This window comes from Prinia subflava, chromosome Z (assembly GCF_021018805.1).
Source record: "Prinia subflava isolate CZ2003 ecotype Zambia chromosome Z, Cam_Psub_1.2, whole genome shotgun sequence".
Lineage (NCBI taxonomy): Eukaryota > Metazoa > Chordata > Aves > Passeriformes > Cisticolidae > Prinia > Prinia subflava.
The window spans coordinates 95,852,432-95,996,610 of record NC_086283.1 but is presented as its reverse complement, the minus strand read 5'-3'; the positions used below and the strand labels follow the sequence as shown (position 1 = coordinate 95,996,610).

At 42.2% G+C, this 144,179-nt stretch overlaps 3 protein-coding genes across 7 annotated transcripts; 1 reads left to right on the top strand and 2 right to left on the bottom strand.

The window, feature by feature from the left end:
• Window positions 1–32,229: 32,229 nt before the first annotated feature.
• On the bottom strand, window positions 32,230–42,180 carry MTX3 (metaxin 3). Of its 5 annotated transcripts, none has more exons than XM_063423026.1 (9): window positions 42,066–42,180; window positions 41,565–41,634; window positions 40,050–40,126; window positions 38,457–38,549; window positions 37,248–37,430; window positions 37,023–37,099; window positions 35,998–36,155; window positions 35,511–35,599; window positions 32,230–34,145 (listed from the first exon to the last, which is right to left on the bottom strand). In XM_063423026.1, the coding sequence occupies exons 1-9, from the start codon at window positions 42,144–42,146 to the stop codon at window positions 34,026–34,028; spliced, it is 948 nt and encodes a 315-aa protein (XP_063279096.1). In that variant the 5' UTR covers window positions 42,147–42,180; the 3' UTR covers window positions 32,230–34,025. The 5 variants fall into 5 exon arrangements, with proteins under 5 accessions (XP_063279096.1, XP_063279097.1, XP_063279098.1 ...); XM_063423027.1 differs by having other exon boundaries at window positions 32,230–34,119; XM_063423030.1 differs by having other exon boundaries at window positions 34,003–35,266; window positions 35,500–35,599.
• Window positions 42,181–49,139: 6,959 nt separating this feature from the next.
• On the top strand, window positions 49,140–88,681 carry THBS4 (thrombospondin 4). Its single transcript, XM_063421887.1, has 22 exons — window positions 49,140–49,279; window positions 53,327–53,530; window positions 57,598–57,845; window positions 58,918–59,023; window positions 64,851–64,933; window positions 65,528–65,579; window positions 66,886–67,058; window positions 70,255–70,392; window positions 70,983–71,060; window positions 74,265–74,417; window positions 75,741–75,845; window positions 76,059–76,166; window positions 77,613–77,772; window positions 78,430–78,548; window positions 79,377–79,429; window positions 81,276–81,469; window positions 81,739–81,917; window positions 83,337–83,385; window positions 83,487–83,683; window positions 84,183–84,355; window positions 86,441–86,580; window positions 88,498–88,681. Exons 1-22 carry the CDS (start codon window positions 49,192–49,194, stop codon window positions 88,557–88,559), a joined length of 2,862 nt encoding a protein of 953 aa, XP_063277957.1. The 5' UTR covers window positions 49,140–49,191; the 3' UTR covers window positions 88,560–88,681.
• Window positions 88,682–92,160: 3,479 nt separating this feature from the next.
• SERINC5 (serine incorporator 5) lies at window positions 92,161–133,916 on the bottom strand. The gene is given in 15 exon segments (XM_063422322.1): window positions 92,161–98,801; window positions 99,064–99,211; window positions 99,885–99,924; window positions 102,922–102,988; window positions 104,589–104,715; window positions 107,533–107,628; window positions 108,400–108,611; window positions 110,208–110,301; window positions 113,175–113,257; window positions 113,558–113,736; window positions 119,938–120,105; window positions 133,343–133,633; window positions 133,635–133,673; window positions 133,675–133,728; window positions 133,730–133,916. Coding segments are annotated over 15 exon segments (1,899 nt in total). The 5' UTR covers window positions 133,883–133,916; the 3' UTR covers window positions 92,161–98,653.
• Window positions 133,917–144,179: the final 10,263 nt, after the last annotated feature.

The window sequence follows — 144,179 nt, the reverse complement described above, 5'->3', positions numbered from 1 at the left end:
ACAATTGGTATTTGTTAGACCTGCAGAGGTTCTTCCTGAATGGTTGAGGGGAGAACAGTGGATAGTGCCTACTTCAACTTCAGCAAGGCTCTTGATACTCTCACAACATCCTCACAGGTAAACTCAGGAAGAGTGGTCAGAATGAGTGGAAAATGTGGTGAATTGAGAAGTGGCTGAATGGCAGATCCCAGAGAGTCATAAAGAGTGGCACTGTGTCTATTTGGAAGCCTGTCCCAAGTGGTGTCCCCAAAGGTTCAGTGCTGCCCTGTTTAACTGATTCAGCCACGACTTGGATGAAGGGGCAGATGCCTGCTCAGCAAATTCAGAGGACACAAAGCTGGCAGGAGTGGTGATACCCCGGAGTGCTGTGCTGCCCTTCAGAAGGACCTCGGCAGGCTGGAGAGAGGGACAGAGAAGAACCATCTGAAATCCAGCAAAGGGAAGGGCAGGGTCCTGCTCCTGGGGAGGAACAACCCCAGGCACCAGCACAGCCTTGGGCTGACCTGCTGGGGAGCAGCTCTGAGGAGAAGGGCCTGGGGGTTCTGGTGGACAATGAGCTGTCCATGAGCCAGCAGCGTGTCCTGGGGGCCAAGAAATCCCGTGGGATCCTGGGGACATTAGGAAGAGCTCTGACAGCAGGGGGAGGGAGGTGATCCTGCCTCTCTCCTCAGTCCTGGTGAGGCCTCAGCTGGAGTGCTGTGTCCAGTTCTGGGCTCCTCAGGACAAGAGAGACATGGAGCTCCTGGAGTGGGTCCAGCAGAGGCTACAGAGATGATGGAGGGTCTGGAGCATCTCTCTTGTGGGGAAAGACGGGGGGGGCCGGGCCTGTCCAGTCTCGAGGAGATAGAACTGAGAGGAGACCTCATTAATGTGTACAAGTACCCGAAGGAAAAATACCAAGAGGATGGATCCAGACTCTTCTCAGTGGTGCTGAGCAATGAGAGGCAATGGGCAGACGCTGATGCAAAGGAAGCTCTACCTGAGCATGAGGAAGAACTTCTTTACTGTGCAGGTGACCATGCACTGAAACTGGACCGTGCATGGTCCCAGAGAGGTTGTGGAGTCTTCCTCACTCCAGCAAAGAACTGGACACAATCCTATGAACTGTGCTCTGACCCTGCTGGAGCAGGGAGGTCAGACCACGGGACCCACTGTAGTCCCTTCCAACATTACCCATTCTGTGATATGATCAGAAAAATAAGCGAGAAGGAAATATTTTAAATTTATTGCATTCTATAAACAGCTTTTGTAGTAGACGTGAAAAATATTCAGAATGGTCAAGAGATTATATAATAAAAAGATCCGGAAATTCATCAGGAGATCAGGTTCTGCCATCATCACATTTATATAGCTGAAAGTTCACTTTGGCAATATTGTAGCAAATAAAGCATGTACCACAAAAGGCTCTGCCAGAAAGATCGCCAGTGAGAATTCCAGATACTAGAAGATGCTAGAAAAACATGTATCAGCTTTCAGGCTTCAAGCAAAAGAAATTGCAATTTCATATGTGGATATCCTCCCAGATCCCTAGGCTTTTTTGATTGGCAACCAGTGGAACAACTGAGAGGTTACCAAGACTGTGCTTTGGAATTTCCTGAGGAGTTTAGCCATAGTATGTCCTACTTTTTGAAAATCATTGCAGATATTTGATATCCAGAATGGGATTTTATTGCAAACCATGGGTGCAGTTAATTCTGCTTCGATTTTTTTTCCAGTTGTCATGAGTCTTCACTTTGGGGATGTCAGAATATCTGTTACCTTTAAAAAACACCACTAGAGATGCAGTTCCTGTCACAGCACATAAATACTTTTAGCTTTAAACAATTTTCACCTGAATGCTGTTCTACGTCACAGAGATGAGAACTGACTCATAACAACCTAAACAAAGATAATGATGGTTTTGGAAGTGTGGTATTGGTACCCTATCTCTTAAGCAAGATAGTTCTTGGAAGCGTTGTCTGAACACCATTCTGCCAGTTCCCTTGAGTCAGGATTCACCTCTCAACAGACAGGTCATTCAGCAGAATGACAACCTGGATAGAGGCTGTAGAAATGGGCACAGCCTGTGGCCTTGTAGACAGGACAGGAGAAACCCCAAGGGTTCTGCTGCAGAGGAAGCAGATGTTGGTATCTGTGGGTTGCAGAACTGTCTTGCAAGGGTACAGAGACTGGAGACTGGCATCTGTGCCCACCTGTATAAGCTGTGCCCCAAACAGAGCCTTGCTCCATGGCTAGGAAGTGCCCTCTGCCATAGCAGTAAAGACACTTTTTTTGCCTGGCCACTTGCTGAGACTTGTGAAGACAGTGAACAGTCTTCAGTAGGATCTGCTAGTTTAAAACACTGTTATGGTGCTCACGAGTCACAAGCTTCACTTGTCATTGAGATCTAATTATGTGGCACACAGAAGGATTTTCACCACTCTTTTTTCTTTTATCTTGAAATTTGGAAGGTGTCTCATTATAGTCTGTGAAAGCATTCTCAGAATATTTCCTGCACTAAGGTCATAATGTTGTTGATGTGTTATGTTCAGTTGTGTTTAGAACCAGGTGAAGATTCATTCTGTTCCTATTAGACCCTGTACCTCTTGAAAGACACCAGTGTTTTTAAATCCTACAGGATTTTCTACATATTTCAAAGAGGGGTAAGACTAAGATCTTCTGGCATGAAAAATTGATTGTCTTATCCACCCACAAATTACTGAGTCCAGTTATATCTCTAAAATTCCAGTCCCTGGGACTCTGATACTTAATTATTGACAGAAATTCAAACACGATTAAGAAAAGATCATTGGTAGGTTCCAAGAAGAGAACTGTTAGTGTTCTCAGAGCTCTCAGTAGGGCAAGGTGATGGACCAGATGAGCTCCAGGTCTTCCTTCATGTTAGTACTTTCAATTTGATGCTGCTGTTGCTAAGAGCAGGCAGCTGAATTATTATCTTGAAATTCCTATATAAAAACCTCAGACCATAAGGCTCTTGGCTACTCTGAGTTTTTACATAGTAATTTCAAGATGATAACTGAAGGGGGCAGGTTTTAGAGAAAGTATTTTTTTCGAAAATTCCTCCTCATCTCTCACACTGGATTCTCAGTGTTTCAGCTAGGCATGTCCCCTAGAGGCTGCTCTCCATCACTGCTGCCTGTACTTTACCATGATCCAGTTTTTCATCAGGATTTGTTTAAGTCTGGTCAGATCATACTCTGCTGTCTGATAGTCAAAAGTTACCTTGACTAAATCTTTGTAGGTTTGGTGTCTTGCATCCTCACATGCTTTAAAGAGAGCTACCAATGGCAGGGTGATATTTACCCCTAAGGCTGTGTAGTGCACCAGCCTGATACTTTCAACACACAGATGCTGACCTGGCCTTGTAATGGTGCCTGAAAAAGAGGAATTGTTCTGACAAACAAGACGGGATTTCTGAATTGTTGATTTATTTATTTATTTTATTTTTAATATTGGCATACATTGCTCTCTCTGACAGCTCATTTGCATGTAGATTAAAAGAGAATACTATGAGAGAAGCATAGCTCCTGTGTGTTCAGGCTGCAAGGTGCTTGTGACCTGTTGAGTCAATGAAGATGATGGTGGTTTCTTAAGTATTATTTGCCTAAGCTTTGGTGTCTGATAACCAGCTGAGCAATTCACTGCAGGTTTCCACTCATGTCTGTGTAACTTGTATTGCATCCACCAACACCAAAACTGCTGATGTCTACAGCAGTGTCAGTGGGCTTGGAAATGATGTCAAATACAGCTTGTGGTACATGATCAGATATTTCTAGCCTTCCTTCAAGAAACTGTCTGAGATCAAGTTAGACATGATATTCCTCTGTAAGTGTATTGCAAGGGGGAATGTACCTGTCCTTACCACACTTTCAGCTATGATATTTCAGGTTTGGCCTTTTTTGGATGTGCCCTTTCCTTCATATATCAGTCATGGGTGCTAAGAATAGTAGCTGACTTTTCTGGATGATGGTCAATTTTTCTCATAATTCTAGTACAGCTTACCTGTGTGTTAGGCTGTACTAGAATCATCATAATGTGATCTTTCCCTTACCTAAAGTCATATGTACAGCAGTCCAGTGCCTTGGTGTTAGAGAATCACACTCCTTTGCAGAATTTCTGAAGCTCCTGTGACCCTTTGATATTGTACACAAGTAAGACTCATGCCAAAGGGGTGATATAATATCTTTGTTCTGTTTCACTGGTCCTTGTTAAATTTGTGCAGACTTCATACAGACCTAGCACGTGTCTTGGCTTTGCAGCTTGTCAATAGTTTTGAATGCTCTTAGGTGAAATATGTGCCCCTCCAGGTACTGAGGAAAGTGACTTAGAGCCATTCCAGTCATGGGCTGATATTCATCTTTGGGAAAGTTTCTGGTATAATCCAGTGAACAGGAACTTTGTTTTTTACATAAAAAGATATTGCAGATACCAGGGTATAGATGCTGCCTCTCCTGAGGAGTTCTGCAACTCAATAATGCTCTCAGAAAAAACACATGGATCACCTTTGCTTGGGACCTATTTCCTCTGCTTTGATCTATTCTGTCTTCCAGTGAGGTTACTCCTTTTTTTTTTGTGATCTGATAGACCTCATCTTTTGTGGACTCCTATCACATCTCTTCTGCTCCCACATTCAGAGTATTTGCTCTGCATTTATTTCAGGGCTGGGAGAGTCAGATCCCAGGGGGAGCTCCCCACCACCATTACTGCTATTTGCTTACTTCAGACTACTTGCCTCATATAAGTAAAGATATATCTCTTAATTTTTCTGAAGTATGGGCACTGTTCCCATTTTTTATGTGTTTCCTCTGTGTTTTTGTACCTTCTAACTCAGAAAAAGGCATATAAAGCAGAAATTTTGATTTCTGGCATTTTATTTATTTTCACTTCATTCAGAAGCCATTTCCATTAATCACTGGAACAGAACTCTGTAGTGTTGAACCTTTCCTTTGCTATTGCAGCAACCTATCCCATCCTGTTCTCTCTCCCACCCCTCCAGGTTGGGGTGTTGACTTTTCCCCCAGCTATTTGTGTTGGAACCTTTGGCAATAGCATTTCAGCCCCAGCATTCTTTCCAGGTCTGGAACAGCAGGGAGTTTTCCTTCTGACTGCTTCTGATAATTTCCTACAAGGTGAAAAAAGAAGGAGCGTGTGCTCGGAGCTCCCAGATGGGCATTGGTTTGCATGTTTGGAGTTACAGGTCTAGACAGCCATTTGACTAATGACATTTTGAAAGTGCAAGTGTGCCTTTTTTTAAACCCACCTTCTGTCATCCTTCTCTAGAAGCAGACAATCAAAATGTCTTGGAGGTGAAGCTAGCTCCCATGGCCTCTGGGTATTATTGGCTGTCAGTCGTTTCTTTCTGAGATCTAATGTTGACAAAGGCAAATACCTCTCAATAAAGCTTCAGGTGTGGGCTCCTTTAGGTGAAGCTCCCAGTTGTAAATTAAAGTGTTATTTACTGTCTGTGTAGGAAATTAGTGTAGGAAGACTAAGCAAAAGACTGTGCGAAAGGAGAGTGGGATTTTATTTTGCAAATCTCTGTGTAACTTGTTTCTACCCACTGACATTCTCACAAGCACATATTCCAAAGCAGGAAGGCATACAGTCAAGTTTCCCGACTGTTTTCTTTCCCAGTTTTGGGCATTTGTGCCACCATGGTTGCCCTGTTAGGAAGGCTGGAAGAAGCACAGCCACGTGCACCAGGCTGTACCTCTGTTACCACCCTCCTTGCACCACAGCATGGCTTCATCAGTGCATGGGCTGTCTGGCCTTTTTATAAACATTATATTTCCCCATGTTGATCAGTTTCATGGCTTCCACTCAAGACCTATGAGCTCAGGCCATTCTTTTAAACCTTGCTCTTTTCTCCTTCTTCCCCTGCTTTCACACGCATATTTCCACTTTGTGTTAGAATTGTCATATTTCAGTTGCAAATCTCTGCACCTGCCAGCAGGTATTAGGATAGCTTGTGGGTGGAGATTTTCAAAGCATACCATATGGCAGGTTTTCTCACCAAGTGTAGTCCCATGTCACACACAAATTCCAATGCAACGCCACTCTGTGCATCTCACCAGTACTTGTTTTCACAAAACACTAACATTTTGTATTCTTTAAGAAGGCTTACATTCCTGATACTTTTGGAGGTATTAGGCCTGGAGGAGGATGGTCTCTTTGAAGAAAAATAACCTAAAATTATTTTGGAGGAGTGTACTAGGAAGCCACACTTCAGGTCGATTCATTTGTTGTGTACACACAAAACTGGCTTCTCTGCTGAGGCTCCAGCCAGAGTATGAAGCCTTTGACTGCCTTTGAAGGGAGACCTGCCTGGGATGAGAGCATCAAAACACATTTGGCATGCAGGGCCCAGCAGCCCCTTGAGGGAAGGCACACTGTGCCATCTGCTCTCTCCAGCACAGCAGAGGCATGCCGGGCATTTTCAGCAAGCAGAAATGTTGGCATGGAACTGGGAGTGGTAATGCTTTCAGTCTGTCAGCAGAGCTCTCTTCATTCTTTGAGAAAATCCATCCTTTTGGTTTCTTGCCCTAATCTTTTGGGAATCATAACTGGGCCTGCCTTTATTTAAAAAAACCTCCTGTTTCTGCTGAAGAAGCGTATTTCTTAAACACTGGGTTCAAAGGATCTCATTGATAAGCTGCTGAGCTTCCAAAAAGTGCCATGATGAAGTCCTTGTGAGACATACATTCCAAAGACCTTACATGAAAGATACCCATTTTCTTTTACTATGAATAAAGGGTACAGAAAATGGCTCTAACACTGAGCCAAGTGCAAACAAATAAATTACATGGAAAATTTTTCTAGCAATATAGTTATTCTGTAGTTTTGTATAAAAACATATTATCTTTATTAGCTGTCAAATCAAAACTAGAATCATCTGCAGGATTTTTTAGTAATTCATTTAATTTCCTGTTTTCTGAGTTATTTGACTTCTAGAGCATGATAGTTAAGACAGGGGCTGAAAACATCAACTGCTTTTCTTTGAAGATGATACAGGAAACCCAGGAAACTTAAGTTTCAAAAGATTAGCCAGTTCATAAGAGGAATATATTTTACCAAGTCCATGTATATTCCAAATAGTAAACTGACTCTCAATTGAGCTGTGGTGACCAGCAGACTTCATCTGTTTCTAAAAAAGAAGAAATAATGGTTTTCCCATGTGTCGAGGACCTGGGAAAAAAGGTATATGTAAGATGGTTGTGTTAACAGTGACAGGGACTATGTACCTGCCACCTTTAATGCATAAAAATAATTGAAGTTCTCTCTCCTCACTGCCTCCCTGTACAGGTTCCACCTGTAACCAATGTTAAGACCAGATCTTCACAGAAAATCTCTTCCCCATCAAAGCAAATGTTTTCCTTCCCACATCTCAAATCCAGACCCAGAAACTTCCCCTTCAGGGAAACCTGAGTTTGCTGTTGGGGAGTAGTGAAGCCATGATTCCAGGTCTGCCCAAAGGACCATGGGTTAGGGCTCTGTCTCTCAGTGCACACACCTTTGGCAGCTCTGCCCTGTCCCTGTGGGATCTCTGGGCCTGTACAGGCTGTGGTCTCACTCCCATTAGTGAAGCCCAGCCAATATGCCTTACTCTGGCCTCCAGAGATGCTCAAAAAACACACAATGAAAAGGCAGCAGCATGAACTGGCCATGTGAAAAAAAAAATCCTGATGAAAGATGTGGAAACGTTCATACGGGTTCCTCTAAAAGCACAGATGAAGGAGAGATGAATGGTAGTGCCTGTAATAGATATGCCTTTATTCTTGTGCCACCTGCTCCCAGAGGCCCACGACACCACCCTATGACCCCCCAAGTGCCTGGGTTAGGATCAAGGGCATGAATGCCATCTTACAGAGGTGATTCAAGCTCCCCTCCAGGCACAGAACAGGTTCAGCAGCCAACGCCTCTAAGCAAAATCTTTCAGAGACTAAATTCAAAAATTATCACTTGTTGCCACCACTCCATATCAAGGGAATGCCCTGGCTGCCCTATTCCACAAAAGCCAAACTCCTGCACAGGCTGCTTCTTTGTTCCTGGGAAAGAAAAGCATCCAAGTAAGGGAAGAGAAAGGCTCCTCAGAGAAAAGCTTTTATCTAACTTCAAAGGCAAGATCTTCAGAAAGCTATGGATTAATGAGCTTATTAGCAAACAAGTTCCATGTTTCTACAGATAATAACCATATCCGATTTCTGGCACTAAAACCTTTTGATCCTCCCCATGTTTGCTGTCCAGATCCCTTGAGCTATCTGCTTCCAGGACCAAGCCCCAGTTGTATTGCTGAAATGTAGGTCTGGTGCATGCAGATGAGGGCAGGTCCACGACAAGTGGGCCAGGGAGGAAATATCTTAGGGCTCAAAACCCAGAAGAGATGCTGTGACCATCCAGTCCAAGCTTTTCTAAAACTTGGGCCAGAAATGCATCCTGAATTAATTTCAGCTTATGTTGGAGCAGACCAGTTGGAGAAGTAGCCCTCTCCATTTTAAAGTTTCCATGGAGGTGGAATTCCTGCAGTTCTCTATTAGAAGGCATTTTCTGATTTGTTAATTATTCCTAGTTCTGCTCTGCCTCTAATTCACCAGCACCCTTTTTGAGCTGCAAACATTGGAAACCATTTGAGCACTTTGGAATTTGCACTGATGTCAGAGACAGACATGGCAACTTCTTTGCAGCTGGATGCAGGCCCATTTTCACTGCACCCTGTAGCTGTTGTGGCCCCCCTGTCCCACGGAGAGCTCTCAATTTGCTAACTATCTGCCATGAACCCTCATCCTCCAGACTGCTGGGAAGAGTTCTCTTATTCTGCAAACATTCACAGAGCTTTGTTGTCTTCAATGGATGATTTGCCATTTAGCTGTATTCAAATGTACTCTGTTTGCTTACCCCACACAGTCAGCCTGTCTGGGTTCCACATGGTTATATCTTTATTCTGCACTCCTTTGCATTCAGGGGTATTTTTTTACCATCTGTGCTGCTAACAGGCAGTGTGACAGAAAATAAAAAGAATATTAGTTATTCAGTCCAGGAACAGCAGGGAGGGTGACTACTCCTCAGCACCCTCCTTCCCTTTTCTCTCCCTTGTGGCTGCTGCCATTTTGGCTGAGCATAAGGACTGTTACAAAAGAGATCAGGGCACAGTAAGGCAGATGGAGAAGGGGTGCTCTGGGTTACAGGGAATGTGGAGTCTGCTCCAGAGCCTCTCCTCAGTGCTCACCTCCACAGCCCCACACAAGGCATGGACACAGATAACCCCCTCACACAGCTGATGTGTTCAAGCTTCCTGGCAGGAACTCTAAGCTCATTAGCTAATTGTTAATTATATTTACATTATTATTTTATATTATATTAGTTATATTTTATATAAATATGTGTTGTGTCTAAAATTATATTTATTATATTTTATATTTATGTATATGTTATATCTATAATTATAATAATTATATTTTAATATTCATATATAAATTGATATATTATATCTATAGTTATATTATATTGTATTGTGTTGTATTATATTTTATTATATTGTATTGTATTATATTATATTGTATATCATATCATATCATATCATATCATATCATATCATATTGTAAATTAGCTCATGCTAATTGTTGTGACTGCTGTGCCAGTGGCATCCAAGCCCACCTCTGCCACTGGCATGGCCTCTGCTGTGTGATATGTACTCAAAGGCCACTCTGGATTCAGTAATGATTAACTTTTTAGGGTACTTTTTAAGGACACCCTCCAGAATTAGGGTTTGTAAAGTATACCTCTGAGTGTCTTTTCTCAATTGCCTTTTGACTGCCAAAGGGAATTAATTAATATCAGCACAAGTCTAAGAACTGCAGGAAGCAGAACAAGGTGTATGAACTCAATCTTGAGTCTATTCAGGTCCCAGAGAGTTCTCATCACAGTTCATCCAAATGTCATCCTTGGTTTGCTTCTTTCAGAAACCTACTGCTCCTGTGTGTTCAAAATGGTCCTGTGGATGTACTGTTCATGTGAGCTAATCAAAGCCTGTAGACAAACAGGCACATTCTGCTCCTTTTTCCATCTACAAATGCTGGAGATGCTGTGTGTGCAAAGATGTATGGTATATTTTGGGATTACACTATCACAGCTTCATGTGCAATAAAAGGGATGTATCTGAGCTGATACTGTTTATTGCAAAACTGATTTTAAGTGTTCTTTTTTATTTTAATGCTTCAATAATAACCTAATAATTTTAATCCCAGGAGGGAGGAATGGATAACATTCTGATCTTTTAAAGTCATTTCACTCTTATATGAAAGTTAATACTAAATAGGTTAATGTTATAATTTGGTTTCATTCAAATATTTTTGGCAAGCTTCTGATAAAACATTTTAAATTAAAATCTTTTGTCATAATATTTGAAGACTGAAGGTTGGGAATTTATTCTATAACTGCCTTTTGAATTGATAGTGATTTGCTAACTAAATCTATGGCTTTAAAATTTTGGTTTTTAGTCTGAGTAATGCACTATAAAACAAACAAAACAATGGAGAAATTTAATAATCTATTCTCCTTTTTTTTCTTGTTGTCACTACATTCATAACATATTAAAAAATTACAAGACTTTGGCAGCAAGTACATGCAAGGCTATTTCAACAGGCAAACCTAGAATGATGCACAGCCACATTTCTGTCAAGATTTTAAAAAGAGTGTTCTCTAAATTTTTTTGTGTTTTGCTATTGGTTCATCTATGATCTTTTATTGTTACCTACAATTTGCCCTAGTAGCTGCAACCCCTTTTGAAACACAAGTTCTATTCTCTGCTTGAATCAGCAAGGGCTGTTCCCATAGCATGCATTAAGACCCTTTTGGAATGAAATGTCTGCGTGGAAAAGTACATTTATAGACAGATGGATAAGACAGGCAAATAGATGAATTAGATAGAGATCCAGTCCCAGCTGACATTTGTTGATTCAATATTAAAATAGCTGTGTTAAACTACAAGGCTTTTACATTGGGTATGTCGACAGCTGTTAATGAGTGGAGAACAAGAACAAGTTTCTTCTGAAGCAAGATAATGGGACAGCTTTTTAATTTATGATCTCAGCAAGCAAGGGCATTGCTATCTCCACATGGACCATATTTGCTATTTAAGAACATACAGTACTGGCACAGGTCTGTCAGGTCATCAAGTAATCCAGCAGGAGGATGTTTTAAGTACTGGATGAAGGGGAGCCTAACACAAAGAAATTTCCATTGCTCCTTATACTAAGAGGAACTCCTGTAAATAGCACAGGACTTCCCCATGCCCTGGCTGGTTTTCAACACCAAAGACGTATCCTGAAAGATTGAAAGACATATCCTGAGGCTGGTTGAGCTGCTCAGCACTAACTGCTGCATTACATCTTTGTCATGTAATAACTCTGAGACCACTACCAGCCCTCGCATATTTTGGGCTGTGTGTCAATCAGAAACTGATGCCCCTACTGAAATGTTATTCATTAATGACTTGAGCATCTGCAAGGCTGGAGTCCTTTCATACTATTAGAAAAAGCTGTAGCAAATTCTAATCCCTGGAATGGATGGCTCACTCCTGTTGCATTCAAGGGGAACTTTATTTTTTGTGCAAGCAGGAGCTGCAGCATCCCATGCCAACCCTTGCACATCCTTTGTAATACAAAACTAAGGTAGGAAAACATTGCCTGAGATGTGATCTTAGTAAGGCAGGCAAAACCTGCCATGAGAAATAATGGGATCAGTGGTCATGCTAAGATAAAACAACCAGCTAAATGGCAAGAGAAGAAGCACGAGGTATCTAAACATGAGTCTAAACCACTACCAGCACTTCTGCATTGACCATAACCTTGTTCCATTAGCAAAGATTCAAGCCTCACTTATAACATTTTTGTAGGGTTAAAACAGACAAACAGACAAGCAAACAAACAAAATAAAACCCAAACTACTGAGAAGACATGGATCATAAGGACCAGTTTTCTGTATAGGGGGATGTACAAAAAAATTTGATCATTTGATCACACAAATCCAACACTGGTCAAATGATTCCCTCTTTTCCTGCTTCTCATGAATGCAAACCAGTTCTTAAAAAAGCAGAGGCACATTAGTATTTAGGTACTTTGAAAACACCTGGTCGTGATTAGAAGCCTCTGTGTCAGTTAACCCATTTTATAGCTGGATTAATTCTAAGAAAAAAAGAGTATCTTCCATAGTGATTGTTGAACCCCTGAGGAGCTGAGTAGAAGGGAGGAATATTATACTTAAATTGCCTCCTGTGTTATAATCTGGCTGTGCCTTCCAAAAGAAACAGGTGTCCCCAGTTCTGGCTGAGTGATGAGGCTGAAAGATTCTTGGTCTGGGCCTAAGCCTTCAGTAGTCTGGAAATCAATCCTGCCATGTATTGTAGCACAAGTGTAGTCTTGATATATTCACCCATGTGTAGAGCCAGGAAATAGGATTCCATCTGGATCTGAAAAAACAAAAGGCAGATGAGCTCACCATTGTACAACTATCACACAGGAGAAGTGGATCTCTGAGGCCAGACTGTTTTGAATAGCTAAGCCTGGAGTGGATGAGTACTAAGACCAAGGTATGACCACTAACTATCAACAGCTGAAGGTTTGAGACTCCTCTGCATTACACAGCTTGGAGGTGGCTGGGATGGGAGAGGGTGGGGTCTCCACATTCTCAATATTAACTGCTACTTCAAGGTTGTATTGATACTGCTACAACTGGGGCTCATCACCAGCTTCTCATGCTCTGTGAAATGCTGGGATCCTACCAGACTGCTCAGCTCTGGTTTCATTCTACCAGGGTAGAATTGATACAGGGAGGCTCTTGAAAACTTCACTTAGTTTATGATGTCAGGCTTAGCCTTGAATCACCTTCAAGAAGTTCTGAGCTACTGCAGGCTATGTAAACCCTGCACCTGACAGCAGATGAAGTAGATAGGGATTTTGACAAGATGGGAGAAAATGTTGAACTGCTGTTGACTTGTCCAAGTGGCTTATTTGGGGCTTTATCTAGTCAAGAAGCAATGCCAAGTGCAAATTCCAGAAGAAAGAGTATGAACTTCCTTTTCTGAGGCATCTTGGGTATGCAACAACTCTCTTACACTACGTTTTTAGCCTGTTTAATTCTGAGAAAACTCTAGAGACACAGTGCTGTCAAATGAAGTAGAGCACATGGAGCCTCTGAGAAATCCCACTACAACAGGGTGTCACACATCCCAGTGTGGGCAACATTTTACAGCTGTGTGTCCTCTTACCATTGCAATTTCTGGAGCAGCCAGCTACCTCAGGAGGTGATAATGCTTACATGCTGAAGTAGATGGGAAAGCTTGTCATATTGTCATGACGATTGGGGAGGCTCTAAGTCTGAAAATCTCATGTTTGTCCCCATCTCTTCTAATTTATCTTTCAATGGGAGATTTTAACAATGTGAGAAGTAATTAGAAGTAAATATGGAGGTTTTCTCCATCTGCTTATATTTTAAATCCACAGTTGGTCAAGCCTAGCACAGTGAATTTGCAATAGGTTTTACCCTCTGATATGTACAGTACAAGACATTTAGACCCCTGGGAAGGTTTACAGGTGGAGGCAGTGAAACTGCCACAGCACTGATCCCCAGGTCCCGCTGTGCCCCTGCAGGTACTAACAGCAGGACAAGCCCCAAAGCCTCCAGAGTGTTTTCTGGCAATGAAGACAGAGCACCTCTGCTGTAGGAACAGATGGGAAGCCCTGGGTTGGGGAAGATGTGCAGGGAAAGGGCTGCTGTGGGGTATAGCAATCCTGGCCAGGCAGGGCAGAACACCAGCAGGAGATCTGCTGCCCCATCTTTCTTTGCTGCTGAAGGACTCACCATTATCACCATTTATTGATTTTCTGCAGCTGTACCCCAAGCAATCCTGACCTGGAAAAGAAGAATGTTTTTCTTTCCTCAGCTGAATGTCCCATTAAATTAACCAGACTGGAAAGACAGTTTTATCCTAATGAATATTGGCCTATAGTTCTGTCAGAGAAATGATAAGGGTTTATGCAAAGGCATAAAGAACAGTTTGTGAAAACACTTACATTTCATTTTCAGCTGGTGTTAACCTTCCAAAATTTAAAAAAACTGCTGACTTTTGAGAATTTTGGTGTTTTTGTGGCAGGGACACAGCTGAATGCTTTTATTCGGAAGGAAGTAAAGTTTGTCAGAATACACTGCATGCTTACACAACAATCAGGCCTGCTCAGATGACACATCTGTTTTTTCAGACACTGGCAGAAATGCCATCATAACAACAATATTTTGTTCCCAGAATCACTAGAAAATGAAAAAACAAAAGACAAACCAAACCAAAAACCCAACTAAGCTAGTCACTGTCTCCATCTGGAGGCAAAAGGCTGTCTGAAATAACCAGTTCATCCCATGAAGAAGAGACCATGTAGGCAACAGGGAATTCAAAATATTTGCCAAAAGCTCCTGAAAAGCCACATATTGTCAGCTTCAGGTGTACTCTCCTGGTTTATTTTTTCTTGTCTGAAACATGAATGTAAGAAAAGCACTACTGCTATTTAAGTAAGAAGTGTTAACTTCTAATTGCTCTGAAATATCTCCGGTTTCCAATGACTGTAATAGGAATATAGTATCTGTATTCCTCAAGAAGGTGTTTTCCTTGTTGATGACAAAATCTCCCTTTATTTCTTTTCTCAGCAGATTCTTTTTCCCCTCTTTTTTAGTCCACAGGATCCTACAAAAGATCTTTGTCACTTCAGAGCACAGTTAGCCTGGAGTGAGTTTCAGCCTGGGGTGCCAGGAGCTTGTGCCAAGTGACTGCTTACTGATGATGTGGACAGAAAGTCCCCACCAAAAAAAAGCATCACTAAGACCACAGATTAATGTTAAATGCTCACTTGATACCAGGCCATGCTTCTCTGTGTGGAAAAGGGTGACTGAGGTCCTGTTTGATCTCTTGGAAGAGGTCTTGGAAGAGGTATGGGAAGAGGGAGATCCCTGCTCAGTCAGTCAGAACAGCAGCTGCTGAAGATAATCAGGTGAAATAAAGTGTCCCTGAACTCCCAACCTGACAACCATGAAATACATCCTCCCGCAAGTCAGAGTGTGACCCGAGCCTCTCTGATATCACTGGGCAGTCCAGATGGTGAGGCAGAGACCTTCTATGAGCCATGAACACTCTGGGCACAGCCAGTAAATTCAGTAAAGTTGGATCAGTAGTTTGGTGAACTGGAGCTTTTCTGGAAACAGTTCAGAAAAAAGATTAATCTCATTCTCAGTCAGGAAGACATGCTGTCCCTAAGGAGAAGATGTCACATGCTGCAGCACTTTTTATACCCTCTCAGAGGCCCCAGGGACCTCACCAGCAACCACAGGAAAGACAGTATTCTCAAATGTAACATGAAACTTGCCTTGGTTTGTTTTTTTATCCCTGTGCTATGCAGGAGGTGGTTTGTCTTTTCTGTTTGCCCGGGCTGAACATTACAGAGAGGAAACTAGGAAGACAATGGAGCACAGTAGAGACAGGGGTTACAGACAATTTTTTATCTCTTAGGAGGAATTCTACTGTGCAAAAAATGTGTGAAATTACTGAGTGTCAGCCAGCAGTTTCAAAGAGAAAAAAGCAGAATGACAGAGCTTGTGATACAGTTTTTGAAATGCTGAGAGTTTTGAAATGCAGGGAGGGCTGGTCATATCTCTGGAGGAAGAGTTGTGCAAACAAGAGTCTTGATCTCACAGAGATACACTGGTGTGCATTGGCTGGGTAGCCTGGAACTGCAGCAGGAAGGACTCCAGTGTGTCACAGCCTGGGATGTAGCTCTGTGCACCACCCCAGCCTATGATCAAACAGTGGGCCTTGGTCATCCTCCTCCTGCCAGTCACTTAACCCTACCTCAGATCCCCACTCTGTGTGTGCACCCCATGGCTTTCAGCCCCACTGAGAGGCTGGGATGGGCTGAGAACACTGGCTGTCCAAGGTACCATGGGTGTCATCTAGATGTCTCCATTGTCAAATGGAGATGAAAATTAGAACAGAGGTGTGTCTTGGGTTGCAACGCAAGATGTAACTAAAAGTATGTATTCTATTACTATCTGTTGAAACTGGCTGGGGAGGTGTTTTTTCTCTTTTAAGACCCATTCCTCATAACTCCGGGGGGAGGGGGCAGGTGCCTTCTGTTAATGGCCCAGCTGCTAAAACCAGCTGGGGCAGTGTTCTTTATCTCCTCCACAACCCACCCTCCCTCTAGAGGGATATCTTGTGTTAATGGGCCATCGAGGGTCACTCCATGACTGATAAAATCACATCATCCATTGAGAGATGCTCCACCCAGGGGAGGAGCCAGCATTCCTACCTGGATAAAAGCTGAGAGTCAGAACACCAGGACAGCCTGTTTGCACTGGATTCCCAGAGGAAGACTGGACCCCTCTCACAACTACTGGACATTCAGAGGAAAACTACACCCTTCTACAGGATTACCTCTGCTCCAACAGAACCACATCTGTCACTCCTAGAGGACTTAACTGGACTGCTGCCAATGCCCATGGCCAACAGAGTGTCTGGTTGTATTCTGATTCTGTCAGTGTTCTCCTTTTTTGTTTATTTGCTTTTGGTTTTGTACTACATTTTTATTTTTTAATATTCCTAGTAAAGAACTGTTATTCCTATTCCCCCATATTTGCCTGAAAGCCAGTTAATTTCAAAATTATAATAATTTGGAGGGAAGAGATTTACATTTTCCATTCCAAGAGAGACTCCTGCTTTTTTCCCTGGCAGACACCTGTCTTTCCAAACAAAGACAAGGTGAGATGAAGATGACATAATATCTCAAAAAATCCCTGCTTCAGGAAGGAAGTTATCTGATTACTCAGCACCATCTCAGAGGGTTAGCAGGCTGGACATGGACATGCTGACTCCGAAGTTTCACCATGTGGGTAATTCCACTGCTGTCATGAAGACAGTGTCTGAGCCTATGTTCACCATTTCAGTGTGAGGAAAGCCCAGGTTCATTTTTGTCTTTGTGGATCCCAGGGAGAACTGTTATGAGTGTTATGCCAAAGGATGCCCAACGTGATGAGTATTTGGATGAGAGCTACACTTTGAAACGGTTCTGTGATGGGTTCACTCCCACCTGCCAGAATTGCTCCAGGAATAGGAAAAGTTCAGTGTTTAGGAAGTGTCAGGGCACAGCTGCCTAAGGAGCTCTGTGCTGCCTTTTGGACATCAAGCTACACATGTGTCCAGCTGTTCTTGCTACAGACACCCCCAACAGTGCTGCCCCAAGGCAGTGCCTGCACCTAGCCTCTCTCTGGACCAGGAGCTGATGGAGCTGTGTCTGTGCAAGGCAGTAAAACTTACACCAGTGGCAAGCCCCCCATCCCTTGTCATGTCCTCCAAATGAAGCAGGACAGTGTTTGGATGACAGTCCTCCAAGGATGACGTGCATGCTGCAACTTGTGATGGCACTGGCTGACTAAGCAAAGTCCGCTTTAAAAGAACATAGCTGGAGTGTGCTACAAGCAGTGCTGTTTTTGACATGAGGCATTTAAGAGAAGTCCTTACTGCTTACTGCTGTTCCCATTTCAGGAGTGCTTTTGTGTAGGAGTGAGTGTCTGGTAAGGCTTTTGCATCAGGGTACTAGCTTGGATTTGCTGGACGGATTCCAATTCAGGCAGTTACCATTTATCTCTGCAAATTTTCCATGCTGTTTCAGTTGGCTACAGAATGATTTTTCATTTCATGTTCAAATCCGACTTTAATAGTTACTTCATACACTTGAGCAATTCCTTTATTTCACACTCAGTGGTGGGTGGAAGGATGTTAAGTAGTGTATACTTGGATCCACTTCAGTGGAAGCTATTACCATCACTACTAGGGTTGCAATGATAAATAAATCCATGCTGAAGGGAGCAAACCAGCAAAACTGGAGGATATTTCATTATAAAATCTACTGTAGGGCTTAGAGTACCCTACTCAATATACCAGCAGCTCATGACAGAAATCTATAGTAACTCCAACACCTTTCTAAATGTTTCAGTCTTGAAAAGGTTATTTGTGTTTATGCTAACCCTAGGAAATTATATCTCTCTTCACTGAAAACAAGCTCAGTCTCTGCAACAGTGGTCAAACTGTATCCAAGATGCCTGCAGTTCTACTGACACCCCAAGAGGACTGACTCATTCCTGGCTACTCAAGTCCTCTCACTTCCCAAGTAAACTTTTTTCTTCTCTTATATTCCAGTTGTTGAAATTATTTTGTTACCTTCTGCTCAAAACTGCATTTATCCTTTTCCTCCCACTTTTCACAACTGTTGGCATTATCAGTTCAGCAATGTGCCATGTAGATTCTTGAGATCTGATGTCATCTTGCTTGGCATATGTTACACATTCAGATAAGCTGTTGTGGTGAATAATGTACCATATGTATACCTCCCAGGTTCTCCCAGCATTGTGAAGACTTATCAGGGCTCTAATTGTGTACCACTTAATTCAGAATTTTATTATGTAGAGCTTCCAAGTCTAGTGTTACCAATGGAAATAAAATCCTCATCTCACCTTTTCTTCTCTGCTCTGCATATCAAACCCCAAAAGAGTTCTGGGAAAAGCCTACACTTTTGAAGACCTGATCTTTTGAAGATACTGTGGCAAATACTGTGGGGATGCTGTGCACCAGAGTCTGAGATGCTGCAGACCATGACCTCAAGCCTGGGAGAAGGGCAATGATGCAGAATGTCCAGACCAGGCAGAGTGGCACCACAATGTTATTGCTCTAGCTGCAGGCCATGCCAGGCCTTGGGCACTCTTTGAAAAGACCCAGCAGACTGTGCTGTCTCCCACTGGCAGACAACACAGCAGGCAGACACTCCACTCAAGAGCCCCTTCCTCCTTTGTGCCAGAACCTGGGCATCCTGTTACAGAGCCTCCCTTCAGCATGCCCTGAGCATGATTTCCTTGCCCCCGTCACAGCCTGCTCCCATCACAGCCACCCTAATTTGATTTAAAAATCCCCAGCAGCCATGGGAGCACACAGGCAATGAGGGAGAAGTCATGGCACTGCTAATCCCAAGCCAGACACACATGGAGTGCTGGACTCCTTTTCTGCCTTCTGAAAGAGCTGTGCAACAGGCAGACCCAGGATGCTTCTGTGGGCAAGGGGCTGCAAATGGTGCCACAACACATCAAGTTCCTGCTCAGATGCTCAGAGGTCTCAAAAATATTCTGTTTTCTGAAAAAGTTCTGTAATGTCCTTTCTTGGAGGAACACAATAATTAGTCCAAATAAAGCAGAGCTGTCCAACTGGTGTTTATGAACAGAAATGTTCATAATTAATGAGCCTCTAATGAACCATGTTATTTCTTCAGCTTTATTACTTTCTGCATGCATGTTACTGGCATCATGTGTTTAAGTGATTCAAATTTAAAGACTGTTAAGCTATTAGAGGGAGCTGGAGTCTGACCACCATTGTGATACCTGATTTACAGCTAGCAATACATTCTCTTTTTCCTGGATCCCATTTTCACCCCGGGAAACCACCAGGAACAGATGGTTTACTATCCAGATTTTATAAGCAGTTCAAAGAGGACTAGGCACCCTGCATGCTGCAAACATTTATAGCATAATCTGCTCCTGCTAGCCACAGCCAACTGCGTCAATAAAGTTAGCAGTAAGTATGGGGAGAAAAGCCCAAGGCAATACAGTTTTATGAACATACTACATTGTCTTGCACAATATTTAAGATTACAGCTGAAGAGCTGACATAGATGAGAGTTCTATGTTTAGAGCAGAAATTTTAACATTCATGTTAGGTTATTCATCAGTACTAGTGGCTAGCAAAATAAACCTTTAGTTTCATTTTACCTTGAGGTGTGAAAGGCTCTTATAGCAGCTTTTGGTGAGGAGCACTCTATCTGGAGTGCATTTTTTTTTTGTTAATGCTGATTCCTTGACACAGAGACAAAACTAACAGGAAAGTTTTACTTGCTTAATGGTCCTTGGGCAACTGAAAAGGTATCTTTGGTGGTCTTGCTTTTGTCCAATAAGAGTTAGAGATTATATATCTGCTCCTTCTCTCTTTGAGTAAGACAGTGTGAGAGAGATTCGGGTCAAGATTCTCAAGGCTCAAATTGATGCAGAAAATTTCAACCCTGTCTTCTATAACTACATCTGAAGTGCAAATAAACAAGAAGGTCTGTCTTTGTTTTATGATTTCTATGCATGTTTGATTTCTAGCTGTATTTTTTAAGTTCAACAAAAGCTATACTTCAGCAGACATCAACAATCAATAGAATATGCAGTCTTACTCTTCTTTCTTGCTTATCTAAAGTGAAAAGTCTCATGAATGCAGCACACTTTTTCTTTCAGGTGAAATATTTCCATAGCTTCCTCTTGATATCTGAAAATATGAAAAGCTGTTACAATCAGCATAATGACTCATTTAATAGCTCAAACAGATCTGCTCAGAGTTCACTACGACTCATGAAGTATAAGGAATAGGTTCTGTTCCATCAGTTGCAGGAATAGTGGCTTGGAAGAAAAGATTTCATGTCAAATAAATGCTATTAGCTAAAAGCATATATGCTATAAATGAAGTTTTAAATTTGGAATTTGGAGACGAGTAATGTAATGTGCTCTAGGTTGCAAAAAGTGTTACACAACTTTACACTGCATTTTTAAACTAAGACAAGTGTTAGTTGCTATAAAATGTCCTCTGGTTATCTATAGGGTTAGCAATTCAAGAGTAAAAAAGTATTTTTTCTGAGTCGGTACTGAAACAGAATGACACTCTGTTTAGCTCTTAGGACACAAAACCCAGGACTTGATCATTTGGCTTCGTTTACAAGTAATATATTTTAGCTTAATATGTATTGAATTTTTATATGACGGAGAACTTAGCTTCTGGAATTTGAAGAGAATTGAAGTGCATTTGCTGCTTGTGCTGTGACAGCCAGTAGTTCATTTCCTAGAAGAACCTGCAATCACTCTGTTCAAGGTCTGCTGAGAATTGAGACTAATTGTGGTGACAAGGCATCAATTTTGGCACCTCCACAGCAACTAAAGTTCTGCTCTTCTTTCCAGAGAACTGAAGACTTTAAAATACCTTTTGGAAAAACCCACAGCTCTGCCTCATGTCTTTGACTCCTCAGGAAGACAGTTTTCAGTGAAGAAAGAAGTTTGGAAAGGAAGGAAAACAAAATTCACTCATGCCTTTACACAGCTAATGTTGTTCAAAGAAATTCAAAGGGTGAGTGTGAAATCATTAGGAAGGAACAGGGTAAAAATCTATTTCTATCAAGATTTTTTGTTTGTTACTTTGGATTTGTTGGGGGTTTTTTTGGGGGGGGGAGGGTTTTTTGTTTTTATGGGGTTTTTTTTACTGTATTATTTTGTCAAAAGCACCAGGAAATTCTCACTCTTAAATGTTCTGGGGTGAAAAAATTACTGGTTCTCATAAAAAGAGAACACATGATTTAGAACATCAACCTGCTTGCTCTTTTGAGGAATCAACCAAAATTGCAGTTTCCTTTCTGGTACTCTGAATGTCTTGTACCAAAGTACTGTAAAAGAATGCACATTTGGCATGAGGTGCTGTAGAACACCTTGGCAAAATCAGGTGGTGGGATTACAGGCTGCTCTAAGTGATGAACGCATTAACAGGTTCCCATGCAGGATCCTTCCTTTATATTCCTGGACATGCTGCTTGCTGCTCCAAGTCTTTCTTCGGCTCTCTTTCTTTCGGAAGTATCCTTCTTCAGCTCTTGTCTTGTGATTTCTGAGTAGTAATACTGTGAGCTGTAAAAACTCCTTTACTTTCACTTTTGATAGATGGATAAAGTGATCCCATCAGCAGCTGGGGTCTCCAAGGGCACCTTGGGGGTCAGTCTCAAGAGGTGATGCAGCTGCACATCAGCCTGGGATATATCTGAGCACTAAAGACTCTTTGTCTTGCTTCAGCATACAAGTGCATGAGTGAGGAGATATTAAAACACAGTAAGAGACAATTTAGGTAAGTCCTGAATGCATACTATGTTTAAAGAACATTATTTTAGGCTTCAGGCCCCCAAAATTAATATGGTCCTTTTAAAAAAGATTTCCTAAAGATTTGCCCCTGATCAGTAATGCTGTTCTGTGAGTTAAACAAGAGAAATGCATACATGTCTTTGCCAAAATACTTAATTCACTATATCCTCATTCGTATGGCACAGGAGATCCTAGGAACATATTCTGTTTTCCTTCCAAGAGGCAACATCCTTCCAACATCCACACCAGGCACTGTGGATGTACCTGAAGTACAGAATTACCAGAAATTTCTTGCAGAATTCAGCCAGTGAATAATTGGGAAGATCCTTGAAAAGGATGAAGAGCAGAGGACCACAAGCAATACAAGTGCTTGTGTCAGGTCAAGCCATCTCATCTGTTCAGTGTTGGTGTTTGATCTCACCTGTTGGTGAAAGCTTCTGATTGGAAAGCTTCTGATGCAAAAATGCATCAGAATAAACTGATTTTGTAAAAACATGGAGACAGAAAAGTGGGAATACGTTAATAAATCTGCCATCAGATGTAGTCAGAAGAAGTAATCTAAAGTCAGTAGAATAGTCAGTAGGCAATCTAAATTCACCTATATCAACTTAAATTGACTGCATATCAGTTCTTTCCAGGGTGTGTCAGCTTCATATGAAGAATTTCCTAACTTATTTGTAGGGGCTATCTCAAATCAAGTTTCAGGAAGACATCCGGTAAAATCTGCAACTAAAGGAAGTGTTACTAAAGCTGAGAACACACACACACAGAGAAGAGTTATTAAAACCTTAGGCCCCACTAAACTGACTGAAAAATAATGAAAAGCATATCATTATTATTCAGAACTAGCAGCTAATTGCTTAATGAAAATCAGATGGTTTACATACTGTGGTAATTTCTGAGAGCATAGCCTGTTTTATTTTGTTCAAATGGCCTTTGGAAGAAAAGTGGTCTGGTTTTGTTCTGCACTGGCCCATTTACGGCAATATGCTATTTCAGTAATAGCTCTAACAGATCAGCAGATGCAGTGAAGCAATGCAGGCTCTAAAGCTGTCAAAAACCCTTCAAATAGCCTGACAATTCAAGGAGCAGATGTCATTCTGGCACTTACTGTTTCTTACTCCAAGAATACAATTTGTGTTTCAGGAAGTAAGATATTCTCTCTGTGACAGTAGACAATTTTCTTAATGGTGAACAAAGAACCTCTCAAAACTGATTTTTCTTTATGTCAGACTTTGCCAGGCACTAGAAAAGAATAGAATACAAGAATTCTGTGCACCAGAAATGTGAATTAAAAACTTGAGAGTGGAAAATGCAATATTATGCAGATGAGGGCAGGACTTTTCTACCGATACATGCCCTTACTGTGAGGGAGGTAAGGAAATCTTCCTTTACTCTGCCAGATAAAACAGCAGCCTCATGGTCTGCAAAGATTTTCCAGACTACAAATCACTTCAGAAGCTTGGCAAGTACTTTAACTAGCTCTGAAACCAGCCCCTTGTATTTCTCAGGAACACCCACTTCTCCTGCAACCGGATGAGTCAGGCAGCATCCAGGAGCTTCATTCCAGGAATCTGGCCCACTCAGAAACCAGGAAAGAAGCACAGAGAACTGACATTTTCTTGATAAAAGGGAAAGCACAGTGAGCAAACACTCTGGACAAAGTCTGCCCTGAACACTGAACAAAAGGCTCTAAACATCTGCCCCCACTTTTCTATCACTAATATCACATCTTCCCTCATTTAAGCTGTGCATCAGGCTTGTTTCAGAGTCAATCCCTGTCATAGCTATGGGTGAATTTCTGATGTCCCAAGACAGGCATCCATATTTATTTCTCTTCTTTCCTAGTACCAATCGGTAATTAAATCCCAGGACAAAAGCTGTAAAAACAGGAATGGTGACATCCTAACATGTGTTAGTTCCCAAACTAAACACAATGAGCAATTATATGGACAGCTGGCAACTGCTGAACAACAGGTTCAGTCTTCCTCCATCTGGTGGGACTGCAGGAGAGCAAACTGGTGCCAGAGCCAGTGTCAAGATGCACCAACTTAAATCAGGAGTCTTCTACACCAAACTGACATAAGCATACCCAAGTGTGACCTGAGGCTGACCCAAGAGAAACCTGAGCTGGTAATTTGAGGAGAAATGTGGGTAGTGCCCACTGTGTTTCACTAGGGGACTGTCATTTCAGCTGTCCTAGTTCTCTTTGGAGTCTCTGGTGGAAACTGATGTCTACTGATCAGGCCTGCAAGCAGCACAGAGCCCTTGGGGATTGCTGTCATGACTGCCCATTGCTGGAGGCAGTATCTAGCAGATAGGGTACCTCACACAAAATATTCTTCAGGAAAAAATAAATAAGTATTCTGCCTCCCTCGGTCCTTTTGAGCATGTCACTCCATCGCTATGTTCTCTGGGTGCCACCGATTGCCAACACCACTTCAACACTTTGTCTTCCCTCTGTGAAGACAGCTACCTGGCTCAGATAAAATAAGGACACCAGATAAAAAGAATAATCCTTGCGTGCAGCTAAGAAAGCAAACAGAACAGATGGGAAACTGCTTTCTTACCCCATGGAAGCCAAGGGGATTTCTGAGTTTTTCATATCCTGCACCAAGGAAACAGGACCTTTCAAAAATAAGGTACCTCTGCCCACTGCAGAGAAGCTACTAATCCACTGGCTCAGACATTTGCCAAGAGCTGTGGAGCAGCCAAAACGAGTTCTCACTTTCCTTAATTCAGAGTAGACAGCTGAAATCCCTTTCCCACGTAATCACAAAATATCAGCTGTTCCAGGAGAATTTGTGCCTGTTCTGTATTCATCAGTTCCCTTCCCTCCTCTCTAAATTTCTATCTGGGTATGAGCAATCCAAACCAATACACTATTTGGTAGAACATGTAGGTGTAAAAAATTAGCTTTTCCAACAGCAGTTTCAGCAGGACGTGTCACTGGCCGTGGACATGCTGTAGCTCTTCCTCTCACCATGGCTGCTGCTGAGCAGTTGTGTGTTGGTCTTGCGTGGCGTGGTTTTTGGTGGGAAGCAGCCAGCCATGGAAGTGAATCTGCGAGAAGCTGCTAGAAGCTTCCTCCGTGCCTGACAAATCCAATCCTTGGCTGGCTCTGAGAACAGACATGCTGCTAAGCCAATTAGAGAAGTTGGTAATGTCTCTGTGATGACATTTTTAAGAAGGAAATCAAAACCGTGTGCAGTTCTTCCAAGGGGTGGGGAGGTGCCGTGGCTGGGGCCATCCTGGCACCACAAGTGTCCATGCTGTGGGAAATATTAAAGGTAATAAGGCTTTCAGAAAGCTGTGAAAGCAGGACCCAGAAACAGAAAGAGCAGAAGAGCTGTAACTGCAAAGCTTAAAAATAGGAAAAGTTACCAAAAAAAAAAGTTACAAAAAAAAAAAAGTACAGCAAGCAAGGACATAAAACAATAATCCGAGTGTCTTGGTTTGGAAAGACAGGTATCTGTCAGCAAAAACTGAAGTTTCCCTTGTAATGGAGAATGTAAAACTCCCTCCCTCCAAATTATTACAATTTTGCAATTAGGAGCTTTCAGGCAAAAATATGGAAATAGGAGTAATAGTTCTTTACTAGGAATATTAAAAATGCAAATGTAGTAGATCAAAAAAACCAAGCAAGCAAACAAACAAAATCCTAGAAAACCCTGACAAAGTCAGGAGTACGACCTGACACCCTGCTGTCAGGGTATTGGGAGCAGTCCAAATAAGTCCTCCTGGAGTTACAGATGTGGTTCTGTTGGAGTGGAGATGATCCTGTAGACAGGTTCAGTGGTGGTGAGATGAGTCCAGTCTTCCTCTGAGAATCCAGTGAAAAAGAGGATGATCTGTGGTCCTTGTGTCCCCATTTTTATCTGGGTAGGGAACAGTTGGCTCCCCCCACTGGGTGGAGCATCTCCCAATGGGATGATGGAATGTGTCAGTCACTGGTGAGCCTTAATGGCCCATTAACAGAAGATATCCCCCGGAGGGTGGGCAGTGGTGAAAGAGATAAAAACACTGAAGAGATAAAAAACACAACTTTAACAGCTGGGCTATTGTCAGAAGGCATCCACCCTCCACCCCTCTGGAGTTACAAGAGATACAGAAAAAAAAGAAACCATCTCCCAACTGTTTTCTACAGATGAAATAGAACACACTTTTTTTTTTGTTTGGTTACATAACCCAAGACACCGAGTCTTAAGTTTGGTTTGGACAGATCTTACAGCTGCAGAAAAATATGCTTATCAAGACAGTAAAAAGTTTTAAGCTTAATAATGGAATATTGTTAATAGAAAGCATACAAGTAAGCATTGTTTGAAGCAGGTGTACGTGTGCTTTCAGTGATTGGCTGGAACAATTGTCTGTGAGCTTTAGCAATATGCTATTGGCTGGCAAACTTTTAAATGCTCCGTAACAAAGACGTCCTTGAACCATTCCTTAGATGGGATAAGGAGGAAGTAAAGTTTGGAGCAATAGCTGTAACAGGATGCTTGACAGGATGCATTGACCATAAGTTAGGGAAGATTTGCAGCATTTAGCCTCGTGGACAGAGCTTCTGAACCAATTATATATAATGCAAGGACGCGTGAACACTGTGGTTTAACTAGTGATGTTCAGAGTTGGGTGCATGATATGCTTAGCACAGTAGAAATGTACGTCAAATAGCTGAATAAATGAGCAAGATTTTTAACTCATATTGAATGCTGTCTTGACTCTGGCTGATTCCCCGGCCAACACAGCAGTACCTATTGTTATAAATGGATTATGATTTCGTGCTAATGAAAATTGTAACTGTAGCAATATTTTAGAAAATATATATGTTATAAAGAAAATTAGGATATAAAGCAGATAGGCCACTTAGCAGATGTTACATGAAAAAAAATAGGATGCAGGATGCAGCTTTGAGATAAGTAAAGTCCCAAGACAGAACTGACCTTGGGATGAACAAAGTTAGTTTAAAAATCATCCTTGGGATGGACAAAGTTGGACAAGATCTGAAGTTGTAGTTTTATTTATAAATGCAAAATTAATTTTTTGGAACATAATGCTTACTTATGTAACACAATGCTTAATACACACGTGCAACCTGTAAGGTCATTTGAAGGACAGTGAGGAAGAGGGGATGCCTTCATTCCAGAAACCACCAAAAGACCAGAAGACCCTCTAGCAACAAGGGGAACATGTGCCGTTGGGATATAGTGACATAGATTTCAAGAATTGCAAATAGGAGGAGATTTACAGGAAAAACAATCCATATGCATTAGCCTACAGTATATAAACTCAAGATCAGATTGTTTTGCATTGTACTGAGGTGGGAAATGCTCCCACTCCATACCCTGATTGGTTTTGCTTATGCCTTATCAGAACCTTAATCAAATATACTTGTATTCATTTAAATATACTTGTATTCATCCAAATATGCTTGTATTCATTATAATATGATTATATTTATCTCAGTTAAAAATTGCTGCTAAAAATTAATTTGGAAGGTTTTGGTACCTTCATTTACAACACTGTGGACAACAATTTCCTTCCAAGTCAGAGAACAGGGAAAGGTGAAGACACGTGAGGAGAACCAACGTGGTGGCACTAAAGTCAGTAAAGAAAGAGAGAGAGGAAATGCTGCAAGCACCAGAGCCGAAATTTTCTTCTGCAAACTGTGGTAAAAGACTTAGTTAAGCAAGCTGTCCCCTCGCAGCTCACTGGGTCCACAAGAGACATGCAGAAGTCCACTCGCAGGACAAAGGGAGTGGGTGCCAAAAGGAGCCATGAAACCCTGCACCCCTGTGGACAAAATGACTCATGGGCAACAGTTTTGGGAAGCCTGTTCTGCCCATAAGAAGGACTCACGTTTGCAGAAGACTGGACAGGGCTGCTGCTCACCAGAAGAGCAGCAGTTGGAGAAGTTCACAGAGAGTTGTCTCCCATGCGAGGACCTCACAGTACAACAGAAGAAAGACCCTTTTTCCCTGAACAAACAGAATGAAATTGCAAGTGATGAACTAGCTAAAAAACCCCATGTTTTGTCCCCCTATGTTGTCAATGGGAAAGAGGGAGGCGCTGGGAAGAAAAAGTTTATTTTACTTATCATTACCCTCTTTTAAACCTGTAAATAATGATTTTTTCTTTATACCTTTTAAATATATACCTGTTTTGCTTTTAGTGTTTTTTTCCTAATCCTTATCTCAACCCATGAGCCTTTTGGGTTTTTTTCCACTCCTCTGCTCAATTACAGCAGAGGATGAATGAAAAGTTTTCACAAATGCTATTTCAACCAGTGTATTTCAACCATGGTATTTCAACAAGTGTTAAACCACGACAAGTTGTAACACACTACTGAAGGGATTTTCAGAGATCATCTTTCACTAGTGGTCACAACTCAGAGCAAAGCTCTGTATATGTTCAATGAATGTTACTTTTCACCACTGCAAATGAGAATACAAACAAAATGGACTCCACCTCTATCACTTGAACATTGCTTTGGGTAAGCCAGAGCTTTGCAGAGACTTCCACTTTCTTGTTTGTGCCCTCCCCCTCTCACCTCTCTGTTCCTGAAAACAAAAACTGTGAGGTGTCTGTATGAGCTGGCAGGCTGCCTAGCTACCCTTGTCAAAACTGCTTGGTAAATTTGATCAGAGCACCGAATGTTTACACAAGGACTGCTTCTACTTAATGAGCTTCTTGATCCTCAAGGCATATAATTTCTATGCACTGAGAGCTTAAATGGAGGACCACATTCTGAATTTTGATAACAGTAAATCACAAACAGAACCCACCAGCAACACTTGAACATATACAAATTTGGAACATTGACATTCATGATGAATAAAACCCATGTGATTTTGAAGATAAATGAGCAAAAGGGAGGTGAAAAGCATTGAGGAATATCCTTGTGCCATGCACTGATTTACTGCAAGATCTTACTTGCTCTGGAATTACAGTGATTCCTGATTTCAGCTTAACTTTTAATGAAACACAGGAAACCTTGCTGGTTTGGTCCTGGACTGAGGCAGACTGACCTAACACATTACAAATAATTTCTTTTTTTTTTTTACCAAGCTTGCAGCAAGCCACTGGATTCCCCCATATTTTGCCCACAAGAGCAGCACATTGTAACTCATGATGCAGTCTTCAGTCCGAAACACCATGACACTCATAAAACTCTGACAAGAAGTCACTGAGGGTAAAAAGAGATGCCCCTGATGCCTCTCCCTTGATCACTTTTTCTTTCCTTCTCCTTCCTGGGTTCTCGTTCCAACCTGATCTGATATCTTTAGGCAGCTGGGATCTAGTCCTGGGACCTTTGCTACAGGCACAAATAGCAAACCAGCATGGCACAGGGAAATTGGACTTAGTTTTTCCCTTTTTTTGCTTTACCACATTCCTGAGAGGTTGCAAAAAACTCACTTACCATCCTGGCAGTTACTTCTGATACAGAACTTAGCTCCAGAACAGGCTGCTCCTGGCCCTTACCTCTGCTGGGCAGGTCTCTAATGGGTGAGGAGGAGTGGGGCTCGGCCTCTGCCCTGCTGCCCAGACCAGGACACAGGGCACTACAGGAGCATTAAGCCCCACATCACCATCACCCTGGCACGGCTGGGTCTCTCACACAGATGCAGAACAGCAGAGTTACTGAGAGGCCTCCAGGCCAGAGATCACATACCGTATGCGTGGCAATTGGCTGGGCATGGGGTGTAGATTCTCACCAAGAAACATGTGCATGATCAACTGTTTAGGACAGCTTGTTGCCAACTGTACAGACTATCCAGAAAAATAATAAAAAAAAAGCACTAAGAATTGTTCCTGCTGCGATGCCAAGAATCCTACCAAGCAAAAGAAACCTACTCAAGGGAGTCTGCAAACTACATTACCTAGAAAAAAATATAGGATATTCTTTTTCTTAATGGACTGTTATGCTATGTTACTAAAAGTGATGTAGCATCATAAATGTGTAAGTGTATCTAAAAGCCTAATATAACAGTATTTTCAGAACAGGAGGGGACAGGGAGAAAGGAGAAGGGGAAGGGAGGGGCAGACATTTTTAAGGCAGTCTTGGAAATGTTAAATAGAACATATTTGTAGCTATTAATTTGTAATCCTTTTCACCTCATTTCTTCTGGAATATATATATTCCTACAACCAGGTGACAAAAACTCACAAAATAGCCCTATGGATATCTACATACAGCTTTCACCAGAAAATTCCCTGGGAGCAGGGGCATTAAATTTGCAACCTGCCAAAGCAGTCCACTCCACTGGCCGCTGGATAAGTTGCTTTCAAGGTAGTATCTGTTCCTAGCCTCCTTTCCAGGGGGGAGCAAGGATGACAAGGCTCACCAGCTGCTGTGGTAGCAGCAAGGCCCTGGAAACCTCATGCTATATCCCACACTTGCACATTCTCTGTGTGCACCAGAAACCAGAAGTGAACACGTGAACCTGAAGTATTTTAGAGATGGCTGAGCTGCAGAAGCTACAGCAGCCAGTGCTCTGCATAGGAAGCAGGTTGCAAGCAGTGGTTCCAAGGCCATACCACTGCTGTCTGGGCAGAAAGCTGCCTGACTCCTTGTGATTCAGACCATGCGTCAGCTGAGGCAGTGGAGAAAAAGCCAATCACCATGGCAGGTTTTCATCTTATGGTAGAGTTAGGCAGCCAGGGCTTCCTTTGCACACAGAAGACACAGCACATGTCCAGGACTCAATTCTTGGGTATCTCCCTGTCGGAGTCTAGAACATCCCTCTGGCCACCCTGGAGGGTTTGGAGACTGGACAGGGGGGTCTGGGATCTGTACAGGGGGGTCAGTTAGACCCACACAGATCCCAGGAGGACACTGATTCTGATTGCTGTCCATGGGAGTGAACACTCATATGCAGGAAGAATCACAAATCCTAAGAATTTAAAATAAGTAGTAGATGGTTTATTATAGAATATAAATATAGAAATTAGGATTCTTAGTATATGGGGCTGAAGAGGCAAGATGGAGGATTTGGAGAGTGGCCTCTGTCCTCCTTGTTCTTGCTCTCGTCCCCCATCTTGTGCTGAGTTGGGTTTTAGAGATTGGCTTAGAGTAGAACTGACATGTTAGCATAGGTAGTAGGTATTGGTACAATTTTGTAAATAAAAATACGTCTCGGACAGTGGTTGGGTCAGGGGTGCTGTACATAAGGTACGGGGCTCTCTGATCCGCCCAGTCCCCCGCATGTCCTGCTCTGCAGAGACACCTTGCAGAGCTGAGACAGAACTAAGATAAGGTACCCTGCCAGGGAGGCCTGGCAGAGTTGAAAAAGGACTGAGATAATGAAGAATAAACAACCTTGGAAATGTGCACCGGCAGACTCAGCTTGTCGTCTCTACCTCTGGTGTGTAACACTTAGGGCAAAGAGAAGACTGAAAACCTTATTACCCCTGGTAACAGCAACCCAGGGGAGACTCCCAGGGAACAGCAACCTTGGGAGAACCCTTATTACCTTGGGGGTCAGCAACCCCAAGGAGAATCTCAAGGAAACAATAACCTTGAGATCTGCCCTAAGGACACAAATCACACCTCGATCCCTTCTTTCTCCCCTAGCCTAAAGAAGCAGCTTTTCTCCCCTAGAGAAGCAGCTTTGACTACTTCAGATGCATAGCTACTCAAATTGATCCCACCCTGGAAAGCATTCACCTCCCAGCATCAGAACTCAGGAACACAAAATATGCCAGTAAACTAACAGGCAAGCCTGAGTTACCAAGCCAGGGATGACACTGCCCACATAAAGGAGGCTATGTTTGAATTCACCTTGGATAGAAAGTAAAATAACAACATGAATGGCTATGCACCTCACTGGTTGCCTGGGATGGCATGCATGATTGCAGGCAATGTTTGCTGTAATCTCCAGCCCAGTTGTCCTCTGCCATCAAGTGAATGAAGTTCCTTGAGCATGGGTTTACCAAAATTTCAGATCAGTCCAAACACACGGACCAAAGCTCACATTTAGCAAGATCAGCAAATGTTCCTTTTCTGAAAAGCAGTTGTGTTGAAAGAAAGTAATGATACTGAAGAGGTGTGATAAAAATTTAAAATCTGTTCTCATGGATATGCTAAGTTGCTTCAATTTCTTGTATGAGAAGTCAGCAGGGTTTTTGTTTTATTTTTAATGGACAAGATAAACTTTTCTGCAAGGAAAGAAGAAAAATACTGAAAAACCTCAATGTATATACCACAAAAAAACACTACCAAAATTCCACTAAAAATCCAGAATTTTAATATTGGAATAACAATCCTTTTTACAAAGAGATTTTATAGGTTCAGTGTACGTATTCACAAAAGCAACAAACTAAGGCATATTCTCCATAGCCGTGTTTGTAAAAGAAAAGCTCTGGAAAGCTATGTGACTTGATCTCACATAAATCTTGTCAAGGTACAGGCAGAATGAATTTTAAACATTTAAATTACTTTTGCATATAATGGACTGTCAGTTTATACAGTTATCATGAATACGAGCTAAATTCATTTCAAATCACTGCAACAAATACTCTAGTAAGAGCATGAAGCTTAAACAGTATTTTAAAGTGCTCATTAGAAACCCAACATTTCAACTAAGAAATGTTAAAGAAATTACATTCCTGACATATCAAGTCCAAGGGTACAATGTGTACACAATCTACCATCTTGCCTTCACAAATAGGAAGTAATTTATCTGTGTATCTCAAACATTAGTAGCCAAAGGGAAGCTGAAAGACTATTTTGACTGGCCAGAAAAACAACAAAAAACCCCTCCCAGAACAGTTATCCCACATATACACCTGAATTCTGATATACACATCTGAATTCTGTATCCTAAACACTGCCATCTTGACCGATCTCCTTGTTTAATTCTCTTTTCATCTACTCATGAAGCACCTACCAGTACTTTGCCAGTAAAAAATTACAGCATCTCTTTTGTAACAGAACTGCTTGGGTCTCTAGAACTGGAAAGGCTTCTGTTAAAGACAAAATATAACTGAACAGAAGAAATACGCCTTGAAATATACCACAGTTTGCAAAGAGAAAAGAGCTCTGAACTAGACAGACCATCATATATCAAAATTTTAAACAATTTTTTAGTTTAGGTTTTGAATTAACTGTAGTGCTTATTAAAAATAAGACAAAACTAGTTAAGAGGCATTTGTGACACATTTAGAAGTCTACATCAGCTTTCCTAACAAGCCCTAACCAGTCCCTTTCAATCCATAGATGCAGTACGTTTGCTAGTCAAGTGTTGTCCTGACAACAACTAATCAAATGTCTCCATCCACTACAAGTTTTTTGTGATTCTGACTTAATGGTTTTGCAGCATGTGGTATTATTCTGTGCACAGGCTAAGCCTGTTTCACAAAGAGCTAATACGAGGTACTGTGAAATGTTAGCATTGTGCATCATTTTAATCCCCAGAGCGCACATGCTTTTCAATAATCCCCTTCGATATATAACATGACAAAGTTTCAAAGATACAAACAACCATAAAACACAAATCCCAAGTTCATTAAAGCACAATAAAAATATTTACCTTCCTGTCATTTTTTTCATTTTCAGCTGCCGTGAATGGCAATATTTTGTCTTTTCAGAGTCTGCAACTGGACTTTGTCCTTTTCAGATAGAGTATACCCACTCACATACAGTAACATGATTACAGTGAAATCAAAACCCATAAAATAACAGTGAACATTCCATAAGCAGATTTTTAACCTTAGGTAAACACTTCTGGTAGGCTAAAGGCAAAAATATGCTGTACAAAATCATGTTAACATCTGCAGTAATAAGCTTGGTTTAGTTTAGCTTAGCTTCTGAGTAGTGTGTGGCCAGCCTAATCTATGCAGCAATTTCTTAAAAAAACTGGTAGATAGAAGACTGTAAAGCTCTATTTCTTCTCTACTTGAACCCATTAGCACATTCTTCCCTTTCAAAACATTCATGTGAAAAAAATTTACTGTGGCACTCAGCTGAGTTACAAAACACACATGTATGGGCAGCAAGAGATGTCAAGGTGACAAACGACTCATTGGGCTGCTTTCCTCTCCACCTGCAGCAAGCTTGAGCGTTGTGAGCTTTCGAGGGGGATGCTGAGGACTCTTACGAAGGTTGTCGTCCATCTGCAGAGAAACAATGAGAGCCGGATCTGGCAACAGCAGAATATAGATTATACAATTAGTTTTATTTGTTAGGGCTGCCATCATTAATGCTGGGTTGGTGTATCTTTACTGGCAGGACCAGCAACAATTGGTGGTTTGCTCTCTTTCCACTCCCAAATATATGCCTTGTTAGAGCTGCTAATCTTTCCCTTACATATGGTGCATTAAACCCAGGGCACCTGGATGTGCTTCTGCTCAACTTGTTTGGTCAATATTCCTGAAGGAAGCAGTTCCTGAAACTGCTGATGTTCCTGAAATGCCAGTTCTAAGAGGTCAAATATTGTACAATAGCCAAATGCTGTGAGAAGACAGATCAAGAGTCAAACTGCTAACATCAAGGGATGCTTCTGTATATTCAGCACCATGCAAGAATAAATCTTTTGAAATCAGAAAAGTTCTGGAGATGCTGAGTGAATTTGTATTAATTACACACTTCAAAAAGTATGTAATAAAGCACTTGTGTTAAGACCTTTTCAAAGACAGGTTAAAATTAATCTCTGAATATAAACAATTCACATTTTCATACAAAAAACCTCTAATGCCCTATATGTATGTAATGTGGTCTGAAAAAAGCACAGGGAAGGTCTGCAGAGGCTGCCTAATCTATTCCATTTCTTCGAGGCAAGATCAGATTTTCCTCAATCATGCCTGACAAATATCTATGTAACCAATTGTTTAAAACTTCCACAGCCACACTTCAACGCCAGAAAGGGCATCAATACCTAATGCTATTGGGTAGCTGATCATAATTAATGATCTATTTCACACACTGATCTTTTTCAGGAAGAAATGCCTTCTACCCTTTCAGTTAGAGTGTTCTATCTGCATGAAAAGCCTAATTCTTCACAAGTATTTTTCAGGTAAGCTGAATAGCTTTTGATAGGTGCTGAGTGACAGCCTTAGAAACAAAGAACATTAGAAAAAAGGTATATGTAGAACAAGCAGGAGAAGAGTGACTGCTGGTTAGTTACTACAGCATACAGCTGAGAGCAAGGAAAGCTGGTGATCAGGCTTCATTTGCAGGACCATTTCTGAGTTTTGACCAATACATCTGCCTCCCTCTTTGCTGAATGTACTCTTGCAGAAAGACACCACTCCTCTGTTGGTGTGCACACGTGCAAGACAGTGTTCTTTTGGTTGTATTAAAAATACTTTTTTAGTGCAAGGCTTCATTAATTCCTCCTTCCAAATGATGTAATGTTCTTCCCGCCTCTCTGCACACTGTAACTCACTAGAAAAGAATTAATCAAAATAAAAAGTCCACTGTAAAGTTGCAATTGCCATGCAAGGATATCTGTGAACAAATAACCACAACAAAGCAGCAAAATTAAAGATACTGAAGCAAAAGTAACCTTTTCAATCAAGTTGGACTCCTTATTTACAAGCTGTGTGAGTTTCTGCAGATTAGCATCTGCTGTATCCTGTCCAGCTGGAGAATGGCCTGGAGAGTGAAGGTAGAAAGATGAAGAGTAAAAAGGTATTTACAGAAGCTTTTAAATTCTTAATATATAAACTCACATTGGAGAGAGAATTCATGCAGTATTTTTACGCAAAGAAGAATTTAAGTGTAAAAGCCATTCCATGTGAGAAAATCAGGAGTATACTAAGCATGAGCTGTAAGATTTTGCCAATGCTTGACAGAATCTAAAACTGAGTACTAACACTTGCTTTTAATTTTAAATCCTTTCTGCCCAACCTTAGAAGTTTCTTCATTTCCCCACACAAAGTCTAGCATAAACTACATGAAATCTAACCTGCCTTGGTTCACAAATGGAATCCTGGAGTATTAATCCCAACAGGAGTACAGATGATAAAAAGCAGAAAAGAAACACAACTTACCTGAGGCGGTTAACCTGAAGTAGCAAGTTAAAATATCATCACAAAACCGACACAGATTGGGAAGCTGTTTCAAATGCTCTTGCAACTGTACCCTTGGGAAGCACACTTTATAAATTGGTGCAAGGAAACCAAACACGAAGGCATCCAAGGTGGTAGGCCTAAAAAGGACAACACAAGAAAACACTGAAGTGTCTCAGATAAGACTTTAAAGACTTCTACAACCTAATTTCCATGTATGTCAAATACAACTCAGGACAGAATACAGTCAGCCCTTCTGTCATTCCACCTTTGCCTATCAACCTGGTAAACACTACCAGCTTTCAGCATCCAACTTTAAACCCTTTCAGCATCTCTTAACTAGGGACATGCTGGAAAGCTGAAACAGTAATGTCAGCATTACAACAGAGTCATGCTATCCCATACATTGATGAGCAAGCCAAGCTAAAACACTTTTCTGGCACCACAAAAGTCATGCTGGGGACTAGGGGACCAGGATCCCCCTTCATAGAGTGGTCCAACTTCAACAGCTAAAGAAGAGATCATGCTTTTCAGGACCTGTTGGCTCTATGTTGTTGGCCCTATCTGCTTCCTGCTCTGCACACATACCACAGGAACAGTGTCCTGGACCTATGCCCTTCTCCAATGAGGGCAGTAGTAACACCTCAGCCTAAAGCATTTTTTTCTATATACAAAGCCAGGAGGTGACATTCAGTGGCTAGAAAAGCATTCTCCAGTGCACCTCACATTTTTTTAGCAGCTATGGACAGCATTTCCCTCTCTGTGGAAAAAAGCAGGATAAGAGAGACGCCACATTGAATCAGTCTGATAAATTCATTTGTGCCCTGTTTGCTCATTCAGATTTATCTGAAAATCAGAGAGTGAGACATAAAACTAATGGGAAGCACTTTAAACATCCTGGTAGGTTAAAAAGAAAAAAGAAAGTTCAAGTGTTCACAGAGTGGTGTGGCACCTTCTTTATTAGTCATTTATCAAAATAATTTAAAAAAAAAAAACAACACACTCACGTATCTCCAAAGAAAAACTGAGATGTTCCCAATCTCTTCGACAGGAGATTTAGGCACTCCTTGGCATCCCTGTATATCTGATGAGACATAAAACTGTCTAAGAGCCATAGGTGTAGCCAGGCTGGTATGCACAGCACCATTTGCGAGTTTGACAGCGGGCTAGACTGTTTCAGTTCTTGTCTTTGACAGAACCAAATTACGAATTCCTTACTGCACAACACACACCTGTGCTTCCACTTCAGTGAGACTGTAGAGTGGAGGGCCTCCCTTGGTCAGCAAGATCCTGTTCAGTGCTTCCCTGGACATCTTTCCAGGCAGATACCAACGCAGTGGGAAGGCAATCCTTGAGGCAAACCATGGCTTTGTCACACTGCAGTAATTTTCAGCCTCAACCCAGAAAGTGTGCAGCTGTATCAACATGAGAAAAAATGTAACCGAAGTTTGAATGACATGAGTAGACATCTTGTGACACTTCATATGCAAGACCTCTCTCAGAAAAGAAGAAGAAACAGGAAATTATTATAATTTAAGGCTATCAGGCTCCATAGAGGAATATACTAATCCCCTGACTGTAGGAGTACATGAGTAAGGCAACAGTTACTTTTCAAATAAAGAAAAACACCAAAGATACTACAGAGAACTATATGCATGTGCATAAAATTACATAAGTACTATGTATATACAGATATACACACACACAGAGTATATTGAAAACAAATTAAAGTTGCAGATATAAAGCATCAGGTTTGAACTTCCTGGAATTTTGTTTTGAAATTTTATATAAATCTTAATATAGAAGATATTATGAAATTATGAATTCAAAAACATGGTCTGCTGAAAAGCTGAATAGCTTATGATACCATCTAGTCAGAGAATTTTTCCCTGTACAATCTGAAGCCAAAGTCATTCAAGAGACTCAGTGTCTGTGGGTCTTATAGCTGTAATGTAATTACACTGAAATGGTGAGGGCAAATGGCCATGTCTTATCTAGAACTAAAAAACTAAGCTGTGTGATAGACATTTTACTTTATTAAAAATTTTAACTCAATAATTCAAAAGGCACTTGTGTGTCTTACATCAGACAGATCTTAATGAAAGGTTTTACATAAAATCAAATGAAACAAAAAAATGCCTACAATAAGGTGTTTTCAGGATACTGTTTTCCAAAGACCAATTGAAAAAAAAAGCCTAAGTAAGTGTCCTTCTAAAATGTCTTTCATAAAACTACTATTAGTACCTGACACTCCACAAACACACAAACTTATTTCCTTTTCAAAAGTTGCTAGGTGGTATTTCCAAAAACCAGATTAATACAACAACTATGTTCCAGCCAGAGCTGTGGCTGAGAGACCTTCATGTCTCTCACATTGGGCAACTCTTACAGCATTCAATTCCAAGTATTCTGACCATTACAAAGTATTTATTAATATTTACCAGAGCAGGAAGCAGTTTCTCTTCAAGTAGTGCAATATATGCCAGTGTATCAGCTCCTTGTTTTGCAGACAAATCATAATCAGCATTGTATTTCTATGAATTAAAAAATAAACATTTACACAGAATTTTCAAAGAACAGTATCAATGGAAAGTTAATGCAAACTTAACACCTATCAAGGCAGTAAATATATAAACCATTTTTGGAATAGAAAGAATGCACTCATTAGAATTTTCATTCTTTAGGCCAACTCTGCCAAACCCTTTTTTCCACTTTGCCAGTCCTAGAACTTTAGACCCTCCTATTTCCAAAATAATTCTCGTGTCTCCTTCCTATTTGTTTCCAAGCAAATGTCCAGTGACAGAGGCAATTTTTCAATACTCAGGGATGTAGCAAAGCCCTGGGAAGTCTCCACTGTTATTTTTCAAGAAGCATCTGACACTTCAGCAGGTGTAAGCACAAAAAAAGCATGCATTCCCATATTTTGCTTTTAATGAACATTCTAAAAGGTAAGAAATTGGACGGTAACAATGTAAGGGAACAAATATACAGACAAATTAATTCAGTTACTGACTGCAATTTTAATTCTAACATTAGATTCTTCTAAGATACATTATAAAGATTGAAAAATTTGGGGGATGAGTGAGATTTGCTTCATTAATTTATAAACAAAGGGCCAGTGCTGACACTTGAACATCTGGAAAGCAGGCATACAATTGTTATACTTTAATATAAAAAGCGGGTTTTCCCCCAACATTATGGAACCTTTGTTATTCATGAATACCAAGTTCACATTCAATCCAAATGAATCTGAAACTTCAGAATTTCAAAACAATTGTCTAGAATTCCAACTCAAATGCAGTTTTCAGATTCTGTTTTTCTCCCCATGAAACTTTAAGTTTCACTAATATGGCATTAAACAGATCTTCTGACCACACAGGCACTGCATTTCTAATGTAAAAGCAGAATTGTGGGGTAGCAGTCCATCTTAGGAATAAAAAGATCATGCAATGGGTTTATTAGATATCGTTATACTTTGTGGAAAGAAGAAATTGTACAGCTTTATTCTTTGTATACAAAACATTAAGAGTCCTACAAAAGGCAAGCAAGAGGCAATAACCTGGTGTGCATCAAGAAATGCCTGCAGACATTAGAAGCTATAGAAAAATTATGAAGACTAAAAACAATGCTCCATGTATTATCTTTCAAAAAAAGAGTGCTGGGAAATGACCTATTTAAACTCTTAACCTAAACTATGATATCCTATGATATCTGCAAAGTTAGAAAAACATTAAAAGTGTTATAATTACAAGCAGGGTGATCACTAAGAAACTGCTCAATCAGGGACAGCTTGTTGTCCCTTTCAATTAAATTTTTTTCATGCTTATTTTTAAATCTTTCACACAACTAACAATCAAACTTTTGAAGAGAAATTTCTTATCTACCATTTTGCAATTATCATGCATGTATGAGAAACAGAAAAGCACTGGGTCTGAACTAAACTCTAGGTTTTTGGAAACCTGCATCAGTGTATGAAGGAGACATTGCAAGTCACTGCAAGTCAAAGAAAACAAATAATTTTGGAAGAGATCTACCTGCTTTCTTAAGAAGTTCAGTATTTTTGCTGGCTGAGAAATAACAACGTCTTCTGATACCAGGACTGGAAGATCTCCTAGAAGGCATAAATAATACAGTCAACAATTTGTATGGATGAGTTCTAACTAGAAAGCATTCAGTCACTGTATGTACTTTCTTTTTCTCAATAGCATGCTCTGATTTTCCTAACTTGTAAACATAAATATAAAATTTTACATAGCAGGAGAGCTCCACCGAGGTTACAAATACTCTTAGTCTATTGTGGCCTTTACTAACAATAAGCATAAAAAGGGGCCACATCAAATCAGACTGAAGCCAGTGCTTTTTGCTAGGTATCCAATACTTTGAAAACCAGGCTACTTGTCTGGACTTAAGACAAAAATCCCAACTCAGTCCAGCTGCCCTCTCAATTCATCCACCTCTGAACCTCTTTTTAATTTTTCTTCTCTCCTTCCCCTCCAAATCCATTTTAACCATCGTTTTTTTTTTTCTCTAGCCCAACCTACCACTGCATAGCCATGAATTACTCAAAGAACCAAGTACTTCCCCTCTGTCAGAAGTTGACTGGACAGCCTTTAGCCATAAGACTGCAGGACCAAAGCCTGTAGACTGTAAAGTCTCTGTAACAGAGGCTACCTTACACCACATTCACAACAGAACTGCCAGACTGAGCCCAACAGCACAGAGCTAAATAATATTAAAATATCAATTATCACCAACACTTATTATTTAAACTGCTTTCTTAATTGATTTTATGTATTTTCTTTATGAAGATAGCCACCAAACTTTTAGCAAGCCCACCAACTTCTTGGTATTTTCCCCTAACAGAAAACAACACACTGAAAAGCGAGAACCAAAGGCTCAGCTTCTGCATGAATACAGTACTGCCAGAACTGATAACGTGTAAGTGACAGAGCATTTTCATCTTGGTGTGATTTTGCCTCTCTTAAATACACCAAGAGCAAACAAATAACCAATGAATAGAAGCATCCAAAACAAAGAAGTCCTCTCTGACAGCTTACCTTCACTGTTTCTCAGTCAAACTCTCTAATTCAGCACAATACCAAACATCCCAGCTAGTGTAAGCTGTACTTGCTGAGGCTCACATTCCACTTCCAACCATACCAACCCATTAAGTTACAGGTAACTAAAGAGCACCTCCACACACGTGTCTAGTTACTGCCTTTATAAATATGCAAAGTGCCAAAAGCTTACAAATTTGCTTTCACTATATCATCAATTCAGACTGCCTGACTGAAACAGTTAGTTGGCATTACTGCTTTGTGAACTGCCTGTTGCCTCATCCATACACATTTTAATAAACTGTCCTCTGGAGCACTTTATTTATGACTTCTATTATTTCATTCTCACGAATTCATCACACTTGATGTTGTGAAGTCATTTAATTGGGGCAAATTGCACTCATGAACACAAACCCAATGCAAACACAGAAACTGGGACCTACATTCATAATATAGCTGTGATTAGAGCAGTAAAGGCTGCAAAGACGATACCTTTCGGAGTTCTCCAGGAGTTATTTATAGTATTCACTGTCAGGGGAGCCCCAGAAAATTTGGCGTAAGCCTGAAATAAAGTTGGGAGGCAGGGGAGAAAACCCGTCACAACGTGTAAGAAAAGCGTAAAACAGAGCTTTAGAAGTTGTGTCAAACACCCTCGTGCACTGAGGACCAGCCACCAGCAGGTGCGCGACGGCTCTCGGTCGGGCTTCCCCGCCGTAATGCGGCTCCAGGGAATACCGGACAGAGGCCCCGCAGCCCCCGGGAAGGGCGGCAGCGCCCCCGGGAAGAGCTCGGCGCCCCCGGGAAGGGCGGCAGCGCTGCCGCCGCCTCCCGTGGGGAACGAGCCAGGCCCGCGCCGCGGGCCCAGCACCCCGCCTCCCACCCCCGGCCTCTCCCGAGGCAAGAAGGAGCGCCGCGAACGCCCGTGCGGGCGGCGGGCGAGCCCCGGGGCGCCGCCGCTCCCTCCTGGGCCGGGCGGTGGCCGCGGGCCGTTACCATGACGGTGAGAGACTCCGGGTGCAGGGACGGCAGCCCCCAGTCTCCTCCCCAGCACCTCAGCTCCATGGGAGCCGCCATCTTGTCCGCCGTGCCGGCCGCGCCGCGCGGCGCCGCTCCCGCCGCGTGGCGGCGCCCGAGCGCCCGCGCGGGGCTCGGCTGAGGGAGGAGGGCCGGGAGCGGCGGCGGGACGGACATACGGGGACACGGGCACACGGAGACACGGACACACGGGCACATGGGCACACGGACACACGGCCACGGGGCCCCCCGCTCCCGGACACCGCCGCCCGCGCTCGGGAAGTCACAGAGGCACCGAATCCGCTGGGTTGGATGAGGCCTCTGAGGTCATCGCCACCAGCTTGTGGCGAACCCCATGTCACCCAGACCGTGGCACCAAGTGGCACATGTGGATTTTCCTTGAACGCCTCTAGGGATGGTGATTCCATCACCTCCACGGGCAGCCCGTTCCAGTGTCTAATCACACTTTCTGTGAGGAGATTTTTCCAAATGTCCAGCCCAAAGCACCCCTGGCACAGCTTAAGACTATGTCCTCATAGTACCCATGTCCCTCCCTAAAAGGACAACCCTTGCCTGGCTACAGCCTCCTTTCAGGTGGTTGCAGAAAGCAATACGGTCTCCCCTGAGAGGAGACTCTCAGCAGGCTAAACAAACACAGCTCTCTCGGCCCCTCCTCACACGACTTGTGTTCCAGAGCCTTTCCCAGTTCCGTTGCCTTTCTCTGGACTTGCTCCAGCACCTCAATGTCCTTCTTGAATTGAGAACCATGTCCTCTTGTCCTGTTGCTGCTTGCCTGGGAGAAGAGGCCAAACCCTACCTGGGAACAAGGTCCTTTCTTGTTTTATCCAGGTGGGGTTCAGCCTCTTGGGAAGGGGCAGGGGTGGCCAGTACCTGTGATCCTGTGGGGAAATGCTGCAGCTGTAGTCCTCTTGAAATGCTTTTGGTATTGTCTGGCTGAACCCTCACCCTCTGACACTGCACACAGAATTGTGACTTTTCATAGGAAAAAAAAAAAAAAAAGTGGTTCTCAATCAACTGTGAAGAGCAGCCATCAGTAATTTGGCTCTAAAAAGGAGGAGCTCTGATAATATGTTACCAGTTTTGACCAGGTTATAATGATATCCCATTCAGTGTGGTTTTAACTGCAGACCTTTAGAGGCACCAAGTTGTCAGCTGTTTATTCAGACCTTGTGCAGTTGTGCCACAGTGCATCTAAATGCTAAGTCAAGTTTCCATCCTTCCCACAAAAGGAAAAAATACCACACACTGACTAAAACCCCCCCCTGTACTGACCACCCTTATTCAGGTCTTCTGTGCATAAGGAGGACAGTAAGGGTAAAGCTTAATTTTTCCTTTCACTCTCCCAGATTCTACAATTTCAGATTCACATGAAATTTGTGGACGAAAGTGTTATGATAAAAATTTATGTCACAGATCTGAGATCATTCTACTCCATTTTATGAGGAACGTGGGAGAAGAAATACATACCGACATTTTTCCTCAGAAAAACATATCACTGGCAATGTTAACAGAAGCATTTCTTTGCTACGTTACATTTTTTCTTCTAAAGGCTTATTTAAGATACATATTCTAAAGATATTTTTTAAGTTGTTTCCTCCCTACAGGCACCAGCTAACTTCTCAGTCTGTCCAGGTACTTTGCTTTGGTCCCTGCACCATGTGAAAGGAGGTGCAGTGACGTGCAAAGCTCTGAAAGGTAATTGTGGATGCTAGCAGCTGTGATCCCAAAGATCTATTTCTGTAAGGAGTACTTTATGAAGGGCTTAATACTTACATCAGCCCTGTTTAGTGTCTTTTTTGATGACCTGGACAAGGAGATTGAGCACAGCCTCAGGCAGTTCACAGGTGACACCAGGCTGGGTGGCAGTGCTGACCTGCTGGAGGGCAGGAGGATCAGCAGAGGGATCTGCACACGCTGGATCATGGCTGAGGCCAATGGGGTGAGGTTCAACAAGGCCCAGGGCTGGCTCCTGCCCTTGGCTCACAACAGCCCCAGGCAGGGCCACAGGCTGGGGCAGAGGGGCTGGAAAGGCCCTGGGGGTGCTGTGACAGCAGCTGAACATGAGCCAGCAGTGCCCAGGGGGCCAAGAAGGCCAAGGGCATCCTGGCCTGGATCAGCAGTGGTGTGGCCAGCAGGGCCAGGGCAGGGATTGTCCCCTGTGCTGGCACTGGTGAGGCCACAGCTCGAGTGCTGTGCCAAGTTCTGGGCCCCTCGTGATAGAAAAGAGACTGAAGTCCTGGAATGAGTACAGAGAAGGGCAACAGAGCTGGTGAAGGGTCTGAAGGACAAGTCCTGTGAGGAGTGGCTGAGGGAGCTGGGGGTGGTTAGGCTGGAGAAAAGGAGGCTCAGGGAGGACCTTGGCAGTCTACAAGTCTCAGAAAAGACACCATAAATGGGGGCGGGGGGAGTGTTCAGTTTTCCTCCCAAGTAAGAAGTGTTGGAACAAGAGGAAATGGCTTCAAGTTGCACTCGGGAAGGTTTGTGTTGGACATTATGAAAAATTTCTTTACTGAAAGGGTTTTCAAGCACTGGAACAAGCTGCCCAAGAAAGTAGTTGGAGTCACCATTCCTGGGAATGTTGAGAACACGTTTTAATGGTGAATATGATGGTGGTGCTGCAAGTTGATGGTTAGACTTCATGAGCTTCAAGGTCTTATTTTAAGAAAGACCTAACCATTCTATGAGCTTTTCTGTCATATGGCTTTTCTTCAGGCAGGCTGCAAGGCTTAGGAGGTAAATAGGGAAGTAAGCTTTGCATTGCCTTCAGGCCCAGTTTCTCTCTGTGTTGTTGTGGAATCTGGAACAAAGATAAAAAAAGAGGCAATCTGTGCCTTCCCTCCCCCATGTCAGGAACTTTTTCCTCTTGGTTGCCTACATGGAATTCCTATCAGTGTAAATGAAAAGTAAATAATTGCATTGAAGATGGATATATGACTTGACTTGAAGAAGTGGAGCTTCAGTTTGTGTTTTGGAAAAGCAAAAATTCTTTTGAAACCTGTCTTTGAAACTTGAAACCCTTGAAACCAACAATTTATTTTTTAAATTAAGCAGGATCAAAACCAAGAATGTTGACATAAATATGAAAGGATGTGTTTTAGAGCTGATATTTCACTTGCCTTAAGATTTCTATATCTTAATTGCCCATGAATCCTGATTTTTAATCATCCGTATAATTCCATGAAAGTGAGTAGTCTCCTGATGCACATTAGGAACAAAACATGTAACGTGAATTAGGCAGCAGGCTTCTTTTCTATTTCCCTTACCCCATTATTTGGAATTTGAACAAGTTACAGACACTGCGGTAAAGCAAAATCTGTAATGTTTGCAGCTTCTCTGTATTCTGTATGCTTAAAGACATATCAAATTATATAATAACAAACAGGTCAAACATTATAGTGATTGAGGTTTTCTTGCAGATTCTGTATCAAAAAATAAGTCACATACCTATGATTTTATTATGAAAGGTGACTGACATTATAAAAGTTTCTTGAAAACTCAATTGATTAATCAGGTTAAATCATTCTTGTTTCTTATTTAGCCTCCAGTAACTTAAGCTGGAGTTTGTACTTCAGAGAATACACAAAAGTGAAAAGGCAATTGCTAGTATTCCATTTTTTTACTGAAAATATTGATTAAAAGGTCAAATAGTCCCTTCAGACAGAAAATAAGCTTTCTACTTTGTGAAATCCCTTAAAGAAGGTTGTGCTTGAGCACAAAATCCCCTTCAGTCTGTAACATATTCCAGCATAAAACTCAGAATAGAAATGAAAACTGGAAAAATTACAGTGACCTTTAGGTGTACTAAATTCTTCTGAACCTGGACTTAAGCTTCTGTTTATATTGTGAACCAGTTCCCTTCTGTCATATTGTATTGTGCCTCATGGGCTGTTTGCCAAACATAGCTTCCATGTGCATTCTTTGTGAGTAAGCACAAAGAATAAGCAGACACAGAGCAAGAAAAGAATATGGTCCTCACAAATCTAAGACTAACAAATACATAATACTACAAACAGAATCCTACTCCGGTAGGGCTGGTTAGCACCAGTGCAAGACACTCCTGTGTATTTGAAGAAGGAATGGTAAATTATAATTACTTAATAAATATTTTTGTCAGATAAGGAAATCTTTCAAGAAAACATGTCATATGGTTTGATAAACTCAAACTCAATGAACTCAAAGTATATAATAAATTACTGATGGTGTTCCCTTTAGGTGAAAGCAAACCGTTGCTATCCTTGTCTTTCTTTTTTTTTTTTTTGTCCAGAACTGTAATACTGTAATGATTATTTTGCAGACCTTCATAGTGTTTTTCGATCATGTACTTAAGTATATTTCTGCAAAAAATGCTCTTTGTTGAGTCGAGGTTTTTTCTTAATAAGCAGTTGAACATCATCAATGCTGCTCTAGATCCATGTATTAGCCTCACAGCATCTGTAGTGTCCCCCCATGCTTTAGGTTGGGGACAAATTCTGAACTAATACTTATTTTTAAGGACTGTATGACACTTAAAGTTCCTTCTTTTCTTTTTCCATCTTCTTGCTTCTTGCTTATCCTTTTTAGCCTTCCTTTTTTCCCTGCTTATCAGCACTCTGCACCTGATGATCTGTTTTTCTCCTCCCCTGTGCAGCTCTTGGCCAGCCCACTGACACTACTGCATCCTCCTGTCACTTCCACTGCAGGGGCAAGGATGTGGGAGGGAAGCTGAGGTTCACCTTCTTGTGTGGAGACGTGTACAGAAGAGCAGTAGGGTGAGGAGAAGGAACAGCACCATGCTGTGACACAGTGGTTATGGCAGAGCTGCCTGGCAGCGGGCAGAGGAAGAAATGGGCAACTTAAGGAGCGGGTCAACACTGCTAACAAGAATAAGCTGAGAAGTAAGGTTGTAGGGTACGTGCCGTGTGGGGAGAGTAATTAGAGGACATGTAAATATAGGCCAGCCGAAGGTATGTGAAAATCTCAGTGGGGCTGTGCTGGCGAGCAGCTCGCAGCCATGCTCTGTGTGGTGCAGAGCTGCTGCTTTGCACCGCCTGCAGCCCGCCCTGCAGCGTGCTGTGTCCTGCCTCTCACACAATGAGCCCCCCAAGGGCTGCTCTCTGTGGTGCTCCTTAGATGTATGCACCAAACCTGATGAGACTGAACATTAATCAACACTACTTTGCTCACTTTAACATAAACTTTCCCTTCTATTGTTTCTGTACTTTTTATGATGTAAATAATATCAGGCGGCTCCAACTTTTCCAACTGAGTGTGGATAGCAAGCTGCGATGGAGCCAAGCAGGGCTTCTTGGATTTCTGACATGATAGAGATTAATCAGCACAACTGATACATACAGAGATGTACAGGACACAGGGAGCTGTACAGCAGGATGGGAAGCTCACAATGTGTCTCACTTGCTCCCTTTCTCCTGTACTTTCTCAAAATCAGCAGTGTAGAGGCTAAAATTTTCTGAAGCAGAGGACAAACAATGGGATAATGATATCCTAAGGGAACACACAGTGCTGAAATTTGTTGTAGTTGAAAGAAGAAGGTTGGGTTTTTTTAAATTGACTTTGGTTAAGTTATTGAGTTTGAGAGTTTGCTAAACCAAACAGCTTTTTTCCATATTCTCCATCTGGTCAGTTTGAGCACTCCCAATGCTTCTGAGCTCTTTAAAGGAAACAAAGGAGCAGATGATTCATTCCTCAGCTTGCCAGTCTGTCTTCCTGAAACCAAATTTGACCCAGTCTGCAATCTGCACAACCCCTTTTAGTGACACTCTTCAGTTAGGAAAAGTGGAGTATTTAAATTCCTACCAAGACCAAGTCTGCACACCAGAGCATCTCCATTTGTTTTGACTTCAGATATGCACGGGAGAGAATCTGTTCTATTTAAACCTTTAAAGTTGATACTAAACACCTGACTGCAGACCATGCAGAGAAACTTGTGAGGGGGTTTGCAAAGACGACAGCTGTATTGTCAGAAGACACAAGGAAATGTCTGGTCACCATCTGATGAACATAAAAAGGGAGGCAAGAGAGGTTTAAATGTAAAATTGTCCCAACTCAAAGTTAAGCATCCTGCAGTCAGCAGGACTAGGTAAACAAGGCTGCAGTATCCTTATGCTTCTGACACTCTTCTACATCCCCCACCAGGCTGGTGGTTTTCTGAAGGGCTGCTTGCAACAGCGCTGGACTTGCTGTCCCACCTGAGCTTACAGAAATCTTACTTGCCTCTTAAAGCACACCCAATTCACTTTTGGGGCCATCTTTTTGTGACTGGTAGTAAGCATAGCGGCTTATTAACCATTGCACTCCATGATCTTAAAGATCTTTTCCTACCTAAATGTTGGCTGGAGAATCAGCCAGAGTCAAGACAGCACTCAATACGAGTTAAAAATCTTGCTCGTTTATTCAGCTATTTGACGTACATTTATACTGTGCTAAGCATATCATGCACCTAACTCTGAACATCACTGGTTAAACCACAGCGTTCACGCGTCCTTGCATTATATATAATTGGTTCAGAAGCTCTGTCCACGAGGCTAAATGCTGCAAATCTTCCCTAACTTATGGTCAATGCATCCTGTCTAGCATCCTGTTACAGCTATTGCTCCAAACTTTACTTTCTCCTTATCCCATCTAAGGAATGGTTCAAGGACGTTTCATCTTCTACTCATCCCTTAAGCTAAGAGCAGGATTGTGCACATGTCCCTGCTTTTCCAGCCATGCATCCACACCTAACCAATTCTGTAATACAATGAATTTAAAGCCACTAAACACATTTCAGTTTCCAAGGCTCCTCAAAGGGCATACTCCAGACAGAGTCCTCACAGGTGTTGATATCGGTGGGATCTCCGGTGGTTCTGTCCGAGCCACCTCTCCCGGTGCCAGTCCCCGGCTCGGTCCCGGCTCGCTCCCTCCCGGTCCACGCCAGCTCTCGGCTGTCCCCCGCCGCGGCCCCCGCCCGCCTCCGGGGGGCAGCCCCGGCCAATGGCCCGCCGCCTGCCGCCGGCCGTGCCCGGCCCCGGGGCCGCCCCCGTTAAACGGCGGGGCCCGGCGTGCAGCGGCGGCCGTCCCTCGCCGCGCTGCCCGGCCCGCGGCCGCCATGGGGTGCGAGAGCGGCGCCGCGCTGCTGCTGCTGCCGCTCGCCCTGCAGCTGTGCCCGGCCCGCGCCGCCGCGCCCGCGCCCCGAGGTAAGGACCCCGCGCTCCCCTTTGCCCTCTCCCGTTTAGAAGGCTGTGGGCTCGCAGTGTCCCGTCCCCTGCCCTCCAGCCCGGGCAGCGAAAGGCAACACCTCTGCAGGTGCTAGGGAGGCCGGCGCCGTGGCGGGCGGCGGGAGCCGGCGGTGCCCGTCGGGGCGCGGAGCCCGCCCGCGGAGCCGCCCCGCCGCACTGGCGGTGCGCGCCGGAGGAGATGGAGATGCGGCCCCCGCAGCCTGCAAAAAGTGTGTTTGTAGGTGTGCTGGTAGGTGCGTGGAGCGTCTGAATAGCCCTTTTCGGCTGTGAGTTCTCCTAAATGAGAAGTGGATTTCTAAGCCGTGAAAACTCTTTGGGAAAACTCTACTACATAGTAAAGTAAAGTTCATAGGAACACTCGTTCTTCTAAACGCAGGATTGCCGCGGCAATATTATGCACGTAGTAAGTCCGGAGCTGCTGTATTTTAGAGCTTAAGTGGGTGGTATCGCTCTGCGGTAGCAGCTTGTGACGGGAATCAGCTCGGCTGCCGACTGCAGAAGTTAGTGCAACTTCGTGCTACTCCAAGTGCCTTAAAGCTGCTTGTGGTTTTCTCTACGTTTTTAACCCCCTTCACTGCCTTACAGAATGATTTTTGATACTTCAATCGGTTATTACTTAAGCAGATCTAAAAGACAGCCAATCAAAACAATACAGCTCTGTTCCAAAAGCTTTTGTTGAAGACCGTTACAATGTGAAAACATTTCAGAGAATTGTTGTAATGACAAATTGTACACTACCAAATTAAACAAAAAGCCAGATTTCCAACTTGTCAGGGGCAGTGGACAGTGAAAAACTCCACTCTCTACAAGGGGTTGCTTTCAGCTTCTTGGAGTCAGTGGGAAATTGTTGTGGTAGGGGTTGGAATTTCACTCCAGGTGTCTGAGCCATTAATAGTTACCTTGAAAAGTGCTGAACAGTAATGAAGCAGTGTTGATACCTACAGTTATGATTAGGTGTGACCAGAAAACAGCCTTGGAAGGTCTTAAAAAGCTGGTGTGATATGGCAACAGAGTTAGAGGAAAGAAGGGGTGTTTTAAGTTCCACGCGCTCCTGTGTCACTAATTTCACTCCTCCATACCTCCCCATCCTAGCACTTACTGTCATGTCTTCTAGCTCTCATCTGGAGAGCTGGCCTTGATGGGTTTGGGCAGATTTCCAAAGTGTGGTTTGCCACTGTCTCACCATGTAGCTCATCCCTTGTTAGCATTTGGCTAGGAGGGTGAGCAACTCTATTCTAGGAACTGCGGAAGGAAAGTGGAGGAGAGAATTCCTGGTCTGTCCCACAGGCAGGCTCAGTTTAGCCCAGTGGGTATGCACACTCGTGCTTGAAGGCATGAAGACATGTTGGAGTTTTCAATCCATTGCATGGATTAAAACCAGCTGCTTGTGCCTTTCAGCTTTGGCAGTCCTATTCTATACATTTGCTTTCAAGTCTGCCTTTCCACAGAGAGGAACAAAGAGGCAAGGTTCCTCAGAAAATAAAATGTGAAATCTTTGTGGATCTTTTCTTCCCTCTTCCCCAACAAATAACAAATAATTGTCTCTGTAATAGCCAAGAGCTGTCTCAGCTCTGTTAAAGACGTAAAATGAATTTTCATAACCCCTCATTCTTCTGCTAGCTGCACTTTCTAGCATGTGTGTGAGTTGTACCTAAGGATGGTCCTCATCATGTAGTGCATCCATGTGCTCTTCAGTGAAGATATCCAAGGAAAGAGTTTGATGAAATGGTGCTGAAGGAGCTGGCTAAGGCACTGTGAGTTGTGGAACACAACTGCAAAACCAATTTGAGAATTAATTTAAATATGCAAATTACAAAAGTTTCAATAAATGTTTTCTCTAATGTTGGACAGATGTTTCACAGTGTTTTGTCATTACTTTTGTAATATTTTAAGTGACTCTAGCATAGATTAATGAGTATCACAGGAATTGATAGATATTCAACCAACAGACCTGTAACTGAACAAAATGTAGAGCTATATTTCATGCTCTCGGAGTCTTTGGTATTGTATTGCATTGCTCCAGCTGAGGAAACACAGCTGTATTTTATGAATGGCTATTCCTTGTAAAATGCTGTTGTACAGAGTAGTGAGTTGCATTTCAATCTCTTGCATAGGCAGTTGCTTTGCACTCTCTGCACTAAATGTGATGAAGTACCCAGCCTTTGCTTCTGCTTTCCACGTCACTGGTTTCAGTGGAAGCAGTGGTTGTCCTGGAGTGCTGTAAATCGGAACTGCATGAAAGAGAAATCTTTTGTCCAGGTCCACCTTACATATATGTTTCTTAGTTATTTGACAGTAGTATTACTAGTGCATGCAAATCAAGGGTCTGATATTTTTTGTGGTGTGTCCTGAAGATTCTCTGTAGAGTCATGAGATCCTTAGACTCAGTACAAGTGTAGACTTTGGAGATTATTTCAGTGACTTCATGAAATGAAGGGAAAAAGGTCTTCATTTTATCTCTTTTTTTGAAACGACATTAGTGTCTAAATGAATGGAGGCTTCAGAACGAGTGATGGGAGCAGCATGAACCCACAGTATAAGGGAACAGGGTTTCGCACATATCTGTGGGAAGGTCTGTGTGCCCGTGTGGTCGTTCTTTGAGTGCTCTTCAGTCTTTTCCTGTGTGTAGCATATGGAAACTGGAAAGGCGGGATAACCTCATCACCCTATAGACAACAACAGCTTTGGGGTTGTGCTGCGTAGACAAGGCTCATCTGCAAAGGTCCGCCTGTGTTTTAGCCTGGGAAACCAAACTTATCAGTACAACCATGGGATTGAATCAAGCTAAGGCACAGTGTGTTGCCATTGCTGTCTGCCTGGTGTTGCAGCTCTTCTCTGGTGACAGCTGTGCAGTGTTGTTCTGGTGTGGGAGAAAAATATGCCCCAGCTATGGTAGGGCTATGGAGTGTCAGTAGTATACAATGGCTCAATATGCTCTTATATTTAAATAACACTTGTGCATAATCATTTATCAGACTTTACTACCAGAGTATAGTATATATACTGCTTTAATTGCAGAGGATTGGAATAGGAGATAATCAGGAAACCTAACAGAAGAGTTCATTTAGTTTGGACATGTTGTGAGTTTAGGAACACTGAGGAAAGCCCCAGTTTGTTGTTTCAGTGCCATAAGGGACATAGGTGACAAATATATATGTGAAATCATAAACTCTTTACTGATGCATTTTGGAAAAACTAAAATAAAAATTTGAAACAGCTTTCACTATGCCTTGAAGGTTTGTGGGTTTTATTTTGTTTCATTGGGGGGGGGGGGGGGGGTTGTTTGTTTTTTGTCAGGTCTGTATTTCTTTGTTTTCTGTGCCAGAAGGGAAAGATGAGTCTTAATTGTATAATATATATTCTGAAAAGCCAGTGATGCGAGAAGAAGGCTGTGAACATCATATTGCTTACCTGGCTTTTTTGGCATTTTAATTGGTGCCCTGCAAATGCTATCAAAGGATACGCACTCTGGAAATGTGTATGAAAATTTTAATGCTGTGTCCTTATCTAACTGATATGTGAACACAGACATCTGCATTTATTAAAGCAGAAATCGGTTAAAAAGCTTTCTGTTGAGGTGAATCCTCAGAAGATAACTTTCGAGATCTACCAAAAGTCTCAATTTGAAGACTAGGTATTTCTGTATTAGTAACTTATCAATAATTCCTTTGAAAAATAAAAGTTGCTAAAATAGTATCAGTTCCAACAAATTACAGATATTTTGATAAAATCATGGAATAGTTGTAGCTGGCAGGCACCATTTAGTCCGAAGTTGCTGCATGTGTGGGGACATGTTTCATTAGACCACTTAGCTTAAGAGATACTTTCTAGTGCCTGGGATTTGGGCTTCATGTGATCTTTACAGATGATCATCATATTGATAATTTTCTTTAATTTTGTGTAGGAAGAGTGTATAGTCTCCAATATGTGCCTTCAAATCACATTCTTCTTTGGTCATTACTATATTTAATTTCCTGTTGAAATTTGCTTTATTTTTTTCCCCAGTTTTTGATCTTCTTCCTTATTCCAACAAGCGAGTGGTACTGAACTTCTTGCAACAAGCATTTGGGGATCCTATGCTGAATGAAGTGTACTTGCTCTCAACATTCAAATTACAGCCAAAGAGCACAGCCACTGTTTTTGGCCTATATTCATCAGCTGACAACAGCAAGTATTTTGAATTTACGGTAATGGGACGGATGAGTAAAGGTGAGTTTTTTGAAATGTGTATGGTAGAACTGGTGTTGGATCCATAGTTACTGGTGTGTGACAGATGAATGTTGGAAAATGTGTGATTAACCTTTGTGCTTGAGTCATTCCTGTTGCATGCTGTCACTTTTCACATCCCCTCTCACTCCCTCATCTCTTTGCTTCATCTCCTTGATGCTGCTCTCTCCTGGCCAGGGGAAGCTGACAATCAGCTGGTATCTCAGCTGCGATGCTTACTCTGAGCAATGCTGAGAAAAGAAGAAAAAACCATGGAGTGTGGAGCAAGGAGTCAATTTGGTTTGGTCTTTTTTTCAATTTTTTTTTTTATTTTCTTTTTCCCTAGGGACAATCACTGGTTCTTATTACTCAGGAATGCAAGGGGCACACGCACATGCTGCCTGATGCATATGAAAGGCAGGTTCTTATTCAGCTGACCCTGGAGGTTAGATGTGACTATACAAGACAAATATTCCTGGCACTTACAAGATTTGTTGGGTGAAATAAAGTGTTCTTTATTTACTGGAATTGGTTAATCAGGAGTCAGAGTAGGAACTGCAGCAGTTTTAGAAATAGTTTCATTGGTCTGTAAACCAGATCTAGGATATACTACAATTTTAAGGTTCAGTGAAAAATTGTTGATTTACATCCATTATGGTTGCTGCATTGACTTCATGACTGCTATAGTAATTTGCTACTGAGTAATTAGCTGAATTGAATATAATGTAAAATTCTGCTGAGAAATTTCAGTTTATACATAGGAAAATTAATCATATGCTGCAAAAGAGGAAAAGCACACCTTTTCATTAAACATTGTAGGGGAGTGGGTTAGATAAAACATTGGTAGGTTTATCAGGTCTGCCAAAATCCTTCTGAGGTAAGGGAATAAGAGCTATGAGTGTGTTGGGAATAAGTAATACATGGTCACACAATCTCATCAAAAGTGCCATACAATTCCTAACACTGACCTACCTAATTGCTAAATAAATGATAGATTACACATAGTCGCTCTCCCTCTCACACATGCACAGTTATATGTGTAAATGTTGTACATATGTATACAAACACATGTATCCACACAAATGTGTCTATATACATACAAGTTTGAACACATCAAGCTCTGATGTTCAAAAATATCTGCATGTCTGATGGTTACTGACAGTCTCTTAAGTCTGTTAAAAGTGTTTCTGGTGGAAGGTTATGTGGTTTCTTTTGGCTTTGTCCTCAGTGGGTTGGTGTTTAGGAAGTATCTGTGTGACAGGACAAATGCAATAGTGGCGTGTCTGTTGGCAGCATGAAGCCACTTGTCCTGTCGGTGACCAGTGCTGAGTAGATGGGGGACATCTGTAACCTGTCTGATGTAAGGGGTTGACCATCAGATTGATGTAAAGGATTGGCCAAAGAGAGGGAGGCTTTTTGCAGCAAGACTGTTCATTGGATCTCTTTGCCTCCTTAGTACTGTAGAGCACCTTGTTCAAGGCATATGGCAGTGAGCAAGTGGTAGGCAGTGTTTTCACATGATTTCTTTGGAAGTGTTAGGGATCCCATATGGCTGCCTCATACAGTAAGTTAAACTGCCTCCAGGAGATTCCCGTGTCAGCTGCAAGTATGGAGTGTGTGAGCTGTGTATGATCCTCTCAGGATCGAGCATCATCGCCTAAGTGGTGAACCAGTGTTGGCATCTCAGTAAAATACAAGGTCTTAATATCTGTGGTTTTGAAAGAAAGAATGAAGTTTCTCTGCGTGGTATTTCTAGTTATACATCCAAGTCTGATTTAAGGAGCTCAAAGCAGGCCTTAGTTATACTTTAAAATGTCACATTTAAGAGTTTTGTTCCCAATGGTTGCCTCATGTTCTGGTTTTATTGTGGCATAAGTGATAGTAACATATTTATAACACCTAAATGTTTTTAAAAGCACATGTCTAAATTACTGAGTTAACAGCTAAACTTATGGTAGACAATTGCACCTTTCAGGGACAGATAGCGACCGTGGATTTCTTATCCTTTTAAAATAATTCCTTTATAGACTGAACAGTAGTTAGTGCATAGAAATGTTCCAGTTAAACAATTCTATGAGGCAGCTCCTATTTTAGTTGAAAATTTCTTTCTTAAGCAGTTCACGTGACACTCTCTTGTTTATCTATAAAATATTCAAGCAGCAAACATACTGCAGGGGCTGGGATGAGTTAAATCTTAGAGGTGGAGACTGTGATCCAAGAAAATATCTCTTCAAAAGCCTACTCTAGTTTACCAGATGAATATTTGGCTTTGGCTGAGGGAAAAATAGTTGATCCTCCTCCCAAGCCTGATTGCTCCTTGTCGTGAAACTATTCTGGCAGAGTCTGTTCTGGGCCCTGCCTCCATCTCCTGTTTCCTTCTCTAGGCTACTGTTGTGTTTGGTCACTCTGAATGCAGGGCTCAGATCCAAAGACCTTACTTTTATATGAACAGGCGTGCATAATATTCACAAAAATGAAATGTCTGTAATGCTGCAATGTACTCTGTCTTGCTGTTTCTTTGAATTTGCCAAGAAATGCTACCTTTTAACAAGCTACTGGTGACCTCATGCACCTCAGCTTTGGCAGTGTTTTGACATAGACAGTAGTGAAAACATTCCTGATATTGATCACAGCTGCTGAGGCTCTAGCACTAGTGTAGACTTCAAAGACAGAGACATACCCTGCCCCATTCATGCTGGGTTTTTTTAATCATTTAATCTGGAGATTTTTTAATCATTAGACTGAGGAATTGGAAAAATTTTAGGGAGCATGTGCACAGTAAGTTGGGAGGTCACCAGCAAACAGGTGTCATAGCATCAAAGCAATTATATTAGCGTTATATTAGTATGTTATGGAAAGATGGGAAGGTAGTTTGTTAAATTAATAGAAATGGATGGTTTCAGTAAGTAGTTGTTATTAAGTCCAAAGCCAGTAGGAGCTTTTACCTCCACTATATCCACAATTTTTGGTTGACTTAGTGTCAGACCATTTGTGAGCTCTCACTTGATGCAACTGTAGCACCCATCTGTGAATTTCAGACTTTAGCAAGAGCCAGCATGTAAATATTTAGATGCCTGGTGTCTGTGCAGCTTGATTCCTCATTGCACATAACTGTTACCATCAGGAAATAAGTGACTGTTGGCTGGTGATCAGTGGGATCTTTGAAAGGTCTGTCCGAAATTGTAGGGTGGTTATACACTGTCCAGATGCATTCAGCTTGTTGCTGCTGCAGTTGGAGAGTCAGGGGCAGATTTTGTGGAGAGAACTAGCTAGATGATCTGAGAGATCTGGCTCACAGATTCTAGCTTACTGATCCAATTTCCTTAGGAAGGAGACTTTTTCAATATTACTCAACAGATATTTATTGTAGGTGTATTTGTCTGCTGTTGTGGTTTTTTTGATGGTGCATTTTCCTTAATGAAATAAGAATTTTTATCAGGTAGGTCAATCACTAATGCATTTAAAATGAGCTGAGAGAAAGTTTAGTTATCCCTAGGAGTGGATGATGCCTTTTCTGCATTATGCTTTGGTTTTACTGAATGTTTGTTACAGATAAGTGCAGGTTATTGGTTTGGAAACATGCTTCCTTTGGTTTTTCATTATGCATTTGGATACGCTCTTAGCTCCACTGTATGCTGTATGCATAACTGAAATTGATTTCCTAGTTGTACATTTCTGCTGCAGAGTATTTCTGGGTCTATCAGATATGTACGTACCAAAGTGCAGACTGCAGGTTGCCTGTTACACCCTGTGACTTTACCACTTGCCTTTTAGCACATTATGGCCTGTAAAGTGCCTTTGGTTAAGCCATTTAGAGAGGCCTGGACAATGCAGAGGTAAACTCAGCATAGGCAGCAGAGCTTTACAAATGGGGAGTCACGCAAGCATCCTGCTAGTGCTGCTTTGAGAGTCAATGTAACATTTATTACCATTGTGTCTGCATATGGGATGCATTTACAAAAGCAGACATGTGGAAAAATACCAGAGCAATTGCAGATTTCCACAGGATGTTCCTTGATCAGCCTGGGGCTATCTGCTACCCTCTGATAGTCCTGTGTGTTTTGCCCTAGCGGTGCTGCGCTATCTGAAGAACGATGGAAGGCTGAATTCCGTGATCTTTAGCAACATCCAGCTGGCTGATGGCAAACCCCACGCTGTCATCTTGTGGCTGAACGGCCTGCAGCAGGGACTGAGCACGGTAGAGTTGTATCTGGACTGCCTGCAAGTAGGTGCCATCGAGGACTTGCCAAAACCATTTTCAGCACTGTCTCAGAAGGTGGTGGCAGCTGAGTTGCGCACTCTCCAGGAGAAGCCACAGGTGAGCATGGAAACTGGGAATAGGCTGAGGACTTAGAGGGATCACCAGTGAACCTCTGGATCACTGAACTCAAACCTCAGTCTTCACAGCAGCCAAGCTCTGTACTGTAATAATTTAATAATAAGTTGTGAAATAAATGTAAATAAAAGCTCTCTATGGAGCAGGTGAAAGCGCACATGAACCCTATAATAATTATGCTATTTGTTTTAAATACAATTTTTAGCTTTTTTTAATAAAATCAAAAAAACCTAGTGCCTCTTTCACTTCAATCTAGTTGTTTTTTGGGGAGTGGTCTTTTTGTAATGGCTTAGCTAATGCAGTAAAGACAGCTTTTCACTGGCTTCTTACAGCTGTTCAGTATGAGCAATACTTGTCTGTGCTTCTTCTTCAGGATATGCCAAGAGGCTAAAAAAGACAAAACAAAGGGGGGACTCTCTTGGTGCCAGAGTGAAACCCTCATCTCTTTGACTGCAATAGCTTTTATTCCTCTGTCTGCCAACCAGGAGTTGATAAAGCTTGCTGTCATCTCCCTATCAGCAGTCTGAGATAAACAGTGTCTTCCACAGCATCTTCCATCATCATTAATCAAAAATACTTATTAGAAGGTGCAAGGGCATTCTGCCCCCAAGGTTGCCCACTTACTTTGTTTCATTGCAGTCTTGAAAGTGAGCCTGTTTTTATGGAGAAGACTGAGGTGTCCATATTCCTGACATGAATATATGTACCTGTTTGAGAACAGAAAAAAAAAAAAGACTGCTTTGGATGCACTTAAAAAAAAAGTATGCCACAAAAAAATATGTGAACTTCCTAGTATGTGAGATCATATGAATTGAAACAGTAAAAAAGAAAGTATGAGATAAAACAACAGCTATGTGAAAATCTACAAGGCAAAGATTAGAGATTTTGTACATTTCAAATTATGATGGATGGTCCTGAAGGGAATGGTGTAGGACCCTGCCTGCGTAGGACATTGATTCCCCCTCTTAAAAAAATTAATTTACTTTGTCTGATATTTCATATTTTTCCCATTGTTGTACTAGAATTGTGAGTTCTGTTTTTCTTGTGAGCCCAGGATACACTAGATGAGCTAAAGCTGGTGACTGGAGGAACCCTTGCTGAAGTGGGAAATCTGCAGGATTGTTTTCTTCAACAAATTGAGCCTGTACCTCAGTATACTGGTAAGGCCTGCAACTGGGAGTTAAAATCATTCCTAATGATACCAGTGCAAGGAAGCTAGTGTGATGAGTATTGAAAATGTGAGGAGGACTATAGTCAAGTAATAACAATTACTTGACTAAATTATAGCTATGACTTTTCCTGTCAATGTTTTAGAAATAGCTTTGTTTGGAGAGAAAACTGTTGCTGATGATAAAGCAATGAATTGTTATTTTAGTGAAAGACAAGTCTGTAATGAGGATTTTTTGGCCTAATGTGGAAGAATTTTTTTCAAAAACCTTTTGAAAGAGATTTTTTTTAGCCTAATTTGGAAGGAAATTTTTGTGATGATGACCTGTTTGTGTCAGGTTAATAATATTTTAAATATTCAAATTGCAAACAATTGCACATAGAAAGTAGTGCTAAATGGGGCACATTGCTATAGGCTGTATGAAAGGAAGGTGAAGTATCAAGACCTACCCATGTGCTTGTCACACAGACAATACTCAACTCTTGTTGAGCACTGGACTGTCACTGAGAGGGAAGGAGCAAGGTGTGACGAAGCTCACAGGAGACTGAAGGAAATGTTTTTGCTGTGGCTACAGAGCCTACATATCTGTGTTGGAAAAGTCATTGCAGAGTACGCAGTAGTCCTGCCAAAAATTAACCAAGGCTTTTGTCACTTGCTGAAGGGTACATTGATTTAAAACCAATTCCTTTTCTGCCTGTGCTGAGCATTGTGGAGACTGAGCTGGGAAGAGGGAGGAAGGGAAGGAGCTGAGGCTACTGGGATCCCTGCAGGGCCTCAGGGGCTTAATGCAAAGATGAGAGTGCTTCCTGACCTCTGGACACAGAAAACCTGTGCTAGACTGTCCCATCTGTAGTCATTCTAGTCCCTGTCCATCTGCCTTTCTGTTGAGGATGTGAGGGAGAAGAGTAGGCATGCAATATGTTAATATATGACAATCATAGGAAGGAAACTGGGTTCAAGGTTTAAAATAGGATCTGTGACATGTTCTCTCTTGTACCCTTTCCTGTCCTCCCTGCCAAACCTGATCCTCCAGCATTGCTAGCTTTTATAAGAACAGAGACAAGATGCAGAAATTTTATGAGAGCATCCTGGGTATGTCACATGAATGTAGGCATCAGTGGTGTGCAGTGGTAACAAAATCTGGTCTACCTTTTAGCTATGTAAATCCTTACTTCCAGATACTTCTGTTTCCTTGCTTCTTAACATATACACACTTAGATAGAAAAGTGAATTTCATCCTTAAAGCTCTCTCTTTGAGACTAAATCAACAGGCATTTGAACATGGAACTGAAGGGTAATTCCGTGTTTGCTTCTGCAAAAACTGGCTGCTCTCTTATGGCAAGTTTCCAAATTACAAACTTGCAGCTTTCTCATATGTAACTTTTTGCTCACTAATCAATAATGCAAATGGTAATATACAGACAGATACTATCTCTTTGTGGCTACCTCCACATGGCTTAGGCTCTCAAATTATATATGAGGTGCTTTTAACTTTCAAGTGGAATTAGTATCAACAACAACAACAATAATAATAACAATAACAATAATAAATAAACAACTACTCACATAAATACATTCAAAGTCTACATAGTCAAATACACAAAAAAAAGAAAGGTGGATGTTCCAACAGCAATTTTAACTTTCCGTATGCTTCATGATGCCATTCCATGGCAATAGTATATCAGATATTTTGCCTACTGCCAGGAAAAGCTGGAATGCAAGTGCTTAGCTACATGGGGCAGTGAGACCTAATATCTTGGTAAAAATGTATGCTTTCATATTAATTGGAAAATCCTTGGGAGTGCTTTGGACCTGGATAACTGCATGGCTTTGACTGTGTGCCTGGTTGTTGCTCACTGCTTTGGCAGCAGCATTCCCCCCATGTTCAGTCTGTGAGGCTGAGACACCTAAGCAGTGGGATGAGATTATGATAATCAGACACACACTGAAGATGCATATTTTGATTTTTGGGTAGAAAAATAGAATGCAAGGTGCACTGAGTTTGGTAGATGAGATTAGTATGCTGCATGTGATCATTATCACAAGATCATTCCCGTCACAAGGGGTCTTTGGAGGTTGTATAGTTCGTGTAGGGTACCTGAACATGACAAAGTATAAAAAAAAATAGCTATGTTGCACCAGACCAAAGGTTCTTTTAACCACGGTGCTGTTGGAGAGAATATGTCATTGTAGACCCACAGGCAAGAGCATAATGGAATGGAGTCTGAGTGTGGCTTTCTCTGAATGGTTCACTGTTCTCTAGTTCATGGTATTCAGAGCTCTTGACTCAGAGGTGATGTCTTTGTGGTTTGTACTCAGTATATGTTTTTGTCCATGAATCTGTCCAGTCAGTTTTGAATGCATGGTCAAGGATGTCTCCTGACAAGAAATTTATCACATGTTTGAGGAATATTTCCTTCTGTTTACTTGGGACCTGCCTCTTCCTAATTCCACGTGCAACTTGTATGCACAGCTTATTTGGTGAAAGATTATAGGCTGTTCAGAAACGTTTTTTCTTGTGTGCCATCATCTATTCTATAATCATGGTTCGCTTTTTGGACATGAAACCACAGGCTTCCAGAGTTCAAGAAGCTGGACAATGTTCTCATGCACCTGGTGTGATTCTTTGGATTGTACCATGTGAGGCCAGGATTTGACCTGATAATCCTCATGGGTCCCTTCCAACTCAGGCTATTCTATGATTCTGTGGGTATCATTCTCTTTGACTGACAATTCAGGATTTGAATGACACAGACAGGAGCAAGTGTGTTGCTTGAGCCAGAGAGCTGTTGTTCCCAGGAGAGGTAGAAGCAACAGCTCTGAGGTGTTTCACTGTGGCTAGTGTTCGTGCATGCCTGGGCCATTGACTGTGCAGTAAAGCTGGTTGCCTGGTCAAAATCCAGGGCCCTGTATCTGAACTGGTTGCATAGAGAAGCTATGGATGGCCCATCAGGAAATGTTGAAGGCCAGGCTAGATGAAACTTTGAGCATTCTGGTCTAGTGAAACGTGTTCCTGCCATGCAAGGAGGTTGGACTATGTGATCCTCAAAGCTCTTTTTCAATCCAAAATTCTGTGATTCTATACTGCAACGTCCTGGCAAGAGAAAGATGGGGCCTTCAGTTCCCTGTTGGTCAGTAATACTTCAGAGCAGTCTCTGAACTTAGTTATTACTGTGAAGGCCATTCTGTTAATCACATTGTTAATGACTCAGGAATATAGAGCTATGAAGTAGCTGAACTGGGGAGTTGCATTATTACATATTAGGGGTATGGATGAGAGGCTTCCTGGAAGGGCCAGATAACTGTATAGCTTCAGGCTGGTACCTTTTGCTTCCCTGCTTTCTCCTGGATCCATATACTGTGGACTGACAGTTTTCCTAAAGGCCTCTGTGAGTACTTATCCCTAAACATGGGTTATTCTGCTGCAAGTGGGGCCTGCTGTTGGAATCGCTTTTAATGGAAGAGAAAAACAAACAAACAAACAAGTGTATTCAATCTGTTTCTGCTCTGCTGTCTAAATATGCACACAGGACATGTAGTTCATGACAGTTTAACCTGTTTAGCCCACCTTAATGTTCAGCAGTCTGCAAAACTTAACAACTGAATAGATCTGGTTTTGATTTAGATGCTAGCCAACAAACACCATCTGAAATCTTGAAAATATTTTGCAGATTTCAATCAATAATGCCTAATGTCTTGAGTTATGTAAAAAAAAAAAAAATCCAGACCAAGACACCTAAATAAGTCTATGTTTTAAAAATAAAGCAAGAACAGGCCCCAGCATCTGTCCTGACAGCATGTGTGCCAGGTTCCACTATGGGATTCTAAAATATTCATGATATTATGTCCTGCTGTTGTCATCCAAATAAATATATGGCAAGGTTAGGACAAGAACAGAGGCAGGCTCTGGAACAGGTGATTCCTGACTCCTTAAACTTTTTCAGTGTTTTGGTGAGAAAATATGAAGTGAAGAAACCATAGTATGTGAGGAGTTGGACAATTCCCACTAGAATGTTTGGAAACAGTTAGACATGCTTTGAAGTACAAAACAATGAGGTAAACATCAAGAGAAGCATTTTTCATATAAGCTTTCAGTACTCACAAAAATAACATGTGAATAAACCTCCCTGAAGCTATCAGGAATAATATCAAAATATCCTACCTGCCTAGACTGTGGAAGAGCATATATTTGTGGAGTTTGTTTTTAGATACAGACTTAGAGAAGTAAACAAATATCTTCTTGAGAGGTAAAAATGCAGAAGTGAGCTGCAAACAGAAGCACCCATAAGTCACTGTGCTAAACAGGCTTTCTGCTTCTTCTCTGTCACTGGCTCAAAACCAGTGTTTCATTCAAGAGATTAAAATCTCCTGTAAAGATCTTGGGTTTGGTCTGGTCCTTCCCTATGACTCATTACAGATGTAACTTTTGGTCTTGTCTTAAAGGTCTTTGTTTTGTTACTTAGTATTGAGGACTGATTTTTGGTGTGAGTTCATAGTCTGTTAAGTAGAAGTTTTGTGAGTCCATACAAAGAAAGCAAATGCAGCCATGAAACTTGTGTGCAGTGTGATGAGCTGCCTTTGAGAAGAAAACCCAGGTGACAATTGCAGTTACTAAAAACACTGTTTTGTCAGAGCAGGCACTGTTGATGTGTGCTCAGAGCTTCACAGTGAGCTTGGTCAGAAAGCTGGGTAACTTCACTTTGAAAAATATGTGTACATTAGTTGTGGTTACAACTGTGCTGTGCCAGCAGGACCTAAGAAGTAATCAAGCCCCTGTACTAGGGATGGGTGAGCCACACCTCAAATCCTTGTTCAGTTTTGGGCCCCTCATTTTAAAACTGAGATCAAGGTGCTGGAGGGAGTTTAGTGAGGGCAGCAAGGGTGGTGAAAGGACTAGAAAATGTCATATGAGGAACAGCCGAGGGAGCTGGGTTTGTTCAGTCTCCAGAAGAGGAGGCACAGGGGGACTTCATTGGTTTCTACGACCACCTGAAAGGAGGGTACAGCCAGGTGGGCACCAGTCTCTTCTGCCATGCCTGCAGTAGGAGGACAACAGGAACTGGCCTTAAGCTGAGACAGGGGAGATTCGGCCTAAATAATACAAATATGTTTTTCATTATTAGAGTGGTCAGGCATTGGAATAGGTTGCCCGGGGAGATGGTGGAATTCCCTGGAGGTACTCTGGTGGTGTCTGCATCTGGTGGTAAGGTGATGGTTTAGTGGTTGAGGGGTCACAGTGGTAGTGCTGGGTGGATGGTTAGACTGCATGATCTTAAAGGTCTCCTCCAACACTGATGATTCTGTGGTTCTGATTCTATGACATGGAATGCACTTATGCAGGGTGTCTTCCCATTGCATGCACATTTGCTTCATGGCCTCACCATGGCCTCACCATGGCCTCACCTTGCCCTCCTGCCCCAGATAGGTTATCACAAATACCCAGTTCTGAAATCCTGAGGTTTCACTGAGGGTTGCTGGTTTCAGGCCTGGGGGGAAGCAATAGCACTGCTGGCATTAGTTGCCTAGGAGAGCCTTAACACTGAAGTAATGGTAGAATAATCATGATCTTGTTTTTGTCTCTGTGGAGAGCTTTCTGCTTTGCCCATTTCTGTGCTATATGAGGAGTTCAGTCCAGAAAAGCCTTGAGTTCATGAAAATCACACTATAAAATTTGAGATAAATACTGTGTTTGCTCTGATGACTTCTACATGGCTTGCATAACAGTAGTGTCTGCCCTCCATGGCTCTTCCTCAGAAATTACTATGACAAATGAAGAAGAGTTATGTTGTGCACTCTTTTTTATTGCTATTTCCCTGCAGGTGATTTTAATAGGCAGCTGATGGGTCAAATGATGCAGATGAATCAAATACTGGGAGATGTGAAAGACCTTCTTAGACAACAGGTACTGTATAGAGGCTTTGGAGTGAAATATCCCAATTTTGCCCCTGTGATAGAGTCAGCACAGATTTCAGGTAAGCAGTAAACTCCTGTGTAGAATTATTGCCTTGAAGGCATGATACAATCGAGAAGAAATAATCATATAGGTCCTGGTACCCTGTGATTGCAAAGGAGGGTCATTGAATGTGGGCGTGTATGGGGCTTGCCTATTCAGATCCAGAAAATTTAGTGACGGATGAGGGAGTAGCCATCCTAGCCCAGTATTAGATAGTTGTGGGTCTGTTGCATGGAACTGAAATTGCATTTGTTTCATGTGCTGGTGGGTGTCAGAACTGGAATAGCTGGTGGCACATTCCATTGGTCAAATGAGGACCTTCAGACCTTTAAAGGTCCTGTTGATGGAGGCTGAACCTAAGTACATCCATTAACCATACCCTTAATTTTGTGGAGCACAAAGAGCATCTCATTTAAATCGAGTTACCTGTGTTGCATGGTTTGAGTGGGGACTCAGATCTTGGGGACTAATGGTTCTTCTCTCAGCCAGGTGCAAATTGGAACTGTCTGTACCCAAATAATTTTTATTTCCTATATTCTCAAGGTCAAAGAAACAACTTTTCTGAGAAATACCATAGCTGAGTGCCAAGCATGTGGTGAGTGTTCCTGTTATTGCTGGTAATCTAGAAAAGAGTTGCTTTAAAACTAGTATTGTTTGCGTTAGCTTTATGTGGTTTCTAAAAAGTACTTTGTTAAAAATACTGTGTCCAAAGTTCTAGAATTATTTGTATTTGGACACAAGTTTAAAATAGATATTCATTAGAGAAAAAGCTTCCACTGACCCAACAATCACCTATTGGGGGATAAAAGGCCACTAAACCAAGCAGTCCCACTCAGGCTGTACTGTCAGTTCTCACTCTGCCACAAAGCTGTGCCATGTGTTTCTGTGGGGGGAGACACTTCTCCCAGCTACCTCATGCACAATTTTCATAGAAGGATGAGGAAGGAATCGTGTTTTTCCCTGGCTGGTATTATCAGTCTAGAAAGACCCTATGTAGTCCACCTGAAGTCTGTCTGATTCTGAATAGGCAGTCACCAGTTAACAGCTGTAAGACCCCAAAGGTGATCTTCATCTTTTCTCTAAAGGAAGAAAATGCATACTTTTCCAAATGTCACTGCATGGCCCTCCTGCATCACACACAACTGGCAATCAGTACACAAGTGCAGTCAGTATAAAACCCATTATACTTGCTTACTGTGTGAGATGAAAGTCTTAAACACATCAGGCCTTTTAGTTGATTTCTTTTCCCAGTCTGTCAGCCTCATCAAAACTCAAGTTGAGCTCTAGGCAGGGTAACCTTTTTATGTGTAAGTGCCAAAGGAAAAGTCAAATTCTTACATGCATTTGTACCAAGGTTCTGTGCCTGCCAGAGTTTCAGAAAGACTTGTCTTTGGCTGGTCTTTGTGCACCTAAGCCTGTGTCCTGCTGTGTTTGTGAGCTGCCACTTGCTCCTTCTTTATTCTTCTTATTTGTAGACTGTCAGAGATGCTGTTATGAAACCAGAACATTGTTTTTCTAATGAAGTGGTAGTGTTGCCAGTTTAGCCAGAGAAATGCCCTGTATTTGTACTCGTATACTTGAGTCCCTTGTTCTGAGGTCACAGAGTTTTCTTCCCTGGCCAGCAGCAGATGTTTTAGGACTAACATAGGAGGAAGGCTCCCCTTTGTAGCCAGGAGAAGCACATGGACCTAAAAGAACAGCTTCAATTTCCTCCTGCTGGGGACACAAGTAAGTTCCTGTGGCATTTGCAGCATGGAGTCTGTCCAGCCACAGCACAGCTGGCAGCAGCACAGTGCCGGGATGTGAAGTGTCTTGGGAATTTCTTCAGAATGCTTGACAGCTGAGAGCCATTATGAACGTTTCTTTCAACCACTGAAACTGTTGTTCTTTCTGCATTAAAGGTTTAGGCACTGTGAGTTTTCCAACTCAGCTTCCGAGGCGCACTAAACCAAAATGTGAAGTTAATTCCTGCTTCAGGGGAGTGAGGTGCATGGAGACAGCAGAGGGATTTCAGTGTGGGCCTTGCCCTGAAGGACTCACGGGAAATGGAGTTACATGCTCAGATATTGATGAGGTAAAATAGTGACTTTCACTGAATTAAAAAGAAAAGCTAAAAAGCAACTGTTCCATACATATCAATGGGTTGCTAATACTTGCTGTCTTCAGCATTTACTAACTGCTTGCACAGTGAATATTAATTAATTTTGATTTGGTTTTATATCCTTTTTTGCTGTTTCTTCAACTTTATGGAGGTTATGTGTGTGAAAACTTGAAATACTCTGGTGAATTGAAAAGTCAATTAAAGGAGCTTAGTGTTTGGGAAAAAACTCCAGAACCTAAACCCAACCAGAACAAACTTTTGACATTGTCATTTCTATTCTACAAGAAGATGCTGCAGCTTTTATAGGCTGCAGAAGCACTTTAAAAAAAATAAATTATATTTTTTAATTTTTTATTTAATTTTTGTTTGTTTGTTTAATTTTTTTTTTAATTTTAGTATGGGCTTTGTTTCTTTACATTGTGCTCCTGAACCAGCCTAACCAGCCTTGGAGACCAAAATCTTTCTTCAACCCAAACTGGAGTCATGTTTACCTTACCTTAAAAGTCCATGAAAGAAAATAACCCATCATTGTAATTTTCCCTTTTGCTTCTTTGTGTTTGTATTGAAATCTGATAATGTTGACTTAAATCTTCTTAAATTTTCTTGTGCTATATGTTAGAAATTCAGAGCTTGCTTGTATTAAGGACTGAATTAATAAATTTACAGTATCTTAAATGATAAAAGAAAACTTGTGTTAATTGGAATGTGACACACACTCGGTACAGAAACAACAAAACCAGTTACAGGTTCACTGCATTTTTTCTGTGAGATGGTTTTCACCATTACTCTTTAGTCTTTTTAGTGGAAAAGCACCTGGATGTAGTAGACCAAGGAACCAGCATAATTAGGTCATAAATTGCACCTGTGGAGAACAGAGTACTACCAGAGTTCCTGCTTAATATTGTAAAACAGCAAAAGCAATGCCCTTTTTCTCCTTCCTAGCCAGCAGGAAATGTGCTTTGACTGCTCTTTTGATTTGCTCTCTCCTGTACACCATCAGGATGTGCCTTACACCTGCCTGTGAAAAACACTGGGGAGAGAACGTGACTTGAGTGTGGTGATTTCCTGAGGCACAGGCAATGTCTCCAGTTTTGCCTTACGTGGCACGAACTGTGTCTGCTGCAACAGAAGGCACAAAAAATGGGGGTGAAGCTCTGAAATGTGAATGCAAGTGATGGATCCAAGACAGCTGTGGTCCATGTTTCATGCTACAGACAGGCATGGTGTGAGGCTCAAGCCTAGGTGGAGCCTGCCAGTGCGAATGGGTTTCACCTCCGGAGCTATTTTCAGACTGAGGCAATAATCTCCTCCCTGCCATTTTCAGGATTGGAGCAACACTACCCATTACAGCAGTGGTGGAAAAAGAAGCAGAGACTGGTTTTTGATGTCTTGATATTAAAGTGGTTGTCTGTTAGCAGTCAGGCTCTAATCACTGGAGATTCATGTACCTTCATCTTCCTGCCACCACTCCACTTGACAGACTTGGTTTCACATTAGAAACAGCAAGAGATTTTTGCCAAAATTGTGTTATAGAAATACAGTCTTGCTTATTATGAAGTATTTATGTGGACATTGCCATTAAAATGCCACCTTGTCAGGATCAGTTTTGTTCACCAGTAAATACCTACTTAATCAGCTGGATTTTTACTCAGATTCACACAGGGAGAAATAAAGAAGCCATAAATGGCAGTAATTTTGAATTGTCTAATGAGAGGGGATGTGTCATATTTCTTGTTTTCCTGACTTAGCTGATACGCAGGAAAGTTTTTTTGGTTGGCTGGTTGGTTGGTTTTGGTTTGTTTTTTTTAAAATTTATTTAAAGCCAGTTGAATGAACTATTTCTGTACTTCCTAATAATAGGCATTTTAAAAGAAGTTATTGTACAAACTCTGGTAAAGACAAATCTGGAAGATTCCTCACTAAGAGCTGTCATAATCTTTCCTGAAGTTGTTAGCATCTCTGCAGCATTGTCCCTAATTCATTACCAGTTTGAAGACATTGCTTTGGTATTCTGGTGCCCATTGTCTTGGGAGCTGCAGCTCTGCTCTGTGTGCCGTGGAATTTGGGTGCCCTCTGCTGCTTACAATAAAGAATCCACAGCAAAATAAAGAGGCACAAGATGTCTGTCCTAGGTTTGACATTCTCCTTATATTACTTATTGACATACTATTAACAAATCTTTCTGTCAAACATACCTTGATATTATGCATACCTTTTCTTGCTTTGTGTGTGTGTTTTGTTACAAGTTGTATGACTCTTGTAGGTGGACATTGTCAGGTTTGTTCTCCCTCCATCTTGCAGATGCTTTTCTGTTAGTGATGGAAGGAGAAAAGAAAGGCTTTTCAAGGAAAAACCCTTTAGCATTTCTTTCTTGCACATCTCATTTGTTGTTTTCTTTGAGCCCTGGGCAGCAGGATAGCATGTTGATGTTTTTGGTACTGGTATAAACATTACTTAGCAGCTAGTGTTGGTGTTGGATAGACAGCAATGCAGGATGTGTTTCCCAAACTGGAATCCACAAGATCAGTGAAATCGGTCACAGCTGTTTTGTAAAACTGTATAAGGCAATGAAGTGAATAGTGCCTTCAGGCCAAGGGTGATTTTGTGGACATGTGATATTTTGGGAGAAGTTCCAGGGATTGTCTGTGGGCCTCCGGTCTAGAAATGTGTGGATGCCACTGACACATCCCTGCTTATCTGGCTTATGTTTGGATTCCTTCTGGCTATGAGGCTTTTCCAAATATAAATGAAGGAAAATGCTGCTGCCACTTCTGTGTGTACAAAACACATCAGAAGTGTTGTTTGGAGGCTTGGAGTTATGTGGCTTTCCTGATATTGTGGTCTGGACCCTTCCAGGAGCCTTTCAGCCTCCAAGGGATCTGAATCTGCCCAGCTAAAGGAAGGATTCAGGATGAGAGTTTAGGACATAAACTACAGGCTGTAATGGAAGGTTGCAAATGTTATTTAAATTTAGCTGAAGACTTACTGAGGTCAGATATACCTGCAGAGACGGTTTCCTCTCTCAGCCCTCTCTGAACAGAGGACATACCTGTGTTGCATGTAGCATTGCCTTTGGTGAGAGGTCTGCACACAGTCAGATGTTACTGAAGGATGTTACAGGGGATGTCACTGGAGCACAAACAGTGCTTGGTTTGTTTTCCCTTTGCAGTGTCGTTACAACCCTTGCTTCCCTGGCGTGCGATGTGTGAACACGGCTCCCGGGTTCCGGTGTGAGACCTGTCCTCCCGGGTACACAGGACAAACCATGCAGGGGATAGGACTCAGCTATGCCAAGAGCAACAAGCAGGTGAGTTCTAGCACCTCCATGACAGCTTCCAAGGTGCTGGTTGTATATTAGCAGTGCGTCTGTATTACGTTGTGTTTATTTTTCAGTCGTTCCATAATTGCCTTATGCTGTCAGGCAGAGCTCAGAGTGTTTCAGTGAGAAATCTGAACTGTGTTTGCATAGATTTAATGGGAGTATTAACAATGTAATACTCTTGACTGGCATAAAGACAAGAAAAAATGTCATTATCTTTGTAAGAATCTCTGCTCAGCTTCAGGGGGCTCTGTTATTTTTGGAAACTGCCTTTGAACTAGGAAGAAAATTATTAAAAAGGGCTATTATACTGTATTTTTTTGCGTATTTCTGTAAGCACCCTGCAATGGGAACACAGGTTTTGTGTAAACTTTTCTGGGTGAACCAGACCAGTTGAAATTTTCTGTTTCTTCAGGGTTTGGAAAGTTAGCCTGTGCATATGTCTGTGACATTCTGAGAGCAGTTTCAGGAGAGACTACATCTCTTTTCCGGTCCTAAACTGTGGTGTTGTTTCTTCAGTCTTCGGTCTCAATAAATTGACATTATTTTTATTATTTGTGGATTTGGTTTATTGCTAGGTCTGCTTAGATATTGATGAATGTCAGAATGGAGGACTTGGACTCTGTGTTCCGAATTCCCATTGCATAAACACTTTGGTAAGCGTCTTTTCATTTATGCCTTTAAAAAATCAATTGTTTTAAAATTCCGTGAGACTAGAATTGGATTTATGGGTCTGATGAAGGAGCAATTAATAATACAATTTTTTCTTTGTCTTCTTATAAATCAAAGAAGTATTTCCTCTTTTCCTAGCCAATAATAAAAAAAAAATACTTGATTTGTCATGAGCATATCCATCTGAATTGTATCCTTATCACTTTCTCTGAAGAGCAGAAGCTCTTCTCTCCATACTATCCAGTGACGTGCTTTTATGGGTATGTTATTGAAAGAAACCTCCTTTGAAAGATTAAACCTCTGCTTCCCATTCCTCCTGCCTCCTCAGAACTACTGCAACTCCCCTGGGTGCTCTCTTTATAGGAGTTATGCATACAGTAGCAGCTATCCCTCTAAATAAATGGAAATAGAGAGAGCTGCAATTGGTACATGACTGTTAATGCCTGTAGATATTAAACCCAGGAGAGCAAGCGTAGAAGTAAAAATGGTTTGAAAGATGTTAGGATCCAATAAAAAGGGCATACAACCACTTGATTGCTATGAAGCAAGTTGGACACAGAATCACATGATCTTAGGATCATTTATGATAGAAAAGACCCTTAAGGCCAAGTCCAGCTCTTAACACAGCACTAACAATCCCACTGCTACACCATTTCCCCAGCTGCCACATCCACACCTATTTTGAACACTTTCAAGAATAATGAGTCTACCACTTCCCTGGGCAGCCTGTTTCAATGCTTGACAATCCTTTGTGTAAACAAATTATTGCTAATATTCAATCTCAGTCTCCCCTGACCTGAGAGGGCCTGAGGATCTGAGGCCATTTCTTCTTGTTCTATCACCTCTTACTTGGGAGAAAATACTGAACACTACCCACCTGTAGCATCCTTCCTGGTACTTGCAGAGTGATAAGGTCCCCCCTGAGCCTCCTTTTCTCCAACCTTAAACACCCCCAGCTACCTTGGGCACTCGTCATTGGACTTGTGCTCCAGACCCTTCACCAGTTTTGTTGCTGTTCTCTGGACTCACTCCAGCACCTCAGTGTCTTTCTTATAGTGAAGAGCCCAGCCCTGCACACAGCACTCGAGCTGTGGCCTCACCAGTGCCAGCACAGGGGACAATCCCTGCCCTGGCCCTGCTGGCCACACCACTGCTGATCCAGGCCAGGATGCCCTTGGCCTTCTTGGCCCCCTGGGCACTGCTGCCTCATGTTCAGCTGCTGGCACAGCACCCCCAGGTCCTTCCCAGCCCCTCTGCCCCAGCCTGTGGAGCTGCCTTGGGGAACAGCATCTGTGACTGGCCACCAGCTGGATGTAACTCCTCTCACCAGCACTCTCTGGGCCCAGCCATCCAGGCAGTTTTTCACTTGGGCATCTGTCCAAGCCATCAGCTGCCAGTTTCCCCAGGGGATTGCTGTGGGAAATGGTGTCAGAGGCTCACATACTGAGCAGGTCCCTCTGTTACAGAACAAGCAGGACCTGCCTCACATAAATTTGTGCTGGCTGGGCCTTATCCCCTGGTTGTCCTGTGCATGCCACAGGCTTTCTTCATAGCAGGAGAAAGGTTAAAAGTATCCTTCAGGTGTAAAAGTGGTCCTTTCTGCAGCAAGGTACTGTTGAGGCTACCATCTGTGTTCAGTGGTAGCTTTCATTGAGAGTAAGCTTGTTTTCTTAGGGCTGCTTTGACTGTTCACTGTTTGTTTCACTGTTTATATCTCTTTTTTTAATATCTAGACCATTTGCTGTCACATGTATCTTGCTGCATGACTAGACATGCAGCCTCTTTGGGAAGCCATCAGGCTGCAGAGGGCAGGCACCAAGTGTCCTGCCATCTGTCAAAATGAGCAGTGTGGGGTTTCTAATCCCTTATCCCTTCAGAAACAGTCTGGTCTGGAAGAGCTGCCTTAGAGGCTATTTTAATGCATACCAGAGCTTCATATAGGACAGAATATACTGAGCAAATTCAGCAGACTCCAGAAGATACCACCCGACCGTCTGTTAGGATAAAGTGCATAGGCTGGTGTGTTTTAAATAAGCCATACCATTTGCATGGCCCAGGGGTTATTTTACTCTTCAGTCATCTGTTTATTTTCATCTTCATCCTGAAAGTATGCAGATAAAACAGAGTTAAAATTTGTAATGAAGTTAGGAATAGGGGAAAGAAAATAATTCCCATCTGAGCAGTAAGTAGATTTCTCTACAATGGTGGACTACAGCAGTCCTGACAGTTCTTCCAACAGACTTGTACATAAAGAGTGAAATTGTATGAAGCACCTCCATTTCACCAATGCACACGTTTGTCAGAGATCTGCCCATTTCTGTCCCTTGACATGTCAAAAAATAATTACTCTCCATAAGCTAAAAAGATTGTTCTCAATTAACTTTTATGTCTTAAGTTACAGGTCTACAAGAATGTAAGACAGAGACAAAAGCACACTGGATGCCTAAAGAAGACCTCACTTTATCAGCATTTATCTTTTTATATCTCATATAAATGCCCCAGCATATAATGAGATTCCTTTGTTGAGCTCCTTTGTGTTTGTTTACACAAGAGAGTAATACATATGAAATATATAGGCATGTGTCGTGGTAAACTGTAGCAAAAACTTACATGGATGTTCTTACTGCAGTGTAAATGAGGATGGCTGTGTATTCAGATACAGAATCTTTTTCTGAAGAAAAAGATTTGGATCAAATTGGCTTAAAAACATTTCAGCTTAAAAAATAAGACAAAGACATGATGAACTTTTTTATCTCTGATTAAAATTTGTGTCCAGTTGCCTTTACACAACTGATAGGTGTGCTTTACAGTGAAATAAGATCATCCAGCCTGACTCATCAGCTGCTGCTTAGAGTTTTGCACAAAGTTTCAGCCTCCTGGAAGCAGTGCAGGGTGATGCTGGCAAGGACAAGGCATCATAAGAAGCTTTTGCTGCTTTTGACTTTTCTCTGGCTTAACAAAACACTGGTCTAAACAGGCAGAAGTTGAGTGTGTTTTCCATCACGTACTCTGGGAGCCAAATATCATTTTCCTGTAGAAAATGAAGTTTGTTCACAGTACAAGAGGCCTCAGTGGATGAAAAACTACGCTTACAATAAACAGTATGACTTGAATCTTGTTCTTGTGCTTGCTTTAAAAAGGAAAAAAGTACCATTGAAGGGCTGGCTGGTGACTTTTTGTTCTTACAGGGGTCTTACCACTGTGGCCAGTGCAAACCAGGATATACTGGAGACCAAACCAGAGGATGCCAGGCTGAACGGAGCTGTAGGAGTCGAGCCCTCAATCCATGCAGCATCCATGCCCGTTGCATTGAGGAGAGGAGAGGAGAGGTGACATGTACTGTGAGTTCATTAATTCATGCATTTTTACAGTGAAATCCAGTCTCTTTTAGGCTGGAAATGAGAAGGGCTTTGTGGTCATTTTATACGGTCAGATGTTTTACCAATTGTGGCGCACCAGCCAAGACCAGCTGTGAGAACTGGCTTGCACTTGTTTTGTTCTTGCCACATGTCTGTAAAGCAGCCATATTCATGTATCATATTTACTGTGTCTGTGAAATCAGATCTTTAGGAATCACTTTTGTAGACTTTCTGTAGTCTCCTCAGAAAAGACTGTCAAGTGTCACTCCACAGAAAACATCGTAAGGACAAATTCCTCTCCTGGTGCTCAGCTACATAGCTGAGGATCCTCTCTGCACAGCCAACATGCCTGTATTTGCTGGCTGATAGAGACAATGTTTTTAAAGTGACATGACAGATTCCAGGCACAGGGGGGTCATATTGTGCTTAGCAGCTATGGAAGCAGAGGAGCATAAGTAGCATATGAACATACACTAAGAGTATACTGAAATGTATTATCTAGGTTTTCCATCTTGCAACAGAATGCAGGAGACTAATCCTGTGTCCTAAATTTGGATACAGTGCATGCTTTTGCTGGTGCTTGCTTTGGTCTCATTTTTAAGTACATCTGTTTCAAAGATAAATAATCTAGGATATTTTAAGTCCATGCTGTAATGGGAAGATGCCTAGATACTTGTAGTAGGCAAGTCCTGGTTTTAAGGGAAGACCAGATTTTGACTGAAGTTCTTTGCATATGTCTTTGACACAAATAATGTGTTGGTTTGAAACAGTAAATAGTTTAGTTGGCTAGGAGAAACTTGTGTGCAGATGCATTTATTTTGCAGATGCAAACTTAGTAACTGCCAACACAGTTTTGTCTTAAAACTTCCTCTAGTCGCAGATGTGTTCTTGAGATACTGAACAAAACACAGTCATCCCACCTAACCACATGCCCTTTGCCAAGATGCTAGGTGCATACTCTGCCTAGGTCTCCTCTTTTCTTTTACTCAACCAGCCAGTGAGAGGCCAAAATTAGTTCCTGGCCAGGGTCTATAAGAAATCTATAGCTCCAGCGAATATCATTAGGTGTGGCAGACACACATTCCAGTTGTAGCTCTTTCTAGCTACGTCTGGATACACTGCAGCATCTCTCAATGTGGAAAGAAAACCTTTGTTTCAAGCTCTCTGTATCTCATTGTACTTCAGTATCTGGCCATGACTTCCATATGCTGCTGTTTTCAAGACTGGTGTGAGTTTTCCTTCTTGAATATTCCTATTGTGACTCATTAACCTTTTGATAGTACTACCATGATGTTTTATTGATAGTGTGGCATTGGCTGGGCTGGTGATGGTTATATTTGTGGAAAAGATGTTGACATTGATGGCTATCCTAATGAAGAACTCTCATGCTCTGCTGAAAACTGCAGAAAGGTAAGAAATGTTTTCTCAATTCTATAATAATTCAGAGCATGAAGGGATAAAGAGGAAGACTGTAAGAAACATGACTCAATGTATTCATCTTTTATTCAGAATTCTATTTAGTTTGATAATTGCCAATTAATTAATAATAGGAAAAAGTCATTCACATTATGAAGGTATCCAGTTTATCTATGGAACACCAGACCTGTCTCCTTTTTTGTCTAGGACAATTGCAGGTTTGTCCCAAACTCTGGACAAGAAGATGCTGATGGTGATGGGATTGGAGATGCCTGTGATGATGATGCAGATGGAGATGGCATTCCCAATGAGCAGGTGCTGTGTGTAGATCAGATTTCCCATTGCTGCAATTCTGAAATCTGATTCACTGCTGTTTGCCAGAGATTGTTACATACCCATCACTGTCAGTGGCCCCTTAAATCCTGTCTTTCTCTTTTATATAATCCTCATTCGTACAAGACTTAAACCACACAGCCTTAAATCCTACCTGTGTATTCTCTGTCACTACCTTTCATCATTTAATTCTAGAGCTTTTTGTGTATAGAGCTTGTGTCCTTCAGTCACACTGTCCCATAGCATGACCTTCAGGAACATGACTTGCATTAACATCTTTCTATTTAAAGAGCAGGTTGACCTGACAACACATTTCATTAGGGATCAAAACCCACATAAATTAATGTGTGTCTTGCCAATAACTTGAAAAAGCTTTGAATTGTATCCTCAAAGCAGAAGAGGTTTCCACATGGATACACACACCAGAATATATTAGAGGATAGATCCAGATTGGAAAAGCTGTTTTGTTTTCACCCTGTATTCTTACAAGCCCACTGTTGTTCTATATTAAGATTAACTGATACTGCTTAATGTGCTTCCAAGTCAATAAGAACGTGTTATCCAGAGTAAAAATGTCCACCTGGAGCTAGGGCAGACTAGCAGTCACAGAAGGTCTGTCCAGGGTGTTTTGCCTCAGAGTTCCCTGCTAGTTTAAATCAACTAATTTTATTTTTTATTAATGTTTTAAAATGAAAAAAATAAATCCTCCTACAACTGTAAATCTATTTGCAGGATCAACACCTCCATAGTCAAATAACTTCTATATAATTTCTAGTCTCTATATTGTTTCTAGTCTCTGTTGCCTTTCTCTATGGGTAATAGGATGAGGTCATGGGTGTGCTGGGTAGGTGTAGAAATTTTGTACTGCTTTGAAATAAAATTTTCTCCGTATACCTTCTGGTGGACTTTAAAAGTCAAGAGCAGCTTGCTTCAAACAAACAAACCCACCAAAACCAAGCAAAACCCTTTCTGCATTAAGATGTTCTTTCCCCAGTTTCCAGCTGTACCAGAAGGGGGCAATGGCCTTTCACTGAGAGCATCTGCAAACCCTGTCAGTCTCTGAACTGCAGTTTTTGAGAAGGACCATGTGAGAAAGCTCAGGTACCCAAACAGGTTCCTGACCATGCACCTGTGCAAAATGAGAATCGAAAATCAAGGTTATAAGTAAATCCTTATGGTACTGGGTATTTGAGATTAGGGTTCCCACAGTGTGGTTTAAAGCAAAGTTTTGAGGGAGCAAGTGAAATCTGATCCAGAGCTAATATTGACAAAAATGTCAAAACTGCTCACACTATTTTGTTGGTTTGGTGTGGTTTGTTGTTGTTGCTGTTTTGGAAGTAGAAATAAAGACAAGAGTTTTATAAATCAACTAATGTAGAAATTAAAGTTTCATGGCCTGACTGATGTCTGATTCTGTGTCTCTTGCAGGATAACTGTGTTTTGGTTCCCAATGTTAACCAGAGAAACAGTGACCAAGATATATTTGGAGATGCTTGTGACAACTGCCGTAACATCCTGAATAATGACCAGAGGGACACAGATGGTGATGGGAAAGGAGATGCTTGTGATGATGACATGGATGGAGATGGTTGGTGATTTTTCAGTTTCAGCTTCTCTGATGTCATTCAGATTTGTCCAGAGTGTGATGCACATTAGGAGATTCCATGTCACCAGCTGTAACACATAGTCTTTCTTCATGAAACCTGTGGGTTTAACCCTTTTAATGTAGTTAATACATCTCTTAGCCTGCATTGGAAGTACTGTACACTGTAATGGAGAAACCAAGACATGCTTCATGTAGAAGATAAGGTTGTTAATCATTCAGCTTTTCCTTAAAGGTACAAATGTTCTAGAGCATCCAGCTGCTGTCAGTCACTGGTATGAGAGCGATATAACATATTATTTTCATTGCTGTAAGAGGCTTGAAAAAAATCACAACCCTTCAAACGTAATTAAAAAATGAAATGTCCCATCCTGTAAGTTGTGATACAGGAACAGGATAGAGTTAATTTTGTGTAATTAAAGGGTGTGATGTGGTAGACAGCTGTGCTTTAGCAAGATGTTCTTGACTACTATTAAATGAGTGATGCACACATAAGAAAGATTTATTGTGCAGGCTTATAATTTCATTGCAGGATTCAGTAGTCACTGAAAAGGAATAGTGTCTTTACTGTTTTAATGTTTATATTGTCCAGTATGGACAAATATGGGAATTGTCCATAACACACAATCCACTTTACTCCAGGTGTTAAGAACCTTTTGGATAATTGTCAGAGGATCCCCAATGAAGACCAGGAGGACACAGATAATGATGGTGTTGGTGATGCCTGTGACAGCTGCCCTACAATCAGCAACCCAAACCAGGTTAGCTTGCAGAAGGAAAAACTATTCTTGTTAAGGGAGAGGGACTGCTGAGGCCTACAAAAGTGCAAGAGAATGAAGCAACCCATGCAGCTACAGTGTTTATATTCTAATTATAAAGTTATTTCCCAGATAATATAATATAGTAGGTATCTAGGTATTCAGGGGAGTTTTACAGACCTGCTGACTCTCATGAAGTGAGAAAGGGGAGCACCAGTTGTACTCTCACAGTTTGGGATGTTGTTAGGACCTCTGCTCATGTATGGACCTCAGCTTCTAGCATGTAGAAGCTACTCCCATGCTCTGGAATGGGCTCCACAGAGTTCAATGCCAGACTCCACACAGGGGTGTGATTTAGTTATGCCTGATATTTCTTTAATCAGGACAAAAATCCTGGTGTCCTTATTTATCAAAACTTCCAGTGCTCCTAGGTGAGAAGTCATTGTAACTTTTCATGTGTTAGAATTCTGATTTCACACCTGTGACTAATGAAAAATATTGGAAACTATAGAGAAACCTGTCAGATTTTTAAAGACACTTAAGAAATAAACCTTGGCTAGAAATGAGGAATACTTATTTTCAGTTGTAAAGGAATCTTGCTTGAACTCTTCACTTAAGTTTAACCGTGTTTATTCACTATCTTTTTTTTAATAAAACTGAATGTTTGTTTAGACGGATGATGCAAGAGAGAAAGCATATTCTGTAAAACAAGTGCCTTTTCATGCTTTTACTTTAGTTGTATTTGATTTGGTTGTGTTGTGATTTAATCCTGCAGTTTAAATAGATGCTCTTGACCACTGATACTGGAACTTTGTCTGTTCCCTTTTGCAGTCAGATGTCGACAATGACCTGGTTGGAGATTCCTGTGATACCAATCAGGACAGGTATGCTATTTATTTATCAGGACAGTATACCAGAGAGGCTGGTCCTCAGCTGAAGCATGCTGCTGATTCCTGGAGAGCTGTAATCCATCAGGCTTAGCCTGGATCTAATTTCAGAGAGATGTTATTTCAAAAACAGTGTTAGGATTTATTAGCTTTGTTTGTTCACTTCCCTGTGGTAGTACACTTTCAGAGCCTTCACCCTTACAGCCATTCACACAGGCTTCCTCTGAGTTCCTGTGAAAGTGACATTCAAGCAGTTCTCAGGCTGTAAAACCCAGACCACTGCTCAGAGCTTCTTAGTGAGAAAATGTCTTTCCTTTTCTTCTTAATCTTTCATTCCTCTTTTATTTCTCTGCTTCCTTAGCAGAAATTTCACAGGTAAGGGTTCTGTGTTTTTCCTTAAAAACCTAGTGTTGCAGAAACAAAATTTTATTATGAAGTGTAAAACTCCTGCAGAGCAACCCCTTTGCTTTGGCACAGCAAGACTGGCAAGGATCCTCAGTCTGTGGCTGCCATATGCCTTGGGCTTTCACAGGAGCACATCCCATGACAAATTGCATCACTTGTCTGGAAACAGCTTCTGCATAACCAGCTTAAGGGATGGCAGGTCCTCCCACGGGCACCTCACTTACAACAAGAGGCAACGGAAATGATAAATCCTGTGCTGTCACAGCATTTCATCAGCCACAGACATCTGCAGGTTTTCACCTCAGGGCCCTTGCTGGGTGCTGCTCTCTGCAAAGGGACCTGCAGGGAGCCCCCTTCCATGTCTCTGCAGGCATCATTCCCAATCTTGGGTCAGTAGCTGCCAAGACCATCAGCATTTTACTCTTAAACTATGATATGTCTTTGTTCTTTTTCCTATTTTAAAAAAAGGACTTTGTTCCCCCCACAAACTTCACTAATGTGTGTCAAGCATTTCCTGTGTAAAACAGGCTTAACCTTGCAGTAGATACACAGTCCTTGTAAGAAGCTACTAAAGGAAAACATGCCTGCTAATTTCTAGAAAGCAATTTGGTTTTGGCATGCATGCAAAACACACCACACTTCAGGCAGGTTTTTTTCAGGGATGCACTTAACAGTTGGGATGGAGAAGTTATGTAGCCACCCCATAACTTCTTGAATCCTCTTCTGTAATCTGTGTCCCTGTGCCTACAGGGAACTACATACTTTCTCCTCTATTTCTTACTGCATATCTCCCCTTCAGGATTGCAATCACTCAGTTTGGAAAACACCTTCAATACCATTGAGTCTAAGCACTAACGTAGCCGTGCTAAGTCCACCACAAAAAACTTGCTATGCAGGAGGGTGAGAACATAGCTTATTTTTAAATAAGTCTGATTTCAGATGCTCATGTAGAGTCTCTCATAAAGTTTTATTCACACTCACACTTGGATGTTCATGAGCACCAAGACACATGTGCACATCAGGCAAGGGACACAACGTGTCCTGCTGTTGCTGTCTCCTGAGTGCCTCCTGATTGGTGACCCTGCACTGGTTAGATGTGCCTCAAATGCCCTTTAGGACTGAATGTTGATTGGAGTCTTAGGTTCCAGTGTGTACAAGCCACACCATGTAAGGCTTATTTTTCTTTTCCCTGGGAGTTTTTATAGCTCCTGGCTTGGTCTTTGCTTTCCTGCCACCCTGTCCTATCTGAGTCTCTTTGTTCCTGCTCTCCTTGCAGTTCAGCCACCTGAGCAACAACAGGTTGTGTTGCCCACTGGTCTGCTTCCAGCTCCAGAGGTGGCACTGGTGTGTTTCCCCCTCAGGTGTCCATGCTGTTCCCTGTGCAGAGGCAGGAGCTGATGCTGGCATTACCATTTATTTTTTGTTTCTGTACTTGCAGTGATGGTGACGGGCACCAGGACAGCACAGACAATTGCCCTACTGTTATTAACAGCTCCCAGCTGGACACAGATAAGGACGGGCTGGGTGATGAGTGTGATGAGGATGATGATAATGATGGCATTCCTGATCTCTTGCCCCCGGGCCCTGACAACTGCAGGCTGGTCCCTAACCCAGGGCAGGAAGATGATAATGGTAAGATGGGCCTTCAGGAGCCACTGCATTCATCTCCACACTGTGTGCACCAGGATGCCACACACTCGTTACCAATGCATACACTCATCCCAGGAACAACAGCAGCACTCAGGGGCCTTTAGCCAAAACAGAGGCACTTCCTCAGGCACTACAGCCAGCAGGGCTGATGCTCTCTCTGCCTGCTTCTTGGACACCCTAATCCCATGGCCGGGTCAGATGCGACTACTTGCTGCACCATAAATCTCCTTTTACTTCTCTGATGCCTTCAGGTGATGGAGTTGGTGATGTCTGTGAGTCTGACTTTGACCAGGACACAGTGATTGATCGGATTGATGTGTGCCCTGAGAACGCAGAGATCACCCTGACAGACTTCAGGGCCTATCAGACCGTGGTGTTGGACCCAGAGGGGGATGCACAGATCGATCCCAACTGGGTGGTTCTGAACCAGGTAAAAATACGCTTTCTTACCTGTCTGAGAGAGATCATTTGAAAACCACAATAAAATCAGCTCTGTAATTGCTGGACCTCTGGCAGACATGAAAAATGGAAGCTGTTGGTTAGTAGACTATTTTCAGGAGTAATAATGGAGAAATTTTCCTTTTGATAGCCTCCAAGCTATCAAAATTGTTGCTCCTAATAATCTAAAACAGCTACATGCTGGCCAACTTATTCTGGGTGTATTTCACTGCTGCCAGAAGGCTGATATGTTACCCTGTTGAAATATTTCTGTAGCAAACAAGTGTCATTAATCCTTACCATAATTTAAAAGTCTGACATGCTAAGTAGCAGAGCATTTCATAGAATCATAGATGGTTTGGTTTGGAAGAGACCTCAAAGCTCATCTCATTCCAACCCCAACCTGCCATAAGCAGGGACACGCATCACTAGACCAGGTTTCTGAGAGCTCCAGCCAGCCTTGAACACTTCCAGGTTTGGGGCTTCTCTGGGAAACCTGTTCCAGGGCCTCACAACCCTCACAGTAGAAATTTCTTTCCTCATACCTTACCTAAACCTGCTTGCTCTTACTTTGAATCCATTGCCCCTTGTTCTGTCACTCCACGCTCTTGGTAAAATATCCCTCTCCATCTTTCTGGCAGGCTCCCTTCAAGTACTGTAAGGCCACAATTAGGTCACCCCAAAGCCTTCTGTTTTCCAGGCTGAAAAAATCTGATTCTCTCAGCCCATCTTCATAGCAGAAGTGCTCCATCCCTCTGATCATTTTTGTGGCCTCCTCTGGACTTGCTCCAACAGGTCCATGTCCTCCCTGTGTTGGTACTCCAGACCTGGATTCAGCACTGCAGTACTCCTAGATGGACTCAGTAACTTATTTACACTAAGAAATTTTAGCCTTCAGGAGGCTAATGTGTTATGAGTCACAGGGAGCATGAAGTTTTTTCCCATTGCAAAAGTCTCTGCCAAGCCAGCTGGGATGCATACATCTTCCTTAACCCAGTCCTGGCAGTCAGTTTAATCCTGAACTCTGTGATCTAACTGTATGAGCTAAGCCTAGGAAAAGCTCTCTTCCGTCCACAACCCTCTTCCCTCTTTCCCTGCACCCAGTTTTGGCCAGATTCAGATTTTCAGAGGATTGTGGTAGGGAAAGAAAGTATCAAAATACCAGTATGACTAATTCTGCACTAGGAAAACTGACAAATTTTTCCTAACTCAGGCTATGCAAGCAGCTGAAACATTACTATTTGATTAGGTTCTCACTGATTTCAGTTCAGAGCTGCAAGCGTCACAGATATGTTGTGAGCAAACAGAAGAGAAGGATGAAGGAGGTGCTAGAGGGGGACCAGAAAAGGCTGTCAGGTTTAGCTAATCCAGCTTGCCACACGTGCTAACCACACTGAATTTATCCTTCCAGGGGATGGAAATTGTGCAGACTATGAACAGTGATCCTGGCCTTGCTGTTGGTATGTAGCCTCTTCTGAGATTCAAGTTTTGCAGCAGAAAATGCACGGAATATGAACATGTGTGTGCTGCAGAATTGTTTTAAACTTGTGTGTACCCTTAGGTTACACGGCTTTTAACGGCGTTGACTTTGAGGGCACTTTTCACGTGAACACAGTGACAGATGACGACTATGCTGGCTTCATTTTTGGGTATCAGGACAGCTCTAGCTTTTACGTGGTGATGTGGAAGCAGACGGAACAGACGTACTGGCAAGCGACTCCCTTCCGAGCTGTGGCAGAGCCCGGCATTCAGCTGAAGGTACTGGTGGTGGCTCCCAACAAAGGACACAGTGCTCACAGCAGGCTTGCTGTGCCACCTTGCCACATGCTGGCCATGGGCTAGGTCATCATGCCATGCAGAAGCCAAGCCACTGCACTGTGTGTCAGCTGTGCTGCCTGACTGCTGTTCTCTCTTGGCAGCTGCTGTCACAATGGTTGACAGGCAGCTGCCACACAGCCCTTTTAATAGCACTGTTTTGTAAGGAACTTCATCTTGTGTTCCTGATTCAGCTGGAGCATTTAGTCTCTGCAGTGATTGTACTCTGACCCTGACCCGTCAGACTGCCTCCTTTTCCTTTGTCCACGTACCCAGCTGGTCGCTTTGCCCATGTAGGCAGTGGCTGTGGAACAGAAATTAGGGGCCTGTTAGCGGCAGAGAGGATGCTTCTGCAGACCTGCTCCTCACTAAAAAGAAAACATGTTGGCTCTTGAAAGTGACTTTTCTCTGTGGTCAGTGTTGGAAAATTGTATTTTTGCAGGCTGTGAAATCCAAGACAGGTCCTGGCGAGCACCTCCGCAACTCCCTGTGGCACACAGGGGACACCATGGACCAGGTCAGGCTGCTGTGGAAGGACCCCCGAAATGTGGGGTGGAAAGACAAAGTCTCCTATCGCTGGTTCTTGCAGCACAGACCTCAGATTGGATATATCAGGTAAGAGAGGAAAGGATAAATAAGATGGGTACAGATACTTGTCTGCCTAAACTGTAATTTCTCAACACCAACTCAGAGGTTAACCTAAGAATTTGTATTGTGTCTGGGCTTTGTACTGATGAAACCTTATAAAAAGTAGACTTTTGGAATTCAGCCTGCACCTCTTTTCCTAGACTATTCCTCATTAAACCTCTTTGTATGGATCATCTATCTCTTTTAACTGTGCATTACCCTGATGAGCTCTTTTTCTGGCATTAATACCTTGCTTTCCAAGCTACTGCTGGCAACTTATCTGAAAAGCAATGTATTTCAAATTTTCATAATTTTGATATTTTAAGAATATTTTTGTTGGAACTGTGATAGTTCGTTTATGTATTCTAGGATAACAATAAATGTTGTCCACTTAGAAGTTGTGATTCCAACTAACAAGTAATTATCCTCATGTGACAGATTTGAGATTACTCAGCATATAGTCAGAAAGTTTGTCAAAGCTTTGTAATCCCTGTTATATATTCTTATTTGGGTTTTTTTGTGGTAAAACCCCCTAATAATATAAAAAAAATCACCCTTCAAGATGAAACATTTTAGTCTACGACATACAGCAGAAAAATCAGCAAGAATTATACTTGTAGATCAAGGCTGATGTTAAAATGCAAAAAACTAACTTCCCTGGCATGATCAGCTTGGACCTTTAAACCTTATAATAGAAGAGAAACATGGGTAAGTCAGCTTTTCTTCAAGAAAATCACCACCCTGCAGTTGAGATGCAGTAACTTGATGGTGTAATTATTCCACTTTTCTGGTGCAGAGCATCATCTTCAGTGGTAATTGGAGTGATCATGATCGACTTTTACACTAAATGGATTAAAAACATTTATACAGTAAATTATTGTGCCCTGGCCATAGGGCAGTAGTGAACAGATCTTGCATGGCAACTTACATTTAGACCAGGAAGTTAGTGAAGCTGCTGCATTTGCAAACATCTCCTAATGGCTGCAGTCTCTCCAACCAGCCTAAATAATCTCCTTGTGACTGGGAAAGGCAGCACAGTCTGTGTCACAGGATCCTTTAAAGCTGAAGGTGGCCAGGCCTAAAGGGAGCCTCTGTCAGCTCTCTGCCCACTCTCGCTGCAGTCTGGTGAGGCCAGATTGTGCCACAGACCACTGTGTGTCTGGGAAGGGTTTTATGAGGCTTCAAGGAAGCCCAGGAAAGTCACTTGAACCAGCCTCTCCCATGAGGGGAAATTTGCAAGACAACAAGTTCTATTCATTGCACAGATACTTCTGAACTGCCTCAGCAAATCAGTAAATAAAATCAGAAACATAACATATTTGGGTTTGGGGTTTTCCTCTTATTTTATGAAAAGACACAGTAACTTTCATTCCTTTCACCATTTGCTCTTTTCTCGTATGCAGAAATGTGTCAGCAGTATCCTCATCCACACCAGAGCCCTCCAGGCTCATCCACTGAGGACTTGATGTGGGCAGTGCTGCAACAAACAGCTCAGCTGGCTCCAGTGTGGTCCTGCCCAAGCCCTCAGTACAGAGCACACACTGGGAAGCTCGTGGCTATTTGGGAATTTGCTGATAGGTTGTCTAAGAAGAAGATGCTAGGTCAGCAAAACAGTTCTTGGAGTTAATCATATTCACATTTTTGAAGCATTTTCACAGACAAGTTTAAGATCCCAGTGGTTTGTTTGAAACTTCCTATTACAAAAAAAAGTTTGGCTTCAAACTTCAAACTGTGCAAGACAATATCCATCTAGCCTTGTTCTGCTGATCTAGTCAGATTCTCCTATCACTGTTGACTGTAGAAAATTTCCAGAGCTAAAGCACTCAGCTGGACTGACTACAGGAAAAAAAAAAACATTCCAAAGCTTTTTTAGGATGTGTAGAAACCCCTCAAAAACCCCTTCCTTGTCTGGCTCTTGCCAGCATGCAGCATTGCTCCAGTCTTTTTCCACCCTGGGCTACATGGGAGGGATAGCATGTCCAAGAATAGAGTCTCCATGGAAAACAACATTGCTTTCAGGAATGCTGCAGCCTTAGAAAAGACCTAATAGAACTTCTGTTTGCTTTCATTAAGGGCAAGATTTTATGAAGGCTCTGACCTAGTGGCAGACTCCGGTGTAACTATAGACACCACGATGCGTGGAGGACGGCTTGGAGTTTTCTGCTTCTCTCAGGAAAACATTATTTGGTCCAACCTGAAATATCGCTGCAATGGTAATGTTGCTCTTACACCATTTTAGCTAACAACTAGCAAGTGACAATGAAGAACCAGTAGTAAGGCTGCTGGATTTAAGCCATTTAGCATTCTTTCCTTTGCCCTTCCTTTACAAGTTATTCACAGCTGTGAAATGCCTCCCCTGACATCGGCAGCACACTGCAGCTCAGCCAGACAGGAATTAACACCTCACAGCTGTTCCTCCCAGAGCAGTCACTCTGCTACAGAGAACGTGCCACCTGAGGGGAATAGCTGTCATCAGAGAATTAGGAATGTTATATAAAATCAGCCGTGAGAGCTGTACACAGAGACTAAATACACTGATGTCATCATGTATGTAGATGCCTTGAGCTCTGCATACAAGGTGAAATACACCTGGAAAGCCAGTGAGCTCAGGCATTAGGCATCACTGTCACTTGTGTACTTGCTGGCTGGTCTTGTGTGGGGGGTGACAAGATTATAAGATGCCTTTCCTCCCATGTAGGAATGCTCCTGATTCTGTGGGAGCATGCTGGCTCATTTCTCTTGGGCTTCCTTTCAGCTATAGCCCTGATCATCCGCTATATAGCACAGAACTTTCTTCACTCACACAGAAGCTGATCATTTCAGGGTATTTCTGTCCCAGCAGCAGTTCAGGTAGCTTGAACTGGGGCTTAAGGGGCTGCCCCTCCTCCTCTCAACATCCATACCCAGCCTTTGGAAAATATTCCAACAGCCAAGGTTGAATAGTTTCCTTGTCTGCTTTCTGTGGATCCAAGAAGCCCAGTCCAGGACTGCAGGGGACATGGCCACTCTGTGGTGTGTTATGCTGATGGACTCTGCTACTTGGACACTTGGAACACTTAGGCTGGCTCTTGGAGGTCACAGTTAAACAGGAAACTTCTAGACAGTAGTGCTTACAAATAGAAATTACTTGTTGTTTTCAACAGTATTGTGGTTTCCCAGACATCACGTATCAAAGCTGCCACTGAATCACACTTACGTGGCAGTGAGCAGACACGTGGTGCTGCTGCAGGAGCTACATGAAGTCAATGAAACCCACTCAGAAAGAGTCTGAAGTCCCACAGTATCTCTGTTTTCATGTCAGAGAAGTTCCTACATTATGCAGAAAAGGCTTTAAAGGAATTTCAAGGGTTTCAAAAGTGCTCAACAAAAATCAAAGGACTTATCCCCTGTTTCTACATACAGCGTGTGTTTATACACATCCTTTTGTTGAGTTTAGAGCTAGCTCTCCTGCATCAGGGTGGAAATAATCAGAGTGAAGTTGAGGTCATGCAGTTGAGCTTTGTTGCTGTGGCTCCATTGCTGGCCACAGCTTAACTCTGGTTTTCTGTGGGTCTCCAGATAAAATGTTCTGGGATCTGGCAAAGGCAGGCTGCAAATAACACTTCAAAAAGAACTGTAGCTGTTCTTCTGACGTTGATCCATCTCCAGCTCCCTTGCCCAAGTCTCAAGTCTTTTTGCCAGTTGCTATTGGTCCTGGGGCTAATTCTTTTTGTCCCTTCTTGTGGCCTGGGAAACCATCGCAGGGAAGTGGAATTAGGATACATGAGAAATAAGAGATACTGACACTACAAATATGTCTGGCATGTAGAGCAAGACAAGCACTTCTCTTGCCTTTCTGGTCAGTCTTTATTGATAAAAATTTAAGAGTGCTAGCCACAAAGTTTTTGGAGATACGTAGTTTGAAGATTGGTAATACAGCTTTGTGAGCTGGCACTGTAGCACTCAGTGTCTTGTGAGCCTCTTCACATTTTCCAGTGGTAATACAGCTGAAACTGAAAACATTCCATGTTCGTTCTTAATATGTAAGCAAAAGAGAAGCATGTTACCTAAGAAGAGAGTAGGTGGGTAATTTAAGTGCTCCTTATTTTTGTCAGAAGAGACTAAACTTTTGCATATTTTCCTGTTTGCAGACACCATCCCAGAGGACTTTCAAGAGTTTCAAGCGCAGCAATTAAATGTTGGGGATATTTAAAAAGTAAAAGCAAACTAACATTGCTATTGCAAACAGTAAAACAATATATTTTAAATCCGTATATGACTTTTGTTGTCAGTGTGCACACGCAGCTTTGTTCTCATTGATGTGATATGTCAGACTTTTTTTTTTGTATAAAAGTGAAAATAAAAAGGAGACAAAATAGTCTTGGGCCTTACTTCTTTTCAAATTTCCCCTAAAATCTAGAGAGCAGCATGTAAATGGAGTGACAACTTGCTTGAAACACTCTCAAGAAAAGTTTGAATCTATTGCCTTTTTGGATTCAGCATTAAACAGGGTGGGGAAGAAAGTTACATTTTCTCTACCTTGAACATGTTATAAACAACAGATTACATCTGGTAATGAAGTGGTTTAGAGCTGTTTGGCTGACCCAAATAGTACCTTTCCAGCCCTCCTAAGAATAGGTCATGAGTCCTTTAGGAGGACATTTTAAGGTCTTTGGAGACTGTTACCTTTGGCAGACTTCCTCTTAAGCAATGTATTAGACCTCCCACTCCCAAAAACTGTGAGTAACACTATCACATCCTGGAAAAGAGCACAAACGCTGACAGCAGAGCATTGTAGTCACATCTTATGACTTGCATGTGACTAAAACAAACATGGAAAAAGACTACAGAGATAATAAATGCAGAATCACCTACATAAAACAATCTAACTTTCACCCACACGAAGCCAGGCTTTGGCCTGTTGCCAGAGCTGAGCTCTCAAGGCAGGTACTGCAATATTATGCAAAGAAGTCACCAAACTAACACCCCAAAACATTGTACTAAGCGTTAGTAACCACCAGGAAAGGACTGAAAACAGAAGGCCAAAAGAAACTTTTGCACTTTCACTTTTCACAATGCACTTTCTAATTTGAAGTGCAGAAAGGTGTTACTACAATGTGCATTTTTACTACATTCTCTTTCAAAATGGAGGGGAGGGAGGACAAGCTCCAAGAACTGTTGCATAGATAGGATAATTACTTTAAAAATAGCTATATACTTTTAAAATAACTGTAGGACACCAATCTTAAAAAGGACAGTCAGAAACTTCAGTGTGAAGGGAGAGGGAAGAAAGAAATACAAAGGGAGGGCATATAGAGAGAGTTTTAAAATCAGAAGTAATCCTGGGAAAATGAACGGTCCTAGCATGAGGATACAGGAGGAATGCTGAGTTAAATTATCAGGTGAGACCATCAAAAAACAAAAAAAGGTTTCTTGCTCTCAATACAATAAAAATACCCTTAAGGATATCACAAGCTATCAGCAGCTTTGACTACTGGCATAATTTTCCCATGGGTTCCTCCATCATTGCCAGAATTTCTGGAAGCAGGGTGGCCCTAGAAGCTGTCCCATGAGGATCCCAGAGTCACTACAAAAAGCACAATGCGGAAGTATTCCTTTGGTTCAGTGCTTCATGATTTCAGTCCTCTTTTCCCTTTGGCATCCCTAAACCCAACACTCACCAGATGTCTGAGGAGTGAAAGGCTATTTACTTCGGAGGAACACAGAGGGCATTGTCAAATTATACTTAATACATGACAAAAAATGTGTTTTTATAGCTGAGCATGGGCTGTAACTGCACTATTGTTCATTTATGAAGGATAACACACACTGCAAAACAAATTTACATCTTCCTTATCATACATTTGCATTTCACCAGAAGGAAGCCCGTCTCCATGCAGAAATCCTGAATGGTCTGGGCACAGCCTGGGCAGAGGGCAGTCACTACGCCCACCCATGCCACCACTGCAGAACACGTGAGGCCTGCAGTGCTTGAACTTTGCACAAGTGGTCTCCTCAGAGTGGCTGCAACAGGCCTGGCCCACCCTGACGTGTCTGCAGCATGGGCAGCACCACCAGTTCCATCAGAAAACATGACCGTATTTGGCCTTCAAACCCTTGCCAGGCTGCAAAGCTCTGCTCAGCCCCTCTGTCTGCAGGCAGAGCCTCTCCTCCTGCTGCAGGGGCTGAGAGGGAGCAGCCTGGCCCTTTGCCTTATCAGCTGGCTTACCACCATGGAGCTTGCCTGTTTCCAGTCTCTCTTGCAGTCCACGTCCACCGGAGGCTGGAAGGTGAGATACAGGCTCTGGCTGTCATGCTGTTGCCAAAGGTAACTGTGTGAAGCTGTGACCTCTAACTGCCCCTGACAGAAAACCTACTGGCTTGCAGTGCTGACAGCTGCGGATAAAAGTTACAAGTCAGACAGCCAGAACTTTCATTTCAGAAGGTGCTTTTGGGACCTTATGATGGGATGCTGGAGTTTACTGTGTTTGTTATATTGATACACCAGCTGCTGGGCAGCCTATAAGCTCAAGAGTGAGGCCAGCTGTAACAAACATTTGTCACGAGATCACAGTCTGGGCTTGAGAAACCTTCTGCCTCTCAGATTCTCATCAGAGATTGTGCAGTCCCTGTTTAAAAGTGTGCAAACAAGCTTCTCTAGCATCACAATCCCTCTCTGGACTATTGTGCAAGGCAGACATAGTTCCATGTGTGGCCTCTGGCGAGTGAAGACACTGCAAACCCACATCTTTAAAGCTGAACATGTAGCTCACTCTTGACCCCACGGCCTGCACAGCAGGGCTGCAGTCATCTGGAGCAGCAGCTGTAACTACTTTGGAGTTCAGAGTACTGCAGCTTCTGCACCGGGATCCAGCCTCTCAACAAAGCTTAACTCTTTCCTGTGCGCTGCTAACACCATGGCAAGCACACTTCAAGTGCCTCTGTTCCCTGAAGACCGTCTGGCTGGAATCGAGAGGGGGGGAAATCCTGCCAGGATGCTGCAGTGTTGGGTGAGGGCAGCGCTGGGCAGACTGGTGGGACGCTGTGGAGCACAGGCACTTGACTGTTTCAGTCCTTGGGCACCGCTTAGAAACCTGCCTTGCTCCTAGCCCCACACACCCTCTCAGCTCCATGCACCAGGAGCTGCACAAGGAAGAGCAGCCACCATTGGAAGCTAGGCCAGCAGTTTCTCAAAACCACAGGGAGCTGTGTCCTGGTGTAGCTGCTCAGCTCTCTGGCACGGGTGCCATCAGTGCCAGGAGGCAGCCTGCAGGTGGCACACGCTGAAACAGGACATGGATCACCATCCATGTCCTGTTTATTACATAAAGAGGGAAGGAACCGAGCACTTTCCCTGGTGTGGATCTTAGCATGTCAAATTCAACAGCTGCCCACTCCACCATCTGGGCAAAGTGAGGGAAAAAAAAGAAATCAGAGATCTGTGTCTCAAACAGCTGCACAGTGCTTCAGTGCTACATCAGCCTTGCAGATATTTTGTTTGCACTGCCAGGGTATCTTACCTGTCTCAGGGAGCTGGATTGTACAGAACAGATGCCACAGACAAATCTGTGCAATCTGCCATCATCTACTGTCACACACTGGAGAAATACAAAAACAACATGGACACTGAAGGCCTCTAATATTCCACAGAGCAGCATTTTTTGGTTAAAGATTGAAATTTAGTGAAAAAAAAGATACCAACCAATTTACTTTTACTGGCTCAGTAACTGCATAGCTCATATATTTAGATTAATTTTTAAGTTTCTTCTAGAATGAACTTAATTTACAACATCAATGTATCACAACAATTCCACTTCAAATGTAAGAAAATTTTATTGGTCCATTAAACATTAAATCTATAACAATACATTCACTCAGTATACAAAAGGAAGTGTCCATAAAAACCATTAACATGCTAAAAAGGCAAAGCTATTAACTATTTTTACAAGTAAAATCTTACAATTCTGGAATCTTTACCAATCCTTAAAAGTCAAACTGTTACAGTTACTAAAGACCACAACACTTGCAAAAAAGTTGAATAAACTAGCAAACTTCCACTTCACTGGGCTACAGTTTAATAAAATAAAACCACACATACACACTAAAAAGTTCCCTTGAGATATTAAGAACCTTGAAAAAGACTAATTAAAATCCCCTCACCATTAAGAAAATGTGTTTATATTTTGACTACTTTGCATCCAGTTTTTGAACATGGCATATATGAGACGGAACACCACACATCAGTGGTGAAAAAAAAAGCAGACACTGAACCCATATGTTCCTATTAAGTCTTTCTTCAGCCTTTGTACACTACATAAGTAGAATGATTTTATCTGGACGTTAATTCTCTGCACTTTAAGTCTGCATGGATGTCCAAAGGACACCTAAGCACCTGGACTTGTATCGTAAGAGGAAAACTAAAGCTATGGTATGTCAAATGATCCATTATTTCCCCATAGTTTTCCAAAATTCTTGGCTTCACACTTTCTTCTTGGCTTCACGCTGAGGCTTCTTTGGCAAAAGCATGGCTGCAGTGCTGCACTCTGCAGCTCTGGTGAGCAAAAGCCCTGGAAGCTTTAGGCTGCTGGAGTGGTTTCAAAGCTGATGAATGTGGCTCTGAACAAGTCTCTGAAAATGTCTGGATGCTACACACTCGGAACTATCAGAGACTGGCAGGCAGCAGGGAAGCCAACATGGCTTATATCTGAAATAAATTCTAACTTCTTAAAAACAACACTATTGCACAGGTGAGGAAAGAATCAAATCCGGATTGGATTAAAAAAACCTGAACAAACGGGATTTAAGGTCTACTTGAAACCTACAGAATATCCTTGAGCATTTGAAAGCAGTCATCATGCCAGTCTCTCAAAGCTGCTGCTTCAAACTCAGTACAGTGTCTGCATCTCTATCCTGGGGCACTTGGACACTCTGCCAGGAGGATGTAGAAATACAGGGACATACCAGTTCCCAAGCTACATATGCTGTTCTGAGTAAAAAAAGCTAAAGCTTTCTAAGCACTTGACCCCTGGCATTCACTTGTACAGTCATGTGAAACACTGAATCCTAACTACTGTTTACAAAACTGAAAACACAAAAAAAATGTCATGGTGTTCATTATGTGTTTCCCTCCCACAAGAACTCGTAGGTCACTTCGGAAAACAAAGAAGCAGTTTTCAAAGAGGAAAACTGATCCATGTAATAAACTATGATCCTTGACTCCGCTTCATTGCTGCAGGTTGTCCTGCTCTGAAAAGGAAAGGATCTGTAAGACTTTGTAAAGAGGTCTTTTTAGGAGTTTCTAGCACCAAAGACATCCCATCTGACAGGCAGCAGGTTGTCTGGGAATGAAGGAGGCTTACACTGCCTTTAAAAAACAAATCCAAGGAGAAAAAGGCAAGTAAAATGAGGAGATACAGCCTCCAAGCAAAAGACACTGCTTCTAAAGCTCAGAAGGAAAATGAGAGCAAAATTTTAGCTGTGGATAACTCCACTCGTCTAGCCACAAAGGTACGGTCTTACAATATTTTGCTTCATCAACTTAGGAGAAAAGCCTAGCAGTTTATAAAATATTTACAGTGCAGTTTAAAAACAGTCAGTGGATTACTCTGTTGCTGATCTGTTCAGAGATGCCCAGGATACAGTGGGCTGTTGGCCAAAGTTCAAGCAGCACTATCTTCAGTACCCAAATTTTCCTGATGCCATCATTCAAAGCCAGAGAACTGTTAAAAACCAGCTTTTTCACAAGTGCAATGGTTGCTTCATTAACAGCAATGTTCTAGCCCAGAAATGGCTGCAGCAGTAGCTGACAAAGCAATTACACATGCATAATTTACAATCTCAAAGCATTTATAGATTTGTAAAAAGGTGCTAAAACACAAAATAAATAAATAAATAGACATGCAGTGTTTATGATTCTGCAGGGGAAAAAAACCCTTTCTCTGGACTGTGCCTACATTAGAAACACTGAATTCTGCATTTCAGAGGAAAGCAGCCCAACCCAGCCAGGATTTACCACACTAGCTGGGCATGTACAAGGTGTTTGAACCTCATGGAAGTGCTCAAAGGAGAAAGCTGAGAGTATCACAAACATGCAACACCTTTGATGTCTGATTGCAGTGAAGCTCCTTAGTTGGCATCCAGCTGCAAGGGCTGCCTGCACATTTTGAGGAACTATGTGGCAAACAGCAAACAAGCATACCCATCTGCTTTCCACACATCCCTAGTAAAGTTTTATTGTCTCATTTGTTAGTCCAGGTACTTTGATTCAGACACTTGTTCTCTGAGTCTTTACCCCACAGTCATGACTGCAGCTCTTGGTTGCCTTCACAAGGAAAAGTTAAATTGTTCTAGTCTCAGATGATAGTGCAGCTGTGAAGTCCCAAATAATCTTTATGATTGCAGATTTGAAAGAGTAGAAAAAAGTCAGTAAAATGGTTTCATCTTCCCAGCAGGACTTCTGTCAACATTGTCCGTCCCTCCAAGAGTCTACTAGAGACAGCATTAATTCATCAAATTTAAATAGAGGAAATTTAGTATAGGACATGTTCTCTGGTCTTGATGTTTTTGTAAGCTTCCTCACTTCACAGAGCCCAAGACCACTAAGAGCCAGAAGTGCTGCACTGCTTACATCTGGGAACAAATTCAATGAACAATCATGGTACAAAGCAGGACAGACTTGCCTCAGCAGTCACCTGCACTTTCAGGTATGGGGAGAGAAAGTTAACTGCTTACAGCTTAAATGTAAAACTAATCATTTATTTACAAAAGCATCAGGCTGCTTGTGAGTTTTCCCACTTAATTTTCCACTGCACAGTAATACCTGAAGCAGTCTTATCCCCAAAGGTTTGTCAAACACAGACTGTTTGGTCTTCCACATGCACACCGGGTCTGACTGTGCCTTGTACACACTGGTGTAACATACAAGGCAGCATCACACAGCCACAGGCTCAGTCCAGGTTTTCCAGTTTTAGTGCCACCTGAATTATTAATTTTCACAGCAGTAGGTACAAAGGCACTTCTTAAGAAGTTTTTTTAAAAGCCCATTTGCATGAACTGTTTGGAACCTATGGGCTGGGAATTTGATTCCTTGACCCGAGCCAAGCATTTTATTATATAGTTGCACATGGAAGTTCACAGTACAGATTTTACAGCAAACACTAAGGCTACTGTAACATTTGCCTGGCCAGCAGGAAGCCTTGTCTTGGTGAGGAACTAGAGTCTTTGCACATGCAAGTGCTACTAGTTACTGATTCCTTAGAAAGGCCTGGAAGTCCATAGATGGATCTGGGAAACCATGGACACACAGGCCCTCAAAGTTATTTATTTTGGGGGATTCCCCCCACAACATTTGCTCAAAGTAGACAAAACTGTGTAAATAAGCACTGCCCTATTCCCACTCTATGTATACCTGCAGATCTAAGACACTTAAGGTCAATAGTTGGCAGTAGGGAAGGATGAAGGAGCAGCTCAGTGAGGTGAGAGCTGTGTAAGGTTGGACTCATGCTTCACTGTGGACTTTCTTTTTACAGCCTTGTTTCTTCTGTGCAAAACCTATTTCCCTAAACACAAACTGTAAAAAAAAAAGAGCACAAGGAGCTGCACAAAGCCCTGAAGCAAAAACTACATAAAATGAGTGTTTCTGTAAACAAGAACATCCAAGGACCAATATCAGTATTCAGATCATCCACATTTGTGACCGGGATGCCTGCTAGCAGAACCAGACAATAGAAACCCTTCCCTGCCTTATAACTTGATATAGTGCATGCCTTCCTCTGTAAAGCTCCTTCCCCTGATTGTTCTGACACAAAAACCATGGCTAATTTTGGAAAACAAACAAACAAATACAAACCAACCCTCCACAAACCACAAAAACAAACAAACAAACCCCAACTTGGTTTCTCATAGTACAGCATTTATGGCACTAGAAGGCAAACCTTGCACTCCTCTTAGGATCAGGCAAAGCCTGAGCCTTGACTATTTCAGTTGCTGCACACAACTGCAGCACTGGATCAGAACTGTTTGTCAGAACTGCTGTTGTGAGTTAGGTGGGACAACTGTTAGTCATCACTGCACACCCCACAAGCTCGTATCTTACAGATTGGACAGATAAATGTTTCTGGATTGAAAAAGCATTAATAAAGGCCTTTTCCAGCTGCAGAAGTATCTGCATAGCGAGACTTTAAGTGCAGGCAGAAATGTTCTGACAGGTCCCCGTGCTAGCAGAGCTCTTGGCAGGATCAGAACCTACCAGCAGAAGCAAACTGAAAGAGAAAAACCTGCCTCCCTGTCCAGAGCTACTTGTTGCTTTTCTCACTCAGTGTCAAAGCCCAGCTTCAACTGGTTTGTTAACTCTTGGTGCAAACAAGAAAAACAAGGTAATCACTGCTGGAAAGACTCCTCCTTCCCTCAGATCTCAGGACATGTATTTTGAGCCTTTAATCACTGGGATGGGTGGCATAAGTAGACAGGACTGCAGACCTGCAGACTTTGTTTCACATATGAGTGCACAGGGTGGGGAAGATCACATCCCTAGAAAGCTCCAAACAGGACAGAAACCCTGGGATATCGTAACAACAAGGCAGCTAAAAATGGTAATGAAAACAAGACCGGAATCAAGATCCAATATGTTAAGATTACTCACCAGGTGGGAATTAGCCATTAATTATTCCAACAGAAAAACTAAGGCATGTAAATCTTTTGGCCAAACCACTGGCCTCCATGTTGTGCTTTTCTTTGATTTGCAGAAAGCAGTGGATGAAGATTTAAGGCGCAATCATAATTTTTTAAAAAAGAGAGCTGCTAAATTGGTTGGTATTTTACACAGTATGTGTGTGTGAATATATATATCAAGATTGAAAAGACAAAACCCACCAGGACTAGGCTCAAGTCATAAATTCAACCCACCAGAATGCAGGTAACTATAGGGGTTAGACCTTTTTCAGCATTCAAGGCATTTGGGCTGTTGTTTTACAACCAAATAATCTGCTTCAATTAATAAAAAAAAGGTGACAAGGTAGTGTTTAACATTAACAAGTCATTTGTACTAAGGCAGCTGCTTATTATATTTGTGTCTTCTGGTTTTGCTTTCCCAACTGCTAACTCCAGTGCTTGGAATAGGAGTTCTACAAAGGAATTTCTGTCTCCATTAATATATCGGTTGGCTAAGTCCCATCCCAACAGCAAACTAATATCAACAGAGGAGTACAAAAATATAGCAGTTAGAAAAAATACTTTCCAATTAAAATGCAAGCAGAAAAGATGGTGACACACTATAGTCCTTTTCTACCCATCAATGAATCTAAAATATAAAACTAGTCATGGAAACAGTACTGAAGACCTGGGAGACCTTTAGAGACAAGCTGAAACAGCAGGGCAGCAAAGTAAATGAGCACCCCACTTTTAAATTTAACAGCAACTAGCAGTGCTCCCTTAACTATCGTTTTCTCAACAATAAACAATGTGAATAAAGAATGTACCTTATCTTACATCCCCATGCAGTACACTCAACTTTTGAGTAACCTGGCAAAGCAAACTTGGACAAAATTGAGTTTGAGAATTTGTGTGTAGAACTTTTCTTCAGTTATTACCTGGGCTAAATTTGAATTGTGTTAAATATCCAAGCGCCTTGAAAGTATTAATAGAATAAATACTTTACTATAATTGGTACATTCCTTTCTTTATCTAGCTATAAAATAACTTAATATATTTAATCCTTAGATAAACAATTTTTAGTAGATGCTTTGGCAGCCAAATTTTATATATTCTCTTATTTCTACAGAAGTATTTAGATATGTTTTTGGAAAAAAATTATCTTGATACTACTCACAAGAATTATATGCTGTACAAAACAGCAGTCCAAATCATCACTGCAAACTGTAAAATAAACAATTAATGAAAGAGTATAAAAAGGAATCAATGCATATTTGCTGGAAGATACCAAATATTCATAGGAAGTAAGAAGATACCATTTGCACCATGAGTTTTTCTTTCCTTGTCAATGAAGCCGGAGAAGGATTGTCAGTTATTTGAAGAGTATTTCACTTATTCCAGTTGATGCAACAGCTGTGTTTCCTACACTCCACACATAAGCATTGCAAAGTTTCGAAACAGATTTGTTCCTTTAGGCAATGCTTGTTCATGATAATAAAAAATGGTAAAAAAAAGTCTTCAACCATTTGTTTAGTCTGACTAAAAAGGTAATAACTGGTACATTATGATAAGTGGGTAGTAGGTGTTTCCTCACTTAAAAAAACCCCAAAAAACCACCAACAAAAAAACCAGAAAAACTTAAAATGACCTTTTGACTGTTCACACTGAGAACTCTCTGGTTGGGCAACAGAGTGGAGCAACAAGAGTCCATAAGTACAGACAGACACAAACCCAACAGGAGACCATCTTAATCCAGAAGATAGACCACGTTCCAGTGAAGAATTTTTCAATCTGAGCACTTTCATAACTGTTCAGGGAAGGAAAAAAAGAAAAAAGAATGACACAAAATACTTTAACTAGGTTAACCCATACAGGAAGCAAAGGAGAGCAGCCCTTTATAGAGCAAGATCTTGCTCAAGAATGTCCAAGACAGACTTGTAATGTCTCTTCAAACTTCTACCACAAGGAAACACCCAAACAGCAGAACTTCCCATTCACATCTTTCCTCTTTACACAGAGGAACATCAATTTCTCAGCATTAAAGATATGCATTAAAGAAATACACTTACTGGAACCAATGAGTTACTGTCATCATCACATAGAGAGAAGCCAGGAAGAAAACAAAGTGGAAGTAGGCATAACTGTACACTGTGCCCTTCTTCTCATCGTAAACCACAGTCTGGCCTCCCCTTTTTTCAACATGATCTTCAGCATCAGCTGGAAGAGACGGGAAACAAGAAAGTTTTGCAAATGTAATGAGAACTGAAAACACCAGCTGGCTTCAGAGGGAACACAGCAAAAGATTTATGGTGTGATTTGGGGAAGCGTGATTGACGCAGAGTAACACTTGAACATATCCTCAGTCTCAGGGCATGGGCCTAAACACTGAGACACAAACTGGACTAACACTGAAATTCTGGCTTTTAACAGCTTCCTGATTTACTGAGTAGATTTTGAGCATTGAGAGCATACAAATTGCATACCTGTGCAATACTTTTCTGGCAAGTCCAAGCTGATAATCTTGATTGTAGATTAGGACACTTCCCTTCCTATCTACTCCTGAACTGCAGTCCCTGCAGAGCTGCTGAGCCTAAAGTCCAGCAGCCAGTTACACCACAGGTATGCAAAAACCAGATATTACACTCTGTATGCTGCAGGAATGAAATGTACTTTAAAGAATTATTAACTAGCCTAGTATTTTTGAAATGGTGTGACAGCTCTTGCTTCCCTCTGCAGCCTAACTTGGAGCACTTCATCTGCTGCAGTTTGCATTCAGTACTCTATTGAATGAAGGTACGAGCAGCTCTCCACTCACAGCTGTGTCCTTACTCTCTCAGCTTTGGTCCAAAAACCACAAATAAGGTAAATTGTGCAGTGAAAACATAATTACCATCTCCGTCAGGTACACAGCAAAAGCAGCAGCGAGCTACCTGTGGAACAGACAAGAGTAAGGGGGTAAGAACCTGTGTTACAGCTGGGCAAGGATAAACTACAGACACTAATTTAGAAAAGTCTGGTTTGTATTTCCAACCAGCACAAAACTCAAATTAGAATTTGTCCAGTAGCTCAGAATGTCAGTTTCCAAGCTTTGGAAAAACCTGGTCAGTAAACTTGAAGAAACACACCAGTCTTTAAAAATTACTCTACCCATTTTACATAACTCTAGGTCCAACACAGATACAAATAGTTATGACAAAATGGTGGAAAAGCTACAATAAAGGATATTCATATTGAGGGGACTTATCTATTTAGATGTTCACACAAGTTCTTTAGGATATTTCTGTACTAAGATGAAAGTATAAGGAATTTTTAAAGCTCTGATGCATGGGTTGGAAAACACAATTGTACCAGTGTAAGTCAGAAATGCACTTCTCTTTGCAAGATTTTGCTGAAATGGAGCCAGAATGAGTAAAAGCAGAAACCTGGTTTTATGATTTTATTTAAATGAAGATTTCCTTTAGTTTTTAACCTGATGGAGAAAGAAAAGTTGAAAATGACACTTTCTGTGGTGAAAGGTAATGTAAATGGAAAAAAGGTGTTGACCATCCAATAAATAAATTTAAGTGTACTTCCTGCATCAGACTGCAGTAAAAGTCAGCACTTTCTGTAGTGCATTGCAAATATTATTTGTACTGATAATATCTGGGATTTCTTTGGCTTGTGGTCTGATCAAGACAATGAACCCTGTTAGTAAAATTGACTTCCCTATTACATCAATCAGCCTTTATAATATGAAAGTGTATTAACTTTGCTTACTTGTATTTGTTCACAGTATACTGTACAATGTAACGAGGCACTGGAATTTTACTGGAGACATTGGTATTGTCCACGCTTCAGTAAAACAAACTAAAAGACAGCCCAGTCCTGGCAATAAGGACATTGCTTCTTGAAACTTAGAGCTGTCCACGAAGGATAAAACATGGCCCTGGACAGCCAAGGTAAGGCCAGCATCCTCAGGCCTCTAAAATGCCTTTGAAACCACACATACCAGCATCACAGGTAAGCAGCTGTCTCAAGACTGACTTAAAGGATGTCTGGGTCAACAGACAAGAGGCAAGACTGCTGCAGAAATATAGTTGTTTTGCAAAGTTTAATTATTATTAGTAATGATGGTGTAGATGCCAGTGATTAGTCAAATCACGCTGCACCTGAATGCCTGAAGGGTACAAGACCCTGATGTAAAACCACATTTGGGGTGCCCCAGTTTGGCTGGGACACTACATACACATGAATAAACGTTTATGCTTTGCACTTCTAAACTTTATGTTTTAGTTTATCCCCTCTTACAGGGACTGGTTGCATGTTTTCCCACACAGTAGGTATTTCAAATAAAATGTCCAGCAGAAACATCAAGTGGCAGGTTTACCCTGCATATCCCTAATTAACTGTACTGACTGGGTTCATAAACTCAGGAAAAGGCAAAAAGCTCATTCTTTTTCAAAATACTTTACACAAACCCCTTATTGTCCACCTGTTTCTACTCTTGCTGTGCCAAGCCTCACCTGCAGTGCCAGCCTGAATTATGCTGGGGGCTGCACTCACATTCTGAAGCAAGCACTGGGTGGCTTTCAACATTTTACCCGGTTGTAATTAAGCTGTGGCACAGACAGAGTGATTAAATTAGCAATGCTGGCACGCCCGCTCCTAACCCCCAACACTCAGCTGCTTCCAGCAGAGCCCAGACCCTCTCTGGGCTGGGAGACAAAGGCCCTTTGCCACAGGGAAGGCAATCAGAGCGCAATTAGTTGCTCCTCACCAGTCCTTTCTTTACATTTACATTTAGTGGCTCTTGTACACTCTTTAGAACCCAACAGTCCAGAACTAATCCAGTGGGCAGGCAGTCTTGTGAGGGGCCAGATCCCCAGCCCAGGCCGTGCCGCAGGCCCGGCGCTGCCGCCCCTCCGTGGGCACAGGCCCAGCGCCCCGGCAGGGCTGCCACGGGAGGTGCAGGGGATTTTCCCTCTCCAGTGCTCCCCGTCCCGTCCCTCAGCACAGGGTGGGAAGGCACAGGCCCCGCCAGGACCTGCCTCAGACAGTGAGGGCTGGCACTGGCGCTCTGTCCGGCCACAGCATCCTGCCAAGGGAAGCTCCCTGGCACTCCCAGACTGGGACATGCTGTGCTTCCCCACACCCCTCAGCCACTGCCAACACCAAAGGTCTCAGCAGATACCTCTGCATTTATCAACCCTCACACTCTGATTGAAGACTTGTGAGACAGAAGCTAAAACTGCAGATACGAGGAACAACAATGAGGAGAGAGCTAGAGATGGAGACTTTATCTTCCAAACACACACACGTATTTGAAGAGCATCACTAGCAAGCCTAAGCAAGGGGAAACTGTTACTTAGCATAAGCCCACTCATTTCCCAGAGTTTTCTGTGTGTTCCCAGGACAAGGGAGCCAAAGAAACAGGCAGGTGGAATGAAGAAACTTGCACAGGTGAAACAAGGGCAAGAAATATGATCAGAGAATAAATTATAGGCAAAAAGACCTACTTATGTGTGGAAATAAAAATAGGAGATAAGAACTTGGGATCTTAGCTGCTATTAGAACAAAGGCAACCAGAACTGAAAATGTTCAAGAGTGCCTCCACTTTTTCTTCTGGTAGCTTTCCAGCACACTTTTCCCTTAAATCACAGGACATGAGCTCATGTTGAACATAAGATTTACAGGAAGTCTGCAGGATGCTGAGTAAACGTCAAGAGCAACAATCATTTCAGTAAACAAAGGCACATCCATGGGACTAGCAAGACCTGCAGAAGGGCCAATGTGGGCAAATGTTCTGATGAGTCCATACCCAGAAGCACATAGCATACAAGCTACCAAGAACAGTTTCTGTTTTCAGATTACTGGCCACAAAAACAACAGAAATAAAAGCACGGGTAAAAGCCTGTACAAAAATCCTGTGTGAAGAAGCAAGAACTCACTTCAGTTTCAGCTGTTGCATATATTCCTTTCAGTGCCTCTGAGCTTGCACGTGTTGTTGAGGTCAAACTAGGAGGAAAATAAGACAGTGTCAAACCCCTGGGTATAACTATAACCTCAACAAGGTAACTCTTCTACATCACAGCAAGCATAAATAGTCTACCTCCCATGTCTCAGCTAAGCATTTGCCTGGATGCAAATCAAGCACTAAGCATGTGAAAAGTTTGTCCTGCACTAGGCATAAACCAGCCTGGCAGATGGCCACTGGCCAGCTCAGACTGAATCATGAGCTTAAAAGTAGGTCACTCCTGACAGGTGATGAATTCACCACCAACAACAGCAAAACCGAAGTGCTTCAATTTGGAAACCAGAAGAGATCTCCCCTGCTGTGCACAACCAGAGTTTTTATACTCAGTTCACAGCCATCACTTTGGCTCAGCATCTCTGTAAAGGCTTTGCCAGTGAACTCACAGGTCTCTGGCAGCAGCCAGTTTTCAAAAGTAAACTACCAGTAACTGCTGTCAGTGTACCAGTTCCTAGAAATTACTTTCTTGCATTATTGTAGTTATCTGGGGGCGAATCCTTTCTACTTTCTTCTGACAGGAAACACTTCTTGTCCAGTCCCGCCCTTTTAGGATGTGAAATGCAAACTTCCCATTACCCACCTTCCTACCCAAAGGAAGGTTTTGGTGTACACACTGAGCCTGGGCAAGCAATGCTTCAAAACACTCCCCTTGAAAGCATTCTTACCTTTCCAGCTGCATGCTACAGTTCAGTGGCAGGCTACATGAATATTGTCTGTGTGCTGAAACACCTCCCTGGGGCACTGGAAGTGCCCTTCTAATGTGAACTAGATCCATGATATCCATATTTATGTATCTGATATCAGAAAAAAACGGAACACATATCCATATTTGATAGAAGAATAAGTCTCTTGTTTTCACTTCACAAAAATATGAAGCTGTTTCTGTATGTGAATTTTGAAGTGGACTGATTCAGAAGCAGAACCTGCTCAAAAACCTGCAGCAGGCAGACAGTGCTGTCTCCTGGCAAGCTGCACAGCCAAAATAAATGACACACCACCTTTCAATCACCAGCAACTCCCTGTCCCAGAGCACAACTTAATTTATTGAAGTGAGCTGCAGTAATTCAAGATGAGCATCAAAGGCGAGCATCATGAAGAGTTTTTTTGGAGAAGATCAATGGCAAATGCTGATGGCAATACTGTGCTCATCATTTGTTCAAAGGAAGCCTTAAACCCTCCCAAATAGTTTGTTTTAGAGACCTTCAAGGAGAGTCATAGCCTCTGCCAAGAGGCTATAAAAATTTCAGACAGATATTTCAGGTGAATGTAACTGTACAGAGTTTTAGAGTTTAATACTGAGATTATTTGGGACCACGGACAGGTGGAATTTTTTTCCCTCTGCCTCTAGATCTAAATTGCCCTATTTGATTTTAATGAGATATGTTTGTTTCCAGAGTTGTATTATCTTGTTGAACATTTTTTGCTAAAAGGTCTAAAATTCTGAGGCTGAGGACAATTTGTACCTTCCAGTTCACCTTTATCCCACACTTCTCTGTGACTTTGCATGAGGCCTGCTATAAGCCTTCACTCTTTGGGCCACAACATTGCATTTACAGATAGGTAACTACAAACTCCCAGACTTACCAAGAGTATAAAATGCAGCCAAACAGAATCGTAGTACCCAAGCCAGTAACCAGGTTTTCATCTCTGTGCAGGCCTTGACTGAATTCAGGTACACAGATTGTGATATTCCGGTTGTTTTCATCCAGGACTTCACAAAACAGAAGAAACAAAAAGAACAGTTTGCAGAGCTCATTTCACTGCATTTTAAAGTAATCTTTAGACTGAAGGCTTTCATTGAATTTTTATTATCTGACAGTAGGTAAGTAAATTTCAGTTGTTTCTGTCTATCTTTTAGAAGGGTCACACAGGAAAAATGGGTAAACCTGACCTGGCGGACTCTGTTTCAGACAAAACAAAAATGCAACTTAGTAGATACTAAAATTTCCTGTTTGACCACAACAGACAAAAGAGGAAAAAAACACTCCTGCTTTGTAAATGAAGACATGTGAAGTTGGAAGTCTGCCAACACCTCACCCAAGGCTACAAAGCCATGTAAGACCATGATAGTACAGAGCTCAGAGCAGAAATTTCTTTCACAGCAAGGGTTCCTTGAGGATAACTATGAAATCCATACAAAGCGAAAAAAAGGTGGTTGGTAGTTGCCCTGCTCTCAGACTGACTCACAGAAGACCAAGGAAAAAAACATGCACCAGTTACAAGCAAGTTTTTATCTTGGCATGTAAGCAAATCCTACTTCTAGGTCCCTGAAATGAAACTGATTCAGTCCTTGATGTTTCAAGTTGCATCTGACTTTTTATTATCTCCCTGCAGTCCAGGCAAGGCATAGAGTAGACTGCAGCATCACCCCAAAGCAAGAGATGACAGCTGCACCTGAATATCAAATCAAGAGCTTTTTGAGTCACTGCTGCACAAGGCATTTCCTTTTTCCCTCCAGCAAGCACAAAGCATCCCCACGGAGGCAGCACAACTGTTTCTAGGGGCAGAGGGAAAAATGCAGCAAAGACTACATCCAGGTTAAAAATAAACTCAAAGTCAGTCTCCTGACCCAGAGGGAGAGGACTTTGTACAGCCCTGCACAAACAGCTTTATCAGCATGCAGCAGGGAAAGCACCAAGGGGAGAGCAAACAAAAGGACGACCAGCCTTTCCAGAACACCTTGGCCAGAGATGTGCAGATTCCCCCATCTGTGTCCATTAACATGGACATGCTGCAGCCAGGCAGATCCACTGTTTGTGGGGTGTTTTAGCCAACTCTGGCACCAAAAAGCTAAGGCAGGCTATAATTAGCAGAGATTCAAGAAACATCACTTTTTGTTTGCCCACTCCTTCTAAAGATACATGCAACCCTTTTGGGGTGTTGAAAGTACTTGTAACTTGCACTTTTTTAGGCCTTATATGCAAGATATCCAACTTGGAAATCTCTTCTTGACAAATGAGTCAATGTTAGGCAAGTTCATGGCAAACCTGAGTTATAGGGCCTGGGATACCATAGTAAGTGCCAGCACCTCACACATTCTCTAGCATAAGCCACTGTGAAAGCTGACAAGCAAATGTGGAGTCCTTATCACATATACAGGTGAGGAACAGATGACAACTGTGAAAAAACCTGAAAATCCTCAGGCGTTGGAAGACAAGGAGGTCTAAGAGTGTGCTTGATGCAAACTCTACCAAATACAATAACCACATTTTCAATATATACAAGAAGAATTACAACATTCACTTAACTGCTGAAGATTTTGTCTGTGACAAGCATGAAGCAACACAAGGCAAATTATTTAATTCCACATATCACTTTCTTCCCCTTCTTTTCCTTTTATGCTGTGGCAAGACTTTTGAGTAACTCAGATGCCTTCTGAATTCAACTCTACATTAATTCAAAACACTGCTAAAGTTCCGTAAGTAAATTTTACATCTAAATACTGTCTAGTTTACTTCCTAACTCTAGAATACTCTTGTGTGTATGTCTGTACCTACACAAATATGACAGACTTTTTCCCCCATCTCTCCCCTTTCTTCTTGAGAGCTGGCTGTATAAACTTTTCCTTCCTCTTTTGTAATTCTATAGGACTTATTTTCCTCTAGTTATTGTTGTTTCAGCTATTGAACACTAGAAGTTGGGCAATAATAAAGGACGGGTGTTTTAGTACTAATTCAAACCCGAAAAATCTTCTGTAAGTAAAAAGAATGCCTCCACTGCAAACATGAATCTGACATTTATTTGGGTAAAGGACAGTTTGAATTGTGCTATGAAGTCTTGCTCTGGTTTTGTACTGTAAAGAACTTAAAAAACTCTAGCAAGTTCCGTACTTCTGAATTGCAGTATCGGTGTCTGAAAGGCAAGTGGAGTTCAAGAACTCCGCTGAAGAACAGCATCATCTCAGCTAGAACATAACTCTGAGACATAAATCCAAGCCCTTTCTTGGAATATTTCCTCTTAAAACAAAATATACGTTATACTCAAGTTTTTGCTCCATTAGAGCCCAGGCCTACCTAGCAGACTGATTCTACGAGAAAAAAGTGTCATATTAGCAGCAACTTTGAGGGCCAGCACCTACTAACTAGACCTTGTAAACTTGTGGATGGAGCTGATCACAAAGCTTCTTCCAGAGGCATCCAAGCACCATTTGTTTCAACCCTTTCCTATCGTGTGACTTAACACATTCTGTAGTTTGTCATATCCTATTTTATGAGAACGTGTACTCGCTGTAGGAGGAACAGACTACAAGACTTTGGGAAATTTGTTCACAGGAAATAGGAAATGGTGCAACAGATGTAACTCACCCCAGGTAAGCCCCTAGACCAAGGCATTCAACATACACAGAGAGTGCCAGCTGCACAGTCTCTTGGCTGCACAGATTCATTTGCACCATTTGCAATTTTTTCTGTGAAGACCACCAAACCCAGCACTTCTACATCCCCAAACCTGTTAATCCAGGTTTGCTAAATTCTTGCTTTTAATACACAGCATGTTTAAAAGAATTTACTTAAAGCATTAGATAACTTACTAGTTTCTGGTGGTTTGCTGGACAGTGCTGAGAAAGTGAGGTACATGACATAGCAGCTGATAACTCCTGACTGCAGCAAGCCAGAATGGGGCTGGCCTTTACAAGAAAGAGGAAAATTAGTTATTTCTGTAGACACCTTAGCAAACTGAAACATAAATTTATGACCTTTAAAAACAGCACACCAGTATCTTTTATTTTTTTTTACTTACAGCAGTTAATAAATGTTTGAGGCAGTTTAGATACAGTTCTACTGTCCAGTAAAGAGAAAAAAGTCTATCCTTTAGTTCTGTGGGCTGTTATAGAAAAATATTAGAGATTCCCTGTAAATAAAGAATCACCTCTGTGCTTTTGCCAAATGCAGCAGCTTTTCAAAAGCTATTGACAAGCTGCCACAATAATTTTATTTGCCTGTAAAATCTCTGTTGAAGTTACTCTACTGTTTTCAGGCCCAATGTATGCAAGATACTAACAGCACACAAAGTATAAAATACTGCTGGCAACCAGGCCCAAATTTCACAAGTGATAAATCCCAAGAAGTCAAAAGTAAATGGTAAGATAGTAGTGAGTTTGAGTGCTACCCCTGCCAGACATAGGTAAATTTCACAACACAGTGCCAGTCATCAGCAGGCGAGATTTCTCTACACTATGTGCCTCATGGCACATCCAAAAATGTCTCACACTTCTGTAGTTTTAGCAGCCAAGCTGACAATAAGCAACAGCAATAACCTCACAATGTAGATAAAGAGTAAAGAGCAGCAGCAATTCTGAACCATCACTAGGCTTTCTGCCCAGACATGGCTTATGCCTCCAGGCACACAGTTGTGGCAGCACCGAAATTCCAGGAGGAGAAAAGGCCACTGGACTCACGGTTCTGGACGCAGGGCGATATGGCCACCAGGGACACAAAGAGGCACAGGCCCCCGTTCACTCCGATCAGGACCTTGTTGTACATGCAGCCCTCGGAGCGCGTGTAGAAAAGAGCCATGAGCACCAGAGCTGCCACGGCAATGGAGTACAGGATGAGAGTGACCAAGGCAAGCAAACCGTTCCACATCTGCTTATGGTTTGCACCTGCAGTCCTGAGGAGAGACAGACAAGCATCTTATCTTTGTCTTCCCTTGCCCAGAACATAAAATTCTAACAGCTGAAGAGTTTGTATCCTCAAACACAAGATACGGTGTTTACTTTCCCGAAGCATGTGTGCATCACTACACCAGCAGAGACTCTTGCAAGGTTCCTACCCATGAAACAGAGGGAAACATTCCTTAGCATCAGTGTTTATCTTCTGTTCTATCACCATCAGCTCCTTCTGTAATTATAGCCCAGTGTTGACTCCTACAACTCCCAGGAGTTCTCTGGGATCAGCCCATCAGCTATCTCAGCTCCATACTGCAGAGGTTTCCTCAGTGGCAATGCCAAGTGTCCCAGGCTGGATTAGCAAGTGCTGCTCTCCACACAATGAAATCAGAGGTTTATTGCTTGGCATGGCCTCTCTTCTGCTCCTTGTACTACCTCGACAGTTTTATTACTCTTTCACTCAAAAATCCTTCTCTCCATTTGGGTCTAACCACAAGTCTCCCTCAGCTAAAGAGTGGTCTGTCTTGTTTTCCTTTCTTCACCTTCCAAACATCTCCTGCAAAGCCCACCAGGGTTTAAAAGGAACAACCAAAATAGTTGTTTAGAAACAATGGGCTATTTTGCAGATGGGAAGTCTTTTCAGTGTTTTTTTTCTGTTGCTTTGTGGAAACAGGGCTTATCTTAAAAGAATATCTAATGTAAAGAGAGCTAAACTTACATCCTGGTGCTGGACGTCTTTCATCCATAAAAAACCAGCTACAGTAATTAGCACTAAAAATATCTGTGGTATAAGAAGGTCTCACCTCTTCCTCCCTGAAACAGGAGTTCAACAAAGCCAAAGATTTGCTAAAACTCTTTCTTAACAGGTGGTATTTTAATAAGAACAAGAGAGAACTGCAAGAGTTTCTAGAGGAGGAAATGTGAGACAGAAAGGGTGGAGGTGAAGACAGGAGAATACATGTGGGAGGACAACTTAAATATTTTAATTTGATGAGAGGCAAAGGGCTAGGACAGTAACAGAAAATATACTTGACTCAAAAATGCAGTCAATGCCCAAATAGTGTATATCCCGGTTGATAATGGAATCTCACATATCTGGATGGCAAGAAAGAAGTTGAACACAAATTAGCAGTTCTTGATTTGAGAAAAAAAATTGACGTGCATTAAGCTGACATAGAAAAAGCAGGGTCTATCGATTCACAACACTGCACACAGTTTCACTATTACATTTTGCAAATCCAGTTTTATTCTCTTGAACCACTCTACTTAGCAGATGTATTTTCATGTAAAATATTAAATAGGTTAAAGTAAGAAATTTTTGCATCCCAGGACATTACTACTAAATGGAAGCCAACAGTTCAGGTTAAGAATAAAACAGAAGAACAGAAGTGAGCAATGAGGAAACATTTCTGCTGGGGAAGGAGAAAGTAGATGAAGCAAATCGGAACAGCTCTGAATACTGACATTCAAGTGTCCTCTTTCAAAAAGTACATCCAAGATACTTTTACATTCTTTTACATTTTTACATTGTTACAAAAAAAGTATTGGTCAGGAATCCACCAGAACTTTAAGCAAATAACTACTTGCCCAACACATACCAATTTTTATTCCACTTGTGAGCAAACTCAACCAGCAGGATGAGCTGAATGGCAATGAAAAGGAACCCTCCTGTTGCTCCTACGTAGCGCCAGGCTGCAAGGCAGAGAGGCAGAAAATAGGTCAAACGCCTATCCCTTGAGATAAAATGGATTTATTGTCTATGCAGTGAAACTGTGAATGTGGTTTGAGTGTCTCAAGCTCACAAATGTAGCAGGAAATGAGAGATTTCAGATGAAAGGCCAGCTCAGTTAACTCAAGATTAGCATTCTGATGAATTCAGCTTGTAACCTGCTACACTTCCAATATAATCATGTTAGGACAGCTACTGAGTCTCCCTAACCTAGAAAATTTTTGTGGAGACTGTGAGTTACTATATTCAGACAGAAAATACTGAAACCTTTATTTGTGACTGGCAGGAGGGAGGTGGTGTGAAGGCATTCCACAGGAATCTAAACCCTGAAATTGCAAGGTACTGGAACCCAATCATTACTAAAAAGGGCAATTTCTTCTCCAGATTCCAGTACCACAGAAAAACAAAGGTGGGGTTTATCTATTCACAGATGCTGTTCCGAGCCACTCCCAAGGAACACTTAGTAGTCACTAACTGGTTTTAAGACAGGTTATTTGGGTACTTAACTGTTGACCTACATATACTGTATTTGGGTAGCTGCTTGGATATTCTGGACAACAGATTTCTTACACGCAATATCAGAAGTGTCTGAGGAAATACAGATACTTATTTTAATTCTCAGCTGTATAAACAGCTTGTGCTGCACTGCAGCACACAGCCTACAGATTACTCCAAGTGTGCAGCTGATTTCAGTGAAGAAAAGATGAAGGAAGTGCATCAGCAACACTCAGCCATACCCTTCCATTGTGCTTTCCTTTTTAAAGATACACGTGCAAGTTAAGTGGAAGAACAGAAGAGTCAAGGCTCATTTCCATTAGCAGCTGATGTAGGGATTATTTTTTTTCTTACTTTATCATAAGCTCATTACTTAAAAGCAAGCAAAGATATCATTGTCTGGTTTGCTAAACATATTGTATACACTTGACAAGCATTCTGTTCTTCAAACATACAAAACAAAAAGGATGAAGTTATTCTGTAAAAAAGTACATGAAAAATAGGCAGGGCACAAAGTGGCATGTGCATTTGGGAGAGGGAGAGTAGGAAAAGTCAGACCACCAATGGAGTGAATAACTAAATAGACAGACTCTCGTGATCTCCCTCTGCCACTGTATATTGCAGAATGTTTATGGATCAGTCAGCATAGTGGACTTAACACTGCAACCCACAGAAAAACCTACTGCTTGTACATAGTCTTCCTCCTCCATGATTAACAAAGCACTTGGGAAACATGGCAAGAGATTTTATTTTTCAAGAGAAAAAAAAGGATTTGGGAGAATTACCCCCTCCCTCTAAAAAACCCCAAACCAACCAACCAACAAAAAGACAGTGTAAGTGTCTTGAAAGGCAGAGAGAAAACCTCACAAACATACTGTACTCAAACCATCTGTACATCTCTATTTCAGGGGCAGACTAGAGGTCAGTTTAGTAGGAGTTGCAGAATACAGCTTTAGAGTGAAAAGTCACAAGCTAATTTGGGGAAGAAAGCTTGTTATGCTTTGTCTCCAGACTACATTAGACTGCTGTTGAGAATCAGTACAAAAAAATCTGTTTCCCCTTTTCTGCGAACACATCAGCTGCTGAAGACCTTTCACCATGAAAAGGGTCACTGACAAAGATGACAGGCAGTCTCATCTGGTCACGAGTACAAGGCATTGAACTGCTGCATCTAATCCAAACAGAATGAGTCCCAAGGACAAACACATACAGCCATTCCACAACTTCACAGAGATGGAAGAGGGGCCTCCAACTGAGCCAGGACCACACAGACAGCAAGAGCAAGAAGCTGAATTATACCTGTCAGTGGTTTACTTGTAGTGGTTTTTAATTGAGTTTCCCAGAGTTCTGTGCTAACTGTCTGCCCACTCTATTCTCTTCCCCATGTTCCCCCTTCCTCCTGCCCTTTTAAACATCCTGGCTGATGGGTCCAGATGGGTGTTGAGAAGAAAGTAACCAAGCAAGTCTTAGTGGAAGCAGGCAGCATAAACAACGGCTCCATTGCTTTACTGATCCCATCCCTTTTCACCTGTCTAGACCAAATAGCTTAAGGGCTTACAGGTACAGGTAAGATGCACTTATTGCAAATGTACAAGAACAAACTCATCTGGGTATCAACCAGGAGTTTCGCTCCTAGCCCAGAAGACTCCTGTGACACACTCCACTCCCACATGGCACTTCAGCACCGGGCTAGAATCAGTGTGCCTGTGCTGTGCCAGCATTCCTTCCAGAACTGGAAATGCTTCTCACATGGCATCCTCAGCAGAGCACACATACCACGGCCCAAGAACTCTAATTTTACCTTACTAGCATGTATGCCCCTAACCTGAAAATCAACAAGATCCCAAAATCTTTTGGGGCACTGCAAGTTTCCAGGCAGTAAACACCTGTGCCCAGCAGGTCACTGTGCCTCCTGGAGCACTGGCACCTCTCCATTGTGCAGCCTGACTGCTGCTCTGTGCCAGAGCTACCTGCACAAGCCAAACTGATATGCAGCTCTGTGCTCTTGAGTGAAGAGTTCCTTTGGCACCATTATAGTTCCATATTTCTTACAGAATTGGCAAGAATTCTTAAAGAATTGTTGCAGTGGTATCAGTGGTATTCAGCCTGCTCTTGGTCAGGAAAAACCATGCTGTTTCCTGCACATTCACATGAAGACCACAATGTAGCTTGCACACACAGTGTTCCCCTCAAACAGCTCCCAGTACTATTTTTGCATCTGGCCTGTAAAGCCTTTACTTGAAGAAACAAGGAAATATTCATGTTCATCAGACCTCACAGATGTCTAACCATTCACAGGATAGCAGAGAATGAACCACCGTAACAAAATAAGAGGACATACCATTGAGGAAAGTGTCTTGATCAGGAATGAAGAAGGCTCCTGAGCACATTGCTGCCAGAACTATAAGTTTAATAAGCCAAAATCTGTATGAGAGGAAAAAAACAACAAAAAAAAGTGGTTGTAATAGGAATTAGATATTTTCAACTTTAATACCACAAGAAACCTTTATTTAAAGCATAACAAGAAAAAAAACCCCATCCTTTGATGACTGATAACCACCTTACTTAGTTTTCACTTGACCACATTATTTCTGACAATAAGAACAAAGTTAAGTTTTTTGCTTTTTGGGGTTTTTTTTTGCCTAGTACTACAACCAAGTGGAAAGTTCACGGCACAAACTTGTAAAGAGATGTGGAAATTAGGCAATCGAACAAAGAACTCACCCATTATGAATGTATGCTCTGCAGCTTTTGCTGTTGTTAATTTTGATGGTGAACAAGAAGAATAAAAAGAAGAAACAGGCCATTCCAAAACAGACTTTGTACACTGCAGTGTATCCCACCAACTTCTCACACATCTCACCCGCCTGAATACCCTTGCACATCTGCTTGTAGAAGGGAATCTGAAAAGCAGAACACATTATATACAAGGTGTTAGAAAGGACATGAAGCACACATAACCAAGCACGTCTACATCTGCACACCACTGACTTTTCACTGGCTTCACTTAATACCTCTGACTTTTGACACCCCTTCAGCCTGGATATCAGGGGTCAGGGGATATAACAAAATCTAAAACATAAGGGACTGAAGTCTTCCAGAGCCTTCACTCATCTCTTTACAGATCCCTTGGGGTACAATCCACCTTCCTTCAGCTCTCCTGGCTCATGCCATTCCTGCCCATTACTGCTTATTCCCTTACCCTGGGGACCTTCTCCCTTCTTCCCATGCCCTACAGCAAAAGACTCTGATTACTTCAGTAATTCAATTTACATGAGACATACCAGGGGCTTGTGCTGCCCTGGCTGGAATTGCAGACTGAAGCACACCCAAGTGTCACAGGGGTAGCAACCACCCTCCTCTCCATCACAGCTCCTGAAGGGGAGTTGTGCCAGTTGACCTGATTTTGTGTTAAATTAACAGAAAGGTGGAATATTCCTGCCTCTCTTGACTCATTAAATATTTGCCTTTGAGGCCTTTCTCCACAAAGGGGAAAACAAACAGCAGCACATTTTGGCTTCAGTTTCACCACATGAACATGATGCTGGGTGCTCAAAAAACCAGGTCTGTGTGGCCAGGACCCGCTGCTGTGAGACACCTCTGTGTAGACATCCACCCCTCCAGCCACAGAACCATTTAGCTGCACAGAAACACAGGAATTTAATAAGAAAACCGCTGTCCATTTCAAAGAAGAAAAGGGCCCCTCTGTATGCTTACAGCCTTCAGCTGAGGCTGGTAAGACCAGTTGAACAACATTATTAAACCCTCTGGAGCTGACTGCTGCTATCCATGCAGGTGACTGGAGGATAGAGAAGCCAACATGTAGCAGGACACAACATGCACAAATCAACAGCTATGGCAAAAGAAACCCCCTCATTCAGCAAGCAGGTCAATACACAAAGCCATAACATTGAAAGAATAACAGGGCCTGGGTCTTAGCCATAAGGCAGCATTCCCAGCTGGGTAGAAAGCCCTCTGAGACGAAGGAGACAAGTGATAAACAAGTAAACCGCCAGCTTCCAGCCACCAGGCTCTGAAAGCCTACCTCTCTCAGCAGGGTATGCAACTTCAATCCATGTTCCAGGAATCCAAACCAGTCAGGAGCTCAAAAAGTCAGTTTCTCAAAAAGAGGAGCTCACAGGAACACTGGGTTGCTGAGCTAAGGGAAGCAAACCTAACTAACAATATGGAGCTGATCCCTGGTGGGCTGGAACCAGCTGAGGAGATGGAAATTGGTCTCAGCACAACTGTGTGGTGTTACAGATTCAAGCTGGGCCACTCCGAGTTGTTCTTTCAGCAGTAACTCAGAAATCAGCAGCCACTGCATAAAGAAGCTGGATATTAAACAAGTAGCTGTGGCTAACTTGCACCCAAGAGTTTTTGGAAAGCTCCTGAGGAATTGTCTGGAGCACCAGTAACACTTTTCCCAGGTCTTGGAAAGCAACGAAATGTCAGACTGGGCAAATATGCCAGCATTCAAAATGAGCACAGGGATTGAATGGAATAATTATGAGAACTATCAAGGACACAGTGATGCCAGAGCAAGCCACGGAGTCACAACAATGGCAGAGAAAGCAACTGGGCTATCAATTAGTGTTTTCCCGTTCTTTGCTTACAACAACCATCAATCAGGAAAAGTCAGAAAATGGCATAATATTGAACAAAAAATATTTCTGAGACAAATTACTTATTTGTTTGACACAGATGATAGTAGTCACCAAGGAGACAAATTTTTACAAGCTCTGTTCACTTTACTTACTAGACATTCAGAACAAAACATAACAAAACAAAAATATCACAGAACTTAATTAACTGACAAGCTAATTAGAAACAGATCTCTGGGTAACCATAAATAGGCACCTTCTTTAATTGCCTAAGTTTCTACAGAGATCTTGATGGGATTTTTGAACCTATTTATTCTTTTCTCCTGTAAGTATTAATTTCATTACATGTCTGGCTGAGAGAAAATAGATGGATTCACAAGAACAATAGCTCATTTTGTCCTACATAAGCAACAAAGAGTTTAGCCACCATGGAGTATTCACCACACTATGCAGTAAAAAGTGATGGTCACAGAAAACAGTCTCTCTCTTTTAGGAGACCCATGGTCATGAAGGAACAAAACAAGAATAAAATCAAACTCTAGGAGACCCTAACAGAATAAAACACACAAGTACAATGCTGGGGACAATGGACTGGTGTAATAAAAAGCGCATGTTTTTGTGAAAGGATGGTCTACTGTTGGGAACAATTTATCAAGGCTTATGTGACTTCACCCACAGACAACAAAGACTAATGTTTCTTTTCAATCTGTATCTCTGAAACATGTTCAGGCTCAGCTGCTGAGAAGGCTGCCCACCCTATATGCTTTACCATGCTAACCATTTGCTGGGTATTTTTGACAGCTGTTAAGTCACACATTAATTATTTGCCAAGATACAGTGAGACAGCTACTCTTGTACCTTTAAAAGCAGCAGAAGCTAAATTCTTTGGCCTCTGAGCAGACAAAGCATTCTTGTTGCAGAAACTCAGTATCCGCTCCAATAGCACGAACGCCTCAGCTGCTGCGCAAGCAATGATGTTATCACAGCAAACCTGGCCATATTCCAGCACGCACTGAAGCCCTCAGAGATGATCAGCATTTGAGCATCATCTACAGAAACAGGATGCCCTGAACTTGCTCTCCCCTCGCTGCAAGCACACAGAACCATCTGGGGCAAGGAGCCAACCCTGGGGCCTGGCCGCCCTCGGGTGCGGTCAGTCAGAACCCAAATGAGCGAGCACGGCAAAGCGCGTCCGAGGGGAGCGGGAAGGAAGGAGGGTGCAGGAACAGGACCTGCTTACACCTGGCTGTCCTCACCCAAGGAGGGAGAATATGGCAGACAGACTTTGTTACGGAAACAGAGAAAGCATGAATGAAAATCTCTGTAGGTGGGAAAGCAAGGGCAAAGAAACCCAGGTAAAATCACCTGTCCTGGGGCAGCTGAGAAACCAAATAAAAACCCAAAGAAACAATCAGACCAGAACACACCATCATGAATCTGTGGCTAAATTTTTATCAGAAACACACAACGAGCATCTGCACTCAGAACACTTATTTTTGGTAGCATATCTGGGGCTTAACATGCAATAATGCAGTTAAGGGCCAAGATACAAACCTAGCTGGGGACATAAGCCTGGAAGTATGTTTTGCCAGAACATGTGACCACCTTGTACTGAAATGCTTTCACACAACTGAACTAAGTTTTACTGGTGTTTGTTTTCCCGAAAGTATCTTTCTTATTTTTCTTTTCATTGATTAAGTAGGACATGGATATTTTCTGACTGAAATCACTAGTTTTGAAAGAGCTTTAACATAAAAGACTTAACTTTAAAAAAACCCCAAAACATTGTTTTGAGAGACCAAAACAACTCTTCCCCTTTTCTTCTCTCAATTATCCTTTCAAAGCCTGTGAAATGAAAGTTTTTCCTTTAACAGAACACATACGAGTAAAGCTGTGTCTGTTTTTTTAAAAAACAACACAACAGGAGAAAGGAAATAATATATGGGTGAACATATAGAAACACAACATGAAGTGCAATACCTATTGGTCTTTTCTGTATTTCTCACCCCATCACTGGGCTCACATGTCTTGATTGATGAATATCCAATCTTTTGCCTTGATAAAAGCAAAAGAGCATTTTGCTTCTGCAAAATCTATTTTATATTTTACTATCTAAAACTTTCCTGCAAATAACCATCACCTTCTTTCCTATTCCTCCACTGTCTCTTGCTTCTTTCCCCAGAGATCTACTACTGTAGACTCGGGAACTAACAGCAAAACAACCAAGGAGAAAAAAACACCTCTCACTGACAAAAGAGAGATTCCTTCCATGTAAGATCAGCATGAGTATTTGAACTCTACACTGGTAAAGGAAACAAATGATTCCGTGCCAAGATTACAGCTCCAAAAAAGACTGCACTACAATCTGAAAATTGAAATTCTTTACCTAAATACAGAAATTAGGAAAAAAACCTGATTAAATTAATCAAAATCCATCCTCTCACAAAAAAAAAAAGAGAGGGTGAGGTCCTAAAAATATCATGCAAAGTATTTGCTTACAGTCTGGCTTCAGGAGCTGGGAGTGTTCCATGACCCAGCCAAAAGCAAAGGAATCAGTAAGTGCACAGCACTTTCAAAACACAGCTCATCACTGAGAAGCTGAGACTGGTCAGTCTGAGTAAGTCTTTTCAAGGTGCACTCTATTAAAACTGTGCTGAATTAGCTTCAGGGGTCTTTGAACTTTTAACAGCCCTGAACATCATTATTAAATTAGAAAGCAGATAAAGAAAGCCTACTTTCAGATGGTCCATTTCCCATTCAAAGACATCAAATGCTCTAAATAAGAGAGTGATTATCCTTCCACTTCAAACTAACACAGCTACTCTCTGTGCCATTTCTTCCCACACTGAGCTTTCAAGACTATGAACTGGAAAAGAAATTTGGCAACACTGAAAAGCATTTTGTTGAAGGTTTCTTGAATCACTTTTCCGTTGGATAAAGAGTATTTTTTGTTAGGGATACAAGCTGCATTAAAACCACACTACTGATGGAAAAGAACTTTATGAAATTTGGATATAAGCACATAATTTGTCTCCCACGCACTTAAGTTCCTTGGGTTATTCACTTTATTGCCAAGCTAAGCATCTAGTAAGTCAAAGTAATTCCTGGCAAGCAATTTCAGCATGCACATGTTGAACAGTTTTTAAGTTTTTAAGGAGCATGCTCCTACAGGATGGTCATCAATTTCTGGTGGCCTGGTGGGGTAAAATATGGCACTAGGATAACTCATGCAAAGTGCTATTAAATGGAAGAAAATTAGGATAGAACCTACAAAGAAGGTACAATGGGAAGAAAGAAAGATCACAGGCAGCAGAGCACAGAAGCCCTCAAACTAGCCTGCTATAAACCCAGTGGTTCATCTGTGCTGCAGGAAAGGGGTGCTGCCACCAACTACTCCATCTGGGATGCTCTGAAGGGAAGTGTTTCAGAGACAACCAAAAGCCAAGTGCAGAACGTAACCAGGGCATCAGCTTGATCAGCAACTGGTTCAACAAGGAAAGAGGTCTCACTGTGCAACCTCACTGTCCTGGGAGAGAAGCACAAAACAAGGAGATGCTCACACTGATGGAAGCCTTCTGAACCTCCAGGACAAGCACATACACAACCCTAAAGCAGGCCCAATGATGCATTTGGTGCAGAACCTTCATTTTTAAGAATTAAGCAATGCAGCCCTTGTTTCCTCCAGTTGAAAGCAGACTTTTATTATTGTAGTTTGTAGGGGATGAGAGAGAGGATTTGTGCTACTTGGGTGGCTTATGAAGCCAAACCAAATATGTGGTACAACAGGACCAGTGTGTGAGCACAAGCAGGCTGGTGAGCATTTAGCTTAGGAAAGTTATATTAAGACTCTGAAAGAAACTTGAGTTTTAAAATGTAGCTTTAGCCACAGCTCCTTTCATGCTTTTGAAGCTCTCTAATTAAAAAGACAATTAGAGATGAACAATATTTGCTGTGGTTAGAGGCCATGTGAACATAATGACTCAACACAGACTGAAGAAAACCCCTTGTAGAGGCTCTGCAGCATTGTGTTTTGCAGTAGTCTGTCACACCAGGAAGGCAGAATTAAAATTGCAACACTTGAAGAGTTATTTTCTGATTTGCTGCTTCTGCTGCTAAACAACCTGCCAGAGACAAAATCAAGGTTAGACTGAACTACTTTGTTCTACTAAAACAAGTTCCCTACTACTTTTCCCTCTTGTGACACTGCCTGCACAGCAAACCTGGGGTGGGCTCAGTGCAGCAGATTCCTGCACCAGAGAGGAAGGATGCTAGGCCTTGGCTCTTCCTGTTGTGAAACATACTCAGTGGGTGACAGGAAGATACTGAGCATGGAAAAATCAAAAGACTGAGCATGGAAAATCATTCCATTTGGGTTTAGAAGTGGATGGGTGGAGGAAACCGACTGCCTCTTCTGAGGGAACAACCCTATACACGAGGAAGTGGAAGGAGGCCCATTTTCTTCCAGGGGCAGCATTTCTAACCAGATGACCTGTTACTTACGTGAGTTTTCATTTCGTTAGCTACTGTTGTAGACATCATGACACAGCAGATGATGGTCACCAGGATGAAGTAAAGCGCGTACATGAAGCGGGTGCTGGTTGACTGCTTTATCTTGGGGCAGCATTTGCAGCACAAGGCACAAGCAGCAGTACCGCAGCAGCAGGCCAGCTGGAAAGTGAGACAAAAAAACACAAGTCAAAAAACCTACCAAACCCCTCTGTCTTAAGGCTTCTGTTGCAAAAGTTAGACAGGGAAGCTGGGAGACTTCCTGCGAAACTCCAGAATTTCTCAAGTCCTCTCCTCCCAGCTGAGCAGCATTTAAGTGGAAGCATACTGTCCTGTTTATCAAAACTCACTAGTTTTAAGCACATCAGTGTCTAGCTTTCCCAGATTTGCTAAGGATGAAAGACAGATTTCCCTGTGTATTTTAGTTTTCTACCAACAACTGACGTTGCACCAAGATAAAATCCACGGCACATAGCAAAACCCATGTAATTATTTTATTCAACAAGGAAAAAGATACTGAATGAATCCTGAAAGGGATCTAGATTAAGGTTCGTTATTTTCTTGCTGTCAGCAGTATCACTGACTTTCAAAGAAACTGGATTCACCTTCCCTGCCTTCTACTTTTAGAAAAGTCATATATATAAGCACCAAGGTAAGCCGTACTTGTATTCATAAGGCAGCACTGTCCATGGCCAGGCCCTTAATTGCAATAGGCAGCAGCTCCATATGGTTCCTGTCTGTGCTTAACCCACCAACCATGACCACAGGAGGGATTTTTGGACAACAGCAGAAGCCAGGAGCAGGGAGCCGCCCTCCCAGGTCTCACTGCTGCCAACCCAGAGTAACCTCACCCCCCTACACTCCCATTTTCCAGGGGCTCCCTGAGGCTAGGTATGGTGCACTGCCAGAGCCTGGTGCTCCAGCACACCAAAGCTGCTTCTTACTGGTGTTTCCTCAGCTTTTGGAGGGGCCACAGGAACATTCAGGGGACCTTCTGCTTCCAGCAAGAATTTGTACAAGGTGGATGCTTGCCAAAGGACTGAAATTCCACAAGTGCCACATTTGAGTCAGCCAGGGAAACTTCATTGGTTGTGTCTTCAGATACCCAAGCATCATGCACTGTTTTCTTCCCAGGACACTTTCTCTTCCAGCATCAAGGACTTGTCTGATAAAGGGGAGGAGGCTTCATGTGCATTTGCAGGCACATACATTTCTAACTCCAGAGAACTTCAATAATTTTGAAGAGACCTCTTGAAAAGACTCCCAGTTCATCACTCCCTCGCCATGCCATGACTATCTCTGCAATATTCAAGGTCACCGTTCCTGCCTTCAGCCCCCAGGAAGGGGGTGGCAGACAGGCCCTTCCCTCTCTCAACAGCAGCTCTTCACTTGCAGAAGACATGAAAAGGGGACAGAGCCCAGCCCCTGTGCTGCTCTCCTCTCACGTCACCACTGGATCTCACACCAGAGGAGACGGGGCCTCAAAGCATGCAGCTGCTAAAACTGCTGCTACTGCAGAACAGAGATCCTCCCCAAAACACAGAGCTGCAGATCTGGTGAATAAACAGAATCAGCTCATGTTAAGCTGGAAATTAAAAACACTATGTGCAAAAGCACATCGTGCAAGTATACTTTCAAAATAGAAGGCTCTAGTGGCTGAATGGCAATTCTGTCTTTTATAGGTAGTGAAATTACATTACCTTTTAGAGCATCAACACAAGTCCAGGAAATAAGGAAGCTACAGCAAGTCACTGATTCAGCAAACAAATGGGATAATATTTCAAAACAAATGCATACCAGAAATGTATAATTCACCCACTTCAGAACTCTTAACAACAACAATAAAAAAATTAAGGCTTACAGTCCTTTTAACATGAAAGGATTTGGTATCACCCCAGTCTAAAGTATCCACAATGAACTTGAACTCTTGGCCTTAGCATAACATTAACAAATACAGTACAGAAGTAAAAAGGTACACAGCTTTAGCATTTTTAAGGAGAAAAACATTTTCGTACACCAGGTGCTAGAGAGCTCTGCCAGTAAAATCTCATCTACATCCAGTAAAATCTCATCTACATCTGCTATTCTACTCCTGGGTCCCTGGAGCTGCTGCTTAAAGCAACAAACGCTTAAACAGAATATATAAGTCATTTATGTACTTTTCCACATTACTTAGACTTTAATGTTAGTTTCTAATACTAAGCACAACCCTATAAATAGGAAATATTTGTGAAAAATACCAGTATTTCCATCTTTTTCCAGATGCACCTCTTCAAACACTCTGAATAGCCATGGAAACCGTAGAAAATCGGTTAGACTATTCCGCCATAGCCCCAAATTTGGTGGTTTGGGGTTTTTTTGTGAGGTTTTTTATTTTTCTTTTTTTAACTGTACCTCTAACATTTCAGAGTAGGCCACAATGAAATAGGTGTTATCCAAAAATAAATGAGAACAGTCTCTGTCCCAAAAACTAAGATGCTGGCCACAACCTACTGACCCAAGAGGTTTCAAAGATACTATCTTTGGGTGACAAGACCTCAGAGCCCACATATACAAAGAGTTCTCTGTTAAGTTTTGGTCAGTGTGCAGCTAAGCTACACAGATACTCTGATGCCACATCCTTTACTGCAGGCATGGCTCATCTCATTTCTTCTTTGCCTTTTGACTGCAGCAATGGTCTGCAGAGAGGCTCAAAACCCACTGCAAGCCAGCAACAAGTTTTCGTCATGTTGTAAAAAACAGACTGAGAAAAAAGGGAAGTAATGCCAAAAATCTTTTACAGATTTAGCTTATCATGAAAAGCCCCTCCAAAGAATGAGGTGCTGCAGGAGGAAGATGCTGTGCAGTTTTTAGGACAGAGAAAACCCAAACAATGAAGGTCTGTGACCACTGCCTGCAGGGAGATCTTGTATGTACAGGTCTGTATGCACAGAACTCCTTCAGAGTCTCACCATCACCCCAAACCCAGGTTCTCCATGAGCCCAGCACAACAGCACCTGAAAGCCAGGCTGCTCTACCAGGAGTTTGTCATCCTGCAGCAGGTCCTGGCTTCAAGTCCTTCTCAATCCCAAGGCTCCCACAGGTCGGGCAGCATGCACAGCCAGCCCAGCTCTCTCTCTAGCTTTACGTCTCCTCACCGGGGTGAACACCTTAGTCTGACAATAATTACAAACACTGGGCAAATATTTATGCTTTGCACAAACACTTACAACCAGCCAGCCCCCTCACATTAACCCACCACGATGCCACAGCTTAGACCAGCAGCCTGCTTTGCTCAGTGCTACTTTTCCAGAGCTCACAGAGTACAGTGCCAACCTGCCTGAGACCCCAGAATCTGAAAGCCTAACACACCTGAAAACAGACTGCACCAGGAGTTGAACTGCCTGGATGGTGGCTGACTTGACTGGTTTCACAACAGCAGCTGTGGGAAGCTGTGTGGGAAATATTTCTGTTGAAATACATTCAAAGCCCAGTTTCGCAGACATTTCCTCTGGCAGCCAGGCTGGCTTAACAACCTCAAGCTCGACCCAGGCTGTCTCCCAATGACACCAGAGTTGTGGGTATGATCCCCATATATGCCATTCCCACAAAGCTGGACTCAATGATCCTTGTGGGTCCCTTCTAGACTAGTCTGTGACTCCTCTGTCAGCCACTCGCTGACTCCTACCCTGCTCCAGCACCTTATGAGCCCTGACAGCTCTGGGGGTGACCAAATAAACCAACCTAGTGGCAAGGTGTGAAAATTACATATCAACCCTTCTCAGCTGCTGAATTATACAACAGCAGCCACAGTTCTACCACTTCATGTGAGGGCACAGTGCGTGGGCAGGAGGTGAAACCAGAGCTGAATGTTTTGCAGCTGTCCTACACGCCTCCTCCCCTCTCTGAACAGATGTTTCCAGTGGTGTTCTCCTACCACCTCATTTAACTGGAGTGCTGTAGGTGCCTGCCAATGCAAGGAACAGTAATTCTGACATTCATCCAGTAAAGAGCAGAAGTAAGCAGACACGTAACAGCCCTTGTTTGTGCAAACCACTTTTCCAAGTACAGGCAGGCCCGGACATATTGAACAGTCCCATCTTACTAAAGTCTGGGGAGCACCTATGGTTAACAAGAGTTAGGTTAACAAAACAGGGTGAAAGCAGGCTTACCAACCTAAGCACAAACTATCAGTTCCCTACAATAAATACCCCACCAACACACACTTAACATCTGCCACACACCCAAGTCTTGATTTTTGCAAGCTGTGCAGCAATCTGATAAATCAGAATTTATCTGACTGGGATATGGGGATACTGGAGTGGGGTATGCCAGTAATGCTAAGCACATGTAACTGTTTACATACAAGACTGAGAAATAAGAGAAACTATCTTGCCTGCTGCTTTTATTGAGACAGTGAGATTTTAAGAACACATTTTCCACATACATTTCCAAAAAGATCTCGAAGGCTTTAGAAAATACTTTGTGCAGTCATTAGGGTGAGGAGTTTCAGGATCATTGCCCAAAATAGCCTATGGTATTTTTAAATTACACAAACCATAGGCAAGTATCAAGCTTATCAAAACAAAGAATTTCCTTTTGGGAAACTTCAGCAGAAATGGTAAGAATCAAAGGGGATAAGAGCATAACAGGGAAAAAACCCTGCATTATTTAATGAAATGAAGATTTATCAGCTTTTCATTTCTTCCTCCCTAACTGACAGCCTGGTGAGAGTGTTGGGGGAGAATGTGTGCCTTCCAGCCTGTCCAGGGAGCACAGGAATGTGCCACGCTGAAGCTTCTTTTCATAGGGGCCTAGAGCAGCTTAGTTTTTCATGCACTGCTTGATTACTTGACTACCAGCATTATCTGGGCCATAAGATTTGCAGATAATGCAGCCACTGAGCTGTTAACAGCAGCTCTATCAAAAACATCCAAACATCTACTCTCACAGGTACAGGCAGCATCCAAGCAGGCTGGACAGGCAAAGCATGATAAAGGTCCTGAAGTGGCTACACACCTGCCCTTGCTTGGACTTTTGGCTTCAGGAAAGAGCATGTAGAAGCAAATCTTTTGTTAGTGCACTGGTTCATGAAAACCAGAGATGTCTGATGCCAGGTGTCCTGAGTGTTAGGAGCTGGTCTTAGACTATTACTGAAAACCTACTGCTGTTATGCAGATGCATTTTCCAAAAGCTTCTTCAACGGGTCACATGATCATACAGCTGTTTGTCCCTCTGAAGTAACTACACTCACCAAAAAGGAGGCTTTATTTTGTCCTCTGTCTGACTCAACTGGCTTTCCACTGCTTGTCATTTAATATTCAGACTCACCATGTGACTTAAGCCAAGAGGCTTTGTGAACCAACACACCAGTTAATCAACTGATGACCTATTTTGAGGAGCTCATCTCACACTGCAAACTCTGCAAAACTGAAACAGACTTCAGAGAGAAGTCATGCCAGCCCAGACACTGCCTGAGTCATGCTTTCTGCTGAGGGTTTCCTACCCTCAGCCACCACGGGGCAGAACTGCCACACAGCACCAAGCAGCCCAAAACCTAGGCAAGAAAGCTTCACTGAGAGTTAAACCATGGGTGAGCCACTGCCAGGCACTGGCAAAGCTGAAGTTAAGCTGGACTGAGAGCTATTAGCTTCTGTCTCTCTGCACAAATGTTACTAAGTGGTGACTTAGCTCAGCGTTAGAAAATAACACCGCTGCAAAATGTCTATATTCAAGTCTGCTCAATTGCTCTTCTCCTGATGATTTTGGAAAAATCAAGTCAACTGTTTGGTCTGACCTGAGCCTCACAGTGTATCCTATCCCCATCTCCTCTGCTCAGCTATTTTCCATTAGCACAGACCATCTGGGTTTGACAGCAGTACAAAGAAGACTGTCCACCCCTGTGGTTACTGTAAAGAGAAAAAAAAAAACCCACCTTCTAATTTGTCTGCTACAATTCCCCAGGCACTGGTTCCTGGTGAGGCTTTCTCCACTAGCTTACAGAGCCTTTTAATTTCCTGGTCTTTTCTCCCAGCTCACCAAAGAAGGAAACCAAAACATTTATCCTCTGTCTCATTTGAAGGCTTTAAGACTTCTCTTCCAAGCACCTACGTTGTTCAGGGTCTCTTTTTCTGAAAAAAATTCAAATTTGCCCAGTCTCTCCTACAAAATCTTGGCAGTCCAACTGTAAACAGTCCAGCAAGTCACTTGAGTCCTCTCTGCAGCATACAGCCACAAAGGGATGGGACTCAGCCTTGCAGCACTCCACACACAAGGTGGGCAGCAGCTACATGGCTGTACTTAAAAAGTTTTATTTTATTTACAGTAATACAGTGCCGTCTGGGTAACATCTGCTTCAACAGTAGTCCCCACTTCATCAGTCCTTTCATCCACTTGTGTGCTTCTGGAGCAATTTTAAATATCCTCTCAATTCATTGATCCTGAAGCTTCCTTGCATTGATCCCTTGACCTTCTTCACTGACAGCAACCTCTGCTGGGTGACAGGTTCAGCTGTCCTTTCTATAATTTCGTATTTCACAGTTTTCTCATCTGCAGGTAGTCTAAACTCATGCTGCAGCCACTTCTCAGACTTTCACAGCAAAGGAGATAATCACCAAGCAACTGAAAGATGAAAGAGAAATCAGCAGTGGCAAAGTCTCACAACTGGGGCCATCACTTCCTACAGAGAGCAGATCTTCTCCAGGTCAGCTCTGATGGTTGAGACCAGGACTCTAGAGGTAGGATGGCACATGGTAAAATGTGGTATATCACCAGGTACAGAGAACAAAATGCAGCGCAGTAACTGCCTAAGTACATGTACCACTGGAGTGAACAAGCAGTTAAAATGAATTTTTCATATGCATTGACTTAAAAGCACATAGCTGGAACAGCTGCTTTGTTTTTGAATGGACAGCTTTAAGCTGTTCCACAAACAAACTGTGTCTTTAAAAGATGGTTTCAGTACTGAGTCCAAGAGGACTTTAGGATGTGAAATTAAAAAAAAAAAAAAAAGCATTAACACTTTGTACAAAAAGGCCAATAAACTGGTACAATGCCTTAACTCTTTCTCATCCCTTCATATTAAGAAAAAAAATAATCTGCTTGTTCAAAGCATTGCTAAATATGCTTCGGTTTACATCAATGTCCCAACATTCACACTTTTCCAGACTGGAAGGTTCAAAGTGGAGCCTGCTCACATCGTGGCATTGCTTCTTGATGAGCATTTTTAAATACAATGCTTGTACCTTCCTGATATGGGAAGTATTCCTGAACCACGGTTTTGCCAGTGACTGTAACAAGGCAAGAGAAAAACCTATGAGACAGGTCTTTTCAGAAAACATGAAGAACAGTTCCTGCTAAAACCCAGTACCAGGGATTACAGGATGACATATTTTGGATCAGTGCTACTGGACAGAAGGAAAAGCAAAATTTTATGTTTTCAGACTGTTAACATATATATGTTTAAATACTTGAGAGCACACCATCTTTAATTGCTGGAAGATGCAATTACTGAGCTGCGAAGACCAGCTCCTGCACAGCTACCAGTAATTAAAATGATGGTGAGGTTGCTGGTGTGTAGGTCCCTCCAAACCAGTCACAGAGCCACCTCTCCCCAGTCTGTCATCACGGGCACACCCTGCAGTGCCCCCACAGCTCCGGCTGGCTGTCCCTGGCTCAGTCCCTCATGGTCTAACATGCTGAAGCTTGTGTCCTGGATGACTTGAACAAGGCAGCAGGTCAAATCTCATCCACAGGATGGTCAGTTGCAGCCTAAATATCTTGCAGGCCAGGCATTTAGAATGCTGAGACCTCTTAGGGCCTGCACAGTTGAGAAAGAAACAGGAGCACCATTGACTGGGGTCCTTGAGAAGGACACAGCAAGCAGCCTAAGGTCCAAGCATTTTCACACAGCTAACTTGAGAATACTGTGCCACCTCAGCATGTGCCTGGGATGAGAGCAGTCACCAGCTCCACGAGCTTCTGCCGTGGTCATAGCTCAGGCTCTCATCCCTGAATTCTGTATGTCTTGTACCCACAACTGCGAGTGCTTCCACTGCAATGAAAGTCCCAGTAACAGGAAAAACACATCCTGGAACAACCACACCTGCAAAAACTAAAGTAGGACCAGCAGTAGTATGTAGATCCTTTGGCAGAAAAAGACACCCTTGCCCTTAAAAGTGAAGGCCCTGCTCTTATACTGCCTTCACTTCACAGCTCTAGAGCTACGGGTATTTAAGGCATTTCTTTAAATGCACAATACAATCAACTCATGGGATGCAAGAGAAAAAGTCTAAATAACAGGAAGCAATTGGAAATCAGCCAGGAATGAGAAAGACTATCTTCTCCCTCTTATGCAGTGACAGGGAAAGAATTCCAACCTAGAAATGCAATGTCAAATGATACAACACTTTCAGGATCTCCCCATCTTTTGGTCACTTTTCCTTGCCTTTCTGATCACTCTTGAACCCAGCAGTAAATTTTATCCCACCATGGCAGGCAGATAGAACCCCAAAGATAAGTTTTTAAAGTTTCCTTGAAAACAGGCAAAAGATTTAGTGGAGAAATGATCTCTCAACCCTAAGCAAGGAAAAGGTTGCAATGCAACTTTGTACTTGTTAGAAAGGGAATCAGCATGAGATACCAACCTCAATGGACAAGGCTGCAGGAGATCAGGCTTTGCTAATTCAATTATTCAGGAAACCATTTATTTAAAACAAAACCTCCACATTTCTGCAAACAGGGGAAATAGTCCTTCACCAGGCTCTTTTTCTGAACATACTGGAGTACACTACAATATTCTACATCTGACCTCAAACAGCTAGTTTCACCTTCTGTCACAACTAATAATTGTGAGGTGTGGAAACCTCACCTCAGCTAAATGTTCAGGTCAAACACACTAAACAAACTCCTCTCACCTAGGAAGACCATTTGCAGGACAAGAAATGGTCTTTTTGGGAGCACTGTGTGGAGTGAAACCAGGAACACCACTAGCACAGTGGTATACATCACACTGCACATACATCCTGCAATGTTCCTGTGACCTCGGAGGGCACAAATCTGGATGAGGGTGACAGAACCACCCTTGTCACCACGTAATGGAAAGAGGAGACCATGGGACAGGACTGCAAGCTCCCTTCTCAACCTGCAGGTGCCAGAGAGGCAGGCAGTCCCGGAGTGCACAGGGATCTCCCTCCTTTCCCCAAAAGCTATGAGTCACAGAAGTCATAAGATGGGCCAAGGTAATCCGTGAAAATATAGCAGCACTGTTTTTATCCTTTTCTTAAAAAGAGCACATCAGAATTAGAATTCTGGGTAGAAAATGAAAACCTGACACTCAAACTTGCGGCATATCTTTGATTTACTACATGGTATGATTTCTAAGTGCAGAACACTATTAAGGACACCTCTCAAGATTTAACAGACCTACAAAAAGAGCTTCATAAGCTTTAACAGCTACCAGTTCTAACCGAAAAATTCATCTTCTTGAACAACCCAGCTACAACATACTGTCCATCCAAAATGAATGTTAATGATCTAAATTACATTTATTTAACTCTGGAAAAAACATATTCATTGTAATAAAGATTTTCCGCAACAGCTGCTTTCTTTAACCATGATCTCAACTTTATTCTCTTGAGAATCACTACTGAAGAAAAGCCAAATGTAAAATCCTGTTTCCTGTCAATTCAAGCAGAGTTTTTATGTAATCAAAAGCATTGTGGAGGCCCAAGCCAAACTGTATTCTCACTGCATTCTCAAAATAGACACAAGCAAAGAAGCAACATTTAGCTAGCTTATTACAGCTCAGAAACCTAAATATCACAATTGTCTTCAAAGCAAGGTTCTACATTGCCCAATAAAAAACAACTGCAGAAATCAAAGTTTATAAATGGCCAAATTCTCTCAAAGAAAGTTTCCAGGGTCCATTTGGCAAGGATGCAAGTCACACAGTAATGTCCATTAAGATAATTTTAAATAATTTTGCAAATGCAAAATCAGCATGACCGAAGTACACTGAAGTCTGGCAGCTTGCCAGTGTACCCTGTAACAGCAATCTGGGCTGCAAAACCTCAATGCATTCATTCTGACAGGCACCACCAACTACACATTTAGCATGATTTGACTCAAAAGAAGTACCAATCACTCATCATCTACTTCACACCAGGAAAATCTTTTTGAGTGAAAATTAATTGTCATGTTAACTCACAATATAATTCTGATATCAGCTACAGACAAATGGCAATTACACACAAACAACAATTGCTCTTAAATAGCTCTGAAAGAGAATAGCAAAGTTCTCAGTCGGTTCTAGGAAAGCAGATCCACAGACAGAGGCATGCATAAGACATAAATAAGGCAAAAATGCCTGCCACAACAAATCCTCACGCCATAGGACATCAAGCACATTAAACTACTACATTTTGGGAAAAAATCGGGGACCTAACTTGAGAGTTGTTTTGTGTAACTCTTATAAAAGTTTCATCTTTCCTCAAGCACTTAATCTCTCTTTCTGGACATATGGGTTAACTTCATCTTCAGGGAAACACTGAAGGAGAGGCCAAATTCCTTCTTGATTTTCCTGCTTGGTTTTGTTAACAGTGACCACAAAATGTCTGAGGAAGCCTGGATTAGAGAGAATGAAGAGCTTCTATCCCTTTTGTTTTTCTTGTGTTTTAGTCATGTTATACAAACATGCCCTCATCAATGTTGGAATAAATCAATTAAAAAAGGCAAAGACCGTTTTTCATGTTAAAAATGTGACACTGCATGCTACTGAAACATGGGTTATGGTGTTTATTAACTTAGCCTACAGAAAGGTTACACACACTATGTTTGCTGATGTAACTCCAGCAATATGTCATATTTAGCATAGATAAGTCTTACATCAAAAGTAGTGCTTGAGCCAGCAAAATAAATCTCCCCAGGGATTTCTGGCATAAAAACTACATCCACCTTAGGGCTTTTGTTTCATCTTCAACAACACTAAGGAGTTCAGTTTATTTACAGACTCCAAAGTGACACATCAGTGTCAATGAAACACATTACTATCAGGGATTACCACACAGGCAGGATAGGGACAGAGGCTTCAAGAATGTTGTCTCAAAGGTTGGTCATGCTAAATCCATGCCATTCACCACTGAGCATCACAACAGTTTCACCCTCTTGGCGATTTAAGTCACTTCTCCATGTGAAAAATGCATATTATATGGCTCTACGTAGATATTTACTATACGTATTATGCTAGGTTGGAAAGTTATGCTGTATTAACATTTTAATAATATAGTAAATGTCGTTTTGTAATTAAAATTAAGCTTTAGGAGTTAAAATAGAAACTATGTGTGTGAGGTATTCTTTTTAGTAGCTCAAGAAAAGGAGAAGATAACCAAGAAATTCTTCCACAGAGACAACAATTACAAAAACCCCTACATTTTCCAGAGGAGAGGAATTCATGGCTTTCCTTATCAACAGAAACGAACCTCTTCAAGCCTGACTTAGACTCAGAGGCGCCTGGGGATTAACAGAAAATTTTTGACATGTACCAGACGAATTTCTTGGTTTAAATAAAATATATGCATGATCATGAAGAGTTTCATATATGCAATAGGTTACTCCTCTTAAGCAGTAAATTCTCTTTTAACGGTGTCCTTTTCCTGGCTCACTTTTGTCCAGAAAGAGATACCCAGCCCAAGCTGTAACTCTTTGTTGTTATTGTCTCATTATTGTCCTAACTCTAATTGTTTAACCATTATTACTGTATTTGCACTATTATTTTTATAACCATTTCATTTTTATTAAACTTTTATAAATTTCTAAAACAAGTGATTGCCGTTTATCGCATCCAGGAGGTACCAAAAAAAAAAAAAAAAGGCACAATGAAAATGCAAAAAGCCAGGAACCACTGTAGTAACAGCACCTACTAACTGCATGCTGTTGAGCTGCTCCACAAGTTGTTTCACAGCTGCCAAAATGGTTGTGGAGAAGCAGTCAGGGAGGACCCTGCACTAAGAAAATTAGCAAATGTGGTTACTGCTGTCCCCCAGGTCCACAGGACTGTGTGGAGAGGCCCAGGGCAGCTCCCAGGGGGCAAGGAAGGGGATGCATGCTCAGTAATCCTCCTGTCCCACTGAGGATTGAAAGAACCACAGACATAAGACCAAATCTAGCCCAGGATTTCAAACTACAGGAAATATGTAAGATTTTTCCCAGGAGGTTCACACAACAGCAAGAGCATAATCAGATTCTAAGGGTGGGCAGAGTGAGCAAAGGAAAAGAATTAGGACCATAAGGTGTTTAAATTAGGAAATAGAATTAGGACCATAAGGTGTTTAAATATACAAAACGAGAGGAATAAGCCGCTGGCTAGTCTGTTGCAGACAGAAGTAGTAATGGATTTCTATTGCGGAAACATATTTGTGAAAATAAAGCACAAAATAAAGTGCCTGGAGAATACGTGTAACATCAAACCAGAGAGACAACTCTTAGGAACAGGAGTCCTTCCCTTCACTGCAACCAAGGAGGAGATCTGGACAGGGCTCACTACTGCCCATCTCCTCCAAGTCATGATCCTTCATTTGTGGAATTGATTTACTGGGAAAACAGGTGCACCATGCTAAGATGAGGGGTACTGAATCCCCATCCCGTGGACACTGAGCAATGCAGGTCCTGCACCGCCCTCCATCACCACTTGCTCTCATCTCTCACTTCCTCTGCCAACACCTGAATAGGCCGAAACCTTCCCCAAGCCGCATTTAGAGGAGTTTGTGAAAGGCTCTGATAGGCAGCCAGGGGCTATGAGATTAGTTAAGACCCTTCCAATTCTTACACCGTGTGGTCTCATCGCCCCACCGCCTGCAGCCAGTGGCTACCATCCAACGGCCTCTGGCAGCTGTAAAGGATCTCTCGCCCCTTTGGGCATTGCTCCTCGCCCTGCAGGTTTTTGGGAAGGCCTCTCTCCGTGTCGGCCCCTCCACCCTCCGCAGCTGCCCCGCCGCGGGTGCGAGGAGCCGCTCCCGCCCGCCGCCCGCACCCCGGCACACAGCCTGCGCCCAGCCTCCTGCCGAGGCACGGGGGGAATCCACCGAGGAGACCGGCGGAAACACCGCTGCGGGCACTCGGAGAGCCCGGACAGGCACCCCCGCTGCTGCCAGGGCTGCTTTTCCTCTGCCGCGCCGACGGCCCGGGGAGCCCGGCCCGGAGCCCGGCCAGCCGCGGCCGCGGGGCAGCGCAGGGATGGGCGCAGCGCAGGGACGGGGGCAGCGCAGGGATGGGGGCAGCGCAGGGATGGGCGCAGCGCAGGCAGGGCTTGCCCACCCCGGCCCCCGCTCCCGCGGAGAGCGCCCACGGTCCCGGCCCCGCCGTCTCCCGAGCCCCCGCTGCCCCGGGCGGGCCCGCGCACCTGCTCCCCGCAGCCCGAGCCTACCTGGCCGGCGCAGCAGCGGGCGGACATGCCGGCGGCGCGGAGCGGGGCGGCGCGGCTCCCCGGTTGCTTCCCGCGTGCAGCAGCGCGCAGCGCTGCGACGTCCCGGAGTGGCCAGGGCTGGGCTGTCCTGGGATGGGCAGGGCAGGGCAGCGCGGGGCGCCGCGGGCGGGGCGGCACCGCCTCTGCCCGGCTGCCAGCCCGGCCCGGCCCCGCCGCCCGGCTTCCGCTGTCGTCAGCCCGCCTGCGAGCGCCGCTGCTCCGCGCCCCGAGCCCGCCGCAGCGGCGGCGGTGGCGGCGGCACTGAGGGCGGCTCCGAGCGGGGCCATCCTCGGCAGGCTGTCCTGCGGGCAGGGACACTGCTGGGATCGCTTGCCTGCTGATTTACTCAGTGAAACACCTGGTTTTGGGTAGCTGGAATCTAATAAATTCAGTAAATAGGGTATTTGAACATGCGGACCTTACGAGGCCGGGCATCAGATTGAAGTTTACAGTTTTTAACACTGTAGTGCACCAACCCCGGAGCACACGGCTTTGCCGCATGGCACACGAGCGCTTTCCTGCGTGGAAGAGCCGTGCGTTCCTAACAGGAGCTGAGCCCTTTCCTGGTGTTCCCGAAATTCATTCTCCAGCCTCAGCCGCCAGGAATCATGCGCAGTTCCAGGCATGGATTTCTCAGCCTCCCATGTGACGATAGAAGCTCGCAAAGCCAAATTCAGATATGACAGGCGTCGTCCTGTCAGATGATTGTGTGTTTACAAACATACCGCGTGAATCTGCCTGTAGATAAGGACAGAGACTTGTAGATAAGGGAATAACGAGAGGACCCATTAATTTTAGAAAGCTTTACTAATTGACACAGACTGCTGCTCAGCCAAGGTCGCGCTAAACTCCGGAACTTTGTGAAAAAGAACTAAGACTTAATAGACTTCTGGATATTACCTTCTCTGCCCAGAGTGGACTTAAGGCTAATTTTAATGATCATATATGTTGTACAGGAGGGCTACATATTAAGGAGATGTGTTGTAGGTGGATGGGGAAGTCTGTACTTCCACAGGACTCCATCTCCTTTGTGGACATTAATCTGTACCGACATGAATTTTCTGCACAGATAGGAATTAATACTGCAAAGCTATGAAAAGTAGAAAGTAAGAACTCTGTGGAAAGACTCCCTCCTTTGACTGCTTTGTATCCTTCTGCATGTGTGTGTGTGTGTGCATGCTGTAATATTTAATGTAACTATTTTAAACTCTATTTCTAGTCTTAACTGCTCCTGCTTTAGGAATTCTGTGTAATTAAAAGCTTGAATAGCGGTATGTATATGTAGATAACATAGCAACACCTACCGAGGAAACTGGCATGGATTGCGGGATGTAAAACCCCTTCCTCTTTCCTCCGGTATGCAAACAAATGGAGTTGATGCTTCAGGAAGTGAATCATCATTACACAATTTGGTGTTATACTACGGACTGAAGAGGCTACTTACCACGGCGGTGCAATGAATAAGAACCAGATCTGTACTTTGTTTTTAATGTTGTAATAAATGCCAATCGCTTGTTTTAGAAATTTATAAAAGTTTAATAAAAATAAAAGGGTTATAAAAATAATAATACAAATATAGTAATAAAGGTTAAACAATTAGAGTTAGGACAATTAATGAGACAATAACAGCAAAGAGTTACAGCCCGGGCTGGGTACCTCTTTCTGGACAAAAGTGAGCCACGAAAAGGACCCCGTTAAAAGAAAATTCACTCCTTAAGAGGAGTAATCTATTGCATATACAAAACACTTAATGATTATGCGTATATTTTATTTCAAACAAGAAATTCGTCTGGTACATGTCAAAAATTTTCCTGTTAATCCACAGGCCTCTGAGTCTAAGTCAGGCTTGAAGAGGTTCATTTCTGTTGATCAGGAAAGCCATAAATTCCTCTCCTCTGGAAAATGTAGGGGTTTCTGTAATTGTTGTCTCTGTGGAAGAATTTCTTGGTTATCTTCTCCTTTTCTTGAGCTACTAAAAAGAATACCTCACACACATAGTTTCTATTTTGACTCCTAAAGCTCAATTTTAATTACAAAACGACATTTACTATATTATTAAAATGTTAATACAGCATAACTTTCCAACATAATACATAATATCTACGTAGAGCCATATAATATGCATTTTTCACAATGGTGTTCCAAAAGTTGCATCTACTCAGCTCTGGACAAGGTATTTACCACTCTTACATGTCGCTGTAGAGACAAACACGACACACCAAGCAATGTGTCAAAAGCTTCTCGTTTATTTGCTGTGTGTTCCCTTTTTATACATTTCTAAACAAAGCATGTACTTAAATTATCGCTTAATTAAAGCACCTCATTGTGTTCATTGGTACAGAACAATTAATGTCAATATATTTGGCAAGCATTGACAAAAAATCTAAAAGCACGTATTAGTTTCTGTTTCTTTAACTGCAAAACTGCAAGTACCCTTTTAATTGTCTCTTTTTTGTCAGTTTCCATGCCGATGTCCTTGTCTTCTTCTTTTCACAGATATACATGAATCTTATCACCTCTTCCTGCTAACTCAGTCATTTGGCTCACAGACCCACTGTCAGCCCCCCCGAGAGTACAACATTAATTCTGTCAACCAGGTGGTTATTAAGCTGCAAAAGACACCAGTCTGGGCATCTGAGAGAGCCCCAGCACAGCTCAGGCACTGATGTGGCTGCTGCTCCTTCTTTGTAGAAGCAGCAAAAGTCCCAGCCTCAGGTGAAGACTCCTCAAGCCAGGACTGGGGCTGGAGGCTCAGCACACCTCCTCTGATTTATAGCTCCTTTCCCCAGAAGCTGCAGATAGACTCAAGAACTGAACAATGATCAGGAAAGCAGCATGCCCAGTCAACAGGAAAGCCACTGGTCTGTTTAACTTTGAAACACAGTCAACTTCCCAAAGAATGTGGTTGAGACATGGGCACACAAGGATCACAGCATAGTGAGAACTCAGCAAACTGCAATCATCTTCTATTTCTGTCCCAGACTTCTTGTACAATTGCAAGACGCTGCCTGGTCAGGCTTCACTTATTTTCCACATCTGCAAAATCAACTCAAAACATGAAGGAGAATCTGAGGTTTAGTTTAAAAATGAAACTGTCTTACAAAGAGGGGCTGGTGAGGGTGATGTATGGGCATGATGGAAGAGTACGAGGGGCTGTAGCACACGTCAGCATGTCTGTGATAGCAACAAGAATTCACTGCATGGGAAGCACCATTAATTCACTGCTCTGTGCAGGTCTCTTAATGCCAGCCAGTGCTGTTATGAACTGATCCAGCCTCTGCACTGAAGAGAACACCAGAGCTCTGTAATGGCTTTCCAATCAGTTACAGCACCCTAGAGCACTGGGATGTGTGCCTTGGCTTTTCCAGTAAAAATTCATCACCAGAAAGGCTTGAACTTCCCCGCTGTGTTGCTGGCAAACATTATGCAGACTAATGGCAAAGCAATGTGCAGATGTTACTACTTGGAAAGAATTGTCACTCTCAAAGTATCAGTGCATTTAAAATAAGGTTTTTCCATCAAATACACATTCTGAAATCAGAGCGGGCTGATCTGATTTACTGGGCAGAAATCTTCAACCAGTAGTAATTCCTCAATATCTCCCTTTTGGCTGGGGGCCTCTTTGAAGAAATGCTAATTGTGATTTAGGGCTTTCAAGTGACAGGGAATTCACAGCATCACTAAGGAAAGGCAAATTGCCTTGGTCTTGCTTTGTATAGGGAATTTCATGCACACAGACTTAGAGAGTTCTAGTAAGTCAGGAAGAATGGAGGCATGGAGTATCCCCAGAGGACAAAAGACAGCCAAGGAGTACCCAAGTGTAGAGGAATTTTTAGAAGAGCGAGGTCATGGTTTATTGATAGGGGGTTTGAACAATCCCTGCTAGCAGGGAACAGTAGGAGAGTCTGTACAGTTCCTGTGCTGGTCTTATAGGCCTTGAATTAATAAGAAAGTAGCAGTTGTAATAATTTAGTGTGCCTTCCTCACGGATGCTGAATATGTGTAACAACTTGTTAGGCCTTCTCAAGGATGTAGAAAACAAAATGCTATTCATAAGGTAGAACAAAAGGTAAACTATATGCCAAAAAACGTGGACCAATCATTTAATGTATATGTACTTTTAGACAATCACCAACTGTTTAGCTGTTCTTGCTTTCCTTTCTGTAACCTGATAAAAGTAGAGTACAAGGGATAAACGGAGAGATCAACCCTAATCATATCGATGCCTGTTTGATACTCTGCTCCTTTCTCGCAACACCCGAGATCTAACTTAAACCTGTGATCTCCATTTAGGTGTCAGGGAGCAAAGAAGGAAGCAAAGCACTGGGTTAGATGTTGTAACCATGGGGCAATTCTCAGCAGAACCCTGGTCAGAAGCCAGCTGTGCCCTGGGAGCTAACCGGTCTCCTCACCAGAATGTGCACAGGTGGAGCTGCAGAACCTGAAGCATGTCACTGGGGCAGGTCACAAGAGAGCCAGCCCATTTTTAGACATACTAGTGGCCTCTGGCACATCAGCTTTGCACAGGTGACTGGGAAGGGTGTTATTACCCTCAGATGCCAACCACAGTTTCACTTGGATGTGTTGCACGTTTACACATACCTGCTTTACTCTTCCCACACCCATTTCCACGTGGATTATTGTGACAGGAACAGAGGTTCTTACCATCCTCCTTCACTGTGAGAAGAATACAGTATTACTACCTCTACAGAGAACTCAAAAGATGTTTGTGGTGAAGCAGAAAGCTTTTTGGCGTAGCACAGGGAAATCCTAACTTAGCAGGAATGCTCAAAGACTCTCTGTTTCCTCAGGATGAACCAACCCAGTGTATTTTGGGGTAAGAATATTAGGAATTGCATTGTTTTGTTCTCATATTTTGAAATAAAGCTGCAACTCAGAATGATGCTTTCAGTGTTATGTCATTTCAGGTTTTTTCAGTAATTTTTTTTGGTTTGTGTCAGTTGGCAAAATGAAGAGCACAGAATGAGAAGGAGAAATATACCACTTGTCTGTTTTCCAGGTGAAATTAAATATGGCAATTTTTTTCCAAATGTAAATGCGAGCAGAAAGAAAACAAAACCAGAATGGTCCATGTTACATGTGGTGGTCACTTCTGTAAATTTAGAATTTGCATGCCTGTTAAAACAAAAAAAAGCTTGAAATTGCTTTTTATTTTGCTTGAGCCTAGTAGTTAAGAAACCAGGCAAAAACATGGTTATGGTAAGGAGAAAAATGTCTATGTGTGTGCACACACGTGTTCTGGAAACCACACTTAGATTCCCAGCCAGAGTTCTGACACAGCCAATGACCTTACTGTTTGTTCCACAGCTGTTTCCTGTGGAAAAGATTTTCCAGTATAGGGAAGCAATATGCAAAGATGTGATCAGACAGAAGTAACCTACTTATCACCAGTAGTTTTACTTGTGTGTCACTGCAAAATCATCTGCGTTGTAATAAATGCAAATCACTCACTTTTGGGATTTTTGGAAATTTAATAAAACTAAAATGGTTATAAAAAACCAGTAATACAAATACAATAATAAAATTTAAACAATTTAGAGTAGGACAATTTATGAGACAATAAAGACAAAGAAAGTTAGCCCGGGCCACAACCCCTCCCCTTCCAGACAAAGGCTAGTCAGGAGAAAGGCACCCTGGAGAGAAATCTCTCTCTTTTTCAGGAACCTCCTCATAACTATGCATATTTTATTTAAAACAATCGTTTTCAGCTGTTACTTGTCTTTCAATTCTCTGGCGTCTGTGAGTCTGGTTTAAGTCCTTGAAGAGGTTGCTTCTGTTGATAAGGAAGCTATAAATTCTTCTTCACTAGAAGATTTAGGATTTCTTGTAACTGTTATCTCTGTGCAAAGAATTTCTTCTCTCTTTCTTGAGCTAAAAAGAGTATCTCACACACATAGCTTCTATTTTAATTACTAGAGCTCAATGTTAATTACAAAACTACATTCACTATACTATTCAAATGTTAATACAGCATAACTTTTCTACCTAGCATATCACATATAGTAAATATCTGCCTAGAGCCACACAATATGCCTTTTTCACATGTGTCATGCAGTCTGGGTGGCTAAAGACCATAACAAAGTCGCTGCTTTCTCCATGTGTTCCTGACTGTGCAGTGGCACCTGGATTATGGACCACATCTCCCCACATTCTTGTAGGTAGCCAAGGGTTTCCAGAAGCCCTGGCCTCTGGATTCTTCCAAAAGCCAGCGTACCCTAGGAATTATGCCAGGAGCAGCTGGAACAGCACAGTATGTCCAAGCTGTGGGCCTGACAAAAAGAAGGTTGGAATATCCCAGTACTTGTTACTGCAGTGACTGGATGGTCACCCTCACGACTGTGAGTGGAGGTTGGGGAGGCGCAGGGAGTATCCACAACAGCAGCACCCAAGGGTCTGCCAGGGCGAGGCAGGAGCAGCCTGCAACCAAGAATCCCTGAAGGGGAGTGATCACAGAGACTCAGCGCATGTGGGACCTGCCACAAATGTAACTGCCCCTTCCAGGAGAATGGGTTGGGTAATGCTAAATGGTGGTATCTTCCTCTGTACCTTTATTAGTGTTTTGGAATTCACACAAAAAATATTTTCTGGCTACTAGCAGTTATTGATTTCTAAAAAATCATCTGCACATTTAAATAATCAAATTTAGTTAGATTATAGTCAAATAAAGCTTGCTGGACTTGAAAGAAAGTATTACATAGCATTTGAGGAGTTTAGTTTTAAAAACCCCACAAGGCTGGGGTTTCCAGGCAAAATTGCTTTAAAAACCTTGTTTTTTGAGAAAGAGAGCTTAATAAACTGGTTGCTGAATTGTTTTTCCACGCCGATGTTAATTTAGAATGGATTAAGATCTGCATTGTTTATTAAGGAAATGCATCAGTTACACCTTTCTGAGGAGGGTAATTTTTGTAAGTGAAGCACAGAAGTGTGGAATTACACACGTTTGCACTGAACTCCCCTGTGTTGCATTTGCACACTCTTAATTTTTAGCACATCCCCTTTTTAGCACAATGCCATGAAATGCCACTTACCAATGTTATTTTTCTAAGCCCCCTGCCACTGGATGCAGTACAGCATTTCCTTCCTACTCAGAATTTCATTCCAATAGGTCTCAGATTTTCAATCACAACTCATACCTTTACCTTAGAAACAAGTGACGTGGACATTTAACTTAGGTGGTGCTGAGGAAATAGTGTGCTGGGAGAAAAGGAGACAGCAGTGTACCCCTGCAATTTTCACATTTCAGACACTCAGGTAACCAGCTGGCAGCAGGGAGTCTGGTGCTGACCGGGAGGCACTGAGTCTTACTGGACTTAGTGAGTGACAGATGGAAGGAGGGAACCCTGATATCCCCGAGTTATCAGATAAGGTCAATATAAAAGATCTCATTAAAGCAGCTCTACAAGAATATGAGGTTAAACAGGCTCAGGCTAATAGTCACCCTGGTTCTCCGTCCTTACAACAGAACTTGAAGCTTGAAGAGCGATGACTCTCAGAGAGACAAGCAAGCACTGGGTTAAGATCAGAAGTTGTTACCATGTCTGACCATCTGCCTTATTTCTCTGTCACACACAACCTCTAGCAGCAGGAACAACTGAGCCGGTTGTAAATCAGATTTTCAACTCCTGCAGTTAAGCCTAATGGACTAAAAGCAGTTTCTAGCATCATATATAAAGATGAAAAACGTGGTGGCACTTTCTGGACTGTTGACTTATTCAGGATGCAGGGGGAGTTCCCGAACCTACAGGTAAATTTAGAGTAGCAAGAAAAGGACAGTTTTACATTTGTCAACTCAGTAGCAGAGCATATATTCTTCAGGCCTGGCAGATTGCAGTAACTGTTAATTATCTATTAATTTTGACAGTGAATGTTTTCTTTAAAAAAAAAAAAAACCAAAAACCAAAACAAAAAAAAACCAAACCAAACCAAACCAAACCAAACCAACCAACCAACCAACCAAAAACCACAAAAAAACCCACAAAAAACCAAAAAACAAAAAACAAAACAAAACCAAAAAAAACCAAAAACAAAAACAAAAAAACCCAAACCAAAACCAAAACAAAAACAAAAACAAACCACAAAAAAACCCAAAAAAACCCCCCCAAAAAACAAACAAACAAACAAACAAACAAACAAACAAAAAAAAAAAAAAAAGAAAAACAAACCACCCTCACATATGACAAGTCCATGTAGGACAGCTTCAGTATTCTTTGAGGGTACCTGCCTACCACCTTGGCCCAGAGTGGGGAACTCCCCAAATCAAAGCACATAGCTTCGATATATATCTGTTGTGTAAATGAGCTTAGCATAATTATTAGTGCCAAAGTAACAAATCTCCTGTGGCAGGCAATAAGCTACACAACAGTAACGCATTCTAATTAAGAGTAAAGTGACTCATCTTCCTTCTTCTATCTCTGCAGATTATCCTGCTCATATCACAGTAATGAACATTGTTACTGGGCACAATTTGAGCTGGCAGAACAAGAAGAAATTATTACAATGCTCATGGCCTCTGTGCTGTCCACACAACAAGACTCTCAAAAAATCCTTGTGCAGGCCTTGCAGCCCACGGATTTGATTCTTTGGAAGGAGGAGACAGAACCCACCCCCACCCCCCACCCCCCCCCGCCCCCCCAGTCCTTTTATTTGAAAGGAGTTTTTAAAAATAAATTCATAGAAATTTTCTGAGTAAGTTGCCAACAAAGAAGGAAAAAAAAGATTGGAAACACTAGAATGGAACACAGATGATATAAGTCTAGTTCAATAGCATCAAAGCTCTACTTAGGAAAGCCTGAAAATAAGAAATTGTCATTATGCAGTGAAAAAGGTTTGGCCAAATAAGAGTTCCCTCACTAGCTGCTGAAGACTAGAGCTGCTTCAGGAATCTTCCTGGTAGTGGTGGGCTACAGGAGTCAAATTCCCAGAAGGTCTTCTGGAAGATTAGGATCAACAGAAGGTTTTCCTAGGCAGTGCTGCTTTGGAGCCAAGAGACTGCAGCTGTGCATGTCTTTTGCAAGAGCCACTCACATTACTGGATACCAGCAAGGTGTACGTCAAAATACAGCCTGCCAAAAGAGTCCAAAGCACTCAGTGTAGTTCTCTGAGAAGTTTTTCTGTCACAACTTGATAAACCATATGCAGATGTATCTGTAGTTTATCCTGTAATTTTATTACAGGCTTGTGGAGAGAATAGCTTAACTCAGAGACAAAGCTGACATATCTGAGTATAAAATGCAAGGGGGAGGAGAGGGATTAAAAGAAAAACAGACGCAATGATAGACTCTTTTGTAATGACCCCTTCCTCCTCTTGCACTGTTAAAAGGTGGAAGGTAAAATCTGCTCTGTAAAAGAATAATTACACTGATGCACATGGAGCATAAACCTTTGTGCACCAGAAGAAATGGCTAAGTGAGCAATGCATATGCAGTAATTCAAGAGAACAAGAACAGTAACAAAAGCCAAGAATGACTGGCAAAAACAAAGAATTGGCAGTGCTGCTTGGAGCACATCAATTTGCTGTATACCATGTATAGAAAAATACAAAAAATGCAAAGCAGTAACTGCAGCCAAAACAAAAAGGCTTCTGGGATCAGCATTGGCACTAATCAAGAACCAGGGAGACAGAGGAGGATGTGATAGCTAGCAGTCCTTGCTCTCCATGCCACCACAAGTAATCCTGGCATCTACAAGAAAACTAAATCGGTTTTGTTTAAAACAGAGAGCATATTTCTGTATGGTGTGCTCATACAATGAGTTTTGCTAATTTACTGTGGCAACAAAGTGGAAGAAGAAAACAACATCCTAGTTCAATTATAAAAAATACCAGTACAATGCATAAAAGTCACTCAAGTTCCATCAAGTTTCGAGGTAAAAGTCATCATGTTTGCAAAGAGAATTAACCTTTCAGGAAGAAACAGTAACTCATGATAAAGAGATGGTAAAGGCAGAAGAAATGTCTCGACCCAAGGGAAAAGGCATTTACATGATGTTCCTGTTTGCTCAGGTGTACAACTGAGAGTTCTGCATAAGCATGCATGTTACATGCTCCAGAAAAACTGTGCTTGATTGTTGTGGTTCTGAACAGAAGCCAAATAGATTGCAGTAGCTGCATATTCAGTAAGTTGGTGTGGTTAGAGATAGACTATCAATGCTGAAGCATGATTAATATGATACAAAGTTTACAAACTAACCAAGTCACAAATTAAACAGTATTTAGATGACTAATTGTGTGATTGTGTATTATATTCACAAGTCCCAAATATTTCTTCCAGAGTTCTGACCTATCACAAATGTTAAATCAAACCATCCAGAAGCCTGAGATTAAGAAAGAAAATGTTGTGCTGATCCTTTCTCTAATCTTATCTTACTCTGTGATGCATGTACATTTTATCTGTGCACACTATCACTAAGAGCAAGGCAATTTTAACCCTGACACAGGGAGCTTCACTCAGCTCCATTCAACACAAACAATTCAGCTGAACTCAACTGAAAACAAGACTCACTCCACACACTCAGGGTATAGAACAGGGCCCAACTATACATGCAGAGCACAGTCCAAATTGCTGCATGGGAGCAGGAGGGAAACAGCTCCTCTACTTGTGTTATATAAAAAACTGCACTCTGTGAGCATCTACTGAGGTATACATGCATACAAGACAATAGTCTTGGTCACAAAATATACTCTTACTTTGTTTTGCCAATTGATGGGGCAATTTAAAGGACCATACACCAATGGAAAGAATGGTCTTACTTTACTATGAGAATTAAGGCAACACAAAAG

Bases quoted from the DNA above. Each gene is read 5' to 3' on its own strand.
- MTX3 (XM_063423030.1), bottom strand. From the start codon at position 42,146: ATGGCGGCTCCCATGGAGCTGAGGTGCTGGGGAGGAGACTGGGGGCTG. The intron at 37,431-38,456 runs GTAAATATTAAT...ATGTTGATACAG, and splicing joins AGAAACTGCTTCCTGCTCTG to CTGCACACTTTCTGGGTTGA. The intron at 36,156-37,022 runs GTGAGTGTGTTG...TGTCCTTTTTAG, and splicing joins CAGTTTTTCTTTGGAGATAC to GCCTACCACCTTGGATGCCT.
- THBS4 (XM_063421887.1), top strand. From the start codon at position 49,192: ATGGGGTGCGAGAGCGGCGCCGCGCTGCTGCTGCTGCCGCTCGCCCTG. The intron at 53,531-57,597 runs GTGAGTTTTTTG...GTTTTGCCCTAG, and splicing joins AATGGGACGGATGAGTAAAG to CGGTGCTGCGCTATCTGAAG. The intron at 78,549-79,376 runs GTTAGCTTGCAG...TCCCTTTTGCAG, and splicing joins CAATCAGCAACCCAAACCAG to TCAGATGTCGACAATGACCT.